Here is a 126,990-nt window from a genome sequence, read left to right on the forward strand (position 1 = left end):
TATACTCACAGTGCGCAGCTGGCCTGTGACACTCCTCCCTAGTCATCACACAGGATTGGCTCCTCCAGGTCCTCGGGTGATTCCTAAACCAAGGAAATCTACAGCACAGCATCATTCTTGTCATGGTAGGGTTTAAGGATGTTCACATGTACCACCTTGGGTCTTTTGCCTGACCTGCTCATGGCAACCTTCCCGTGCTGCTTACAGTTTTTCTGTCTTTAGTAGCAGGAAAACCATGACCTTATCCCCTGGTCCAAAGGTACACAAGTGAGCCCCTTTATTGTACCAGGCACTCTGCTTCTCCTGGGCTTGGGCCAGGGAGTCTCGCACCACTTTCATCATATCAGTTATCTTCTGGCAAAAGCTCAGGACATACTTCACCACAGATGTTTTAAAGGGGGGGATTTTCCCTTCCTACTCTGCTCTCACTAAGTCAAGAGGGCCCCTGACTCGCCTCCCGAACATCAGCTTGAATGGCAAGAACCCAGTGGACTCCTGGGGCACCTCTCAGTAGGTGAAGAGCAAATGTGGAAGTTTCTTGTCCCAATCATTGGGGTTAGAGTCTGTATATGCCTTCAGCATACCCTTCAAGATCCCATTGAACCTCTTTACCAGCCCATTTGTTTGAGAATGATAGACTGTGGTCTTGAGGTGTGTAACCCCACAGTACTCCCACAGGCACTTCATTACTTTAGCCAGGAAGTTCCCACCCCTGTGTCCAGTTTTGGGCTCCACAATTCAAAAAGGATGTGGAGAAGCTTGAGAGAGTCCAGAGAAGAGCCACGCGCATGATCAGAGGTCAGGAAAACAGACCTTATGACGACAGGCTGAGAGCCACGGGACTCTTTAGCCTGGAAAAGTGCAGGCTTAGGGGTGATCTGATGGCCACCTATAAGTTTATCAGGGGTGACCACCAGGATCTGGGGGAACGTCTGTTCACCAGAGCGCCCCAAGGGATGACGAGGTCGAACGGTCACAAACTCCTGCAAGACCGTTTCAGGCTGGACATAAGGAAGAATTTCTTTACTGTCCGAGCTCCCAAGGTCTGGAACAGTCTGCCAGCGGAGGTGGTTCAAGCACCTACATTGAACACCTTCAAGAGCAAATTGGATGCTTATCTTGCTGGGATCCTATGACCCCAGCTGACTTCCTGCCCTTCGGGCGGGGGGCTGGACTCGATGATTTTCCGAGGTCCCTTCCAGCACGAATGTCTATGAAATCTATATCCCTCCCCACCAATGTGGGGGTGGGGGCACACCACAACACTGCCAGTTCCAACTCCGCTGCCAAGTCCTTCCACTTGATGGGGAGACAGACTACCAGTACCTTGAACAGCTGGCACCCCAGCCCTCTTATGGTAAGAGTCTTTCCACGGACCATATCCAAGAACGAGATGAGGTTGGCACTAATTAATGACACACTTGCTCCTGTGTCCACTTCCCCAGTGATGGCCTTCCCATCTACTGTCACCTCTGTTTTCTAGGTGGCTGTCACCTTCCCTGGGTTTGTAATCATGTACCCAAAGAGATGCCCCTTAGAGCAGCTCAGAGCTCCCTCTTTGTTGCATACAGAGACTACTCGGTTGACAGTTTTATTGGGGGTGTCCCACTTTGGGCAGTGGGTCTTGAAGTCGCCCAACTCCCCACAGCTGAAGCACCCCTTCCTGTCCAGTTTGGGTGATTGGACCAAATCCAAGGCCACCCAGTGCTTTGCAGGAAGCAGCCCACTCTCTTGCTTTGGGACTGGCTTGATCTTCCCCTCTCTCTGGTGCCCCCCAAATGGGGAGGTCTTCTGTTCAGTCCCTCATAATTGAGAAACAGCTAATCCACAATTAATGCATCCTCCTTGCTGATTTTTGGGATCCTTTCCTTGACTAGGTCTTTAATTTAGCTAGGGCACCAGAAATGGAACTGGCCCAACACCACAAATGAATCCACCTCCTCCATGGTGTTAGCTTTGGCTCCCTTCCTTCATTTAAAATATAAATCCTCCAACTGAGCTGCATACTCAGTTAGAGACTTTCCCTGCTATGGCGTATTATCACAGAACCTTTTCTGAAAATAACCTGGCCCCAACCTATACCTCTGAAACAGAACATCTTTAGAAGTGTCATGCTTAATCTCAGGCCCAGAGGGCAGACTGTCCAGGACAACCATGAGTTCACCCAATACTTGTCCAGCAATGTATTTCGGATGGTCCTCCTCTTTTACTTTCCATTGGTCCGCTTGTTTTTTGAAGTTACTCAGGAACATCTCTGGATCCTCTCCATCCTTGTACAAGGTGAAGATCGGGGTGTCCAGTCTGGGGGGGGCTACCGCTGACATCACCTGCTGCAGAACGACCATGGCTCCACTGTTTTACTGCATCTGCAGGACTGAGAGATCATGTCTCCACTTGAGCTCTGCTTCTTCGGCTTCTTGCTCAAACCTGAGCTGGGCCTCTTTAACCTTGTGCTCCATCTTGCACAACGCTAGCTCAAGCACACACACCATGTCACCCACCCACATCACGAGTTTTGCCTGTCAGCAGCTTGAGGTGCACGGCCCCAGAAGACAGACTCCCCCAGTGAGACACATACACAGCTGTAAGACTTTGTGTCCTGGCAGGGCCCAACACCCAGACCTGCACAATATTTCAACCCCTGTGCCCCAAGACAGACACAGTTGCCCAAGCACCCACCTACATCACGAGTTTTGACTGTCAGCAGCTTGAGGTGCAGTCCCCCCCAAACCCCTGCACCCATCTTCTTGAAACTTGGCAGGCTTTGTGGCCTCACCAGGGGCTACCATCCCTGCAGTTTCCACCCCTCTATGGTGTAACATGACAACGTGACAGGAGTTTTGCTTTCAAGAGTTTGGGGTTCAGTTCCTCCCAAACCTCTGCACCAATGTTCTTGAAACTTGGCACACTTTATGCTCTCAGCAGAGGCTACCATCCCTGCACATTTCGCCTGAATTGGAGATCAAAAAACAAAGTTATTGATGTTTCATTGATCCCCAATTATAGCCTATGGCTGGATCTCTGAGGGAGTCGCTTCGGTCAGACCGAAGTGGAAACCAATCTGGATCTCTGGATCAGATCACTGACATCTGAAGCGGCTGGATCTGAAGCCAGATCGAATACCTGCCTGCTCACACAAGCCTACTGGCAAATCCACAGGAAGTCATAGATGGCTTCAGTAAAAAGGGGTTCCCTAAATGCGTGGAGGCTTTAGACAGCACTCACACCCCAGTGCTGCGCCCTCTGGGGAGGAGAAGGTCTTTCAGAAACAGGAAAGGATTTGCCTCCGTGATCCTGCAAGCCATGGTGGACCACTGGAGCTGGATCACAAATATTTTTACCAGGTGGGTTGGCAGTGTACGTGAAGTACGCATGTTCAGAAACTCTCCTCCCCATGGCCTTGTGGAGCAAGGACACCGTGCACTAGGCCTGTGCGAGTCAGCAGTGATCCGATCTGGCTTCAGATCCAGCTGCTTCAGATGGCCGTGATATGATTGGGAGATCCCAACCGGGTTTCCGCCTCAATCCGGCCAAAGCGGCTCCGATAAATGCAAGGTTCTCCACCTTGGGAGGAAAAACCTGCAGCACCCTTATAGGCTCAGCAGTGCTACGTTGGTTAGCACTACAGAAGAAAGAGACTTGGGGGTCATCATTGACCACAAGATGAACATGAGCCTCCAATGCGATGCTGCGGCTAGTAAAGCGACCAAAATGCTGGCGTGCATCCATAGATGCTTCTCGAGCAAATCCCGGGACGTCATTCTCCCCTTGTACTCGGCCTTGCTGAGGCCGCAGTTGCAGTATTGCGTCCAGTTTTGGGCTCCACAATTTGAAAAGGATGTGGAGAAGCTTGAGAGAGTCCAGAGGAGAGCCACGCGCATGATCAGAGGTCAGGAAAACAGATCTTACAATGACAGGCTGAGAGCCATGGGACTCTTTAGCCTGGAAAAGCGCAGGCTCAGGGGTGACCTGATGGCCACCTATAAGTTTATCAGGGGTGACCACCAGGATCTGGGGGAACGTCTGTTCACCAGAGTGCCCCAAGGGATGATGAGGTCGAATGGTCACAAACTCCTGCAAGACCGTTTCAGGCTGGACATAAGGAAGAATTTCTTTACTGTCCGAGCCCCCAAGGTCTGGAGCAGTCTGCCAGCGGAGGTGGTTCAAGCACCTACACTGAACACCTTCAAGAGCAAATTGGATGCTTATCTTGCTGGGATCCTATGACCCCAGCTGACTTCCTGCCCTTTGGGCGGGGGGCTGGACTCGATGATCTCCCGAGGTCCCTTCCAGCCCTGATGTCTATGAAATCTATGAAGCTTTGGAGCCACCTCAGAGATCCAGACATAGGGTATAATGGGGAAATCAATGAAAGATCTATAACTTTGTTGTTTTTTGTCTGATTTAGATGAAGCTTGGAGGAGTAGTAGCCCCTCCTATGAGCATGAAGTCTGTCAAGTTTCAAGAAGATGGGTGTAAGGGTTTGGGGGGAACTGTACCCCAAATTCCTGAAAGCAAAACTCCTGTCACGTCTACGTGTTACAACACGGGGGGGTCAAAACTGCCGAGATGGTAGCTCTTACTGAGGGCAGTAAGCCTACCAAGTTTCAAGATCAACGGTTTGGGGGGAGCTACATCCCAAGCTACTGACAGGCAAAACTCATGACACAAATGACCCTGTGTGTGTTAAGGAGCAGCAGGCTGAAAACTACAGGGGTGCTGAGGCCACACAGCCTGCCAGGAAGAAGGGCAAGGGGGTGCTGCCTCAGATGCAGCAGCATCGCCATGGTGGAAAAGTGTCTCACATCCTTGCCATGGCTCATGTACCTTCAGCGGTGCTGGCAGATGGCACACCTGGGATCATCTGCCACCTCAAAATGCTCCCACGCTACATTACTCCCCCACTTCTGGGTTGAGGGCAAGTATCCTGCCTTATCCCCCTCCTCATTAGGCTGAGGCACAACAGCAGGAGGAGCTGCCTCAGCTGAGCCACTTGCCTCCACAACCTCAACCTCCTCCTAGATGCTGCTTTCTGGAGGAGACCTGGGTCTAGGGGAAATTTTAGGGGTATGTAGCACAATCTCTGATTCCCCCTCAGTCCCCAGAATTGCTTGAGCAAGCACGCTCAGCATCCCTGCTTCCAGCTCCAGCCCCTGCCTTTCCAGCATGCTTCATATTAATCTTTCCTGTGCTGCAAAAGGTCTGTGTGTGTGTGTCACTCCTTTTGTGTTGTGTGTTTTATTCCCTCTGTTGTGTGCATGCACTGGACTCTTCTTTGATTGTTTGCTTCAGCATTAAGAGCTACATAAAAATTGTGCGCTGTCTGTCTGTCTTCTTCTATGACTATCTGATTTTTCTTCTTTATTTTATGTATGTGTGTGCGTGTGTGCAATCTGTGTGTCTCTGCACAGTGATGGATCATGCTGGCAGGGAAAACACAGGTTTCTTTTTTCAAAGTTTGCAAAAAAAAAAAGCAAATATAAATTGAAAGAAATGAATTGAATAGTAATAGTAATTGAATAGCTACGCTAAGATAAGCTAAATTCTACCCAGTCCTTTCTAACAACAAAAAGGAGAAAGCAAGTTCAACTACTGAGTAAAGTAACCAAGCTGAGATGCCTGAGTCTGCAAGGGTACCTCTCTCACGCAGTTCGTGAGTGGGAACAAGCTAGCAAAAGGCACAGCACACCTGCAAACAGAGGCTTTTATGCTGTTTCTAGGTCTCTCCCCACAGATGCTGTCACTGGAAAGGTAACCAGAGATAAATCCTTCTCACTGGCTACCTACACATGTCAGTCTCCTGGGAGGGCCTGCGCTTCTGGGTGACATTGGCCAGGGTCCCTGGACTGTGTTGCTCTCTGCTCTGTATTTTCCCACTGAGGTTCCTATATGAGAAATGCAGAGGGGTGATCTGCCCTTTCCTCTCTTCTGTTGCTGTTTCCATGGATTTGTGTGTGCACGTAGTCTTGTGGAGGATATGGTGGGGAGATGGGAACAAAGCAGAGGTAGGAGAAGGGTAAATGACATGCAACAAGAATGTGAAGCTGGGTGCGCCCTGGTGAGCTTTGCCAGTACGGTGTAATGTTTCCTTTAGCTTTGCTCCAGAATGAAAATAGCACAACAGCTGTGTTAAGAAGTTTTATTCCAGATCCACTGCATGCACCCTCCCCATTTTAACCCAGGACTGCCAGACCACAGTGAGTACTGTCCTCAGTCTCTTGATGCCTTGTTGTTGTAGCCAGAAGAGTCCAAGAAACATTTTGGAAGCCCTTTTCTAAGTAGTATTTTCGTTGGCACAGATATAAAGTTGGGAGAGAGGTTAAACAAGCTTTTGGCCCAAAGTGCCCTTCCTTAAGGCTGGGAAAGAAGCAGATTCAGCCTCAGCTTAACACCAGGTCATTTCTAGTAACTTCTGTTGAACTCCATTAAGTAAACAGCAATAGTCACTTACAGATGTGGAAGGAACCAGCTCTAAAGTTGTGCCACATTTTCAAGCACTTGCTTTGTAGCTGACTGGTCATTTTAACGTTGTGATAATTACTCTGCCCTTGTGGCTGGCCTACATTTCTTGCCTCAGCTAAATACCAGATAAAATAGTGACTTCTGTTTCACATTATAGCAGGGTTTGGCAATATATGGCCTGTGGGCCAAATCTGACCTGCCAGGCCTTTCTATCTGGCCCACGGGGCCCCTAAAAAATTAGAAAGGTATAATTTATCTACTCTGGCTGCTTTTCAAAGATGACAGGAGACAGGTGCAGTAGGACCCAGGGGAAGCTGACAGCAGGACTGGCAGTCCAGCACAAAGCCCACCCAGGCCTGCCCCAAACCCAGCCTCCCCCTACTCCTGCCCCCTGCCCCCCACCATAGACATGTACCCACACCTCCCTTGTATTATCATGCATGCAAACCCCATACCCCCCTCACACACCCCAGCCACCCTCCCCCCACACACATCCTCCCACAAACTCTATATCCACCCACATATCCACACATACACCCACATGCTTCCTCACCCCACACCTATCCACCCCTCCACAAACACTCCATAGATACACCCACAACCTCCTCCACACCCCACATACCTAGCCCCCATGCCTCCCCCACAATATACAAGCATAAGGCTTCATTTTAAGCTATTGTGCAATCACCTCTATGTACACGACACAAACACATGTAAATCAGAACAAAATATTTTAATCAAATTAATGACTATTGTAGATATTTGATTTTTAGAATATAATTTCATATTTTTCTGGTTTTGATATGGCAAAACTCCTTGCTGAAAGGAGTACTTCTTGAGGCAAGGAGATGGGGGCGGGACTTCTGGTGGCAAAGGTTGAGGGTTAGTGGGAGGGACTTCTGTAAGCAAGACAGCAACAAGGGGGCAGGACACCTGTCAAGGGGCAGGGCTACCCAGGCAGTCATCAACAGTTCACCAAAACTCAGTAAGTGGCCCTCCACCCGAAAAAATTGCCCACCCCTGCATTACAAGGAAGCAGGAAAGGGTGTAAATTGTGGAGGAAAGCAAAGTTATCAGCTGTAGCTGCACTTGCAAAAGAGTTTGTCCTGTACAATAAAATGTGCCACCCCAAAAATATTGTTTTTTTCTGAATGATGACTAGTGTTTTTCTGATCACTAGTGTGTTTCTGAATGACTAGTGTTTTTCTGAAAGACTTCTCTAGTGACGGCTGGCCAGAAGGCAGGGTAGAGGAGTACCTTGTAGACTGGAGTTGCCAACTTGTGGACAGGCTACAACTTGATCTGGACAGGTTACAGAGGTGGACAGATGAGAACAGGATGGGTTTCAATACTGAAAAGGGCAAGGTGCTGCACCTAGGCAGCAAGAACCAGCACCATACCTACAGGCTGGGGAGCTCCCTTCTTGTAAGCACAAAGGTAGAAAAGGATCTTGGAGTCACTATTGATTCCAAGATGAACACAGGCCGCCAATGTGGGGACATGGTCAGGAAAGCCAACCGCACCTTGTCATGTATCCACAGGTGCATCTCGAGCAGGTCAAAGGAGATGATCCTCCCCCTGTATGCGGTACTGGTCGGGCCGCAGCTGGAGTCCTGCGTCCAGTTCGGGGCGCCGCACTTCAGGAGGGATGTGGACAGCATGGAGAGGGTTCAGAGGAAGGCCACCAGCATGATCAGGGGGCAGCAGGGCAGGTCCTACAAGGAGAGGCTACGGGACCTGAACCTGTTCAGCCTCCACAAGAGAAGGCTGAGAGGAGACCTGGTGGCCATCTACAAACTTACCAGCAGGGACCAGAGAGGAATGGGTGAGACCCTGTTCCCCTGAGCACCTCCCAGAGTAACAAGGAATAACGGCCACAAGTTGATTGAGAGTAGATTCAGACTAGACATCAGGAGCTGCTACTTCACAGTCAGGGCAGATAGGAGCTGGAACCAACTTGCAAGGGAAGTGGTACTCGCTCCTGCCCGGGGGTCTTCAAAAGGAGGCGAGATAATCACCTAGCCAGGGTCATTTGACCCCAGCATCCTTTCTTGCCCATGGACTTGATGACCTGCTTAGGTCCCTTCCGACCCTACCAACTATGAAACTATGAAACTAAGTGGTACAAGCAACCTCTGTGTATGGCATATGGCAGATTGCAGAAGTGGAAGACAGGCAGCATGGATGTGGATGGGGCAGGGAGCAGAAAACAGAGCCTTCAATCAGGCAAAAAGCAGAAAGCACCCCCTTTCACCGATGCAGCCATGCAATTCTCCTGTACTTTCCCTTCAGTGCAGTGCATTTCAGCCAGCAGAGGCACTTGCCTTCCATGTTCATGTAACCCTTGGCACATGACACTACCTCCTGCTGTGCCCAGATGTTTGGGACTTGGGGTGCCAGGTAGCTTTACACCTGCTCAGCTCACCTAGAAGTGGCCAGAGGCTCCCTGCAAGGAGGGGGATCCCTTTTACAATGGAAAGACCTTGCAGACTCAGGAGTACCTATTTACAAAATTTAATTAGATACAGAAAATAATTGCTATATGCAAGCAAGTATTAAATACTATCAAAAGTTTGCAGTACTCTATTAACAATACACAAGGATGAGTGTCACGGGGTCACGTAGGTGCCCCCTGACTGGGATTGAAATTGACAGAGCTGCCAATCACCAGGGCAGCTCAGCTGCCGGTTGCCAGGGTGACCAGGCGGGTCAGGTGGCCAGAAGGGGGCAGGGCCGGGCCTGTATAAACAGCCCAGGCCGGAGCCTGACCAGCAGTTCCCCTCTGGCAGCTGTAGGAGCAGGAGCTTTGTGGCGGAGTTGTGTGGCCTGAGTTGTTGCAACCTTATCTTGCAGACTGGCTGCAATGATGCTAGGGAGGCATGAACCCTGAAGGGAGGTACAGTGGAAGCCCTGGTGGGGGGCTGGGAGTTTGCATTACAAGCGGGGTGGCTCTTTGTTGGTTTTGTTATAGCCGTTTGGGCTCGGTTTGTGTCATGGTTATACCGGAGTATCGTGTGAGGCTGTAGGGGTGTGAGGAGGCCTCACAGGGGCTCCCCAGTAGCTTGGGGGTTCCCGATGCCCAGCGGGGACACAGTGGGCACAGCATGAAGAGTGCTGGCAAGGCGCTCGGGGTGTGGGGGTTGTAGCCCCAGCTGCGAGAGGTGTGGCACAGGCCCCAGAGTGGGGCAGCAGGGCGTGGGGAGTGTGGCAAAAGGCCCCAGAGGGGGAAAGAAGTGGGAAAAACCTGAGAGACAGGCCCTGTGGGGTGAGGCCTGGGCACAGCAAGCCCAGGGGCCCCGGTATTGGGGTGCAGGTTGTCTAACCGGCCCAGGGGGCCCCGGTAAAGGGGTGATGGGCATGTGACCGACCCAGGGGTGCCGGTTGAGGGGTGCCAGTGGTGTGATAGGCCCAGGTAGATTGGAGAGGGGCACCAGGTGGGTGACAACCCCGGGGGTGTCAGAGAGGGGCACCAGGGCAGGACAAGCCCAAGGGGCGCCGGAGAAGGCGCCGAAGGGCAAGGGACCCAAACAACGTCCAGAGGACAGCTGCGAGGCTTGGGGCATGCTGAAGGGGAGGTAGGAGGCATGCATTGCCCTTAAGGCAGGGGTGCACTGAGGCACCCCATACGGAGTAGGTGTAGTAACAATCGCACCATTCACCAGGGGATAAAGGCAGCCTCCCTTCTGAACTAGTTGTCATCAAAGACATGGCGGGCGAGAACCAGAGGGTGCTGAATCACCTTGAGTGATGGTAGGGGGCTAGGGAGTACACAGCCACTCCTAGGCCCCATGCCCTCACAATGAGTTTATACTAAAATAACAGTTGATAACTATTTACACTTAAGGGGTGATCAAGGTAATGAATACAAAGCCAATAACTTATGTACTATGTTAAATACTCTTTCTATTAATCCCCTAATTAATTATTTACAGCTAATAGCCAGTCACTCTGACTGTTACCCTATGGATGAATTAAAGGGCAGTCCTTAACTCCTTTCATCACACGTTTGTGGGCTTCAGCTGTCTTGGGCTATCCCACGCAGCCCCAGGCATCTCCCGGTCTGCAAAGGCTATTTCCATAGGTGGTGCACGTTCCAATAAAAGATATATTTGTTTTCACTTTGATATTCAATGGATGTGGAGCTTCACATAGTTGTAAAGCTTCCAGTTTCTTTTTAACTGGAGGAAAAAGATGTGTTTATATTATATGTGATGATGCACCATGCCATCTTCACCCCCCTTTTAAAAAATTTAGAGCCCAGCATTGGGGCTTCCCCAACTAGATCTAGCGTCTCTATGTAAAAGGAGAAGCATAGGCCTCCTCTCTAGGTGCTCAGAGAGGCTGGTTCCAGGCTTATATCTACTTGCAGTTGAACTAGGAGACCCTTGGGAGACCTTTGTCATGCTTCCTAAGGTGTTTAGACACCTCCAGGACAGGTGATGAACAGGGGGTGTATGGATCACAAATTCAGACCCCTATAATCATGCCTGAGGTGGGGACAGGCTTATAAATTTTTTTTTTTATTAAACAAGAGGGCAGGGATCCCTATTGTAAAATATGAGCTTCATGCTTATCCAGGAAAAACTACTGTAGGAACGCAAACAATGTCACAAGTTACACAAAAGTATGATGTTAAACCATTAACCCTTTAGTTGCTTATACATAATTAAAAAACAGTATGCTGTTAAAGGAAAGGTAAACTTGATTACAACAAAAACTATAGATCCCAGGGCTGGTAGCAATTTTCTTGGGCCAAAGGCAGCAGGTTTCCCCACAACACACACACATTTCTAATTGGCCAAGGGGCCACAGTAGTCTCACCCCTCCCTGCAGATTGCCAGATGGCCCCAAACTGCTTAGATTATAATGCATCAATTAATAGTTCCCATGGGTGGAATCCCCTGATTAAGCCCATGGAAGCCATTAACGGCCACTTAGATTGCTTAATAATGCATTATTTAACAGTTTCCATGGGCTTAATCACAGGATTAAGTCCAATGGAAGCCATTAATTGATGTATTATTAAGCAACTAAGCACATAATTAATGTCTAAAATGAAATACCTTATTAAAATAAAGCTATGCACACCATGAATTGCATGTAATACCAGTTACATACACTTTGTTAACTAAAACCATCTAAGCAATGAATTAAACTTTAAACTGAAATATTTTATGAAAAAGCTATGCGCAACATGATTTGTAACTAATACCAAGTGATGGTACCACTTTATTAACTAATGTCAACTATAAACATTTGATTAAAGGACATTATAAAAAGGAGTCTACTGAAACTGAATGCTAACCTTGAGATAGAGTGGTGATTAAAATACCTAGTATAAATTGCCTGTCTCCCGCTGTGCTTCAGTATGCCAGGGTTCTCACCCTTTTCTGTTTTGAAGCCTTTTTTTTTTGCTCCCCCCACCCACCTCCTCCAACCACTCAGTGAGCCTGCACTTTTTCACAGAGCCTGCCCAAAATTGCAGTTTCCACAAAAATCATGCAATCACAATTTCAGTATGTCCCTGTAACAAGGGGAAAACTCCTGGGCCCAGTCTCAGTATCAGCCCACCCTCCTGTCTTTGGGCAAACCTCCTGCCATGCCTTGTTGTTATATACATATATAATAGTGCTGTGCAAAACAGCAGTGCTCCATTTGGACAGAAAAGTGTTTCATTTCAAGTTTTGTTTCATTTTGAAAACACGGTTCCATGCCATTTTGAAACATTTTGACTGCCAGGTGCAGGGGTGGGGGTAGAGTGGGGGCAGACCAAGAGTGGCAGGGGGGTTGAGCCAGGCAGGACCCATAGTGGTGGGGGGAATGGGAATAGGGGGAGAGAGGAGCGGAGTGGGGCCGGAACCTGAGCGGCAAAGGTGGGGGCATGGGGCCCGCCATGGGGGGAGGTAGAGCAGGACTGGACCCAGGGGGGAGGGGGGTAGATCAGGGCTGGATCTGGACTGGTGGGGGAAAGCGGGGGGTAGAGTGGGGCTGGACCTGGACTGGTGGGGAGGGGGAGGGGGCATGTATGTATATAGGTATATGTATGTGTATATATGTATATATACACGCACACACACAACTCAACAGAGTAACAACGTGTGTCTGTTTGTGTGCGGGTAGGACAGGAGTGGGTGATTATTTGGGCTCAAGGGCTATTTAAGGAACTTTGAGCTATTGTGGGGCAGTGGCAGGGGTGCTTACCCAGCCTTGGACCTCCATCACAACTCTTTACAGCATCTAGTGCGGAGCAGGGGGAGGGCCATGGAGAGATGCCAATTGATCCTATCTGACACTGGGCCCCTCTGCCTCATACCACCACTGGGTGCACCGGAAGAAGCAGACAGGTTGGGTCTCTGTGGAGACTGGCAAAGGAGCTCCGTGGGCAGGGTGTTTGGCCAGGTGGGTGCATAGGGCTAGAAGTTGGCAGTGAGAAGTAGCCTCCAGGAGTGGGATGGGAGAGAGGGTCTGGATAGTGGGGCAGTGACACTCTAATGAGGGGGTATGGGTGCAGCAAGGGGGCACTGAGTCTAATGCAGAATGTCTTACAGCTAATGCAAGGGACTGAGGTCTAACAAGAGGTTTCTTGTGTCTTATGAAAGGATCTGGGGCAGAGGCGGGCAATTATTTCAGGCAGAGGGCCGCTTACTGAGTTTTGGCAAACCATCGAGGTCCATATGACAGGCAGCCAGGGGAAGATATATATTAATTTTGTCAATTTTTTAGGGGCCCCGTGGGCCAGCTAGAATGGCCTGGCAGGCCGCATCCAGCCCACGGGCTGCATTTTGCCCACCCCTGATCTGGGGTCTAACAAAATGCCATGGGCTCTCTGCCTTGCTTCCCCCTGCCGGGGCCTCCACAGCCCAGTGGGCGCGACCTGTTGTGGCTGGGCAGGGCACGGCCATGCAGAAAGGCTGCTCACTGCTGCAAGCTCCACAATGCCCTAGTGACAAGTCACCCTTGCCCCCCAGGAGTGCAAGCAGCAGTGAGGAGCCAGCCCCAGCCCCCCCAGACAAGCTTCCTGTGGTCCCTTCCTGCTCTCTACTGGGGCCCTGCAGCAGGTGTGATCCCAGGCCCCAAGCTCCACATACTGCCTGGCTGGGTAGCAGCCCCCAGCCCAGCCTAATTCCCACCCTCCCCTATCCCTGTGGAGGCCTCAGTCCCCCCTGACTTACCTGGGAGCTGCTCTCCAGGTTGCCTGGGGCATAATGCACATGGCACCCCCTGCCTGGGTCTAATGAGGACTCCTTGAGTCTAATGATTTGTGTTGTGGGTCAAACAAGGGGGACAGGGTCTAATGAAGGGTAAGTGTTGGGACTAACGAGGGATGTCTTGTCTGGGGGGGAGGCCTGGTGTCTAACAAGGAGTGTCTTGGGTCAACCAAAGCGTGCCAGGTCTAATGAGGGGGCTTGAGTTTAATGAGGGTGGGGAACCAGGGAGATGCTAAAACCCTATTGAGGAAGACTTGGGCATTTTGTGATATGGCCCCGCCATCTACTGGGCATGAATGGAAGTGGCCAAGATGATGGTGGGGAGGGGCCAATAGCCAGCTGCAACCAATAGAAACAAAGGGGTGGGCTCTTACAGTAAGTCCCAGAAAGCAAGATAAAAAGCCCTTGTCCCAGTGAGGCCCAGTAGGTGCAGAATGGGCAATCGGTCTAGGGAGGAGTGGGGGCCTCCGTGCGTGATGAGCCAGGGAAGAGCAGTGTTCAAAGCAAGAGGTGTGTGTGTTTGTGTCTGTGTGCCTGTGATACCTGGGTTGTGTCTGCGTGGGTGGGTGCGGGGCGGTGTCAGATGCCTGCAGGGGGCTGAGTCAGAGTCCTGGGTTCGACACTGTGTGTGTGCACATGTGTGTCCCAGAAACCTGAGATCTGGGGGGGAGAGGGGGTGTCTGTGTCTGTGTGATACAGATGTTTGGGGCCCATATAAGGTGTGTTTGTATGACAGAGAGAGACAGAGTGAAAACCAGACACCTGGTTTGTGGTATATGTCTGTGCAAGTGCCTGTGTTGGACACCTGGGTTGTATGTGTGCATGTGCACGTGTGCGCACATGTGCATGTGTTTAAAAACAAAAAAGGGAGAGGCGCTTTTTTAGTTTGTTTCCCAGAAAACCACCCTGACTTGGATGACGACATATGGAAGTAATTTTGTTCATTGGGTTAAGGAGAATTTATCCAACTGCAGTTACAGCAGTGGCCAGTGACGGTACACGGGCAGTCCTCAACTTACAATGTTTTGAGTTACAATGTTTTGCGCTTACAACATTTATAAATTGACATTGTTTCTTATGAGAAAATTGATTCCAAATTGCAACGTTTCAACTTAAGACAGGTTTTCAGGAACCAGTTGTTTGGTAAGTCCAAGAACTGCTTGTACGATGCAAAGGGCCTGGGGGCCTTTGTGAATCATGTATATGAGCAGCGCAACCCTTGTGTTTGGCTGAGAGCAGAAACGGGCTTAGTAGCTACTAAAACCCATGGGACGGTGGCTCTGAGAGTGCCAGTAGCACAAAAAGGGGCTGGGTCCCACAGGTACAGACAGAATGGGTTCAAGAGGGAGTTGGAGTGAATGATACACTATATAGTCCGGCATAGTCTTGTGTTATGATGCAGAAAAAAAACCTGTCCAGGAAACTGGGCAGTGATTCTTCCCCTCTATTCAGCACTGGAGTCCTGTGTCCAGTTTTGCCCCGTTGACCCCACTACAGAAAGGATGTGGACAAGTTTGAGAGACTCCAGTTGAGGGCAACAAAGATGGGCCAGGGCATATGACTTCTGAGGAGAGGCTAAGGGAACTGGGCTGATTTAGTCAAGAGAAGATGTCTGAACGGCAGCCTTCAACTCCCTGCAGGGGGGTTGCAAAGAGGATGGAGCTGGGCTGGTCTCAGTGGGGGCAGATGAAAGAACAAGGGCCAACATTTTCAAGCTGCAGCAAGTGAAGTTTCGGTTAGATATTATTACCAACTCTCTTACGAGGAGGGTGGTGAAGCACTGGACCAGGTTACCCGGAGAGGTGGTGGAAGCTCTGTCCCAGGAGGTTTTGAAGACCCAGGTAGACAGAGCCTGGGCTTGGATGACCTAATTGAGGCTGGTCCCGCTTTGAGTTGGACCAGAAGTGACCTCCTGCGGTCTTTGCCAACCTCATCTCATATGATTCTTTCTGAATATAACAAATACAATTCAAATTGGGGCTCAGGCTTTCTTGCCAGCCAACGCCAAAGCACTAAGCAACCTTATTGTTCCTTCTGATAACAGAAGCAGGGTGACCATAATTATTTTAGGGATATCCAGGATTGCAGGGGGGGAGCACAAGGGGCTGCACACATGCGCTTGCACACACACACACACACACACACACACCATGCACACACAGCCCCCCACAGCTCCCTGGTTCCTGCCCATCGGAGACTTTTGCTTCAATGTCCTTCAACGGCGAGGATGCTGAGACACCCTCCGAAATCCAGGACTGTCCTGGCCAATCTGGAACATGTGGTTACATATAAAGGATTGATGAGTGACTTATTTCCCCCCCATCATAGAAATACACATAGATGAACAAGGCCTAGTAAATCACAACAAGAAATCGTTACTTCCCACAGCTAACCTCATCCCACAACAAACCCAGGAGATGGACAAGATGCAGGAAGAAGGAAAGATCCCTGGGTGGGCTCTCCTGGAAGAAATCACCTTGTACCCAATACTCAAAACATTAAGTCTGGTACTAATGATCCTACAAGGCGGGATTGTGGTTATGCTAATTGGAATGTACTACTATCAGCATCACCAACACCAGAACACTAACCTAGATGGGAACGGGATTGACTTCAGCTCTGCACAGGGCCAAAGTTACCAATGAGGCTCACTTTACCTAATACTGCTACTCAGTCATTAACCAGTGGGTTTGCATTATGCTTTATGCTGTCATGAAGTCTAACAAGATGTTGTTAATCAGGTGTTACTCAGTATGCACATACACAATCAGGGCTCATGATAGAGGTAATATCTTTAATTAGACCAAGTTTTTGCAAAAAAAGATTCTTTAATTGTAAGCCTTGAGGCACAGACGCCCTTCATCAGGCATCAGAGAAAAGATTATAAAAGTTCTCTTGGGTAGAAATTAATGTTCATATGTCATAGGATTTCACAGAGGAGTCAGTAGATAGAAAGCTCCTGTGGGCAGGCAGTTCTTAGCTGGTGAAGAGTCTCTCAGCTCTCTTGTGAGGCTCTGTTATGATGCAAATTACCTTGAACCAAGACCAGAGCAGTATCACTGGTTTCTCTGGTTTCAGGTGGTCACAGCTGCTTCCTGCTTGTGACAATATGAAGTTTGCATTTTAAAAATCAGCTAAAATTCAACATCTTCCATGTGTCAGGTACCCACGTTGTGGTTGTATTGGTCTAGAATATTTTTGCAAAAATCTTGTTGGTCTAATAAAAGATATCACCTGTACACATACAACTCAGTGGAGTAACAACTGATGAGCCCAATATAATCCCCCATAGTTGTCCTACGCACACCCACACACACAGACACACATGCATGTGCACGCGTGTGTAGGACAGGGAGGGCCATTTTAGAAGCTCTGATGAGCTGTTGTGGGGCAGTGTGCGGGTGCTTACCCAGACTTGGCATCCCATCACAACTGTTTCCACCATAGTTTCTCAACCCATGGTACGCGTACCCCTGGGGGTACATGAGACACCAGCAGGAGGTACGCATGTGCCAAAAACTCCCATAAGCAAGGGAGCACCACCATTCCCCCACCGCCACTGGGTTCACGTCCAACCACTAGAGCCCCCAGCCCTCCCCTCAAAGCTGGCTATAGGCTGCGCAGGAGGGGGAATGTGCAGGCACACGGATACCCGTACACTCCCTGCCAACCCAGCCACAGGCAGGTAAGTTTCTTTCTTTCTCCTGCCTGGGCTTGGGGGGAAGGGCAGACCAAGACCCCCACAGTGTGGTAGGGGCAGGGTGCTGCCCCACTCCCTCCTGCACCATGGGACCCAGTTTGCCGTACACGGGAGGGAGCAGGCTGCCACTGCAGGCTGGGGCTGGCGGTGGCACCAGGCTCTTCCCAGCGCTTGGGGTGGGCTGCGGTGGTGGGAGGGGGGCTGCTGCCACCCCAGTATTCACCGTAGCCCTCCCCAACCTGCCCCCTCAGCACCACTGCTGAACGCCAGGAAAAGCCCAGTTCTGCTGCTGGCCCCTGCCTGTAGCCAGCCTGGGCTCTGGGGAGCTGCAGCAGGCGGGCAGGCTGCAAACAGCTGCACTAGGCTCTGCAGCCCGGATATCCGCTCCACACTGGTGACTGCATGCGCGCCTTGGAGCGGAGAGAGAAGCTAGGTTCTGAGGCAGCACAACCCTGCCCCTCTCTCCGCTCTGATGCACACACTCAGTCACCAGCTGTGGAGCCCGGTGCAGCTGTTTGCAGCCTGCCCACTGCCTGTTACAGCTGCCCGGAGCCCAGGCTGGCTGCAGATGGGGGCTGGCAGTGACACCGGGGGCTTTTCTGGGCTGCGCTGCCTCAGGGGCCCCCCTCACCACGCACTCCAAGGCGTGTCATGCGGAGCCCAGAGCATCTCTTTGCAGCCTCCTGACTGTACCCAGCCCAGGCTCTGGGTAGCTGCTGCCAGCCATGGATCCTGGGCTGCTTGCAGCAGGGCTTGCAGCCTCCTACCTGCCTGCTGGGAACAGCCTGGGCTCCATGGCTGGCAGCAGCTGCCTCCTTGTTTGTCTCCCTCTAGTCCTCTTTTCCTCTCTCTTGCCCCTTCCTCCTCTCAAAACTATGGCAAAAAAATTGGCGTGCCATGCATTACACAGCACTTTAAATTCCCCAGTAATAATTTGGCATGCCATGCTTTGCACAGCCCTCCTAGCTGTGGCCAACATCACCTCTAGCCCAGGTACATACTTGAGTGGGGCACTCTGGTGTAAAACGTGGCAAACCTACCCACACCAGATCAGACATCTGTCATATCATGGCCTTATATACACAGCCCTTCTTCCAATATATGACACGCATTATTCTGTAGATATAAAATCCCCTGGAAAACTGTGTTGGGGTACTTTCATCGTTTCATAGTTTCATAGTTTGTAGGGCCGGAAGGGACCTGAGCAGATCATCTAGTCCGACCCTCTGCCATGGCAGGAAAGAGTACTGGGGTCAAATGACCCCAGCAAGATGTTCATCCAACCTCTCTTAAACACCCCCAGGGTAGGAGCCTGCACCACTTCTCTTAGAAGCTGGTTCCAGACCCTAGCCGCCCTGACCGTGAAGCAGCGCCTCCTGATATCTAACCTAAACCTACCCTCTGCCAGCTTGTGACCATTATTCCTGGTCACTCCTGGCGGTGCTCAGGGGAACAGGGACTCCCCCAATGCCTGCTGGTCCCCTCTGACTAGTTTGTAACAGGCCACAAGATCCCCCCTCAGCCTTCTCTTGTGGAGGCTGAACAGGTTCAGGTCCCACAGCCTGTCCTCATAGGGCCTGCCCTGCTGCCCCCGATCATGCGAGTGGCCTCCTCTGGACCCTCTCGATGCCGTCGACATCTTTCTTGAAGTGCGGCACCCAGAACTGAACGCAGTACTCCAGCTGCGGCCTGACCAGTGCCGCATAGAGGGGAAGGATCACCTCCTTGGACCTGCTCGAGATGCATCTGTGGATGCATGACAAGGTGCGGTTGGCCTTCCTGACTGCGTCCCCACACTGCCGGCCCATGTTCATCTTGGAGTCAATGATCACCCCCAGATCCCTTTCCGCCTCCGTGCTGACAAGAAGGGAGTTCCCCAACCTGTAGGTATGGTGCCGGTTGATCCTCCCGAGGTGCATCACCTTGCACTTGTCTGTGTTGAAACCCATCCTATTCTCGTCCGCCCACCCTTGTAACCTGTCTAGGTCAGACTGTAGCCTGTTGCATCCTTCCAATGTTCCCACGTCCCCCCACATCTTAGTGTCATCAGCAAATTTGAACAGGGTGCTTTTTACCCCCTCGTCCAAATTGCTGATGAAGATGTTGAACAGTGCAGGCCCGAGGACCGAGCCCTGCAGAACCCCACTGCCCACGTCCTTCCAGGTTGAGAAGGACCCATCCACCACCACCCTCTGGGTGTGGCCCTCCAGCCAGTTGGCGACCCATTTGACTGCGTGGGTGTCTACACCACAGCCCCCCAGTTTCTTAATGAGAACAGGGTGAGAGACAGTGTCAAAAGCCTTCCGGAAGTCCAGGAAAACTATATCCACTGCTACCCCTGCGTCTAATGATCTGGTGATCTGATCGTAAAAGGCCACCAGGTTGGTCTGACAGGACTGCCACTGATGAACCCATGTTGGTTGCCCCTAAGCATGCAGTCTCCTGCTGGCCCCTCCTGGATGTGTGCCAACATAATTTTTTCGAACAGCTTGCCTAGGATCGAGGTGAGACTAACCGGCCTATAGTTTCCCGGGTCTTCCTTCCTGCCTTTTTTGAAGATGGGAACCACGTTGGCCCTCTTCCAGTCCTCCGGTACCTCACCAGAGCACCACGAGTGCTCGTGAAGTTGTGCCAGGGGACTTGCAATGACCTTGGGCAGTTCCTTTAGAACTCTAGGGTGGAGATCATCTGGACCGGCTGACTTGAATACGTCCAACCCCTCCAGAAGCTCCCTAACTAAATCCTCGCTTATTAAAATTTTCAGAAGTTAGGGAGCACTTGCTCCTTAAAAGGTTGAGAAACACTAGTTTACACCATCTGGCAATGGCATGGGGGTCCTGAGGAGATCTCAGTTGATTCTATCAGATCCCAGGCCTGTGGGTCTCTGTGGATACTGGGCAGGGACACCAGTGGGCAGGGTGCTTGGCTAGGCGGATGCAATGGGGCCTCAGGTGGGTGGTGGGGAGCAGCCATTAGGAGTGGGGTAGGTCTGGCTCATGAGACAATGGAAGTCTAGTGAGTGGGTTTTGGTGTAACAAGGGGGCATTGAGTCTAATAAGGAGTATCTTCTGTCTAATGAGTGGGGCTGGGGTCTAATGAGGGATGTCTTGGGTCTACTGAAGAAGGTTATGTCTAATAAAGCTGCCCTTAGTCTAATGATAGGGGCATGAGTTTAATGAGGGATGTTAGGATCTAACAAGGGGGACTTGGGTGTAATGATGCCTGGAGTCTAATGAGGAGGTTTTGGGCAAGGGTGTCCTTGGGTCTAAAGGGGTGTCCTGGGTATAACGATGGGGTCTTAGACCTAATGGGGGGTTAGGTCTGACAAGAGGGGTCTTAGGTCTAATGAAAAGGCCTTGAGTCTAATGAGAGGGGTCTGGGTCCCATGATGGGTGTCTTGTAACCGATGAGGAGGCCTTGACGTCAGTGAGGAGGACTTGGATCTAACAAGGGATGTTTTGAGTATAGTGAGGGCAGCTTGAAACTAATGAAGGCTATCATGGGTCTAATGAGGACTCCTTGAATCTAATGATTGGTATTGTGGGTCGAACAAGGGGAATGTGGTCTAATGAAGTGTGTTAAGTCTAACAAGGGGTGCCTTTTGTCTAACGGGGGGACTAGAGACTAACCAGGGGTGTCTTGGGTGAACCAAAGTGTGTCAAGTCTAATGAGAGGACATGAGTCTGCCAGTATGTCGGAGGGTCAGGGAAAGTGTGGGTCCCTTACTGAATGGGGGAGGCAGCCCTGTGACAGGGGATGCAGAAAAGGCTGAAGTGCTCAAAACCTTTTTTGCCTCAGTCTTCACAGGCAAGGTCAGCTCCCAGGCTACTGCACCTAGCAACACAGTTTAGGAAGGAGGTGAGCAGTCCTGAGTGGTGAAAGAACAGGTTAGGGACTACTTAGAAAAGCTAGCCATGTGTGAGTCCATGGGACTGGGTGAGATGCACCTGGGGGGTGCTAAGAGAGGTGGCTTATGTGATTGCAGAGACATTGGCCATGATCTTTGAAAACTGATGGTGATCAGAAGAGGTCCCAAATAACTGGAAAAGGGTAAACATAGTCCCCACATTTAAGAAAGGGAAGAAGGAGGATCCAGCGAACTACAGACCAGTCAGCCTCACCTCAGTCCCTGGAAAATCATGGAGCAGATCCTCAAGGAAACCTTTGCTAAGCACTTGAAGGAGAAGAAGGTGATTAGGAACAATCAGCATGGATTCACCACAGGCAGGTCATGCCTGACCAACCTGATTGCCTTCTATGACTGGCTCTGTGGATGAGGGGAGACCGGGGAATGTGGTGCACCTTGACTTTAGCAAGGCTTTTGGTACGGTCTCCCACAGCATTCTCGCAAGCAAGCTAAGGAAGTATGGGCTGGATGAATGGACTGTCAGGTGGATAGAAAACTCTCTGGAGCGTTGAGCTCAGAGAGTAGTAATCAATGGTTGATGCCTACTTGGGAGCTGATATCAAGTGGAGTGCCCCAGGGTCAGACCTGGGCCAGTTTTGTTCAATGTCTTCAACAACGACCTGGAAGATGTCACAGAGTGCATCCTTGGCATGTTTGCAGATGACACCAAGCTGGGGGGAGCAGTAGATACCCTGGAGGGTAGGGCTAGGATTCAGAGTGACCTAGACAAATTGGAGGATTGGGCCAGCAGTGCGCCCTTGTTGCCAAGAAGGCTAATGGCATCCTGGGCTGCATTGATAAGTGTGCTGCCAACAGGTTGAGGGAAGTGATTCTTCCTCTCTGTGGTCACTGGTGAGGTCACATCTGGAGTCCTTTGTTCAGTTTTGGGCTCCCCACTACAGAAGAGATGTGGACAAATTAGAGAGAGTCCAGCAGAGGGCAACAGAAATAGTGAGGGGCCTGGGGGACATGACTTGTGAGAAAAACTGAGGGAAGTGGGCTTATTGAGTCTAGAAAAGAGAAGACTGAGGGGAGATTTAATAACAGCCTTCAAGTCCCTGAAGGGGGGTTCGAAAGAGGATGGAGCTGAGCTGTTCTCAGCGGTGGAAGAGATGAGAGAACAAGGAGCAATGGGCTCCAGTAGCAGCAAGGGGGGTTGAGGGTGGACATTAGGGAGAACTTTCCCATGAGGAGGGTAGTAAAACACTGGAATAGGTGACCCAGAAAGGTGGTGGAGTCTTCATCCTTGGAGGTTTTCAAGACATGGCTTGACAAAGCCTTGGCTGGGGTGATGTAGTTGGGGCTGGTCCTGCTCTGAGCAGGGAGTTGGACTAGATGTGACCTCCTGACCTCCCTTCCGGCCTTCATGGTCTAGGTCACTAGGAATCTAATGAGCATGGAGAACCAGGGGATGCTGAAACAACCCCTCTTGAGGAAGACTCGGGTGTTTTGTGATATGGCGCTGCCATCTACTGGCCTTGAATGGAAGTAGCCAAGATGATAGACCAGTGGGGGGGGGCTGACAGCCAGCCACAGCCAATAGGAACAAAGGGGCAGACTCTTAAAGTAAATCCTGGAAAGGAGGATAAAAAGCCATCATCCCAGTGAGGCCCAGTAGGTGCAGACTGGGAAACTGGTCTGGGGAGGACTGGGGGCCCCGGGGCCTGATGAGCATGAGGAGGGGGATGTTCAAAGCAAGAGGTGTGTATGTTTGTGTCTGTGTGCCTGTGATACCTGGGTTGTGAGTTTGTGTGTGTAGGGGGCATGTCTGTGACACCTTGGTTGTGTGTCTGGGGGGAGGGGGTGTGTCTGGGATACTTGTGTTGTGTCTCTATGTGTCTGGGGGGAGGGGGTGTCAGATGGCTGCAGGGGGCTGAGTCAGAGCCCTGGGTTGTATGTTGTGTATGTGCACATTCATGTCCCAGACACTTGCGTTCTGAGTGTGTGTGTGAGCATGTGTGCCTGGCACCTCAGTTGTGTGTATGTGTGTGTGGAAGGGGTGTCTAACACACAGGTTCTCTGTGTGTGGGTGTGTGTGTGTATGTATGGGTGTCTCTCAGGTACCTAAGTTGTGTGTCTGTCTGTGTGTCCTGAGTACCTGGGTTGTGTGTGCATGTGCATGTGTGATACAGATGCTTGGGGCCTATGTGATGCGTGTGACAGAGAGGCAGATAGAATGAAACCCTGAAACCTGGGTTGTGGTGTATTTTTAAAAATACAAAAAAGGCAAGGCACTATTTTATTTTGTTTTCCAGAAAACCACACTGATTTGCACGACGATGTATGGAAGTAACATTGTTGACGGGTTAAGCAGAGTTTATTCCGACTGCAGTTACAGCAGTGGCCAGTGCTGGTCTACTACATGAGCAGCATGGGGACCTTTGTGCATAATGTATACAAGCAGCATGACTCTTGTGTTCACCCAATGGCACAAATGGGGTTAGAAGTTACTACAAACCACTGGATGGTGGCTCTGTGAGTCCCACACTGCTTTCACTGCCAATAGCACAAAAAGGGGCTGGGTCCAATGTGTACAGAAAGAATGGGGGGAGTTTGAGTGAATAATACTGTCATCGGGTCAACCTCACCTCCTGCAGTAGGTTAGTAAGTCCCAGTGACCAGGTTGCTCCTAGCCTCTGATAGGGTAACCTGGCTCATTCCCTTCCTGTCCTGGCTCTCAGCTCCAATCACCTGTTGCCTCTGCTGCACAGTTGTGGCTTGCATTCCCTGCTGAAAAAAATGACTGCTTCTTGATTACCTGGCTCTCCGCTCAGCAGCAGGGCTGGCATGGGGCTCTGGCCCTGTCCCAATCAGAAAACCCGCACACACCTCTGGCATCAGCCTCCAGCCCTATGAGTCACCCCCGTGCAGCTGGGAAGAACAAAGGATCTCCCCTGGCTGTCCTGGCTTCTTGCTAGTTTTAACATCCAGATACATCCTGGGCACCCAGCCAGTTAGGGTGGACACGTGAGTGGGGTTTTTCTCCTCTTTGCCCCTCCAGCTCTACCACAAATACACTATGTGGTTTAGGGCGGTCTCATGTTATGATACAGGAAAAAACCTGTTCAGGAAACTGGAAAATGATTCTTCCCTTCTATTCCTCACTGGTTCGGCCACATCTGGAGTTCTGTGTCCAGTTTTGGGTCTTCCACTGCAGAAAGGACGTGTACAAGTTGAAGAGAGTCCAGCAGAGAGTCATGAAAATGGTTTGGGGGCTGAAGCACATGACTTTTGAGGAGAGGCTGAGGGAACTGGGCTTATTTAGTCTGCAGAAGAGAAGACAGAGGGGGAATTTGATAGCAGCCTTCAACTCCCTGAAGGGGGATTCAAAAGAAGTTGGAGCTGGACTGTTCTCAGTGAGAACAGATGACAGAACAAGGAGCAATGGGCTCAAGTTGCAGCAAGGAAAGTAGGTTAGATATTAAAGAAAAATATTCTCATTAGGAGGGTGGGGAAGCACTGGAACAGGCTCCCCAGAGATAATGTGGGATCTCCATCCTTGGAGGTTTTGAAGGTCTGGCTAGACAAAGCCGTGGCTGGGATGAGATAGCTGTGGCTGGTCCTGCTTTGAGCAGGGGGGAGGACACAAGGGGCTGCACATATGTGTGCACACACACACACACACAGCCCCAACCCCACAGCTCCCTGGTTCCTACCCACCAGGAACTTTTGCTTCAGTTTCCTCCAACGACCAGGGTGCTGAGCCAGCTTCCAAAATCCAGGACTCTCCCATCCAGTCTGGGCCACATGATCGCTCTAAATATAAGGAACTTGATGACTGATTTGTTTCCCCCCATCACAGAATTACACACAGATGAGCAAGGCCTAGTAAACTGCAGAGAGGAATCATTACTTCCCACAGCTGACCTCATCCAACAACAACCCAGGAGATGGACAAGATGCAGGAAGAAGGAAAGACGCCTGGGTGGACTGTCCTGGAAGAGATCATTTTGCACCCACTGAGTCTGGTATTAATGATCCTACAAGGCAGGGCTGAGATTATGGACATGCTATTGCCATCACCAACACCAGAACACTAACCCAGATGGAAAAGGGATTGACTTCAGCTCTGCATTATGCTTTATGGCATTGTGTTACTTGTTTGGGTGCTACATACGTACATACACACACGTGTGTGTGTCTGTGTCTGTGTCTGTGTGTATAAAATGACTGGTGATTGTTGATGGGCTTCTGGTGGTGAGCAGTGGGGATCAGGGCAGGTACTAGAGAGACAAGGGAGTTTTGATCTTTCTTGTAGAGCTACTTTTGATGTCATGTTTTACAATACTATATAATCGATAGAGACATCTAAAATGGAGCTACATGTGAAGAAACCTTGGGCAGGGCATGAGTGTGTGGGGCAGGGGCTATGCAGTGTAGGGGATGGGTCCGTGTGGCAGGGGAGGTGTGGGGCAAGGGATGGGCATGTGGGGTAGGGGTAGATGTGTCGGGCAGGGAGTGTGTAGCATAGTGGTGGGTGTGTGGGGTAGGTGGTGGGAGCGTAGGGCAGGACATGGGTCTGTGAGGAAGAGGGGAGCTGTGGCAAAAGATGGGCGGGTGGGTTGGGGGTACGTGTATGTGGCAGAAGGTGTGTGTCATAGAGGGTGGGTGTGTGGGGCAGGGGGTGTGTGTTGGGGTGGTTATATGGTTGTGTAGGGTGGGAGGGTATTTGTCAGGTGGTGGGGGCATGCATGAGGGGCACATGTGCTCCAGCGGCTGTGCGTGGCAGGGGACTCTGCAGCTTTCATAGCACATGTCCTCCCCCATGCACTGCTGTAGTTTGGCCTCTGCCCTGATGGCTCAGGCCTGGTCTGGACTTACCAGCGCTAGGCCCCTTTTAACTCCAACCAGCCCTGTGCCATCAGGGCCATGCACCTACCTCTGGAGTACCCAACCCCCTCCCCCCCCATGCCATCAGGGCCATGCACCTACCTCTGGCATACCCAGCCCGCCCCTGTGCCATCAGGCCCCCACCGGTGGTGCAGGGCCAATATGATCTTACCAGAGCTTGGCCCCCAACCCTGATGGCACCTCCCCCAGCCCTGGCCCTCAAACCCCCACCCCTGACAGTCTTACCTGCCTGCAGCTGCCAGAGCTGCTCCCACCGCCCTGCCTGGCTGCATGCCAACCACATGTGAGTGGGCACATGCATGTGGCACCTCCTGAATTGCAGCCCCAGATTGTTTTTCCCCTTATCACCCTGTTCCCGTCCTGCCTTTGTACCAATAAAATTAATGAACCTTAAATCTGGGCGGGGCAAGTCCCAGAGAGATGCCAATTGATCTTATCTGGCCCTGGGCCCATCTCCTCATACCCACTGGCAGGGGCAAGTGGGGTCTGCATGGATATTGGCATGGGACCCCCACGGGCAGGGTGCTTCGCCAGGTGGCGGGGATGTGGCTGCAGGTGGGCAGGGAGCAGCATCCAGGAGCAGGACCGGCTGGCGAAGCCAGGATTGTGGGGGTGACAGTCTTAATGAGGGGGTGTGCGTGTCACCAGGGCTGTCTTGGGAATCTAACAAGGTGTGTGTTGCATCTGATGAGAGGGGCTTGGGTGTAACAAGAGTTGTCTTGGGTCTAACAAAGTGAGGGGTTATGTCTAATAAGGCTACCCTGAGTCTAACAAGGGGGCCTTGAGTCTAGTGAAGGGCTTGGAGTCTAATGAGGTCTTGGCCAAGGGGTGTCCTCAGTCTAATGAAGGGGTTTCCTGGGTCTTAGACCTAATAGGGGGTTTGGTCTGACAAGGGGGTCCTTAGGTCTATTGAAAGCACTTTGAGTTTAGCAAGAGGGGCCTGGGTCCCACAAAGGGTGTCTTAGGTCTAGTGAGGGGCCTTTGACTCCAGTGAGGGGGACTTGGATCTAACGAGGGATGCCTTGAGTTTAATGAGGTTTCCTTGAAACTAATGAGGACTGTTTTGGGTCTAATGTGGACTCCTTGAGTCTAATGATTGGTGTTGGGGGTGGAACAAAGGGTGTTGGGTCTAAGGAGGGTGGGGAACCAGGGGACACCAAAACAACCCTTTTGAGAAGGAATCAGGTGGTTTGTGCATGGCACTGCCATCTACTGGGCACAAATGGAAGTGCCTGAAAGGATTGGCCAGTGGGGCTCAGCCAACAGGAAGGAAGGGGAGGGGTCTTACTGTACTGTCACCTGTCCTGGAAAGCAGGATAGGGACCCAGTGTCCCAGGGAGGTCCAGTTGGCATGGACTGGGCAACTGGCCTGGGGTGGAGCTGCAGCCTTGGGGTCTGATGAGCCTGGGGAGGAGGATGTTCAAGGTGTGTGTGTGTGTGATGGCTGGAGGGAGGGTGAGTCCCAGCTGGGGAGAGCACTGGATCACATCCCAGCCCCACCTGGGAGTGGAGAGGATGGGCAAGCCCAAGAGCCCTGGGGGGGGCCAGAACCCCCAGCCCTGCGGTGCCCCTCACTCCTGATGCATAGCCCCTCCCTCCCCACCAGACCGGCAGTGCCCCCCACTTCTGACCCACCACCCCTCCAGGTCTGCTGGTGTCCCTCACTGCTCACCACAAGTAATGAGCAGCCACGAGTCATTAGAATTTAGGAAAACAAGAAAACAAAAAGCCCTTTATAAAGTTGAAGGAAGGGGGAAAGGCAGGGTGGGGGTGAGCTGCATGCGGGTCGGGAGTGAGGGGCACAGCAGGACTGGGGGGCAGAGGGCTGCAGGTCGGGAGTAAGGGGCACCAGCAGGGCTGGGGCAGGATACAGGGGCAAGCAAGGGACTGTGGGTCTGGAGTGAGGGACACTGCAGGGCTGAGGGGGCAGGGGGCTGTGGGTTGGGAGTAAGGGGAAGGGGTGGGAAACAGGGGACGTACAAAGATCGGGGTTCCCCTAGGTGCTCCTACCCCCTCCTGCCTTGTCAGGCACCACCCTGCCCCTCCCTGCCCCTGATTGGCTGCCCCAGCCCCAGGCAGGGCTTAAATACTTCAGACCAGGTTGGCCACTCACCAGTACCCGGATTCCTCAGACAACAGCGATGAGACGTGTCCTGCTCCTCGGGGTCTCCCTGCTGCTCAGCCTGACACTGGGTGAGTCCTAGGGGCTGGAGCCCAGACGCCTGGGTTCTTTTGTGGGGAGAGCCTGGACTTGTGGGTTCTCTTGTGGCTCTAGCAGCATTAAGTGAATCAGATTTGGTTCAGCAATGAAACTTGGTTCGTGTGTGTGTGTGTCAGACATGTGGGTTCTTTATGGGGGAAGCCCGGGTGCATGGGTTCTCTTAGGGCTCCAGCAGCATTAGGTGAAGTGGCTTTCATTCAGCAATGAAGCTTGGGTCAGGGGTGTGCATGTACGTTGTGCATGTGTGTGTGTCTCAGATGCCTGGGTTGTGTGTGGAGGGGAGGGAATGCTTGGGTCCCTACATGCCTGGCAGGGCCCTGATGCAGCCCTGAGGAATGCCTCTTGACCCCTTGAGTGGTTTTGTGCCCCCTCCCACTCCACTGAAACCAGAGAGCCAGGAGTGTCTCACAGGAGTGGGTCTGAGCACACTTTTTCCCTGGCACATTCCTGGGTGTGGAGCAGAACCCAGGCACCTGGGCTCCCAGCCTCCACTGCCCTCTTAGAGAACCCAGGCATCTGGACCCCAACCCCACTGGGACTGGAAGTCAACAGCATTCAGCCTGTCCCATGTCCCTGCTTCAAACCGTTGGGCAATGGAGAGGCCAGAACACTTGGGTCCTCTGGAAGGGGAGCTGCAGGGTGGGTCCCAGTTCCACCCCAGCCCAATGTGAGACTGAGTCACAGGGGAGGGGGTGGCTCACATGTTCTGGCCAGAGATGAAACAAGCCTCTGTGTCATCCAGATGTTAAGAAAGGGGATGTTAAGAAAGGGCAGTGAACCCAGGCACCTGGGCTCCACCCAGCCACCCAAAGCCTGCTCTAAGCAGTGGCCCACACTCCCCTCCCAAACTCCCTTTCTCAAAATGGGGGAGAACCCAGGCCAGCCCCAACCTGCTCCTACCTGATTCCCTCCTAAAGAACCCAGGCATTCCAGCTCCCAGCACCCCCCTGCTCCAACACACTAGCCCTACTCTCTTCCCAGAGAACCCAGGTGTCCAGGCTGCCAGCCCCATCTCTGGGAGGGGCTGAACAGAATAGAGCAGGGTGGGGCTGGGAAAGGGAGGGATGGGACCAGCAGTAGCAGTGACAGCACCTCAGTTTTCCATCTCCTCCCAGCTTCCTGAAAGGCTTATTTCCACAAGTGGCTTCCCATAATCTCCAACACCCACAATCCCCTGCCCCACCTCAGCAGGTTTGCCAAGTGAAGAAATTTTTTTCTGTTTGTTTTACTGGACATCTTCAAATTATTTTATTGATTTTTTCTTTTACTGATGATCAAATTTTTTTACTGAAACCACACTTTTTTACTGACATGAATCTTCTAGCAGGGCTGGCCAGCTGACAGCCCACCAGCCACATGATTAATATGAGGCCTCCCAGGCTCTCACCGAACCCCCACTCCCCCATCACTGCAGCTGTCTTCAGGCTCCTCCCTTTTCCAGCTTCTGCTTCCTGCCTCCTCTCCCTGCCCCGCAAAGAGATGTTAGGCAATGCTGGAAGCTGACAGTAAGTCTAGGGTCAGGCTGGGGGGTAGGTGGGGAATGGGGCCATATGTGAAGGGGATTGGGCATAGGTGTCCTGGGCACCTGGGTTCCACCTTTGTGTGTGTGTGTTGTGTGTTGTGTGTCCTGGACACCTAGGTCCTGTGCATGCATGGCAGGGCCCTGACACAGCCCTGTGGAAAGGATGAAGAGAAGCATGTCCATGCAGCCCCTGCTGGTCTAGACCCCAGGACGCATGCCCCCTCCTCCTCCCCGCCCCCATAAACACACAGGGCTGAGTTAATGGACAGTCCTGATTTCCATTTCCTGACCCTTCTGCCAGGCCCTGTACAAGGGCTAGTTTCAAGTTCAGGGATTTCATCCCAGCCCTAGTAAAAAAATAAAAAAGTCTGGTTGTCAGTTAAAAAACTAGTGTTGTCAGTTTAAAAAAAAATCATTACCAGTAAAAAGCTAATGGTAGTAGTTAAAGTATTGGCTGCCACTCAAAAGGTAACATTGTTAGTAAATAAAGAAAAACAAAAAAGGCCCATCTGCCAGTAAAAAGTTTGCATTGTCAGTATAAAAAAAGTGGTTGCCATTAAAAAGACTGTATCATCAGTTCAAAAGGAAAAAAAAGAGTCTGGTGGCCAGTAAAAAGCCTTGCCTGTCAGTAAAAAGTTTGCAAAAATAGTTTAAAAAAAAAAGTCTTAGCAGGTTGTTAACCTTCATGAGCTGCACCAGTGGTTTCACATGGTACTGCCACTGCTCCAGGGTCACCTACTCAACCCCACACCATAAGGACCCCTGACAGTAGCTTGTACCAGTCTGAGGGAAAAAGGGCCCTTTGCCTGGTGTTGGGAGGTGGGTAGCCCTGAAGGGAGTGTTGAGCTGGGTATAATGGGGATAATAGCAGCAGCTGGCTCTGGGAAGAGCAGAAGCTGGATATCACAAGGATAGGAACTACAGCTGGCTCTGGGCGGGGAACTGGGCAGGGTATAACAGAGATATGACCTATGGCTAGCCCTCAGGGTGCATCATGCTGGGCATAATGAAGATAGGAGCTGGGACTGGCTCTAGGGGTTGCTTTGGGCTAGGTGTAACAGGGGTAGGAGCTGTGGCTGGCTCTGGAGTGGGACCAGTGAGTAAGCTACCACACACAGCTGGCTCTGGGGTGGAGCTGTTGTTCAGCTCTGGGTGATGACTGGCTCAGTAGTGGAGCAGCCGAGTCTATCTGGCCATCCAAGATGCAGCTGGCTCTGGGATAGAGCCAGCTACAGCATCCATGAGTGAGATCTACGTGTATCTGTGGGTGCTGGATACCCCTGGGGATTCCCTGAGCCAGGCAGTTGGTTTGAAAGGCCCTGGGAGGTAGCTGGGGTGGGCTGGGAGGTGGGGAGGGGTGGGCTGGGGAGGGAGGACTGAAAGGTGGGGTGAGAGAGGCTCAGAACATATCCTCCCAGAGCTAGGCAGGAAACCCAGGTGTCCAGGCCCCCTGTTCTCAGTCCCCAGCCCCCACTCCCTTCCCAAAGAACCAGGTGTCCCAGGCACCTTCTGACCTCTCCTTCACTTTTCTCCCCTCACAGCCCAGGGCCTGGTTTGCAAAGTCTGCAAGTTCAAGGTGGGCTCCCTCTGCTTCCACCACAAGGACCCGTGCATGGTCAGCGATGGGCAGTGTGAGGTCACCAAGGCCTACATTGGTGAGTTGGAGGTGCTAACTGCCCCACAGGGGGACAAGAAGGGAGCAGGGCCCTGGGGTGGGAGCTCTGGGGCCCAGAAATGCCTCCTGTCCCCAGCCTTGAGGGGTAAGAGCTGGGGAACCAGGACCCTCAATATCTCAACAGCTTCAAGGTAGCCACCAGGGGGTGTGGGGTGGCCTGGGGAGGGCTGTGGCTTGAGGGTGGGAGGAGCCTGAGGAAAGGAGGGTGGGGATTAAGGTTTGGGAGAATCCTGGGAGAGAGAGGAGAGGGGCATGAGGAGGGGCTTGAGGAGTGGGAGCATGGGGGGACAGGAGAGTAGGGCCTATGGAGAGGACAGTTGAAGGACTGGGAGGGGGTGACTTGGCAGGGGCTTGGGGAGGGGCCGACCTGGGGGAGCGCAGGTCTTGAGTGGGAGGCATAGCCTCAGAAGGGTGTGGCTTGAAGGATGGGAGGGGCATGGCCTGGGAGGGGTGCATGGGGGAAGGAGCCTGGGAAAGGAGGGGCTAGAGGAGTGGGAGGGGTGCACTGAGGGGGTGTGGCTACCAGAATAGCAGGGCCCGGGGAAAGGGAGGGTGGGGTCTGCGCAGGGGAGGGGTTTGCAGTGTGGGAGGGACTCTGGGTGCGGCAGGGCTTCAGGAATGCAAGGGCTCTGGGGGTGGGCTTAAGAAGGGCGTGGCTTGAGGAAACGGTGGGGCGGAGCCCGTGTGTATCTCAGACACCTAGGATGTGTGTGTATGTGCACACCAGGTGTGTGTGTGTGTGCTGGACACCTGGGGGGGGTCAGACACCTGGGTTGTGTGTGTGCATGCGAGACCTCAGATGTGAGTGTGTGTGTGCAGGAGGTGGCAGGGGTCCCAGGACAGGACAGGGAACAAGGTGGCTGCATCTCCCAAGGGTTGGGGCTGGGGCAGAGAGACAGGGGTGGTTCTTGGATGCCAGGGTTTTCTGGGAGGCAAGCAAGGGCTGGGGTGGGAGCAGGGCAGGAACCAAGGTGTCCAGGCAGGCCCTCACCTCTTCCCACACCCCACCCCCACCCCTCCCCAGGGCACGTAAAGCTCTTCTCCAAGTCCGGCTGCATCACGAGTGAAAACATGAGCCAGTGCAACCGGACACAGCAACATGACTCCATCTTCGATATCAGCTACAACCGCACCTGCTGCCCCCACGACCTGTGCAACGGGGCCAGCCCCTCCTCCAGCACCCCACCCGCCCGCCTCTTGCTGGCCGGCCTGGCCTCTGCCCTCGCCGCTGCCCTGCTGCTCTAGGGGTGCCCCCGGGGAGACCCCGGCATCTGGGCGTCCAGCCACACCACACGCAGAACCCTGGCATCCAGGCCGACCCATCTGCCAGGGAACCCAGGAGTCCAGGCTCCCAGACCCAGGCCCCTGCTGATGAACCCAGGTGTCCAGGCTCCCAGCTACACCCCATGGAGAACCCAGGAGTCCTGTGGTCCAGCCCCACCACCCAGAACTCAGGAGTCCAGGGGTCTACCGCAATCAACTGCTGAGGAACCCAGGAGTCCGGGTGCCAGACCACACCCCAACCTGCTGGAGAACCCAGGAGTTTGGGCACCCGGCCCTAGCCCACTTGCCAGAGAGCCCAGGAGCCTGGGTGACAGGCCTTACCCCCATGTGCTGGAGAACCCAGGAGTCCAAGGGACAGCCATGCCCATCCTCACCTCCCAGAGAGCTCAGAAGCCTGTGGTGGCCAATAAAAGCTAGAAAAATCTTCCTGAAGTCTGGTGTCTGTGCTCCACCGTTGGGGTGGGGGTGGGCACCTGGGTTTTATCCCTGCTGTACCTGCCCCACCCCTTCAGTGCCCCAGGGAATTACAATGAAAGGTTGAGCCAGTAGGGGGCAGTGCAGGCTCAAGGTCCAGCAGCAGGCAGCTGATAGCAGGGCGCTGTGGGTTGGGAGTGAGGGGCACTGGCCAAAGTGGGGAGAGCAGGGACTGTGGGTCTGGAGTGAAGGGTACTGGCAGGGTGAGGGGGGGACAAGTCAGGAGTGAATGACACTGTCTGGACTGGGGAGGGCAGGGGGCTGTGGGTTGGGAGTGAGGGGCACCAACCAGGCTTAGTGGGGCGGGGGACTATAGGCTGGGAGTGAGGTCTCCCACCCAGGTCTGTAAGTGGGGGGCTGTGGGTTGACAGTGTGGGGACAGGCTCTTAGGTCCTCATAAATACAAAGTTTCCATTAATATCCCGGATGCCTGGTTCTCTTCCCACTCAGGGGGGCAGCACGGCTGTGGGGGCTGATGAGCTGGAGCAAGTCGAGGGGTTTTAGGAACTTGGGTTCCGCCCTGGTTGTGGGAATACAGGCAGGGCTGGTGAGTTTGAGCATAGCCCAGATTCCTGGACTCTTTCCCAGATCTGGGAGGGGACATTGGCTATAACACAACCAGGGGCAACCTGCCAGGATGTCTGGGTTCTCTGCCAGCCTTGGGCACGTGCTAAGCCGCATGGTAAAGTATTTTCCATCTCTACTGATGACTCACTATCACCCCAAGGGAAGTCCCGGCCGCTCCTTTTCTTTCCAATCCCCAACACTGGATGCTTGTTCCCAGCCCAACCACTTCCCACCCCACTAAGAATCATAGTTTCATAGTTTCTAGGGTCGGAAGGGACCTGAGTAGATCATCTAGTCCGACCCCCTGCCCTGGCAGGAAATAATACTGGGGTCAAACGACCCCAGCAAGATGTTCATCCAACCTCCTCTTAAACACCCCCAGGGTAGGAGCCAGCACCACTTCTCTTGGAAGTTGGTTCCAGACCCTAGCCGCCCTGACCGTGAAGTAGCACTTCCTAATATCTAGCCTAAACCTACCCTCTGCCAGCTTGTGACCATTATTCCTGGTCACTCCTGGCAGTGCTTGGGGGAACAGTGCCTGCTGGTCCCCTCTGACTAGTTTGTAACAGGCCACAAGATCCCCCCTCAGCCTTCTCTTGTGGAGGCTGAACAGGTTCAGGTCCCGTAGCCCCTCCTCGTAGGGCCTGCCCTGCTGCCCCCTGATCATGCGAGTGGCCTCCTCTGGACCCTCTCCATGCTGTCTACATCCCTCTTGAAGTGCGGCGCCCAGAACTGGACGCAGTACTCCAGCTGCGGCCTGACCAGTGCTGCAAAGAGGGGGAGGATCACCTCTTTGGACCTGCTCGAGACACATCTGTGGATGCATAACAAGGTGAGGTTAGCCTTCCTGACCGCGTCCCCACACTGCCGGCCCATGTTCATCTTGGAGTCAATGATGACTCCAAGATCCTTTTCCACCTCCGTGCTGACAAGAGGGGAGTTCCCCAACCTGTAGGTGTGGTGCCAGTTGTTCCTCCCCAGGTGCATCACCTTACACTTGTCTGTGTTGAATCCCATCCTCTTCACATCCGCCCACCCTTGTAGCCTGTCTAGGTCTGATTGAAGCCTGATGCTTCCTTCTAGTGTGCCAACATCCCCCCACATCTTAGTGTCATCAGCAAATTTGAACAGGTGCTTTTTACCCCCTCGTCCGAATCACTGATGAAGATGGTGAACAGTGCAGGCCTGAGGACCAAGCCCTGGGGGACCCCACTGCCCACATCCTTCCAGGTTGAGAAGGACCCATCCACTACCACCCTCTGGGTGCGGCCCTCCAGCCAGTTGGCAACCCAATTGACTGTGGGTCAACTGGGTCAATCCCTTTCTCCGTCAATTGGGCCAATCCCCTTTCTCTGTCCTCCAGCTCCCCTGCAGTGCCCCTTGACTGGGCTCCAGTCTGTGCCACCCACTGGCTTGACCATTCCATTGAGTAGGGTTGGCCAGTGGGGCCTCTTGGTGCCCTCCAATGGCTAGTGGGAGAGCTGCAGTGCCCACCAACCTCCACCTCATTATCCAACTGGTGGATCTCTCACCTGCCTAGCTGCCACATCTTGGCCTATCAATGGGACTCTTGTTCCTTGGCTAGGATAGGCCAGACCTGAAGCCTCCACCCTGCTAAGCCCTTCTCAAAACAACCTGCCCTCCCTGCCATGCCAGGCAGCTGTCAGGGCTCAAAAGGTAGTGCCCATCTTGCCCTGGGTATGAGGTGGAGACAGTGACTCATTCTGTGCTCATCAGAGCCTCTGTGAGACCTACCATGTTGCCTTTCAAGGTCTGTGATGAAAAACACACCTAGAACCCAGCCTATAGCCACACAGGAGGGTCTTTGATGGAAGGCACACCTAGAACCTGGCCTGTGACCACCCAGGGTGGGGCCTCTGATGGACAATGCACTTAGGACACAACACTGACCTACAGCCACCCAGATGTGTCTGTGATGGAGGACACACCTAGAAACCAGTCTGTGGCCACCTGGTGGTGGGGGGGTTGATGGAAGACACACCTGGAGCCCTGGCCTACAGCTTCCCAGAGTGGCCTGTAATGAAAGACACACCTAGAACCCTGACCTACACCCACCCGGGTCGGAGGGTGATCTGTGATGGAAAACACACCTTGATCCCCAGCCTCTGGACACCCAGGGGCATCTGTGATGGAAGACACACCTAGAACCCTGGCCTACCTTTAACAAGAAGGGCCAGCGATGGAGGACACACTTTGAGCCCCAACCTATAGCTAACCAGAGGAGGGGAAAGAGACTTAACAGTGCGGTCTACTGCAGACCTCCCAACCAAGGGGAAGAGCTCAACCAGGAATTTTTAGGTCAGCTCACGGAGGTAGTGAAGTCTAAGGAAGTGGTAGTCATGGGGGACCTGAACCTCCCGGACATCTGCTGGGAAGAGCAGTCAGCCAGGTCTGACCGCTCACGTAGGTTCTTAGCCAGATGCAGGACCTCCACCTAACCCAGGAGGTGCACAGCCCCACCAGGAGAAATGCCTTGTTGGACCTGGTGCTGGCCATGGGAGACAACCTGGTGAGGGGGCTGAGGGTGCTCGACCACCTGGGTGACAGTGATCATCGCCTGCTGGGATTCACCATCCAGCACAAGGTGGCAAAGGCCTGCAGCAGGGCAGCAGCCCTAGATTTCAGGAGGGCAGACTTCAATGAGCTAAGGAGAATAGTCGGGGAAGCACTGAGGTCCCAGAGGGGAGGGGAGCCAGGTGTCCAAAGAGAGTGGTCACTCCTTAAGGAGACGATCCTCCAAGCCCAAAGGGAGGTAATCCCAACATGGATCAAAGGGAGCAGGAGAGCACACAAGCTTCCATGGCTCACCAAAAGCATCCAGAAATGTCTCCTAGCTAAAAGGGAGGCGTACACGCAATGGAAAGGAGGGGCCATCACCAGGGATGACTATACCGCAGTTGCTCGGGGATGTAGGGGGGCAGTCAGGAAGGCCAAGGCAGAAATGGGACTAGGACTAGCTTCCCGGATTAAGGACAACAAGAAATCCTTTTTTAAATACATAGGGGGTAAAAAGAATGTCCCGGGTAATGTGGGGCCCCTGTAGGACACGTTAGGAAATTTGGTCGCCACACCAGACGACAAAGCCAACATATTTAACGATTTCATTGCCTCCATTTTCCTAAGCAGGGACCAGAATAGCCACCACCCCCCCGCTGGGCCCCCCTCAGGCCCCAGGGGAGGCACACCTAGGCTAAGGCCTAGCAAGAAACTAGTTAGGGGGCTTCTGGAGGGACTGGACATATTCAAGTCAGCCAGTCCAGATGATGTCCACCCTACAGTTGGGTTGGGTCTGTTCTCCACAGATGGTCCCAGGCTCTGGGGAAGTAATAGGTCTACTCCACCATGTCCCATGGGACATTCTAGAAGTCGAGACCAAGCTGGGTTGATGACATTGGTGGATCATCCAATGCCTTGGAAGTACCTCCATGCTCTCCCCCAAAACATCCACTTCATCTTCATGGTGACATTCCCTTCACCTTCTCTGGCAGTTGCAAGGTCATGGAGGTCATCAGTGGGTACCAGAGGGCCAGCTGGAAGATAAGGTCACGTGATATCTTCTCCACCAACCAGCACATGGGGAATTATTGGCCACCCCAATGCTGCATTGCCCATGGACAAGCATGGGGAGGTTCCACCATGATAGCCCACAGATGAAGCTAAACTGAAGGACCATGATGAACCCAGACACCGGGTTCCACTGGACAGGAGCTGGGTCAGGAGCGAGGGGCACTGGGGGCAGCAGGTTGGGAGTGAGGGGCACCTGGTGGGCACCGGCAGGGCTTGGGCTCTTCTTCCCTGGCACCAAAGCTGTGATGAAGGTGGGAGAGAACGCAGGCATCCGAGCTCACAGCCCTCCCACGCCCCCCCTCCCCCCACCAACTCCGCTCTAACCCAAAATTCCCTGGAGCCCTGAACACTTAGTAGTTCAGATGGGAGCTATAATTAGCAGAAGGTTGGTCTGATGATAACAATAATGAGGAATGATAATTACAGGCTGGGACTTGTCCAGTTGATGGGTGAAGAACTGACAACCTGTCACCAGCAAGGCTGGGCTGGGGGGTGGGGAGGATCTGCGGGTTGGGAGTGAGCACACCATCAGGGATTGTGGGGATCAGGGGCTGCAGGTTGGGAGTGAGAGGCACCAGCAGGACTGGGGAAGGGAGGGGCTTGGGCTCTGCCCTGCCCCCAGCCCCACACCAGGGCCTTGGGGCATGGCTGAAACGCCCAGTCCCTCACCCCACCTGATCTAGTCTTCCTGTCTCCACCTGCCACGGACTATAAAGGCCATGGAGGCTTCTGGACCTGCCCCAGCATTGCCATGAAGGTCTCAGCCCTGCTTCTGTTTCTGGGGTGTCTGTGCCACCCAGGTAAGAGATCACCCCCCCCCACCACTGCCCTACCAGTGCCCCTCACTCCCAACCTTCAGCTCCCCTGATCCCCCCAGCTCTGCTGATGCCCCTCACTCCCAACTCACAGCCCCCTGCCCCCCAAGCCCTGGATGTCCCATGCTCACTAGCTCTGCTGGTTTGAGCAGGGTTGCTCTGGGAGCCCACACACCTGGGTTCTCTCCATGCCCTGGGAGAGGAGGAGGGACTTTTGGATCAGTGCAGGGGGGAATGGGAGCCCAGACCCTGGGTTCCACAGAACAGGGCAACTCATAGCATGATCCAGCCCACAGAAGAGCAGCTCCTGGCCCCCTTCCCCCAGCCTGATTTGATGTTCCTGCCCCATGTGGATTAGCAGTTCCCCATCCAGCCCTGTGGTGCCTCAGGCACCCTATGAGTCCTGGAGCTGAACTGAGACTGGAGAAGACTGATAATGTCTCCCTCTGGTAGGTCTGGGGGTTGCAACTTGGGAGTGAGGGGCACCAGTAAAGCTGGGGGGGCAGGGGGCTGTGGGTCTGGAGTGAGGGGCACGAACAGGGCTGGTGGGGCAGGGAGCTGCAGGTCAGGAATGGGGGGCACTGGCTGGGGGGGCAGGAGGCTGTGGGGTGGGAGTAAGGAGCACTAGTAGAGTGGGACATTAGGGGGCTCAGGTCAGGAATGAGGGGCACCGACAAGGCTGGGAGAGCAGGGGGCTGTGGTTCGGGAGTAAGGGGCACCAGCAGGGCTTTGTGAGGGAGACGGCTGCAGGCAAGAATGAGGGGCTTCAGCAGTGCCAGAGTGGGCAGGGGGCTGCAGGTCAGGAGTGAGAGGCACTAACAATAATGGGGCTAGGGGTTGAGAGTGCGGGGCACCCTTTCCAGACCTGGAGCTGCTGTGGCTTGAACCATGACCCCCCTGAGAGGTCATAAGCCATTCCCATGAACCTCAGGGTCTTGGTATATGAGCTACGTATGGTGGCCACCACCACATCCAGCCATTTTGGCCTCCCCTCCTAGTGAGACACAAGAGCCCTATACAGTTTGGTCAATAGGGTCATGCCTTGGCCCCAAACCACAAGACAAGGCCCCCAGATCCTGCTTCAACCCCCTCAGGACCTCTCCCCCAATCCTTGAAGCCCAAAGACCCACTGGTTTGGGTTGGGTCGAGTTGGGTTCAATGCCTTCCACTTGACTTTCCATCCACCCCCATCGGAAAAGATCACAGGTGCATCATCTTCTAACCAGCTCCTGGTCAGACCAGGATGTCTCCACCCACGGCAGGTGATTGGACCCCTGAGAGCCAGGTGGGCCAATCACTGCTTGCATGGACAGAGGAGACGCCTCCACAGAAGGAAGGCATCAAGGTTTAGCCATACCGTCACTGAGATGATGGGAATGGGATGTCTTTCAATGGTGGTCTCTTCTCCTTGAGATGTCCAAGTTGGGAAAGGTCCACCAGGTCGTGTTCGCAAGACCTGGTTGGATGTGGGGTGGGCATGGGGGGCCTTTGGGTCACTCACATCCTGATTTGGGGCCTCCAAAACCAGCGGATGAGGGCCCTTTGTTTCTGTTGGTCAACATTGACCTGAACTGGTCTTCTGGCCTCTCTTCTGTGGACACCACAGATTTCCTCCAGGCTTCCCTGACTAGCATGGTCTTTTTGATCACATTCCTTTTGCTGGTTAGATTTGGGGAGGAACTTGGGTTATTAATGGGCACTGCCAGCTATTGAAGCCTCATAGCATGTCCACATGATAAGCTATAACCTTGTTTTTCAAACTTTCCTCTAAATTGTTTTTTCTGCTAGCAATGGCTTGGAATGCAGTCAAGTAAGCATGTATTTCCATGTCCTTCAATTGTCTTTCAATTATAAATAAGTACTTTCCACTAAGGAGGTCTCATACTACTTATTTCCTCCTCTTTCAACTTTTAAAATTTAATTGTTATTTAAAGCTCCAAGGATGTCTTATAATATGGCCACATGATTGGTTATTTCTTGCCTTTCGGCAATCCTTATTAATTGACTAGGTATTTCTTTTGTCTTTCAATAGTTTTTATTAATTGCCACCAGCTAACGATGTCTTGAAATATGTCCATATGATAATTAGCTCTTTATCTAGTCTTTCAATATTCTTTATTAGTTGACGTGTCCAGCTAGCCATATGATTCAGTATTTCTTTTCTCTCTCAGTATTCCTTATTAATTAACGATGACCAGCTAATGAGATCTTCTAACACATCCAGAATAGATCTTGATTTTATCTTTCAGCATTCCTGATTAATTAACAGCTAAGCTAAGGATGTCTTGTAATGTGGCCTTATGATTAGCTCATTTAGCTGTTCAATATTCTGTATTAGTTAATGTGTCCAGCTAGTGATGTCTGGCATTCAGTATTCCTTAGATTAATATTCCGAGTTAATGCTATTTCGAACACATCCATAGGATTAGCTGTTTCCTTTTCCCTTTCATCTTCCTTGTTTTCTTTTTTTCTCCTATCCTAAGAGGCAGTCTGAGGAATATTCCTCCCCTCTTCCCTCCCCCCCGCCTCTTTTGTTTTTCCACTGACTAAACAGAAGAAGGGCTGGGTGAAGGTTTGATTTCTGGCCTCCTTTGGCAAAATGGTCTCAGTTTTTCCAGCCAAACAAGAAAAACAAGGATTCGTGAGCATGATATAACCCAAATTATTTGTTTTTTTCCATTCCATTGGCAATGTTTCTCTTCTTTTCCAGAGGCTGTAGGAGAAGTCTACCATATTTCCCAGCCTACCATGTGCACCCCTTTGTGTGCCCCTGCCCCCCCCGAAAATATAGGGGTATGTGTTTTTAAGTGGGAAAGCTCCACCACAGCAGGGAAAGTTTCAATTCAGACCAAACCAACATCACGGCTTGTTAGACTCCACCTGCTAATCTACAGCCTCTAATGAGACTTTCTCCTTTATAAGAAGCTGGATATTCCACTAAGTAAGCTAACCTCTCTTTGGGAATTTGTGCCATTTATTGGCTACTCCTGGTCTCTCTCTTCCTATTTCACAGCCTGTTTTTAGCTCATTCTAAAACCGCAGAATCCAGTCTCCTGCAGTGGCTAGGGTTTCAGCTTTTGGCTGAGCTGCTAATACGTCAGCCATGCAAATGGTTCAAACAGGCCGAGTGCGTGAGCTGGAGATTTACACTGCCGTATGGAACTATAAATTTATTTATTTTTCCTTCATTGTATCTTCCCCAGAACAATATGTAGGTCTTAGATAAGGGTATACAAGACATACGGTATTCTTTTTCTTCATCCCCAAAACAAAAGTGTGGGTCTTATTTGAGGACATACAATATGTGAGAATGTACAGTAAGATAGGATAACCCCCCCCCCGACTCCTGGGGTGGGGAGAGACTCAGCCAAACTTCCAGTTGCAAGGTGTGCTCAGGTGAAAGAAGAAAGGATTAAATGAAATACCATAATTAACCATGTACCACACAGCAATTGTTTTTCTTATTCCAAAATTAGCCTTTAAAAAATGGGGCTGATTCTAATCAGTTTGGTTAAAAGGGGGTGGAGGGGGGCAGGGAGAGAACACCTCCTGTCACCTTCATCCTGCCTTCCCCAGGGTGTCTTTTTATAGGTGCACGATACACAGATAAATATGGTATTGTTAGAAAAAAGCCCAACAAAGGGCTTTTTCCTGCTGTTTTGGGGGCCCAGTGGCAAATTCATTCTCATATACAAGAAGTATAAGGGCTCTGATTGGTTCAAAAGTGTGCCAAGAATATTTCTGGGCATTCTTCATTTAAAAAGGGTTTTTTTCTGGCTTTGATTCAACCATGGGAAGAAATTCCCCAGGGAAGGACTCTTTGTTGGTAGAATCCGTATGTTTTCTGGGGCAAAAAAATTGGGGTGGACAGGAAATTTCTGCCTGGATCTAATTGGAGATTGATGGATTAAGATGTTGGAGAGACTGGAAAGATGTGCAGCCCCCACATCTGGTCCTGCCAGTGCCCCTCATTCCAACCCACAACCCCTGCCCCCTGAGCTTTGCTGGTGCTCCTCACTCCCAACCCACAGCTCCCTGCTTCACCTCCCGCCCTGCTGGTTCCCCTCATTCCCAACCCGCAACCCCCTGCCCACCCCAGCCTTACCGATGACCCTCACTCCTGACCCACAGCCCCCTTCCCCCATTCTTTGACCCAATATCTCTTTCCAGGGAAGTCCCAAAATCACCGGCTGAGGTGCTACCAATGCGGCTTTGAAAAGCCGTGTGAGGTCAAGGTGGCGACATGCAAAGAGGGAGACAAGTGCGCCATCTGGAAAGGACTGGCAGGTATGGGCACCAAGTGCGCCCACTCCCAACCTGCAGCCCCCTGCGCCCCACAGGCCCCCCGGTGCCTCACACTCCCGCTCTGTCTTGCAGATCAGAAGGTCCATGACACCATCTGGAGCCAGGGCTGTGTGGCAGCATGGAACTGCAGGGGCCGGCAGTACCTGCCTGGATACCTGGGCTCCTACCGCATCACCTCTACCTGCTGCAGCTCTGACCTGTGCAATGCGGCCCCCCTGGCCCAGATCCTCCCAGCAACCCCCGCCCTGCTGGGCCTGGCTGCCGCCCTGGGTGCTTGGCTGCCCTGTGCTCTCTGACCCCGTGACCTCTGCCCCCTGCTGGACACAGGCCCTGCCCCCTCCTGGCTCTGGGGAGGGCAGGGCCCCTGAGCGGGTCATGATGGACAGTCCTGATTGGGGGTGAGAGGATGCCGTGGCATCTCCAGGGTGATGGGCTGTGACCTCACACAGCTGCTGAAGTGTCCCCCTGACTATGACCCTTGACATCTATAGGGTTGCCATGGTGGTAGTATGACCATGCCTGTGACCTTTGGCCTCCAGGGGGTTGCTGTGGTTGTGGACCATGGCCTCGCGCAGATTGCCACGGCAGCAGTGTCACATGGCCACTGCAGTGTTACCCTGGCTATGACCTTTGACCTCCATGATCTTGCCATGGCTGTGATGTCACATGAACACTGTGGTATGGCCCTGGCTATGACCTTTGATGTCAGTAGTGTTGACATGCCAGTGATGTCACATGACCACTAGAGTGTCACTATAGTTACCTGTGACGTCTGTGTCGTTGCCATGGTAAGAACCTATAACCCATCCACGTAGCCATGGCAACATCACGTGATCTCTGTGATGTCACCATGCTCATGATTGTGACCTCTACAACCATGGTCACGGCCCATGACCTCCATGTCTCCATGGCCAGCTAACCCACTGGTGTTGCCATAGTGATCACGGAATGACATCACTGACCTCATGGTTGTGATTACCTCACTTGACCCATGTGACTTTGGCCTTCCCTCACAAGCAAACTTTGACCTCAGTGATGGGCCCCTGGCGATGACTTCATCTGCCAGGGGCCATGGTGACAGTGTCTTGTGACAGCCCCTCACATTACCACGGTGACTTCATAAACACTGACCTCCATGGTGTCACCACAGTGACCACCTCTGTTTTCATCTCCCCTATGACCTCATACCTCTGATCACACCCCTCAACATACACATGGTGCTGATGCCACATGACCTCTAACATACCATCATGTGACCGATGACCACCTCCCAGTGTGGCCATGGTGAATGACCTCAATGACCCCATGGTGGCTACCCACAATGATGTCACCTGGCTGTGACCTCACAGGGGGCCAGCTCTGCCTACCACTAACATCACGGCCTTCCTGTGACTCATCACAGCCCCGGCCATGTTAAACCACACAAGGTGGGGGAGAACCCAGGCATCCGGGCTCCACTCCCGCCCCAGCCTTGCTCCTATAGGGGCACCAGCACCTCCAGCCTCCAGCCCCTCCAAGATGCCTAAGTCCCTGGGAGCCCGGGGGGGGAGCAGGGGTCCATGCAGAGCCCTGTGCATATTCACCCCCCAATAAATGATAACCCCCTGACCTCATGTTCTTATCAGTGTTGTGGGGGCTGGGAGCCCCCACCTGGGTTCTCTGGGAGGGGGGTGAGTGCTGGGGGGGTCCAAGGTGGGGGTAAGAGCCCGGATGCCTGAGCTCTGTGTGGATGTGTGTGTGTGTGTGTGCGCGCATGTCTGTCTGTCTGTGTCTGCGTATCTGTTCTCGATACCTCGGCTGTGTATGTATGTGTGTGTGTGCGCCCTGGACACCTGGGTTCTATGTGTGTGCCTGGGGTGGGCGGGGAGCAGGGGTGTACCCCTCCATGCTGTGTATGTACTGCCTGATGACCAGGTGTGTGTGTGTGTCCTGCTCTGTCCCCATCCGTCCCCCACCCCGCTGCCCCCCAAGTGTGGGAGTTTGTTGAGACAAAGCTATTTCCAGCACAGTGCTGGTTGTGTCACCTGTTTACTTGGATGTGCGGTTAGTGCCTGTCTGGGGTGGGGGGTAGGGAGTGGGGTTTAATGTGTGTGGGGGGGAGGGGGAGGTTCCTGAATGCCTGGGTTGTGTGTGTGGATGTGGTGGCAGATGTGTATGGGTGTCTGGTTATGTTGCACACTTGTGCATGTGCACATGCATGCAGGGGGTTGTGGCAGAGGATGTGAGGGTGCTTATGGGTTTGAATGTGTTTGACAGCATGTCTGACAGCATGAGGCCACATAGGGTCATGTTGTGTAGTTGCGTGGGGGGGTTGTGTGCGCACCAATGTGTGCAGTGTGCAGGCAGGTGTGTGGTGTGCAATCATGCTGTGTAACGTGTGTATGTATATGTGTGTGTCACCTGGAGTGTGGTCCCCAGACTCCTGAAGTGTGTGTGTGTGTGTGTGTGTGTGTGTGTGTGTGTGTGTGTGTGAGAGAGAGAGAGAGAGGGACCTGGGGGTAGGGGTGAGAGGGATGGCGGGAGTGGTTCCCTCTCTTTGTCTTCTTGAGGTGCCTCCTATTCTCTGCCTGGGGGTTGATGTTGTGTTACCCTGTGTGGTTGGGTAGTGGGTGTGTCCGGCCCCTCCCTCAGCCTGGCCACGCCTCCAGCAAGACATCAGGGGCCCCAGCCCCACCCGCCCCAGTGCTTCCAGTGCCACCATGAGCCGGCTGCTACTGGGTGTGGTGCTGGTGCTCAGCTGCCTGGGGCTGGGTGAGTGCCCAGACCCTGGGTTGCGGGGGGGAGACCTGGGGGGGAGCAGGGGAGGGGGACCTGGACCCTGGGTTCCTCCTTGTCCCGGGACCAGTTGTGTTCTGGAGCTGTGTTTTCTCCAGAGGTCTGCCTGGTTGGGGGGCTGGGGGCAGATGTGTATGGGTGTCTGGTTATGTTGCACAGTTGTGTGTGTGCACATGCAGGCAGGGGGTTGTTTTAGCAGTGGGTGTGGACTTGGTTGTGTGGTTTGAATGTGCTTTTGACAGCTTGGGGCCAGGTCAGTCATGTTGTGTAGTTGTAGGTGTGGTTGTGTGTGCACACCAAAGTGTGTGGTGTGCAGTAATTTTGTGTAGCGCATGTGAGAGAGACACCTGGTAAGGTGGTACTCGGACTCTGTGTGTGTGTGTGTGTGTGTGTGTGTGTGTGTGAAACGCCTGGGTTGTGTGTAGGTGGCTGTGATGCCCCCCGGGCAGATGTGGCAGTTTGCATGCCCATGTGGGGTTGCATCGCATTGTGTAGTTGTGTGTGCATACTTGTGCTGTATCTATGTGCATATGGATGTGGCAGGGTTTATGTGCACAGGAGGTTATGTTATGTAGTTGTATGTGTGGTTGTGCTATGGGCTATGGTGGAAGTTAAGTTGTGCTTGTGGTTCAGGGTGTTTTGTGTTCTGGGCTATGTGTACATAGGGCTGTAGCAGCGTGCAAGTGCTGTTGTGTCGTGGTGTGTAGCTGTGAATGTGGTTTTAGGTTGTATGTGTGCATGGGTGTGGCCACATGTGTGTGCACATGGGTTGTTTTGCATGGTTGTGTGTGGTTGTGTTGTGCGTGTATTAGGGTGTGTTTTATGCTATGGATATGCATATGCATGGGTGTAGCAGTGTGTGACGGTTGTTGTGTTGTGTAGTTGCCGGTGTGGTTGTGGGTTGTGTGTGTGTTGGTGTGGTCACATGTATGTGCACGAGTTTGGTTATGTAGTTGTGTGTATGGTTGTGTTACATGTTGTGTGTGTGTTAGGGTATGCTTTTATGTTATGGGGTATGTATGTATGGGTGTAGTGGTGTGCAGGGGTTGTGTTGTGTAGATGTGACTGAGGTTGTATGTTGTGTATGTGGGCATATGGGTGTGGCTGCATGCATGTACACATAGGGTTATGCTGTGTGCTTGTGTGTGTGGTTGTAGTGTGGGGGGGCTATGTTGTATGCATGGCTGCGGTGTGTGTGTTATAGGATGTTTGCTGTGGGGCATGTATGGGTATGGAGCGCTGTGGGAGCACTGATATGTTGTGTAATGTGTGCATGGTTGTGTAGTATGTACTCGCTGGGGTGTTAAGGGAGTATGGGTGTGGCTATGTGAGGAGTCATCAGTTATGTAGCTGTGTGGCACGGTGGTGTGTGTGTTTTGGAAGTTGTGTTGTGTGTCTGTGAAGGGGCATGTGTTGTGTAGGTGTGTGTCATTGTACTGTGTAAGCAGGGGTGTTGTACATGTGGTTGTGTTGTGTGTGTGATATGGATGCGTCACAACAGGGAGGGGGGACCCAGACCTGGGTTCCCTGGGTGGGGGGGAGTGGGATCTGCGGGGGCAGGGGAAGGGGACCCGGACGCCTGGGCTCCTCCCTGCCCATCCCAGAACCCACCCCTTGTCCGGAGACTGGCTGTGCCCTGGCGTAGGTTTTTTCCAGAGCAAGGGTGGGGGTGGGGGGGGGTGTCCTGGATGTGTGGGCTGTATGTGTGTATGTGTCCTCGGTGCCTGGGTTGTATGTATGTGTCAGACCCCTGGGTTCTCTGTGTGTCTGTGTCCCCCACACCCCTTGGGGGTGTGCGTGTGTGTGTGCACACGCATGTGTCCTTGTCACCTCAGTTGTGTGCGTGTCCTGGACATCTAGGCTGTGTGTGTGTGTGTGCATGTGTCCTGAATGCCTGGGTTGTGTGTGTCACATGCCTGGGTTCTCTGTGTGTTTGTGTGTCCCAGACTCCTTGGTTTTGTGTGTGTGTCTCGGACACATGGTTTTCATGTGTGCATGTGCATATGTCCCAGGTACCACAGGTCTGTGTGAGGGTGCCAGTGTGTGCGTGTGTCCTGGACACCTGGGGGGGGGGTTCATAGTTTCATAGTTTCTGACATGTTTCTGGGGTGTCAGACATCTGGGTTCTTTGTGTGCATCTGTGTGTCTGTGTGCTGGACACCTCAGTCTATGTGTGTGTGTCCAGGAAGACTGGTGTGTGTGTGTGCGTGTATGTCCCCCAGATGCCTGGGGGGGGGGGCGTGCATGCGCGCATCCTGTATGCGTGGAGTGGAGGTGGGGGTGTCTTGGGTGCCTGGGTTGTGTGTGCGTGTCCCAGGTGCCTCAGTTCTGTGTGTGGGTGCATGTGTGTGTATGTGTTTTGGCCCCTGGGTTCTGTGTGTGTATGTTTCAGTCACCACTTCCCCAACGCACACCCCAACATTGCACCCCCACACACACACACACTCCCGTCCTTTCCCGACCTCTGCTAGTAATTACCACATCCCAACACCCCCTACACACACAGAGAAACCCACAGCCCCCCACCACACACCCCTACAAACACTCTCCTCTCATTCACGCTCACAACCCAGGCATCTGGGACACACACGCACACACACATGCACGCACACACACAGAACCCAGGCATCCAAGACACACGCATGCACACAAACCTATACACATGCGCACACACAAACATACATGTGCGTGCACTGTCTCTGTTCCCAGTCTGTGGTTTGGCCAGGCCCTGCATTTTCCAGGCAAGGCAGAGGCTGCCGCAGGGCTTGAAAACAGCAGTGTGTGTGTTCCCCAGATGCTTGGGGTGGGGGGTGGGGGCGGGTGTCAGACACCTGGGTTCTGTGGGGGAGCAGGGGGCAGGGGTGCCTGGGTTGTCTGTGTAGGGCCATGTCCCAGATGGTGTGTGTGTGTGTGTGTGTGTGTGTGTGTAAGAGGGAGAGAGACCTTAGTTCTGTGTGTGTGCGTCCCAGACACCTGGGTCCCATGCTGGGGTGTGTGCGCCCATGTCTATATCTTGGACACCTGGGTTCATTAGGAGTTGACACCTCTGTGTGTGTGGTGTGTGTGTGTGTGTGTGTGTGTCCATCCCCCCATGGCCTGGCCCTCACCCCACCCCCACCCCCATGTCACCCAGGCCTGGCCCTGCAGTGCCTCAAGTGCAGTTTCACCTTCTTCGACCTGCCGTGTCACACGGGCACCATAACCTGCGACGATGGGCAGGCTTGTGCCATCATCCGTGGGCGTGCCGGTGAGTCCCTTGGGCCCGGGGGCTGGGGCCCATCTGGGCAGGGAGCAGAAAGCAAGCAGGAGATGGAGCAGGGAGTAGAGCAGCAGATCTGGCAAGGAGCAGGGAGCCGAGCAGTAGATCAGGGAGAGGAAACAGGGCAGGGAGGAGAAAGCAAAGCAGTGGACCTGACAAGGAACAGAGACTGGAATAGTAGACCAGGCAGGGAAGATGGGACAGGGAGCAGAAGGCAGATCAGGGAGGACAGAGCAGGGAGCAGAAAGCAGAGCAGTGGATATGGTAGGGGCAGACAGTAGAGTAGCAGATCTGGCAAGGGGAAGAGACTAGAACAGTAGATGAGGCAGGGAGCAGAAAAGCAAGCAGTGGATGGGGCAGGCAGCAAAAAGCAGCAGCTCATGGGGCAGGGAGCAGAAAGCAGAGCAGAAAACAGGTCATTTGGATGGGGCAGGGAGACAGCAGAGTAGACAATGGGGCAGGGGTGACAGGGCGAGAAGTAGAGAGCAGAGCAACCAATGAGGCACAGAGCACAAGGCAGGCAGCAGAAAGCTGAACAGTGGATGGATCTGGGCGTATAGGCCAGGGAGCAGAAAGCAGAGCAGCGGATGGGGCAGCCAAACGGGATCCCACTGGCTCTAGAGAAGGGGGCAGAGCTAATTCAGCTGGGCCCCCTCCCATTGGTCCACCTCTCTGTCCATCCCACAGCCGGCCACAAGCTCATCAAGAAGAAGACCTGCGTGGCCAGCTCCAAGTGCCACAGCAACGACACCACCACCTACCTGGGCATCTCCTACGTCACCAGCTACCAGTGCTGCCACACCGACTTCTGCAACTCCCGGGCCGGGGCCGGGCCCCGCCTCCCGCTGCCCGCCGGGCTGGCCGCTCTGGGGGTGTGGCTGGCCAGGGGCTTCTAGCCCTGCCCCCACCCCAGTCATGGGAAGAAAAAGGTGGGGGTGGAGCAGAGGGGAGCGGAAAGAGTTTTACGTTTTTATTTTTTTGCAGGGGGGCAAAAAATCCCACCTGATGTTGCCTTTAAATAGCTCTGCCCCCTTTGGGCCTTAAAGGGGTGCTCAAAACAACAGATCCCAGCCTGGTTGGTCCGCCCTTTCTCAGGCGCCGGCGGCCACGAGAACACGAGGCCAAAGGGGCGGGGCCTAGGGGGGAGAGGCATCTGCAGGCAGGGGGTGACTTGACACTTCCTCTCACGTGGAGCTTGGAGGCCTCCTTGTCCGCATCTCTCTTCCCCTTCTCTGCTGGCTTCTTCCCCTTCCTTCCTCAGTCTTTGGGCCATGCTTGTTTTGATTCCTTCCCTCTTCATTCACCCTTTTCTCTGTTCCTTCTTACATTTCCTCCCCTTCTTCTACACCTTCATTCTTCCCCTCGCCTGTTCACATCTTTTGGTTTATAATTTCATTCCCCCCACTCATTCATTCACTCTTTTTTTTTGGTTCATGCCTTCTTGATGTCATTTGTTCTTTGTCCTTCCTTTCATTTACGTGTCTGCTCTGGGTTCGGGTCATTTTTTGCTCCTGTCATTTGTTCCTTCCCTTTGTTTTTTATTTCCTCCTTTGGTCACTTTATAATTCTAGTTTTTCTTCATTCCTTCTGTTCTCCTTTGTTTCTCTTGTTTTATTCATTCACTTATTCCTTTGTTCTTTTTTCCTGTCCTCTGTGGGTTTGTACATTCATTTGTTCCTTCATTCTTTCTTTCTTTCCTCACTTTTTTCATTCACTTGCTCTGGTTTTTTGTTCACTCATTTGTTCGTTCATTCACTTTTTCCTTCCTTTGTTTTTTTTCCTCCATTCATACATTCAATCACTATGACTTTTCATTTGTTCATTCCTCTGTGTGTTCATTTGTTCATTCGTTCATCCATTCATTCTCACCTTCGTTCCTTCTTCTGTGGCTTTGCTCATTCACTTGTTCCTTCCTTCCTTTAGTCATTCACTCTTTTTTTCTGTCCTTTTCTTCCTCCATGCATTTATGCACTCGTTTATTCCTTCACCCATTCTCTGCTTCATTCTCACATTTGTTCTGGGTTTTGTTCATTCATTCTTTCTTCTGTGCCTTTGTTCGTTCATTTATTCCTTCTTTCAGGCTTTCTTCCCCTCTGTTTTCTGTCCCTTCCTCCACAGCTGTTTTCATCCATTTGTTCTTTTGTCCATTCAGTCTTCTTCATTCCTTCTTTCCTCTGTGAGGTTTATTCATTCATTCCCTTCATCCATTGTCTCCCCCCACTCATTCACTTGTTCACTCATTCATTCTCCCGTTCATTCAGTCATCTGCTCTGCTGCTGCTTTGTTCCTCTTTTCTTATGTGGCTTTGTCCGTTAGTTTTGTCCTTTGTTCTTTCTTCCCTTCATTTGTGTTCTCTGGTTTTCACCATTCCTGCTTTCCTCCATGGCTTTATTTGCCCATTCCTTCCTTCATCCATCCCATCGTTCTCTCTTTCCTCTGTAGCTTTATTCATTCTCCTCCCCACAACGTGCAGCATCCGGACAGAGCTGCTTGGCTTCCTGACCCACCTGGGAAGCCCCTGCTCCCCCAGCCCTACCGGTGCACCTTGCTCCTGACCCACTGCCCCCCCGATACCCCTCACTCTGGACCCGCAGCCCCTGCCCCCCAGCCCTGCCCCTCATTCCCAATCCACAGCTCCATGCGCCCCCGCTCTCCCCGTGCCCCTCACTCCAGACCTGCAGCCCCTGCCCCACCCCCAGCCCTGCCGGTGCACCTCACTCCCAACCCTCAGCCCCCTACACCTCGGTGTCCCTCACTCCCGACCTGCAGCCCTGGGGTGACGCAGCATGCCTGTGCTGTGTTCATGAGCAACTGGTGCTGCCTTAGTCAGCTTCTAGGAATGGCTGAGGCTGCTTCTGGGAGCAAAATGGTGCTCCACTCCCCAGCCAGCGCTCGCAGCGGGGGCACGTCACCACTGGCTGTGTTGATTATACTGTGGTTTGAGGCCTGGATATGAGGGGAGGGGCAAAGGGGAGCTGTCCCAGACGCCTGGGTTCCCTGCACACGTGTTTCCCAGATGCCTGAGTTCTGCGCCTGTCCGCCTGACACAAAGCTGCAGCCACCAGTTCCCAGTTGCTACCTTTATTCCCAGCGCCTGCCCCAGACCCTACCCAGGACGCACCTGGGAACCTGGGTTCCTTGCCCCAGCCCTTCCCAGTGGGCCCGGACCTGTTTGGATGGGTCCTCTACGGGGCAGCTGGGACGGGGGTGGCTGAGGAGCGGGGGTGGGGTCAGGAAGGGGTGGGGCTTAGTAGGGGTGGGTTCTGCAGTGGGACTTCTGAGGGGTGGGGCTTCGGGTGGGGCATGGCTTCAAACGGAGGGAAGGTCTGAGCAAGGGGCAGAGATGGGAACCTAAGAGTGGGGCTTAGGAAGGGGCTGGGCTGGGAACGGATGGAGCTAAGGGTAGGGCCTTCACAGGGGCTTCATAGGGGTGCAGCTTAGGGGGATGGAGCTGGGCCTGCGGGCGTGGCTTCTGATGGGGGCAGGGCTAGTGCTGAGGGCGTGGCTAGGTGGGTGGAGCCCCATCCCCAGGAGGGGCCATCAGGGCCCCATGTTCTCGTAGAGCCCAGCCTCGCCCTTAGAGTCCAGGGGGCCTGCAAGACAGCGGGGGAGCTTGTTAGCTCAACGGGGTAGATGAAGGCACCCCAGTTCACCCAGTAAGGGAGGGGAACTGGGACCAGTGCAGCTCTCACCTGGTGGGGCCTGAAATGAGAAGGCCGGAGGTGCCGCCCTGTGGGGGAAGAAGCAATGAGCAGGGGGGCAGAACCTAGGCATCCGGGCTCCCAGCGCCCCCTGCTCCAACCAGTTGGACCCACCAGCCTCCCACAGAACCCAAGAGTCCAGGCACCCCCTCCCTATCCCAAGCGTTGGAGCTCCAAGCCCCCTGTTCTCACCAAGGGAACCAAGGCTGCCAGCCCCTCACCTGCAGCCCTGGCGTCTCTGCCTCCACAGTGCCGCCCCCATGGCGAGGAGGAGGAGGGTTTCCACAGCAACACAGGCAGCCAATGGGACCCACAGGGTGTCACAGGCCCCAGGATCCTGGCTCTGGGGCTTGGAGTGCTGGGAGGACCCCAGTCCTGGAGAAGATGGGAGAGCAGGATAGAGGAACCCAGGCGTCCAGACTCCCGGGCCCACTGCCCTCCTGGAGAACCTGGGCATCAGGGCTCCCACCCCCCACTTCTCTCACCCAAGAACCCCCAAGGGAACCCAGGGATCTGGGATCTCAGCACCCACCCACCCCCAGCCTCCCCTCCCAGGGAACCCAGGCACCCGGGCCCCACCTGGGGCTGCAACACTCACCCACCTGCCACCACACGCAGGTTGTAGCCAGTCACCGTTGCTCCCCCCACTGTGCACCAGTACGTTCCAGCATCCCCAGCCCGGGCCTCTTGCAGCAGCAGAGACTGGTTGGGGAGCAGGGAGAGACGCACCTGGTCCCCTCCAAGCCCCAGAGCTGGGGGTTGCTGAGCCAAGGTGAGGTCATGGGTCTTGTTGCGATACAGCCACAGAAGGTATTCCCCGGCTCCCAGGTTACGCTGCACAGGGCAGGGCAGCTCCACCGAAGCTCCCATGGCCACAGAGACATCTGGTGGGGGCAAAGGGAGAGACATAGCTGATTCACAGGTGGAACGTGGTTATGCTCTGAGAATGCAGCTGGCTCTGGGATGGAACAGCTGAGTATATACAGAGATGCAGCTGATTCTGGGTGGAAAGTAGCTATATACAGAAATGCAGCTGATTCTGGGGTGAAGCAGTTGTATACAGGCATGTGGCTGATTTTGGGGTGAAACGGGATAAACGTGGCTGATTCTGGGGTGGAATGTGGTTATATAGAGAGGATGCAGCTGATTCTGGGGTAAAACAGCTGAGTATATACAGAGATGTGGCTGATTCTGGGGGGAACTTTGGTTAGACACAGCAAAAGTGGCTGATTCTGGGGGTAACGTGGTCATACGCAGACACGGCTGACTCTGGGGTGGAACATGGCTGCAAACAGACATGAAGCTGATTCTGAGGTGGAACACAGATCACGTGAGTGATTCTAGTGTGAGATGCAGCTGATTCTGGGGTACAATGAGGAGAAACACAGACACAGCTGATTCTGGGGTGGAACGTGGTTATACAGAGAGGTGCAGCTGATTCTGGGGTGGAACAGACAGACAAAAGGGTTTTACCTCCCTCCATGGTGAGTCTCAGCAGCAGGAGAAGGAGGCAGAAGGGCTCTACGGCTGCCCCCATTGCCGGCATCTCCTCGGGGATGCAGGGTCTGACCCAGGGGAGGGTGCCAGGAGCTGATCAGGCTGAAGCCATGTCTGGAGTGACACAGCAGAAAGATGAGGGACGTTATCAGGGACCCACAGGGATGGATGTGTGGAGGAAGTGCCACAAGGCAGCTGTTCCCCCAGAGCCCGCTGCAGCTCTTGTCCTTGTTATACCCAGCCCTCCTCCACCCCAGAGCCAGCCACAGCCTTTACCCCCGTTACATCCACCCCTACTCCCCCTCAGAGCCAGTTGCAGCTCCGACCCCATTATACCCAGCCCAAGGCCACCCCCCACCCTCCCGAGCCAGCCACAACTCAGGCAGGGAGGAGTTCTTTTCACGTAGAGGCATCCCAGCAAACGCTCCCTATGAGTTCCCCTTCACTTAGCATTGTCCAAACAAGATGGCTGCTTCTTGCAAGATTGGGATGCTATCTCTCCAGCCCAGGGGCTGCTGGGTTACACCCACCCCAGGCTTGAAGCACCTAGTTGACGCCATTCCAACATGGCAACATCAATATTACTGCCATGTCCCACACATGCCATTTTGGTCTAACTCCAACATAGTGGCACCAACATGGCCGCCACACCCAACAGACGCCATCTTGACCTAACTCCAACATGGCGGCACCAAGATGGCCCCCATGTGCCACAAACACCATTTTGGCCTAACTCCAACATAGTGGCACCAGTAATGGCCACCATGTCCCACAGACACCATCTTGACCTACCTCCAGCATGGCAGCTCGGAAATGGTGCCCATTCTTGACCTAATGCCAGCATGGCAACCCTGAAAAGGGCAGCCATCTTGGTGTGACTCCAAGATGGCCACTGTATTGCCAACCCCAATTGGCCCAGTTGGTGTGAGCCCCTAGGGCAGGGCCAGCATGGCTGCCCTGTGCCCACAAGTGTCTCCCAGTTGCCTCCCACTGGTGTCCCAGTTGGCCTGACCACTCACCTTTGTATAGTGACCCCTCAGATCCCCCCTTGATGCAACTCCAAGATGCCCGCTGTCTCACCAACACTGAGTGGCCCAGTCAGTGTGAGCCCCCTAGGACCCACATGGCCACCCTGTGCCCACCAGTGTCTCCCAGTTACCCTCCACTGGTATCCCAGTTGGCCTGACCACCCCACCCATATTCAGCAACCCCACAGATCCCACCCGGCCTTGGCGTGACTCCCAAGATGGCTGCTGTATCGCCAACCCTGAGCAGCCCGGTTGGTATGAGACCCGTAGAACCAGGCCAACATGGCCATCCTGTGCACACCAGTTTCTCTCAGTTGCCTCGAACTGGTGTCCCAAGTGCTGTAACCACCCCCAGCTGGCCAAGGTGGAGACTCTTTCACCCCTATGTAATAAGGGCAGAAATGGGTGCCTGTCCCTTTAACAAGGGAGGTGGGAGGGGGAGAGAGAAGCCCGCAGCCAGAACACAAGGAAAACGCGTTTTCAAAACCCCGAGGGAAGTTTGGCCACCTCCGGCTCCCCGTAGGGAACCCGGAAGTAGTGCTTTTGCTCAGTCTCCAACCCGACTTGGTGCGGCCCAAGATGGCGAAACTGCTGAGCTGCGTGCTGGGGCCGCGGCTCTACCGGGTCTACAGGGAACGGGGGCCAGCGAGGCTCCCCCGGGATGTGGACGAGGGCGCCGAGGGGTCCCCAGCCTCCCGGGAGGCTTCCTGGGTGAGTGCCGTTTTCATCCCTCCCCCCGCGAGGGAGAAGTGGTATCTCCCGGCTGCCTCTCTCTCTGTGGGAGTTCGGACGAGACCATTGCATGGAGAGGGGTGCCGTTCAGGGACACGCCCCCTTTTTCCTAAATAGAACCTTTCCAGTTGCTAGGTCTGGATGTCCGTTAGGACGGTACCATGATGTGGGGAGGGCGGAGGTGCTGGCTGGGAGGAATGTGCCTCTGCCTGGCCGTGATGGGACCTTCCCAGTCGCCCGTCTGGATGCCCGTTAGGGCAATACCATGTTGGACAAGAACTGGGGAATGTGTTACTCCTTACTTCCTTCTCCCATTAGCCCCCCAAGTGACCACCCCCTCTTAGAACAGACCATTTTAGAAAGTGGGGTTATGGAGTTGAGGGGGCAATTATGCCCTCTTCCTCTCCACTTCTCCATATCCAGGCCCCCTAGGATAGTGCTATCTGGGGACAAACCCTTGTGAGGAAAGAGGGGCCATGAACTTGAGGGGCAGAGAGCATGATTGCTCTTCAGGGCTGTATTTTCCCTCTCCCCCGATGGATCAGGCCATGGGGGGGTTATGGGAGAGGGATATATTTCCCCCTAACAGTACCCCCCTACCCCCCCCCCTTCTGTACAGGGGTGAAGTCCTTGTATCAAGCTGTTGCTAATACCTGAGATGAACCATTGTAGAAAAGAGGAGTGCTCCAACTCCTGTTTCCTGCATGGTACAGCCTCACCCTCAGGAAGCTGTTGGTACTCCTCTGGGTGAGACCATTGTAGAAACAGGGTAGAGGGACGGACACATGTTTCCCTTCCAGTACCTCACATGGTATCTCCCATCCTCGCCTCTGGCCTGTATTACTTCCCTAGCGCTATGATGCCAGTCTGGCAAGGCTGGGTTGGCGTAACCCCCAAGATGGTGGCCGGGGCCCCCCTATTAGTAGGGATGCCATGTTGGCACAACTTCCTAGAAGGCAGTCAGGGCCCCAACCCAGGGAGAGGAGCCATGATGGTTTGATTCTCAAATTTGCCACCAATCTGCCCCAGTAGAGGGTGGGTTAGCATGACTGGTGTTGCCAAGATGGCAGACATTGCCTCTACCCTCTGCCCCCACCCTCCCCAATGGGGCTCAGTTGGCATGACCACAATGGCCAAGCCAAGGTGGGCATCCTGGCCAAGATGGCGGCTGTGGTGTTTCCAAGCAGGCGCGCATTGACCTGGCCATCGTGGTGCCCACCCGGTCAGGCTGATTGGCCTGGCTTCTGCTTTAACCAGTCGTGATCCCGCCTTGGCAGGGAGCAATACAGCTGCTGTGCACGCGAGACCATGGTTAATGTGACATCACCACAATGGCCACCGTGACCCTGATGGTGAGGTGACCTTTGACGTGATCCCATGGCATCGCCACAACGGCCACTATTTCCCTGACCATGAGGTGACCATTAGCATGACTCCATTTTGGCCCCCCCAGAACCGCTGCTGCATCCCATAATGCTGCATTGCACCCTTGCTGTTAACCAAGAGCTTCACTGTGCCCCTCTAGCTGATTTCCCAGTGTGCACCCCCCCTTCCCCCCGTGGCACTGACACCAACTCCCCCTGACTCCCCCCAAGTCTTGGGGTGACGGAGACATTCTCCCCGCAGGACTCGTACTACCAGCCGCGGAGCTTGGAGAAGCACTCAGACAGCATCCTGGCCCTGGTGAGCTCTCTGCTTCTGGGGGAGGCTGGGAACCCAGGCATCTGGGCTCCCCCTCCCCCACCAATTCCCTTCCAGGGAACCCAGGTGTCCAGGCTCCTCCCTTTTTTGGGCCTTGGCCAGGGGAGCAGCCCTGGCTGCACAAACATGTTTATCTCTGCTCTGGTCCCTGAGGCCCCCGGTTCTGTCCCCTAGAGCGGGGAGAGAACCGTGGCATCCGGGCTTCCGGCACGCTCCCCTATCCTGCTTGAATCCACCATGCCTTTTCCCTCCCAGAGAGCCCAGACATCCGGGCTCCCCACCCTGTCCCCCTCTCCTCTGTTCCAGACAACCCAGGCTTCTAGCCTCGATTGCTCTGGCTCACCAAACCCAATCCTGTTGAGAGCGTGGAGAGAACCCAGGTGTCCGGGCTCTCGGCTCCTCCTGCCCTCACCCCCCCAGGAGAGGAACCCAGGTGTCTGGGCTCCCAGCACCCACTTCTCTAACCCAGCAGACTCAGTTTCCTTCCTGGAACTGGGCAGAGAACCCGGGTGTCCTGGCCGTGCAGTAAGCCAGCTTGGCTTCACTCCCTTCCCTGCAGAGGGAACCCAGGTGTCCAGGCTCTCAGCCCATTGCCCCCATTCCACCCCCAGAAAACCCATGTGTCTGGGCCCCTGGTCCAACCCCCTGGCTTCTTCCTTGAGAACCCAGGTGTCTGGGCTCCTAGCCCCACCCGCGCTGGCCCCCCGGCCCCTCTTCCCCTCCTAGAAAACCCAAGCTTCCATCCTCCACCTGCTTTCACCGCCCAGCTCCCACTCCCCTCCCAGAGAACCCAGGTGTCCGGACTCCCAGCCCCCACCCCTTCCCTGAATTGCAGAGAGCCCAGGTGTCTGGCACTGACTCTGATGCCTGGTCCTATTGCAGGCCTCAGTGCTCTGGTCTATCTCCTACTACACCTCCCCACTGGCCTTCTTCTACCTGTACCGGAAAGGTAGGAGGCACTGCAGGGGCAGGTAGGGGGCTTGTGGAGGGCAGGGGGCATATATGGGGTATGGGGAGGGGCTGGTGGGGGTGCACTAGGGGAGCAGGGGGCAAGTAGTGGGGGGGAAGATGCAGCTTGAGGGGGCATTTAGGGGGCACAGGAGGGATCTAGGGGAGGCAAGGCACATGTAGGGGGCATCAGTTGGGGGTAGGAGGCTTGGGGGGGCAAGTGGGGAGGACAGGAAGAGCAGGCACCTAAGGCCTGAGGGGCAGGTAGATGGGGTGGGGAACAGATAAGTGAGGGGGTGGGGTGAGTAAGGGGCACCAGCATGTTGGGGGGTATGTTGAAGGGGCAAGTAGGGGGAGCCGGGGGGCGGGGAGGGGCTGGTTGGGGTTGTTTAAGGGGTTGGGGCGTATCAGGGCAGTTGTTCCACCCCAGAGCTGGGTACGTCGGGGGCCTAGCCGTGACGCCCCCTCCTCTCCCCCTTCTCTCCTCCCAGGCTACCTGACCATGTCCAAAGTGGTGCCCTTTTCCCACTATGCTGCTACCATGCTCTTCCTCCTGGCTGGCGTCGCCTGCCTTAGAGGTGAGTGGGGGCTTGTGAGTAAGAAAGGGCTACCCCCCCGCCCCCCCAGGTACCTGGGTACTCTCCCAGCTCCAGGGCAAGGGAGGCAGGCTGGGAGACAGGGGACCCTTCTCCCCAGCTCAGGGAGAAGAGGGGCTGGGAGACCAAACACCTGGATTCTTGGGGAGGATGTTGGGGGGTGAGGGGTTAGGACTGGGAGCCCGGATGCCTGTGGTCTCTAGGAGGGGGTGGAAGCAGAGAGAGCTGGGGACCCGGATGCTTGGGTTCTCCGAGAGGGGGATGAATGCTGGTGGGCTAGGGCTGGAAGCCCGGATGTCTGGATTCTCCAGGAGGGGGTGGGAGCCCAGACTCCTGGGTTCTCTTACAACCCTTCAGCCTGTCTAACTGCACCCCCTCCCCACCCAGGGATTGGGCGCTGGACGAACCCCCAGTACGTCCAGTTTATCACCATCCTGGAGGACAGCCATCGCATCGGCACCCCCGAGATCAAGGTGAGGCTCTGTGACCCGGCTTCTGGCTCTGCCTCTAGGCTGCATGCCATCCACCCTGCCCTTCCCACAATGCCTTGCAGGCCCCCCTCTCCTGCCAAGCCATTCGCAGCTTGCACTGCCCCCTCCTGGTCTCCCATGAACCTCTGGGGGCAGCCCTTCTGCTGTTTCCCATTATGCCTTTCAGCTTCTCCTTCCCTACTGTCCCCAACAGCCAGGCCTTGCCGTAAGGCGTGATGGGAGCTGCCGCTTCTCCCCTCATGCCTTGCACCCTAACCTCCTCACCATACCACAGCAGCCAGGCCTGCCTCAGTTTCCCATCGTGCCTTGCAGCTGCCCACAACTCCCACTCCACCCCCATCCCACCCCATTTCCCAGGATGGTTTGCAGCCCAGCCACTTTTGTGCTTTGGACTCTTTCCCAGCATGCCTTGCAGCTGCCAGCCTGCCCTGGTTTTAAAGAGGCAGAGACCAGACCCAGGTCTGGGGGAGGTGCGGGTTTGGCTGGGGGAGTGGAGCCAATGCAGGAAGCCCCGCCCACGTCCAAAGAAGGGCTAGTGGGGGGGTAGTTTTGGCGGGGCATGAGGTCTCAGCCCCTCATGCCCACTCCCCTTCCTGTGTGCACAGAAGAAACTCGCCAACTACAACTTTGACTTCCGGAGCTGGCCCGTGGACTTCCGCTGGGATGAGGTCTCCAGCCGGTGGGTGAGCGGGGAGGGAACCCAGGCATCCCGGCTCCCAGCCCTCCTGCTCTTACCCCCCAACGCCCTCCCCTTCCAGAGAACCCATGTGTCCAGGCTCCAAGCAGCACCAGCTCTGACCCACTCCCTTCCCAGAGCAAGGGGGGAACCCAGGAGTCCCGGCTTCATGCTCAGACCCACCAGCCCTGACTTCACTCCCAGAAGTAAGAGAACCCAGATGTCCAAGCTCCCAGCCCTGCCTGTTCTCACTCCCCAGCCCCCACTTCCCACCTAGAGAAGCCAAGTGTCCGGTCCCCCAGCCCCCGTCTTCTTCCTGAGCTGGGGAGAACACAGGCAATCGGCTCTCCCCAGGTCAGACTCGCGGGGGGTCTCCTTGCTGCAGCCGCCCCCCAAGCACCGCAGCACGGCCAACGGATTCCTCAACGCTGTGAAGAAGCTGCCCTGCCAGATTGCCAGGTATAACCCTCCCCCCAGAGGGAGGGGTTTGAGCTCCCTGCCTCCCTATCGGCTGTAGCAGGCCAAGGGGTGGGGCTTGCAGGCTTCTCTGTGGAGGGGTGGGGGGTGGGAAAGCATCCTGGGAGGCTGCAGGGAGCATGGGTGGGGATCCCTGGCTGCTGATTGCTTTGCTATGTTGGTCCTGAGACCTGTCCCCTGATTGGTTGAGGGCTTGGGCCCAGGATACTGATTGGTAGGCATTGAGACGTTCTAGAGGGATCCCTGACTGCGGATTGGCTGGGGAAGGGGCTGCAGCTCTGGGTCCTGATTTGGCTGGAGGCAGAGGGTGGAAGAAGAAGTAACACTAGAATTCTGGCACATGATTGCCTGAGGATGATCTAAATAGCTCATAGGCTGGCAAGCGGAGTTCAGGGGGATTAGCTGGGGGAATTATGACTGCTTATTGGTCAAGGGATGAGGTCACCTAACTAGTAATTTTTTAAATATGGCATGGATGTGACAACAGGGGTCTGGGACCCTGGTGCTGGGGTGTGGCTGGCTCTGGGGCGTGTCAGACTGGGTGTAACAGGGACAGGAGTTGCAGCTGGCTCTGGGGAGCATCAAAACTGACTCTTGTCTTTGCCCCCCGCCCCACCTCACCCCCCAGCTACATCGTGGCTCACACATTCGGGCGCCGGATGCTGTACCCTGGCTCTGTCTACCTGCTCCAGAAAGCCCTCATGCCCATGCTGCTCCAGGGTCAGGCCCGCCTCGTTGAGGAGGTGAGTCTGAGGGGAGGGGGGCTGGGGAAGGGAACCCAGGCGTGCGGGCTGCCAGTCCCCACTTGCCTCCCAGTGCTGGAGTTGAAGCCAGGAGTTGGGGCTCCCAGTTCCCCACACCTTGTACCCCTCCCAGACTCTACTTCCCTCCCAGAGCTAGGAAAGAACCCAGGCTCCCAGCACCCCCTGCTGTAACGCTCTACATCCCAGTCCCCCCCGCCCCCCCCCCCGAGTTGAAGAGAATCCAGGCTCCCAGCTACACCCCGATCTAATCCATTTACCTTCCCCTCCACCCCCAGTCCTTCTCCGCAGCTGAGAGAGAACCCAGGTTTCTGGGTTCACAGACCCCTGCTCCCTGATTCTCACCCCCCTCCCAGAGAACCCAGGCATCTAGGTTCCTAGCCCACTCTGTTGTCATCCACCCAACTCACCCCTGTCTCAGATCTGGATAAAAACCAGGTGTCCAGGCTCCCAACTTTGACTCGCTACCCCCATTCCTCTCCCAGACCTGGGAGCGGACCCAGGCATCTGGGCTAACTCCCCCACCCTCCCCACCCCTCCCTGGCAGTGCGGTGGGAAGAGGGCCAAGCTGCTGGCCTGCGATGGCAACGAGATTGACACAATGTTCATGGACCGGCGCGGGACCTCAGAGCCCCAGGGTGCCAAGCTGGTGAGGCCCAGGGAATGTGGGGGGTGAACCCAGGTGTCCAGGCCCCAACCTCCCTACTCTAACCTGCTAGCCCCTCCCAGAGAACCCAGGTGTCCTGGGAGCAGACTGAGAATACAAATGGCCCCGTGCTGCCTGGGCCATGCTGGGGGGAAGGGCTTTGAATCCCCTACAGGGACATCTCCCACCTCAGGGAGGACCTGAATATCAGTGTGGGCCTGGCTTCCCTAAGAAAGAAGCAGGCACTCCCACATCACCCCCTGCCTGGGGATATGGGGTCCCTCACCCAATGTTGGCATGTGGCTGGCCCTGGGGCACATTGGGCTGGTTATAACGAGGACAGGAGCTGCAGCTGGCTCTGGGGAGGTGTCTGGCCAGGTATAACACTGATCGTCTCCCCCCAGGTGATCTGCTGTGAAGGCAATGCTGGATTCTACGAGGTCGGGTGCCTCTCCACCCCCTTGGATGGTATGATCCGCTTCCAGGAATGGTTTATTCCCAGCCCCCCTGTTTTCCCCATTGGAAATAATTCACTACATGGCTCATCTTGGACCAAACCACTTCTGTTGTAGGGGGAAAGTTGCCACGTGTGGGTTCATCCATTCCTTTGCTTCAGGGGACCTTTCTGAACCAGTCCGCTTTCCCTGCAGGGGAATGCAGATAGGAGTGGACGCATCCATTCTGTTTTCTGTTGTGGGAGGTGTTTTGGGTTAGACAGCTTTTCCTCCATGAGGGGCAGACATAACCTCACCCTGTGGGGCAACTCCAGTTATCAACATGGGTGGGGGAGACTATTTTGCCCTAATGGACTGAATCATGTTACTGTGGGGAGGATATTCTTTGGACTCATCTGTTTCCCTTTAACTGGGGGAAATCTCGTGGACTCATTCATTTCCTTTTAATAAGACAGGAAATAGCTTGGACTCATCCATTTCCATTTATTGGGGGGAAAGATGAGCCCAAGAGATTCTGTTTCCCTCCATTGGGAGGTGGAATCTCTTGGCCTTATCCATTTCTTTCCAGTGGGGGGTGGATCTTTTAGACCTTTCCATTTTCCTTTATGGGGGGAATGTCCTGGACAAATCCATTTTTCTTGGGGGTGGAGGAATGTGCTATATTGAAAGTGGGAGTGGTTGGCCCTGTGCAGACTGGTTCATTTCTGCGGTTGGGGGAGGGGTGGCATTGAGGAGGTTCCATTTCCTTGTGAAGGGGAGGGGGGGTTCCAAAATGATGTGGTCCTAGGCTAATCCAGGCTTCTCTTCCCACCTCCCCAGCTGGCTACTCGGTGCTCGGATGGAACCACCCCGGCTTTGCAGGCAGCACAGTGAGATCCACCCCCCACCCACCCCGGGGAATACCACTATGGAAGTGGGGGGAGGTGGGGGTTGGGCCACTAGGATTCAGATCAACCCCTTCACAAGCCCTGGAATTCCTTTCAAGATCCTCAGAGCCTCCCACTCTATGTGGGGAAACTGAGGCATGGAAAGAGAACAGCCTCCCTCAGCAGAGGGCAGAGAACCCAGGCATCTGGGCTCCCATTGCCCTGCCCCTCCCCACACTGAGAGCAGCCAGGCTTCCCCTGCCCTAACCCACCAGATCCCACTCCTGGTTCAGTGGGGAGAGAACCCAGCATCTGTTCATCCCCCACCCCCGCCCACTGGCACAGGGAGGAAACCCAGGTGTCCAGGTGCTGGCTCTGACCCTGGCCTGGCCCCGCAGGGCATCCCGTTGCCCCAGGCTGAGGCCAATGCCATGGACGCTGTGGTGCAGTTCGCCATCTACCGCCTTGGCTTCCAGCCGGACGACATCGTCCTGTACGCCTGGTCCATTGGCGGCTTCACAGGTGGGGAGGACCACACAGAGACATGGTGTCGGGGGTGGGAGGAACCTTGTAGAAGATGGGGGAGCTAGAATGGGATGGGAGGGACCATGTGGGTGATGGTGGGGGTAGATGGGAAGAACCATTTGGGGGGTGGGAGGTGTAGAACAGGATGGGAGGGGGTTGTGGGTGATGTGTGTGGAGGGGCTAAAACAGGTTGGGAGGGACCATGTGGGTGATGGAGGGTAGGGGGCAAAAAAGGGATGGGGGGAACTATGGGGTAACGGGGGGGAAGAACCATGTGGGTGTGGAAGGAGGTTCTGACAAGTGCATGGGAGGAGATGGAATGGGAGGAACAATTGGGTAGAGTGAAGTGAGGGAGGCTAGGACTGGATGGGAAAAACCATGGTGGGAGGAAGGAGGGGAGCAGGAAGAACTACATTGATGCGGGGAGGCACAGAATGGGAGAAACCATGTGGATTGGAGAAGGGAGGAGGATGTGGGGGTGGGGCTTCTTCTGAGCCCCTCCCCACCATTGAGATGATGCTATCCATGCGTCTGTCCTCACAGCCACCTGGGCAGCCATGACATACCCAGAGATCAGCGCCCTGGTGCTGGACGCCTCCTTTGATGACCTGGTGCCCCTGGCCCTCAAGGTCATGCCTGAGAGCTGGAGTAAGTAACACCCCCGCCCACTCCCACTCCCCATGTGCTTCAGTCCAAATTATTACCTCCCCCCTTCCAGCCAGAGGCCCATAAACCAGCCCCAAAGCCTGCTGACCACTCCCCTCTCACTGAAACCTTCCACTGGGCCACTGCTAGGAGGTCATATGATCCCACCCTGCCAGTCAGTAGGCTGGCACAGTCCATGTGGCACAGCTGGGGAAGGGGTGGGGGGAGTAGGGAGGTTCCATTATCGGGGGAGGTTGTGGAATGCTCTATGTAAAAAAAGGGGGGGGCAGTGGAAGGTTCCATTTGGAGGGAGCTCCATGCCTGTGGGCGGGGCGGGGTAGGTGGCAATTGATTTCCCCCCTTCCAATGCTACATTGGACCATACCACATGTAATACCATGTTAGGAGCCCTGTTGTACCCACATCTGCACCTAGATCCCCTGCCCACCCCCAGCCTTTGGCTTGGACTAGGCCAGGACTTGGACTCAAGAGAGCCAGCTTCACCTGGGACACTTGCTTCCGTTTCCCCAGTCTGTGAACAGGGTGCTTACCCGCCCCCAGGAGACCCACACCCCAAATGGCTGTTGGCATCAGTTTCCTACATAGCACCCACTCTGGGGAGAGCCAACCCCTCCCCCAAGGATATTCTGCTCATTAATGAACTGCTTCATTAACCAAGCCAGGAATGTAACAAGGCTCCATCTCCTGTCTCTCCTAGGGGGGCTGGTGACCAGGACAGTGAGGCAGCACCTGAACCTCAACAACGGGGAGCAGCTGTGCAGGTACCTGGGGGGCAGTTGTGGGGAGGGGCAGTGGGATGCCTATTCTGGGAGAGAAATTGAGGGCTGGAGAGGAGAGAGCAGGCAGGTTGGGAGCCCAGATGCCTGGCTTCTGTGGCAGCAGAGGGGAGGGAGTTGGGTGGGAGTAGGAGGGGTGGGAAACAAGACACCTGGGTTCTTTTAGGGGCAAGAGGGGTTAGGGTGGATGCATGTTCTGCAGCTGCTCTCACACCATCTTCTTTGTTCAAGGTATCAGGGCCCCGTGCTGCTGGTGCGAAGGACAAAGGATGAGATCATCACTACCACGTGAGACAGCCCCCACTCCCCTTCCAGAGAGCCCAAGCCTCTGGGCTCCCAGCCCTTCCTGCTCCCACCCCTCAGCCCCTGTACCTTTCCCAGAGAACCCAGGCATCCAGGCTCCCAGCTCTCCCTTCCTTCACCAAGCATGGAGGGAATTCAGGTGTCCCAGTCAGTCTCCTTAACTCTGCCCTCATCCCTGGCCAGGGTCCCAGAGGACATCATGTCCAACCGAGGCAATGATCTGCTGCTCAAACTGCTCCAGCACCGGTGAGTTGGGAGTGGGGGGGCTGCAGGTCAGAGTTGAGGGTCACTGACAGGGCTGGGGGCAACAGGGGGCTGTGGGTTGGTAGTGAGGGGCACCAGCAGGGCTGGTGGTACAGGGGGCTGTGGGTTGGGAGTGAGGGGCACCAGGGGGGTGGAGGCACCTAACTCCTCCCCTTGCACCCCCCAGATACCCCAAGGTGATGGGTGAGGAGGGGGTGCGCGTGGTCCGGGAGTGGCTAGAAGCTTCCAGCCCTATGGAGGAAGGTAACGGCCAGACCTTGCGGGGAACCCAAGCATCCAGGCTCCCAATACTGTGCCCCCAGGCCCCTCTCTCCCAAGAGCCAGGAGAGGGACCCAGGTCTCCAGGCTCCCCACCTCCTCCCAGCTCCCAGTTTCTCTACCCAGGTGTCCTGGCTTCTTTGTCCCACAGCTGAGTAGAGAAGCCAGGTGTCTGGATTCTCCGTTTCTCCAGATCATGCTCCCTACCCCATGCTCGGACAGAACCCAGGCATCCGGGTCCCTAGTACCTGCACCAAGCCCATACCCCTTCCTCGTGCTCTACCCAGAGCCCCCTAGAGGACCCAGGCATCTAGGCTTACCCTTCCCCATCTCTGGGAGGGAACCTGGGTATCTAGGCTGACCCTCCCCCTTGCTCCCCCCAGTGGCCATGTGCAGCCGCTACGAGGTGGAGGATGACTGGTGTGTGTCCGTGCTTCACTCCTACCGCGACCAGCACGGCCCTGACTTCCCCTGGAGCGTAGGTGAGTGGGTGGAGCTGACCAATGGGAGGGCAAGGGTGGGGCCGGAGGGGGGTGGGCAGTGAAGCTAGGAGTTGTTGGAAGGGGTGGGGTAAGGCTTGGCCAATGGGTTGCAGATGGGGTTTGGGTGAGCCACTGGGGTGTTGGGGAGAGGAAGGTCATAATCTGCCCAGTCGGGAGGAGGCTGCATGCAGGCAGGGAGGGACAGCTAATGGGGAGAAGATCATGGGAAGTGGGTGGGACTGGGGGCAGCCAATGAGGGATGAGCCTAAGGGGGTGGGATTAAGGAAGGCAGCCAAGTGGGGAGAGGCTATGGGGGGTGGAATTGAGGGGAGGTCAGTGGGTAGCAGGCTGGGGCGGGGGTCTTACATGGTCAGTCAGCTGTCTGAGGGCCCTTGGCTAACAAGGGCCAAGGGGAAGGGTCTCCCATGGCGCCTCCCCTTGCTCATTTGCATTTTTCCACCCCCAGGGGATGACATGATGCCGGAGGGCCGCCGGCAGCTGGCGCTGTTCCTGGTAAGGCTTGGGGGGGACCTGGATGCCTGGGCTCCCTGGGAGGGGGAACAGGGGCAGAGCTGGGAACCTGGATGCCTGGGTTTTCACCCGTACTCTTCCCCCCTGCCCCCAGGCTCGCAAGCACCTGCAGAACTTTGAGGCGACGCACTGCACCCCCCTGCCCCACCATGACTTCCACCTGCCCTGGCACTTGTAGCCCCGCCCCCTGCCCAACCCCCATCTCTGCACCTATGGCTCCCCCACCCCCCATATCTGCCCCCCATGCATACACACCGTCTGGACCTGGAGGAGCCAGCAATAAAGAGGAGGTATTTTTTGTACTTGGTGCCGTGGTGTGCCCAGTTCTGGGGAGAACCTTGACCCAGCCCTTCTGCGGGGGGGGGGAGTGGGGCTGTTTTGGCCCCACCCCCTTGGTGAGTTCATCAGTTGGGGTGCACTCGGCTTTAGGGGGGAGGCACTGCCCTGCCCCCTTGCCAAGGTCACAGCTGGGGCTACAGCTATGGGTTCAGGCACCCCTAGGAGGAGCCCAGATACCTGGCCTCTTTCCAGCTCTGGGTTTGGGGGGTGCTGGGAGCAGTGAGCTGCTTGGGCTCCCTGGTTGGGGTGGTCTGGCAGTTAGAGCGGGGTGGCAGGGGGCTCTGGGCATTTGGACATCTGGGTTCGCTCAGGCAATTAGGTCTGGGTGAGGTTGGAGCGCAGGCACCTTGGGGTCTCTGGGAGAGGGAGGGGGTGAGTCTTGGGATCTCCCCTGGCAGGATCCCCCTCCTCCCCCCTCTCCGCTCCCAGGGAACCCAGGAGTCCCCCATAGCAGCAGAGCCTGCCTGCCAAGGAGATAGCAGGGGTCCAGTGCAAGGCCTTCCCTGTTGCTAAGGCAACTGAGTTTCCAGCACTAGGTCACATGGGGACCCTGTTGCCATAGAGACTGGTGTTCCTCAGCTGCCTCACCAGGAAAGCCCAGTTAGAGAGGACCCTGGGGTTCCCTTGTTGCTGCAGAGATATCACCCCTGTTGCTGTGGAGACCACAGGTGTCTCAGGATGTTACTCTGTTGCCAAGGAGATGGGTTCCACCATTATGTCACCCTCTCCCTCTTGCTAAATCGGAGGGGTACCCAATTGCTGAGGAAACCAGGGTTCCAGCGTGCTGCAGGGATCCATTTCCATGGCATCATCACATGGTTGGGACTCAGTTTTGCTAAGGAAATGGGGTTCCAACACTGCTTCACGCAGGGCAGGGGGGCTGTTGTCATTGAGACCAGGGACTCACATGGTGGAACCCTGTTTCTAAAGAAAGTGGGTTTCCTGCAATACATGGTGGGGGGGGGGGGCCGGACCTGTTACCAAGGAGACCACACATCCATTGCTGTGTTCCCTCTGCCCCCCCCAGAGGTCACGGAGGGGGTCTTTGTTGCCAAGCAGATGCTAATGTTCCCCCTGTTGCCAAGGAAACCGGGGTACCCCTGCTGTGTCCCATTGCCAAGGACTAGGCCCCCCCCCGGTCAAGGGCCGCTGGCCCCAGGCACCATAGAGAGAGGCAGGGAAGGTATATAGAAACCCCCCCCCGCCCCAGCCTTCCCACCCTTCTCCAACCTTGGAGGGAAGCCTGGTGCTTGGCCCAGACAGCTGGGTTCTCCCCGCAGCTCTCAGGAGCGAGGGTTGGGGCTGAGAGTCGGGATGCCTGGATATTCTACCCCCTCACCTCCACCACATGCACATAGCACCTTATTACAGGGGGTAATACTTTATTATAGAAAAGAGTGGGTGGAGGTATTTACCACCCCACCCTGGAGTGGGGGGGTTCTAGGTGCCAGGGCCAGTTCTAGAGCCTCCAGGCCAGGGTGGAGAACCAGGGTGGTGCCTTCCTGGGCCCCTCACAACTCAAGGCCTTGGGTTGGTTGGTCTAGAACATCTGGGCCCAGGGGGACCCAATCTGGGTGTGGGTAGGGGGTGGGGCCAGCTCCATGGGACCCTGTCCTAGCAAGGGGGAGGGGTCTAAAACCCGTTGGGTGACCTAAAATGTGCTCCAGCCCAGAGGTGCCAAGGGGGACCCAATCCTGGCACATAGACTCCCAGGGGGCTGATTTCCCCCCCCCCCCCATCCCAGCAGGGCGGGGTGGAGCTAGTCCCCCTGGGACCCCATTACCGCCCTCAGTGACTGGTCTAGAAGAGTTTCTAGGTTCCCCAACCCCATCTGGGACCCCACCCTTCTAGTCCTGCCTGTGGGAGCTCCAAAGCCCCCACCCCACGGAGAAGCCCTTAGGGCAGCTCCCATCCCCGCCCTGTTCCAGAACCAAAGGCCTTTGCCCACCCCTGGCCCAGACACGTTCTCCCCCCAGCTCTGGGAGGGAAGCGGGAGCAGAGGGATGAGAGCCTGCCACCGCCACACACACACCCTTTGGTCACCTAAAGGGTTTGGGAGCATTCCCCATTGAGGCACCTAGAACCTGCTGGGACCAGGAAGACACCTGGTAGCCCCAGAGCATTCTGGGACCTTCTGGATCCCCTAAGCTCCAGGTGAGTCTAGAACCTTTACCCACAATTCTTTGCTTCTCTCCACCTCAGTAGGGGTCAATTGTCCCACCCTCTCCAGCCTTACCCACAAACCTTTGCTCTTTACCCCATTAATATGGGGCTAGTTCCCACCCTCTAGCATTACCCATAATCCTTTGTCTAAGTAAGGGGCAATCCCCACTTCCTCCCTTATCCATAATCTTCTGCTCTTCCCCTGTCTCCATCGAAAAGGGGCAAATCCCCACCTCCAGCTTTACCCATAATCTTTTGCAACTGAAAATATGGGAGGTATACCCCTCCCCCAAGCCCCAATAACCTAGACTCCCCTGGGGTGGGCCAGATTACCCACAAGGCTTTGGGCTTAGCTGGGATGTATGGGGGTGGGGGTTGCATAGAGATCTCCGGGTGGGGGGGGGAAAGGGGGGTATGTAGGCAGGGCCAGGGCCCAAGGGGGCGGGGCCTGGGGGAGCAAAGGGTGGGGGGGGGCCTTCAAAGGCCTCAGGGGGGGGCCCAATCCCAGCTGCGGCCCCTCGGCGCTTGCCCTTCTGGCGTCGGTTGCAGAACCAGACACGGACGACCTGGGGGAACAGACGGACGCGTCAGGCCTGGACGGACCCCCCCACCCCCGGAGACGCACCCCCACGCAGGAAAGGCACTCACGTCCTTATCGAGGCCGAGGCTGTGGGCGATGCGGGCTATCTGGGGCAGGCCGGGCTTGGGGCAGTGGCGAAAGCAGATCTCTAGACGCCAGCGGGCCCCGCTCTCAATGCGCGTGCGCTTGCGCTTGTGGGCCTGTGTCACCTCCATGCCGCACAGCTGGGGGGGGCATGCAGGGGTCAGGCAGCACCAGGACCCTGGCCTGGGCACGCCACCCCACCTCGATCCCTGTGAGCCTGGTCACGCCAATCCCCACAGCCTCCTGGGAGCTTCCTGCCCACCACCCCAGCCTGGTCATGCCTACCCCTCTCGGCCCCCCTAGGACCACCTGCCTAGTCACCACGGCCCCCACCCCCAGTCCTGGTCATGCTAACACCCTGGGGGTTAGACCCCCCCACCGCATGCCCTGGCCTTAGTCACACCAACTCCCCAGGAGGGCTGGAAACAGGGTTCAACACCCCCCACCCCCGGATACAGCTCATGGGAGGCCCAGGCCTGGTCATCGCAATCTCCTGCGTGTCAGGCACCCCCCGATGCTCCCCACAGTTCCCAGGACCCACGGCCCAGTCATGCCCCCCCCCCCGCCCCCCGGGCCTGGTCATGTCAATGCCCCAGGGTGGCTGGACAGGGATCAGTCGTCCCCCGCACCACCACCAGACATCACCCCTAGCCCCATTCACCCCGGTGCCCCGGTCGCAGATGCCACCTGCTGCAGCTCGGGACGCGCGTCGGCCTCGCGCAGCCAGCGGTGCAGCAGGGGGCGCAGGCGGCACATGTTGCGGAAGCTGAGCTGCTGTGCCTCGAACCGGCAGATCGTCGTCTGGCTGAACATGCGGCCTGACGGTGGGGATGGGGGGTCAGCGCAGACGCAGGCATCTGGGGGCCCCTGACCTTGCCCCCACCCAGGGCAAGGGCCCAGGCATCAGGGTAAGTCAACCCCCATCTCCCCTGGCATCTGGGGGGGCTGGTAGTTGACCGACCCTGTCGCTCCCTCCAGGAAACAGACCCGGGTGTCTGGCCAAGTCTGCTCCTATTGCCCCTGTTTTCCAAGGAAAGGGACCCAGGCATCCGGGGGACCCCACCCTGTCTGGGAAAGAGACCTGGGTGTCTGGGAGAACCACCCCCCTCCCCCCCCCGCCAGGAAAGGGACCCAGGCATCCAGGTGACAAGACCTCGCTAGGGAATGCACCCAGGTGTTGGGAGCCCCCCCAGCCCTGCCCTGCTGTCAGGGACCTCATCCCATGTCCCATCTCCCTCTAGGGAATGAACCCAGGTGCCTGGCTGACCCCACTCCTCCCCCGGGAAGGGCCCCAGGCCTCCAGCGCACCATAGAGCACGCCCAGCGCCAGCCCCACGTCCGCCTGGGTGAAGCCCAGCATGATGCGCTTGTGCTTCAGCTCCCGCACAAACTGCTCCATCTCCTCTGTCGTCATGGTCTGAGGAAGGGAAGAATAGCATGGGCCCCAGGTGTCTGGGACTCCAGCCCTCCCCCTGCCCCCCACACAGAGCAGGGGGGGAGCCCAGGCATCCCGGTGCCCAGGTGTCTCCTCCCAGCCCTGAAGCAACCCCCAGCCCCACAGCCCACCCGGAGCAGGGAGGGGGCCCAGGCATCCGGGCCTCCAGACTCCCCTGGCGCTACAGAGCAGGGAGAGCCCAGACATCCCGGCCCCATCACCCCCCCAGTCCCAGCCCCCCTGCTGCCACCCCCACGTCCCCCCTCCCTGCCCCCCAGAGAACCCAGGCGTCCAGGGCTGGGCCCTAGGGACAATGTGCTGCTATCAGGGCCCTGATGGGCCCATCAGCCAGGAATGAGCCCAACCCAGCCCCCAGCCCCCTCCAAGGGAACCCAGGAGTCTGGGCTCCCAGCCCCCCAACCACTAGGCCCCACTCCCCTTCCAGTGGACAGCCCCCTCCCCCCCACCCAGGGACCCCAGGCATCCGGGCTGATACAGATCAAGGAGGGCCCCAGACCCCCGCCCACCCCCAGGGCCTCCACACCCAGGACACCTGGGAGGGGTGGGGGCTGGGAGCCCGGACGCCTGGGTTCCCTGCCTGCCTGTGTGGGTGACAGCCAAGGCCGTCTCAAGCAGACCCCCCCCCCACTCCCCAAGGGGAGCCAGCCAGGTGATCCCTTGCCAGGGATCCACTCCTGAACTGGGAGGATCCCAGCAGGACCCTGGGGGATCTGTCTGGGGTGAACCCCCCAGGGGGCAGGAGATCCCATTGCGACTCTTTGTGGGGTCTAGTCAGTTCCTCACTGACCCCGTGGGCTCCCCCACCCCCGTGGGATCTGTGGTGATTGAGTTGTGTCCTGGGGGAGGGATCTATTTGGTCCCTTGAGGGACCCCACTAGCCTCTTGGTGGGCCTCTCCCATGCCCCCTTAGAGGGATCTAGTGGGACTCCAGGGGGGTCTGGTCCAGGTTTGTGGGGTGTTCGGTCAAGGCCCCGAGGGAAGCAGTGATCCCAGTGCCCCCAGATATGTGTGGGTCTCACTGAGGTCCATGGGATCTAGCAGGGGAACCAGAGGGGGGGGCTGGGTCTGAAGGAGAATCTTCTGGGGAAGCAGGGAAGGTTTCAGCAGTATCTAAGTGGGGCTCTTGGGGATTTAGGGTCCAAGGAGGGATCTCAGAAGGAGCCTCAAGAGGTCTAGAGGGGACCTGGGGAAGCCTTAGTGGATCTAGTGGAGGATCTTATGTGGGAGAATCCTATGTGGGCTTTGGGGAAGGGGGAACTAGAGAGAGATCTCAGGAGGATACAGGGAGGATTTCAGGGGGAACCAGGAGAGGGAACTTAGGGGATCAGGAGCAGGCCTCAAAGGGATCTTGGGGAGACGAGGGAGGGATCTCAGTGGGAACCAGGGGGGGATCTTATGAGGGAACCAAGTGGGGATCTCAGGGATGGGAGAACCAGAGAGAAATCTTATGGGAAACCTCAGGAGATCCCAAGGGGAATCAGAGGAAGGATCTTGGGGGAGCCAGGGTAAAATCTCGGGGGGGGGGGGGAACCAGGGGGAAAATGCTAGGGTGATTTTGGGGATCCAGTGAGGATCTTGGGGAAACCAGAGGAGGGATCTTGGGGGACCTCAGGGGGGTCCTGGGGGAGCTAGGGGAGGATCTCAGTTGGGGATGGGGGGGGTCTCGAGGGGAACCGAGGGAGGAATCTCTGGGGATCTCAGAGGAAGCAGAGGAGGGATCTCAGGGGATCTCCGTGTTCAGCCCCCCAGTCTGGTCCTTACCTCATTCTCCCCGTGGGCCTCCTCAGCTTCGCCGGCAGCAGGGTCCTCGGGGGCCACAGGGGCTGGGGTCTTGGCAGGGCCAACATCACCGGGGTCGGGGCTGGCAAGGCGGGCAGGGGGCGAGGGGCTGGGATCCCCCCAGGCCACGGCCTCATGCTCCCCTCCCTCAGCTTCCTGCTGGGGGCTGGCGTAAGCTGGGCCAGGGGGGTAGGGGCCGGTGGGGGGCACCCAGGCCTCACCACCTCCCCCCGGGAAGGGGCCCCAGGCTGGAGGCAGCCCCCCCTGGGGGCCAAAGGCCAAGACCGGAGTCCCCACGAAGCCCTCGGGCAGGAAGGAGCTGGTGGGCGCTGGGCCGGGCGGTCCCCCAAAGTCGTACGGGAAGGAGCCAGCCATGGCGGGGAGCCAGGTGTCTGGGAGCTGCTCCGCTGTCAAGGGGCCCCAGCAGCTGGGAGACGAGGAACCCCAGTGTCCAGGAGCTGCTGTGTTGTCCGGGGACCCCAATGTCCAAGCAGCGAGGGACCCCAGGAGCCCGGGAGTTGAAGAGTCCAGGCGTCCGGGAGCTGCTTTGCTGTCAGGGGACTCCCCTGGCATCCAGGCCACAAGGGACCCGGGTGTGCAGGACCTTCTCCGCTGTTGAGGGATCTCGGTGCCCGGGCAATGGGGAACCTAGGCGTCCAGGAGCTGCTCGGTTGTCAAGGAGCCCAGGTGTCCAGCAGGGTTCAGCTCCCCCACCCCCTTGCCCGACCTCTGACCTCAGGCTCAGGCCCAGCTGCCTAGAGGGGCCCGGGCGCGTGCCACTCCAAGGGGAAGTCCAGGAGGAGCCCAGTAGTCCAAGGGGGTTGTGGGGGCGGGGGGGCACACCGTGCCCACAGCAGGAGCCCAAGTGTCCAGGAGCCTTTGAACCCAGGTGTCCCCAGCCCAGGATGAAAGCCAAGAGGAGGGCTGGGGCTGGGGCTGGGGCTGGAAAGAGCCCAGGTATCCCAGGGCTGATAACCCCCATTAACCCCTCCCTGCCTGCTCCCACCCCATTGGCTGATTCCCCCCTCCTCCAAGGGCTGGCCCCTCCCCCAGCCTGGGGGAGGTCAGGGTCAAGGGGGTCTGGACACCTAGGTTCTCCTGGGGGGGGGAGGGGGGGCTGGGACTCTGGATGCCTGGGTGTTGGGGGGTGTGCACTGAGTTCAAGGGGGTTGTCTGTGAGCCTGGACACCTGGATTTGGGGGGTAGTGGGGTGCACTGAGATCAAGGAGGGGTCTGGGAGCTCAGACAGCTGGGTTTGTGGGGAGGGGGAGTGGGGTGCATTGAGATCAAGGAAGGGGGGGAGTCTGTGAGCCCGGACACCTTAATTCTGGGGGGGGAGTGGGGTGCATTGAGATCAAGGGGGTGTCTGTGAGCCTGGGTCCCGCTGGGAGGTGCATGGGGGTGCGGGGCTCTGCCTTTTCTGCCCCCGCGGGAGTGGCCGGCACTTAGCGGCCCATCAAGACCTCAATGCCCGGCAGAGCGACCATCAGGGCTGTATCGATGGTGGGGGCAGGGCCCGGGGCTGCGGGTTGGCAGTGAGGGGCACCACAGGCTGGCGGGGCCTGGGGGGCGGTGACCGGACACCTGGGTGCCCTGTGTCAGCACCCACCACTGGCACTACCTCACCCCCATAACAAGGAACTCCTGTGCCCCCCGCCAGGCTCCAGCACACGCGGGGCAAGAGCAGCGAGACGCCACAGACTCGCATGTGGCCGAGGGGCCTGTGTGATTCGGCTTCAGCGCATGCATGAACAACCCGGGATGTGACAAGGTTTTGGGGCAAGGACACACTAGTCCCCCCCATCCCCGGTAATCAAAGTATGGCTCGTGCGTGGCCAGTCCAGCGTGTGTGACATGCTGTGGCACAAAGCGGCATGTCCGTGTCAGTCCACACGTGAATGCAAGTGAAGCCTCAGTGGGGACCAGGCTCCGGTACAGGGAAGGCTCTGGGGCACAGGACACGTGTGTCGAGGCATGTTCAGGGCTCCAGCACAGAGAGACAGAGAGGGACCCTGAGGGATGGGACACGCATGTCAGGGTGTGTTCACAGCTCCAGCACAGGAGCATGAGCCCGGGGGCATGGGGCACATGTCGAGGCGTGGCTCTGGGGGGGTGGGATCCCTGACCCACCCAGGGCCAATGGGGAGCCCAGATGGGGGGTAGGGCAAGCAACCCTGCAGCTCATTGGCTTACACAACAGCCATGGGCCACCCCAGGGATGAACACGGGGGGGGGGGCAGGGGCGTGTGCAGCCAGACCCGCATGGCGCACAAGTGCCCCGACCCACACGGCGCTCACCTGTCCGTGCACAGACACGTGAGCTGCAGTGGGGATGAGGCAGGGCCAGCACCAGTTCACCCTGACTTGGGACAGATGTGTGCTCCCCCAGGGACTCCCCCCCCCCCCCCCCCGGCCATGTCCGTACACTGCCATACGGGCCCATCGGCCTGGGGGGCAGGGGAGTGGAGCCTGGTGATGTCGATATGGGTCCCCTGTGTCACCACCGCCTCCTTGATTCTTGCTCCTCCATAGCCACCTATAAAGGACCTACCCCCCCAGCTTGGGGGGCAATGATGGTGTCACACCAATATGGGTCCCCCACCAATTTGTTGGATTCCCCCAATGATTCCGCCCCCGACCCATATCTCTGCAGAGAGGCCCACTGAGATCCCCCCCGGTGCCGCTTCAATAGACATTGCCCCATTGGAAGGGCTCCTAGACGTTGTACCTGGGGTTCCTGCCCCTCCAGGGCCCCACACAGCCCATGGGGTGGGCAGGGCTGATGTCACCTCAATGAGGATCCCCCCATCCCCTCCCCCACCTCCGTCCACCTCCCCAGGCTGCTGCAACATGTCCCCCATGTAGACCCCCCTTGGGCATTCCCAGCGGGGCTGCGGGTCCAGAGTGAGGGGCACTGGCAGGGCGGGGTTGGGGGGAGGACTAATACTTGGATTCCCTGGGGGGGTTGGGGGGGAGGGGTATCCCAGATGCCTGGGCTCTCGGGGAGGAGAGGGGAAGGGAGGGGGGCCTGGGGGTGAGAGGAGTGGCCTGGATGCCTGGGTTCCCCAAGCTGCTCCCCCAGCAATGTCCCCTGCTGTGGCACCAGGGTCCCGTCCCCCTGCCCCATCACTGCAACCCCCCCTTGCTGTCATCCTCTCCTAGGGAAGAGGAAGCCCCCCCCCCCCGCCCCTGCTGCCCCAGATCCAGTTGTGATCATTACAATGTAATTTGCTGTTGAACATCAAACGTGATTCCAGTAGCCATGTGGCATTGTGTCATGTTTCAGCCCTGTTACTCGTACTTTAATTAGCAATTGAATATTCAGTAGTAGTCCATCTCTGGTAAACACGGTTCATTTAGCAGTGGATTATTCAACTGTAATATTTGGGGGTGGGACCAGATGACCCCCGGAGGCCCCTTCCAGCCTGAATTTTCTATGATTCTGTGAATACATGATCACAGTAATTTAATGAGCAGCTGAATATGCAGCCATGTTCAATCTGTGTTTGTTGTAATTTAGAGATGTTTAATCAGTAGGTGGCTAAATGTGGTGGAATAGTATATGGGTAAATACAGTAGGTGGCCAAATGAGATGTGTCATATGTGAGTAAATGTGGTAGGTGGTTAAATGAGGTGTGCATAGTATATGATTCAATATGGTAGGCGGACAAAAGAGGCATAAGCGGCCCAAAGAGGTGGTGGATGTTGTACATGGGTTAGGATGGCACGTGGCCACTAAGGTGCGTGTCATATGTGCGTCAATATAGTAGAGGGCTATATGGTGGGGAGGGGTCATACCTGGATCGATATGGTGGGTGGCTGAATAAGGTTGCGTTGTATATGAGGCAATACAGCGTGTGGCTCAATGAGGTGCATGGTATACATGCATCAATATGGTAGGTGGCTAATGAGGTTCAGCCCACACTAGGTGTGGGGCTAGATTCCTGCTGGGTTCCTGGAGGCCGGGTGGGCGGAGCTCCCAGGATGCCCTGAGGCCTGAGCCTCACCCCCAGCAGCTCTTAAAGAAACAGTCCCACCCAAGGGATATAGAAAACAAGAGCCAAGTTTTATTCATGGTGTTGCATTTAAGATGGGAGACGGGAGGGCTGGGCTTGATCTGGCCTCATATGGTGCTGGGGGGTGGGGCCAGGCTGTCATTCTTCCTTGTCCCGAACCAATGGGGTCGTCTCATCGGGCTTGGCTCGGCCTGGAAGGGAAGAGCGTGCCTCAGTTTCCCTGCACTGGGAGCGCAGAGGGTGGACACCTGGGTCCTCTGGCGGGGGAGTGGGGCTGGAGGGGTGAGAGCAAGGGGTGATGGGAGCCCTGACACCTGGATTATCCCTGCACCCAGGTCACTTAAGGCCTGGGTGTGGGTGTTGGGCAGGGTGGGGCCTCGGTTTTCACCCCATTGGGCAACTGCAGCTGGGTACGGCCTGACTGGCACCCACACATCTGGGAGGGGAGGGGGTCCCAGGCTTAGCCCTGCATGTCCCCGGGAGCAGGGAAACTGAGGCACAGAGAGCAGGAGGGATGTCCAGGCTCCCAACCACCTCCCTGAACCGCATTGCCTTGCCTCAGAGCTGGAGAGGACCTGGGGGTCCGGGCTCCCAGCCCCCCCCAACAGAGTGCCCAGGCCTCCGAGCAAGCCACGGGTACCTCTGCCAATGATGCTTTTGACAATGTTCCAGATCCAGCGGATGATGCTGATCACCCACTTGCACTGCTGGCACATCCTGTCGCGCTGGTGCTTCCTGATGGACACACAGGCACGATGGTGAGACCCCAGGCCAGAGCCCACCCGCACCCCCACCCCCAGATGCCTGGGTTCTCAGGCCAGAGAGATGCCCCCTGCCTCCCCCTCTTCCCCCTCCCCCAGCAGCTGGCTCAGCCCTCCATCCTGTGCCCCCATCCCCACCACCCTTGGTCTGCCTGTCTGTCCATCCCAGAGAGCCCAGGAGTCCAGCTCTGCATCCCTCTTATCTGTTTGTCCACCCGTCTGTCTGTCCATCTCAGAGAATCCAGGAGCCCATCCACCCCTCTGGCCATCCATTTCTCCAGTCATCTTTCTGTCTGTGTGTTGATCTATCTCCCTACCCATCTGTCTGTCTGTCCATCCCAGAGGACCCAGGAGTCCGGCCATCCCTCCATGCCTTTGTTTCCCCATGCATCTACCATCTGTTTGTCCATCCCAGAGAACTCGGGAGCCCAGCCATCCTTCCATCCTTTATCTTCCCGTCCATCAGTCTGTCTGTCTGTCCATCCCTCCACCGGTCCGTACCCCCACCCATCCCTCCAGCCCTGTCCATCTGTCCTTCCACCCCTCTCATCTCCCCCCTGCCCCCCAACCCTTGCTCCCCCAACATCCAGTCTCTTCTCCCAGCCCTGACACCCAGGGGATTGAGATACCCAATTTCCCGGTGCCTAGAGGATTGAGACCCCTGGCACCCAGGGGATTAAAACACCCAGTGTCTGGGGGATTGAGACACGCAGTGCCCCAACACCCAGGGGACTAAGATGTCTCCCCAGCCCTGCCCCGCAGCTCCCTGCCACTCACCACCACCTCCTGGTCCTGGCAGCTGATTCCTGGCGACTTCATCTGGCAGCTGTGGCAGCCCCAGGGGTTTTAAAGAGCCCAGTGTCACCCCGCCCAGCTTAGCCACCCCCACACCTGTCCAGCCGGTCCTGGCTCCCTCCCCCGCCTTCCTCCCTTGCTTACCCTACTGGCAGGGGGATGGGACCTGAGCATCCTAATTCCCACAGGCAGTGGGGCACCGGGGCCCTGGGTATCTCAGTCCCCCAAGTGCCAGGGAACTAGGTATCTGGATTTCGTGGGCACTGTAGCGGTAAGGCACCAGGCATCTCAATCCCCTGGGTATCATGGTGCTGGGTGTCTCGGTCACCCAGGTATTGGGGCACTGGGTGTCTCATTCTGCCAAGCACTGGAGAACCAGTTATCTCCATTCCTGGGGCATTGTGAAGCCAGGCATCTCAATCCCCTGTGACCAGGGCATCGGATGTCTCAATCCCCCAGATATTGGGGTGCCAGGTGTATGGGTCCCCTGGGCACCAGGGTCCTTGGTGTTTCAGTCTCCCAGGCACCAGGGCACTGAGTGCCTGGATTCCTTCGGCATCATTGTGCTGGTGTGCTGTGCCTCTCAATCCACCAGGAAGAGGGGTGCCAAGTGTCTTAGTCCCCTGGGTATTGGGGCACCAGGCATCTTAATCCTACAGGAACTGAGCCACTGGCTGTCTCCATTTCCTAGACATCACACCCCCTTGGGTACTGAGTGCCAAGTGTCTTGATTCCCTGGGTACCAGGGTGCTAGGTATCTAGATCCCCTGGACCTCATGGGGTGGGGTGCTACATGTCTCAATCCCCAAGGCACTGCATGCCCAGGTGTCTGGATCCCACTGGATACTATAGGGCTGGGTGTCTGGATCCCCTTGGCGCTGCAGAGCCTGGTGTCTCAAACCCCCAGGCACCAGGTGTCTCAATCCTCCAAGCATCTTGGGGTGGTGGTGTAATACCTGTGAAGCTGGGTATCTCAATCCCTTGGGCACGGTGGAGCAGGGTGAAGGAGTATCTCAGTCCCCCAGGCACTTGGTGTCTCTGTTCCCTGGGCACCATGGGTTGGGTGTCTCAATCCCCTGGGCACTGGATCCCCCTAGGCACTGGGGGCTGAGTGTCTTAATCCCTTGGGTGCCAGGTCTCCATGACAGTTCACTGGAGAGGAAGGGGGGATATGGGGCTTTGGGGCCTCACCCAGAATCCTCTGCTGCTTGGCTCAATCTCCCAGCATGCCACAGGGCGGGAAGTCAGAGGCAGGTGATTCATGCCCAACTGATGCCCATTGGCTGGGGCCAAGCCCAACCAAATTAAAGGCCCCATGTAAGGGAAGCATGGGAAACATATGGAGCCGGACCCTGCCCTGACGCCGACAGAGGCTGCTCTAGATTGGTGTGGAGGTCGCAGCACCACACCCAGCCACCTACACTCCAGCCCTAGCTCTCGTGCCTCAGTTTTCCCAGCTGGGAAAGGGGTTGATCCAGGTTTGTATATAGCACCTAGTGAGGGAGCGGGGACAGCACCGGACACTGCGGGGGAATGATGCATCAGCGTCATTTGCCCCAGGGTGAGGGGAGCCTTACGGTGACAACACCACTTCCATCTGTAAGGGGTCCCGGCTGCCTGAGGAGGGGCTCAGTCGCCAAACAGACACAACGTGGGTGGGTGGTTGATTGATTACTACCCTCCTGATACCATTGATTGATTACAGTAATCTATTAATGACACATTATATTAGTGTTGGATGTATTATGAATCACTGATCTGATTCCAAGCCCTTTGATTGATTGGTTGATTGATTATGACTACTGCTAATACTGGCATTTTGGGGATGGCTACAATCTATTGATTATAAAGTGTGTTGAATTTATTCTGAATATCAGCTCAAACTCCAGGCCCTGGATGGCTTGATTACTATGACTACTGATACCATTGATTGATGATGACAATAACTTATTAATTACAAATGATACCTGTGTTGGATTTCTTGTGAATCAGATGTCAGATGATTGATTGATTGAAACATCAATCAGTTGATTGAGTGAATAAATGATTGATTGAATGATCAATTGATTGATCAATTGATTGAATTATGACTGCCCCAGCTAATAATGGCATTTATGGATGACAATAACTTATTGATTATAAATTACATTTATGTTGATTTTTTTTGTGAGTATCAGATCAAACCCCAAGCTCTTGGTATGAATGATGAGCCAGTTACTACAGCTACTACTAATAGCATTAATCGATTACAGTTATCTATGTATTACAAATGGTATTTGTATGGAATTCATTGTGAACCTCAGCTCACACTACAGACTCTTGATTAGTTGATTGTTTGATTGATTGCCTGACATCCATTAAGGGTACCAAGGAGGCTTGCTTTCTCCCAGCCGCCTACTGATGATGAGCAATATTTCTTCTGAATTTCTCGGCATGTTTTCCCACAGAATTGGGATCACTTCATTGCTAACAGGTAATTAACTAAATAAATGATTGATTGATTAATTACTTGGTTAATTGATATGTGTTTGACATGACAGACTTCTTCCATTGCCTGGCGCTGGGGGAGGGATCTGACCTCAGAGGTACATTCAGTGCCTAGCAGGGGAGAGGGGTTCCCCATTCCCATCCCCATCCCCACCAGTCAGGTGCCCCATTGCTCTAGCATGGATCTGGGCCTGGGGAGCCACCAGATTCCCAGACATCCCTCCACCCACAGTCCCCTCTGCTGCTTGCAAGGGGGCCTCTAAAGGGGATGTGCACTGTAGTGCCAACAACAAGGGCTCCTAGCAAAAGAGGGACCCCCATGGGCAGGAGGAGGTCCTCCAAGGGCATCGCCCCCTGCTGGACACCCACCTCCCTCGGCTACTGCACCTCCCCAAGGATGGGCACAGGTTCATTAGCAGGGTGAGGGGGGTGGATGTCTGGCCTGGTAAGGAGAAAATGTGTTATTAGGGGGAGGGACCTGGGACTTGCTCCACAGGAAGCTGGCAGGGCAGGGCAAGGCTGTTTATAGGGCAGAAAGTAGGAGCTGCCTGTCCCAGGACTATTGCAAAGGTTCTTTTGTCCGAAGGGGGGAAGGGAGAAGGGAGGGCAAATTTGGGGGGGGACGATATGGGGATCATAGCAGGTGTTGCTCCCTTGTGGCCATTCAGGGGCTGCAGCCCACAAATGGGGGGAGGGACTGGGGCAGGATTGGGGGCAGGTTATTGTGTAAATATGGGTGTCCTTTTTTACGCCTGTGTGTAAGGGGAGGGGGGAGTGTGGCCCGGACACCTGGGTTCCACAGGCATTTGTGTGTGTTGGTGTGTGTGTATCCTGGACACCTGGGTCCCCTGCGTGTGACCTGGTTCCTGGGCCTGGGCAGGGCATCCTCTGAGCCGATGCTTTAATTAATTAATTACGGCTAGCACAGCACCCTTGGATCTTCCTGTCCCCGACCCCACCCTGCATGTGTGGGGCAGGGGCATGTGTGCAGGGGCAGGGGCAGGGGCAGTGCCCACTGCTGGCCGAGGAAAACTACATCATGGGATGTCAGCCTCCCTTGCGTTCATAGGCTCAGGGACTGTAGCGGGGCGGGGGGGTGAGACAGAGATCCCATTGGTGGGGTGGGGGAGAGTGTCCCAGATGCCTGCATCCTCTGGGCATCAAACGGGCTCTGGCAGGTCCCAGACCACCCCCCCTACCCTAGCAGGAGCACCAAGGAGGGCAAGGGGTCCTGGTGGGGGGCATGTGATTGCAAAGGCTCCTGGAGCAGCAGTGGACCCTGGGGTCTGAGGGTAGCAGCAGACGGTCCAGGGGCAGCAGAAATTGGGGCTGGGACAGCTGTGGAGCAGGGTCACAAGGTGGCTATGTTCAGGGGGGACAGCAGATGGGGCTGGAAGCCCAGAGGTGTCTGGGCTGCCAGTGCCCCCTCTTCTAGGTGCTCCCTCACAAGATCCACGCCAATGGTGGCCATATATTCACCCTCACCCTGGTCATCCCGCATCATGTTGGGCAGGGCGATCTCTTGGGGCTGGCAAAAAACAACGCAAAGCAATCCTTAAATAGGTGGGCTTTTTCCTGGGTGTCAGTTGTCAGCAGCCTCATTTGGTTCACCAGGGGCCCGTGTGGCCCTTGTTTTTCTTCCAACTCCCCACCTATCTGAAGAAGGACTCTTTATTGTCCTTGATTCGTGTAGCCAGCTGGCGTGTGATTACAGCCTTGGCTTTCCTAGTCTGCTCCCTGCAGGGGTGGACCAGTGCAGAATACCCCCCATCGTGGTGTTTCCCATCTTCCATCCTTTATAGGCCTCTCTTTTCAGATGGCGGAGGTCCATGAGTCCCCTGTTGATCCAAGGGGGTTGTTGAGCCCTTTTACCACCTTTCCTATGGGTTGGCAAGGAGTCCTCTTGTGCTTCTAGGATTGCTTTCTTAAAGAGTGACCACTCATCGTGAACTCCCCTCCCTGTGAAATCATGGCCTCTCAAGGCCTCAACAAGCCTCCTGAGCTTATCAGAGTCAACTTTCCTGAAGTCGAGGACTGTTGCATTGCTGACTGACTAGCCAGCTTTGCGATGGATTGTAAAAGTGATCAACTCGTGGTCGCTGTCTCCCAGCTTCCCTTCGATTCTTAGGTTGCTGATTAGATCATCCCCTTTGGCCAGTACCAGGTCCAGCAGCACCTTGCCTCTTGTCCACCCATAAACTTCTTGAGACAGGCAGCGCTCATCCACGCATGTCAGGAAGCTTTGAGACTGACTGGATTTGGCCAAGTGCGCTTCCCATGAGATGTCCAGGAAGTTGAAGTCTCCCATGATGACCGTGCACTGAGAGCAGGTCATATATATAGTGATATATGTATAGTACAAGTTGTCACATCCCTGAACCATGGAAGATATCGAAATTAGCTGTTTTGAAATGAAAACTTCATCATTTTACAAGAAGGAAGCAAAATTCAACACCCTGCTTGCCATTAGACAACTTTGAGGTAAAGAGACTGCTCTAACTTTTATCTGAGCCTAATTTGCACAAAATGAATTTTCCCCACCCAGGAGATCTTACCAGACCTTTCAGCTCTCCTGTGAAATATGAACTTTCATCTCCACCTTGGGGAAATGTTACAATCTTTGCACTCTCCTATGCCTGAGGAAGGGCACATGTGCCCAAAAGCTTGCAAATAAGGAATTGTTTTGAAAATATCTAATACAAGTTTTCACCTCTACCAAGAGTCCTGATTCCTCTGGATTCCAGCAAGGCTTTGGACAAGGTCCCACATGACCTCTCCTATAAAGATTGGAAAGCCGTGGTTGAGGCAGTAGGATGAAGCTCAGTGTGGTCATAAGCAAGGTGCTGCAGCTTGTGGGGGCTTAATCAGAAACATAAATGCAAAATGGGGGACATGTGGCTGGATGGTAGCGCTATGGAAAAGGATCAGAGGGTCCTGGTAAGCTCTGGCAGGTGTTGGGCTGGGTATAACCTGGAGAGGACCTGCGGCTGGCTCTGGTGGGGGCAAGGCTTCATATAACAAGGACAGGAGCTGCAGCTGGCTCTGGGGGATGTCAGGCTGGATTTAAGGGGGACAGGAGCTGCAGATGGCTCTGGGGGGCATTGGGAGGCATATAACAAGGACAGGAGATGCAGCTGGCTCTGGAAAGTGGGAGTCAGGCTGGGTTTTAGGGGGACAGGAGCTGCAGCTGGCTATTGGGGCTCTCAGACTGGGTGTAATGGGGACAGGAGCTGTGGCTGGCTCTGGGGTGGGGCACTGTGGTGTTTCCCAAGAATGGGTGCTGATTTTGCCCCAGCCCTGCTGTTAGAGCTCAGGTTCATTAGCTGGGCAGTTAACGAGCAGAGGTGTTGTGAGTAAAGTTCCCTGACCCCACCACCCACACCACAGGCACACATCCTGTTCGAGGCCCTGGGACCTGTCCCACTGGCAGCCCGGGGGGAAGGGACGGCGGGGGTGTTGCAGTCCAGGACAGCCTCAGGACAGGAGTAGTCCTGCAGTTCAGAAGTAACCCAGGCGTCCGGACTACCAGCACCCCTGCTCTATCCCCTGGGCGCCACTCCCCTCCCAGAGCTGGAGGAACCCAGGTTCCCAGGATGCCAGCACCCTTCTTCCAACACCCCTTTTAGTGTCCCTCGTTGGGGTTGGCACATGGTAGCTATGTTGGGGTACCAACATGGCGTCATGGTAACCAGAGCATACAGGTGGTGGGCACTGGGTTGCCAGGACAACCTGGTTGTCCGGGGCTGGGCACCTGGCAGCCATATTGGGATGCCATATTGGTGTCTTGCCAACCAGACTGGGGCCTAGGCGACTGGTGCCTCCTGGCTCTGGGGGGGCACCAGCGGCTGATCGCCAAAGCTGGAAGCACCGAGGACAAACCAGAAGTACCACTGGCACCTCTTGTGGGGGGCACCAGCCAGAGCTCCCCACACCCCAGCTGGTGAGGGCCAGTTTCGAGGGGGGGGGCACATGCCTGGGGTTTGGGCACACGGCAGCCACTTTTGGGGCCCTATTTGCCTCATGCCAACCTGACTGTCCAAGGTTTGGGCCCACGGTGGCCATTTTGGGACACTAATAATGATAACAAGGAACAATAAGAACAGCAGTGGCAATAATATTTTTCTATTTTAATTGCCAATACGTGTTCACTAGAAATAACACAGCTGTCAAAGAGATTGTGACTCATGGAACAAACTCCAGGCTCTTGGATGATGGATGATTGATTGAGAGCCTAACCCATTTGTAACGAGCACCATGAGCCTCGCTTTCTCCCAGCTGCCTACTGACAACCAGCAATATTTCTTTTAACTTTTTAGGAATGATCCTTCCTGAAGGAACTGGGATCGCTTTCTCAGTGACAGGTAATACATTAATCAGTTGGCATGTGTTAAACACAATGGGCTTCCCCCAGTGCCTGGCACTGGGGGAAGGCAGCTGATCTTGGAGGTATGTCCAATGCCTAGCACCAGGGTGTGGGGGGAGACCCCAGTCCTGATCCCAATCCCCACCAATCAGGTACTCTCTTGCTTTGGCAGGGATCTGAGCCAAGGGATCTCCTGGATTTCTGGAGAACCCCCCCCCCCACCCATAATCCCCTCTGCTGCTTGCAAGAGGGCTCCCAAAGGGGAGTACACTAAAGTGCCAACAAGAGGGGCTTCTACGAAGAGGGACTCACATGGGCACTAGAAGGTCCTCCAAGGCACCGCCCCCCACTGGACACCTCCCGGTACTGCATCTCCACTGTGATGGGCACAGGTTCATTAGCAGAGAGAGGGGGTGGATGTCTGGCCTGCTAATGAGGAAATGCATTATTAGGGGGAGGAAGACGCCCAGGAAGACGGCAGGGCAAGGCAGGTGTGTTAGTGGAGCATGAAGTTGGATTTGCCCCCCTCCCCCCGGAAGGTTATTGCAAAGGCTCTGTTGCCCTGGTCTGAGGGGGGTGGGAGGGAGGGGAGAAAGTGGGGCTGATATGTGGGTTCTGGTGAGTGCTGCCCCCTGGTGGCCACTCAGAGGGCTAAGGCCTGTGAAGAGGGGCCAGAGCACAAAGGGGACAGGGCTGGGGCAGGTTGTTTTGGCAACCAGGTTCCTCACACTGCATAAATCTGGGTATCCTTAATACTCCTCGGTGGGGTGGGGTGTGGCCAAGACACCTGGACTGTGTGTGCGTGTCCCGGACACTGGGTTCCCTGGGAGTAGAATGGTCTGCAATGGGTTTGAACCAACACACCTGGTTCCCGGCGGAGGTGGGGGCGGGGGGTGATTGTGTATGTGTGTGTGTGTGGGGGGGGGGTGCCCAGATGCCTGGGTCCTCTGAGCATTAAATGGGCTCCAGCAGCTCCCAGCCCGGACCCTTGTGTTCCCCACCCTCCGCTCAGCTCCAGCCCACCCCCAGCAGCAGCAGCAGTGCCAGGGGCAGCAGCAGCAGGGGCAGGGGGTCCTGGCAGGGGGCTGCACGGTTGCAGAGGCTCTCCTTGCAGCAGTGGATCTTGGGATCCGAGGGCAGCAGGAGGCGGACCAGGGGCTGCCAGGGACGGCAGAGGTCGGGGCTGCCACAGCCGCGGATCAGGGTCCCAGAGTTGTTCCGGTCTGGGGGGGCAAAGACGGGGGGGGTCAGTGAGGGGGGCTGGGAACCTGGACACCTGGGCTCTCTTTGGGGGGGGTGTTGCTCACCTGTGCTTTGGGCTTTCACACACACGTCCATGGCCCCCGTACAGGCCATGAACTGCAGCTGCTGGTGGCTACGTTCGCCTTCTCCTGTCTCCCGGCAGCTGTAGCAGAGCTTCCCGTTGCGCTTCCCCTGAGGCACCTCTGTGTGGGGAGTGAAGCGGAGGGGGGATCAGGGAACCGAGGCATCTGCCCCCCCCGCCACCCCGCTCTAACCACCAGGCCCCTCTCCTCTGCCAGGGAACCTAAGCGTTCAGGCTCCCAGCCTAATCCCACCACCTAGCTCCCCCCCACCCGCACCCCAGAGAGCCCAGGTAGCTGACGCCACCCCACGTCCCTGCCACAAAACCCAGACGTCCGCGCTCCCACTTGCTCCTGCTCTCACCCACCCAGCCCCCACTCCCCTCCATAGAGGCCAGGCGTGCAGGCTCCAACCCTCCAGCCCCCGTCCCACTCCCAGGGAACCTGTGTGTCTGGGCTCCCAGTGGCCCTGCCCCTCCCCAGGCCTCCCGCCACCCCCAGAGTACCCAGGTATCCAGGTGGCGTTACCAACGAAGGTGCCGTTGTTGCAACCAGCCCCACGGCAGCGCTGTGCATGTACATAGGTCAGGTCAGGCCCTGCGGTGATGGCCAGCAGCTCTTCAGGGGGCCCTGGTTCCCCACAAGCCTTGTACACGGTGTCTCCCTGCTCCCCTGCCAGGACATGGGGAGTGAGGCACAGGGAAACTGAGGCACTGGAGGTTGGGAGAGCACTAAGCAAGGCTGGGGCATGCTGGGGAACCCAGGCATCTGGGTGCACAACGCCTCTGCACTCATTTCCCCTCCTCCCCCCAACCCCGAGAATCCAGGCTCCTGGGCTCCCAGTATCCCCAGAAGCCCCCTCCCATTGCTGGGCTGGAACCCAGGCACCCAGGCTCCCCCCACCCAGTGTGAGGATGGGACACAGGCCTCTGGGCTCCCCCCATCCCTGCCCCTGCCAGGAGGGAATCCAGGTGTCCAGGGCCTTACCAGACAACAGCCTCCGGGACAGCTGCAGACACTGGGCTTCAGGGCTCAAGCAGGACACAGTTGGGTTGTCGGGGCCGCAGGTGGTGGCGTTGCCCACACAGGTTTGACACGGGAGTTGCTCGGGGGTCTGGCTGACCTGGGGGGACACAAGGTTGCGATCCAACTGGCTCTGGGGGGTGTCAAGGGTGGGCATAACAGGGAAAGGAGCCGGAGCTGGCTCTGGGGAGGGCAGGTCTAGGTATAACAGGGACAGGAGCTGCAGCTGGATCCAGGGGGTGTCAGGCTGGGTTTAACAGGGGTACGAGCTGTGGCTGGCTCTGGGGTGGAACAATGGGGTGTTTAGCCAGAGACAGGCACTGACCTTGCCCTGGCCCTGCAGTTGGGGCTTGGGTTCATTACTTGGGCAATTAACAAGCAGAGGTGTCACAAGTGAAAGTTCCTGCCCCGCCCCCCCCCACACACACACACATCCCCGCACACACTTACACACTCAGCTGTCTCTGGGGAAGTGGGCAAGGTTGGGTATAATAGGGACAGGAGCTGCAGGTGGCTCAAGGGTTGGGCTGGGTAAAGGATAATGGTGCCCCAGATCTTGACAGATTGGAAAGCTGGGCTGGAGCTGGAGCTAACAGGCTCAAGTTCAGTGTGGACATGTGCAAGGTGTTGCAGCTCAGGAGGAGTATTGGGAAACATGAGTACAAAATGAGGGGCATGTGTCTGGATGGCAGCTGTATTGAGCAGGATCTGGGGGTCCTGGTAGGCTCTGTGGTGGCATTGGGCTGGGTATTAACAGGGAGAGGAGCTGCAGCTGGCCGTGGGAGGGCATGGGGGTGTCAGGCTGGGTACAATGGGGACAGGAGCTGCGGCTGACTCTGGGGGGTGCAGAGCTGTATGTTACATGGCAGGGATGCGGCTGACTCCGGGGAAGGGCTGTACATGTGGACGTAGCTCTCGTTGGTGCACAGGTCCGTGGTGCAGCAGAAGGTGGATCCGCATCGTCCCTGGGCAGCAGGTTACAGGTCTGCAGAGGCATGCAGCCTGCCCGTATGGCGTCCTTCATGACTGGGGGTGTGGAAGAGGGAGAGGAATGGGCCCAGACCCTGGTGTCCAGGGCCTGGGAGCCAGGAGGTGACAACAAGGTATGCCAACAAGGGGGTCTCACCTGAGGGGGACAACCCAGCAAGCTCCTGCGGCCTCCCAGAGAACCCAGGCATCCAGGTTTCTAGCCCTGCTCCTGGCACCCTAAATCTCTCCCGGAAAAACCGGGTGTTGGGGCCCCCACCCCCCGGGGTCTCACCTCCGCTCAGGTCGAGTTCATGGATCACACAGATGTTCTTTCCTGGTGCGCACGTCTCCACCTCGCCCCGGCAGTTGCCCTGCCATCGCAAGCATTTTGGGCAGGCCAGAGACTGTGGGGAGATGCAGCTGTTTCGGGGGGGGGCAGTGGCTGGGTAGAACGGGGACAGCAGCTGCAGCTGGCTCGGGGGGAGGGGGAGGGCTGGGTATAACGGGGACAGGAGCTGTGCCTGGCCCTGGGGGAGTGCAGGGTCCACTCACCGGTGACCAGCAGCCCCAGGAGTGCGGCCGTGTATAGGGCAGGTATCATGGTTCCCGTGTCCTGTCTGTGCTGGGCTGGGCCCCGCCTGCTCCTATATGGGCACGGGGAGGGGCTGGGGGGCCCGAAGGCGCAGGTGACTCACAGAGAGGGCCCGGGCGTCCGGATTCCAGCCCCACCCTTTGTTCTAGCGCACCGGACCCGCGCCAGGCGTCCGGGCTCCTGGCACCCACTGCTCTCGTCCCCAAGCCCCAGTCCCACCCAGAGAGCCAGGGACCGTCCCTATCTCTGCCTGGCCCCCGGGAGCCCCCATCCCTGCTGGCAGTGGCCCCAGGGGCCAGGCAGAGATAGGGACAGTCTCTGGCATCTGGGCAGCGGAGAAGTTGATACCAGCCTCAGACCTTCCTCAGTTTGGACCACGAATCTATACTGGGCATCATGTAAACCCTATATGGGCTCCTCACCCGGCCCTGGGATGTGGCTGGCTCTGGGGGGCAGGGCAAGGCTGGGTGTAACGGGGACAGGCTACAGCTGACTCTGCAGAGGCAGGACAGGGCTGGGTGTAATGGGGACAGCAGCTGCAGCTGGCTCTGGGGTGGGGCACCTTGGTATTTCCCAGGGACAGGCACTGACGTCACTCTGGCCCCCCTATTAGGGCTCAGGTTCATTAGCTGGACAGTTAACGAGCAGAGATTTTGCAAGTCAAACTCCCTTCCTCCCCGCCACACCCCTTGTTCAGGCCCCAGGACATGTCCCGCCAGCAGCCGGGGGGGGGGGAGCTGCAATCCGGGACAGCCCCGGAAGTTCACCTGCCCCAGCCCCTTCCTGGAGAGGGGGAGCCCAGGTGCCCAGGCTGCCAGCACCCCCTGCTCTAACCCCTGGGCACCGCTCCCCTCCCAGAGACGGGGGGAACCCAGGCACCCAGGATGCCCAGACCCCCCTTCTCTGGAGCTGATCCCCCTTTTAGTGCCCCCCTTAGGGTGGGCACGTGGTGGCCATTTTGGGGCATCAACTTGGCATCGCAGTAACCAGGACATACAGGTGGCAGGTGCTGCTGGGCTGCCATGGCAACCTGGTTGTCCAGGGGGTGGGCACCTGGGCATCCATACTGGGATGCCCATTTGCTTCATGCCATTGTCTGAGGTTTGTGTGCATGGTGCCTATTTTCGGCACTGTATTTACCTCCTGCCAACCAGGTCATTCAGGGGTTGAATTCAGTGGCCATTCTGGGACACCATCTTGGCCTTATGACAGCCAGGTCACAGGGTTTGACCTTGTGGTGGCCATTTTGTGGACACCGTATTGGCCTTCTGCCAACCAGGCTGTCTGGGGTTTGGGCACAAGGCAGCCATTTTTGATGCCATTCTTGCCTCGTGGCAACAAGGTCATCCAGCGCTTGAGCACACAGCTCTATTTTGGCACCCCATTTTGGGGGTCATGCCAATGAGGTTGTCTGCGGTTTGGGCACATAGTAGCCATTTCAGAGCACCCTGTTGGCCTCACGCCAACCAGGTCATTGAGGGGGTGGCCTGTGACAGCCGTAATGTGGTTACCATATCGGTGTCAAGCCAAGCAGGTCATCCAGGGGGTTGGCATATGACAGCCATAATGTGGACACCAAGTTTGCCTCATGCCAGCCAGGTTGCCCAGGGTTTGAGTACCTGGGGGTTATCTTAGACACCATATTTGCCTTGTGCCAGGCAGGTTGCCTGGGATTTGGGCACGTGGCAGCCATTTTCCAACACAAACTTAGCCATCCAGCTCATTCAGGGGTGGCCTGTGGCAGCCATGTTGTGCTCACCACATGGGCCTCAGGCCAGCCAGCTCGTCCTGGGGCTGGGCAGCTGATGGCTATTGTTGAGTCAGCCAGGTTGTCTGGGGTTTGGGCACACGGCAGCCATTTTTGTTGCCGTGTTTGCCTCATGCCAGCCCAGTTGTCCAGGGTTTGGGCACACAGTGGCCATTTTGGGATGCCATCTTGGTCTCATGCCAACTAGTTCATGCAGGGGGTGGCCTGTGGCTTCCCTGACATGGAGACCATATCTGCCTCGGGCCTATTAAGTCATTTGTGACTCTCCCCCACCCATCCCTAATTGCGTGGGACAGTCCTGCAATGGGAACCTCAGGTCCCGGTCCTGGGCTGTGTGACGCCGGGCAGCATTTGTTCCGGATTCACGGTGTCACACCGGGGGTGGGGGCAGGGGGTCCCGGCGGGAGGCTGCGCGGTTGCAGAGGCTCCCAGAACAGCCTCGCCCCAGCCCCGACTCCTCCCAGAGCACCCAGGCATCCGGGCTCTGCCACCCATTACTTCTCTGCCAGGGAGCCCACACATCTGGGATCTCAGTAGCCCCAGCTGTAACCACCAGGCCCCACTGCCTGCCCAGAGAACCCAGGTGTCTGGCTCCCACTCCCCCGGGCTCCCACCCCCGGGCCCCGCTCCACCCCCAGAGAACCCGGGCATCCAGGCGGAGTTACCAACAAAGGAGCCGTTGTTGCATCCAACCCCGTGACAGCGCTGCACGTGCACATAGGCCAAGTCAGGCCCAACAGCAATGGCCAGCAGCTCCGCGGGGGGGGGCCCTGCTTCCCGCACGCCTTGTACACAGCATCTCCCTTCTCCCCTGCCAGGACACGGGGGAGTGAGGCCACAGGGAAACTGAGGCACGGGGCCAGGGTTCAGGAAGGGGCTAGGGTGGCCTGGGACATGCTGTGGAACCCAGACGGCCGGGTGCCCAACCTGTCTGCGCCCTCCCCTCAAAAATGCAGGTGCTGGGGCCCCCCGGTTCTCACCACCCACACCCCAAGAACCCGGGCGTCCAGGCTCTGCACCCAGACACTGTGTTTTTAAGCCAGCACCAGGCTTTCTACCTGCCAGAGCAGGAGGGAACCCAGGCGGCCGGGCTCCCCACATCCCCAGTCCTGACATGGAGCCCAGCATGCGTCCAGGATCGGCCTCGCACAGTGTGAGGAGGGAACCCAGGCATCCGGGCCTTTCCGGGCAACATGCACCGGGAGAGCTGCGGACACTGGTCCTGGGCGTCGGGGCAGGTCAAGGTCAGGGAGTCAGGGCCGCAGGCAGGGGCAGATCCCATGCAGCTCTGACAGACGGGACACCCAGGGGGAATTGGTATGCCTGTGGGGACATGAGACTGCGATGCGGCAGGCTCTGGGGTGTAACAGGGAAAGGAGCTGGGGCTGGCTTGGGAAGTGGGCATGGGGCTGGGTATAATGGAGCTGCAGCTGGCTCTGGGGGGCATAGGGCTAGGTATATTGGGGTTAGGAGCTGCAACTAGTTGGGGGCGGGGGGCAAGCTGGGTATAAGGCGGATATGAGCTGCAGCTGGCTCTGGGCAGCCTCAGGCCGTGCATATCGGGGTAGGGGTAGGCAGAGCTGGGTGTAACTGGCTGGGGCAGCTGGCTCTGGGGAGTGACTCTTGGTGCACAGATCTGTGGTGCAGCAGAAGCTGTTGCCACTCAGTCTGGCCACGATGTCCCAGGAGAGCAGACCAGAGCTCTGCAGAGCCATGCAGCCCACCCGCAGTGCACTGGTCACGGCTGATGCGGGGGGAGGAAATCAGAGGTGAGTCTGGAACCCAGGAGTCTGGGGCCTGGGAGCTGGAGGTGGCAGCCGGGTGTCCCAGGAGGGGCTCTTACCTGATGGGGACAACCCAGCTGCCCCTGCAGCCTCCCAGGGAACCCAGGCATCTGGGCCCCACCTCGCCCAACCCCTGGGGTCTCATCTGGGATCACATACAAGTTTTGCACCACACAGAAGTTCTGGCCCAGTCGACAGTCTCCACCTGGCCCCTGCAGTCCCCCTGCCAGGGCAGGCATTTCAGGCAGTGCAGGCCAGAGGCTGTGGGGGGATGCAGCTGATTTGGCAGGGGGGCTCAGCTGGGTGTAACAAGGACAGGAGCTGTGGCTGGCTCTAGCGGGGTGTTGGGTTGGGTGTAACGGGGACAGGCTGCAGCTGGTTCTGGAAGGAGCAGGGCCCACACACCAGTGACCAGCAGCCCCAGGTGTATGACCGTGCAGGGAGAGCATCATGGCTCCCATGTCCTATCTACGCTGGTCTGTGCTGGGCCTGGCCCCACCTGCCTCCTATGTGGACACTGGGTGGGATGCAGGGGGGGCCTGAAGGCGCAGGGTGACTCAGAGCTCCAGGAAGGGAACCCAGGCTCCAGCCCCACCCCTTGTTCTAGGACACCAGACAGCTCGTCCCAGTCCCGGAGAACACCGGTGTCCGGGCTCCTTGTCTGCTGCCCTCCCCACAAGCCCCCAGTCCTGTGCGGAGAATCCGGGCTCCCAGCCCCACTGCTCTCACCCACCATCCCAGGGGCCCGGCCAGCAGGGTCAGTTGGGCCAGCTCTGGACCGATCCCGGGGGCCAGGGCAGACATGGGGACCGTCCCTGCCAGGGCAGGGAGAGAACCCAGGTGTCAGGGCAGGGAGGTATCTGGTGCCAGCTTCTGGGTGTTGCCCAGTTTGCAGCATGAACCTGTACTGGGCATCATGCCTGATGGGTGTAAACCCTGTATGGGTCCCTCGCCTGGCCCTGGGAAGTGGCTGGCACTGGAGGGAGCATCGGGTTGAGTATAATGGGGACAGGAGCTGCAGCTGATTCTGAGCAGGGTGGGGTGTTGAGCTGGCTATAACAGTAGTTGCAGCTGGCTCTGGGGTGGAGCGGGGTTCAGTATAAAGCAGTAGGAGCTGGGGCTGGCTCTGAGCTGGGTGTAACAGGTACAGGCACAGGCACAGGCTGTGGCTGTCTCTGTCGGGTGTCCGAATGGGTGAGTGAGCGAGGTGGGGGTGTATGGTGGGGTCATGGGGGGGGTGTTGTGTGTGGTGAGGGGGTGGGGGTCTATGGGGGCTGAGTGTATGGTGGGGGCATGGGGGGTGTGGTGCAGGGGTGTATGGGGTGGGTGAGTATGTGGTGGGGGTGGGTGAGTGTGTATGGTGGGGTTGTGGGGGGGTGTTGTGTGTGGTGGGGGGGTGGGGGTCTATGGGGGGTGGGTGTACGGGGGTGGGTGAGTAGTGTGTGTGTGTGGTGAGGGCATGGGGCGTGTGGTGCAGGGGTGTACGGGGGTGGGTGCGTGTGGGGGGGGGCGGTATGGGGTGCGTGTGGGGGGTGCGGCTGTGGGCGCCGCGCGGGGCGGGTGCCCGCGGAGGAGGAGCGGCCCCCGGCCCGGTCCCGCCGGCAGTGCGCCAGAGGCGGCTCGGCGCTGCCCCGGGAGCGGGCGGGGGCGCTCGGCGCTGCCGGCCCGGGGCTGGCGGCGGGGCCCCGCTCCGCCCGGCCGCCGCCGCCTCTGGCGCGGGGCGGGGCGGGCCGGGCCCCTCGTGCCCCGGCCGGGCGGCCGGAAGGGGAGGGGGAGGGCGGCGGGCGAGGCCGCCCGTGCCGCCACGGCCGGCGAAGGAGCGGGGCCCGCTGCCGCTCCAGGCCCTGGGCGCTGCCTCGCTCGCCTGTGCGTGGATGCGGCCCTGAGCCCGGGGGCCGGGGCAGACGTGGGGACACCCGCCCCCCCGTGTCTGGGCTGGGAGGAAGCTGTGCAGCCTCTGCGGGTCCCCAGCTTGCAGCACGAACCTGTACTGGGCATCGTGCTGAAGGGCCGTAAACTCTGTATGGGCCCCGCATGCAGCTGGCTCTGGGGGTGGCAGGGACAGGACCTGCGGCTGGCTCTGGGGGAAGCGGGGCCCGCTCCACCCCAGGCCGTGTGTAGGATGGGCATTGTGGCTCATGAGTCCAGGCTGGGCTGGGTCCTGCGGGCCTCTTGTAGGAGCAGTGCGGGGGCAGGGTCTGAAGTCACACAGGGACTCAGAGCTCACCCCATAGGAAACCCCGGCATCGGGCTCCACCCCCACCTGTTGCACACCCAAAAAGTACAAGTCATTTTGTGCTGTTTCTATAAAGCGTGTTTCATGTCACAGTGTGTCCTGTTTGGCTGGGAAGCCTGATCCCGTTTGCTCTGTGATTGTATACTGTGCCTTCTCCAGGACAGGAGAGGACCCCCCCCCCATTGCCTTGGATTCCTCAACAGAACCAGGGAAAACCAGTCCAGTGACTTCGCCCAAATCCTGGAGCCTGACCCCTTTGTCCCTGCTCTTGCCTTTGTTTCAGGTCATTTGCATTATCACAGAGCCCAGAGTCACCTCCCCACCTAAGAAACTCCTACCCGGAGGAACCTCCTGTCTTTTTACTCTTCTGTGAAATAAGAAACATCAGATCCAGAAGGAAACGCAGTACGTCCTGCTGCCAGGTAAACAGACTCTTCCAGCTCTTCTTTGAGCCCAACCTGCACTGTTGCAAACAGATTTCACCACACCTTCAACTCTCCTCTGAATTATGAACTTTCATGTCTACCCAGGAGAACTTGTACAATCTTTTCTCCTATGCCAGAAGAAGGGTGCTTGTGCCCAAAAGCTTGCACGTTAAGACCTTTTTTTTTGCAGACCCCTAGTTGGTCTAAAAAGATAGATATCGCCTCTACTAGGAGTCCTGACCCTTTTGAATGCCTTAGCCGTGTCCCAATGTGGCCGCTTCTTGACTGGGGCCCTGGGGTAAGGTCAGAAAAGTGATTTAAGATTCAGAAAGAATTTCAAAACTCCTAAAACTCTTGGTTCACAAATGATACCTTTTACTAGACCAACTAAGAAATCACAAAAAAATTATCTTTCTTTGCAAGCTTTTGGGCACATGTGCCCTTCTTCAGGCCAAGGGAAAATTAAAGAGGGTGAAAGTCCCCTTAGGTAGAAAATAAACTTCATTTTGCATGGAGGAAGCTGAAGATGGATGTCTGCGCCTCCGGATCCATGAGATTTGAGTTCCTTTGTGGCAGTTGCTCTCTGATATGTAGATAAGGCAGGATTTCTTCCCTGGTGGTGTTAGATGGTAGGAAGGTGTTGAAATCTTCCTTTGTGTTTAGCAATACAGTTTATCATTGCAAAATCAGGTAACATAGGGCACTCCCACATTTCAGGGATATATTTAGTAGCCACATTGGGAGTTGGTCTGAGATAAAAGGAAATGCAAAACTCTACAACTCTTAGATTTATTAGACCAACTAAGAAATCACAAAAAAAAAAATCTTAAGGGTCAGGCCTCCTGAGCTGAGGGGCTCGCCCTCTGTTTTTTCCCTGGGGAGGAGAAGGGGAACCGTTGGGATACTGGCTGGAGCCTGAGGTGCGGCGGTACAGAGAGCCAGGGGTTCAAATCCAGTAGTCATGTGGGGTTTGGACTGGGAGTCCAGGGCAGCGGCTAGTAGCTCCCCTCTGTAGCCACTCGGGCAAGAGCAGAGATCAGTGCTCCCAGCAGCTCGGCGGAGCTGCATCAGCTCGCCAGAGGGCCCTTTGCCGCGCACAGGGAACCAGTGCACAGCAGCAGTGAGAGAGACGATGCACCCAAATTCCCAGGGGCTGACTTCTTTTCAGTTGAGACTCCCCAACTCTCGGACCTCTGAGCCTGGGGTCCTATTGGGTAGGGGTGATATGGGAGTACTTTGAACCAGGACAGTGTTTTTGTTTTTGCTTGCCTGTGTGTTGTGGTCTGGTGTTTGTCTTGGTAATAAATCTATGGGACGCCCTGGTGATTCATTTAGTGTTTCCTAACTAGACTGGGTAGGGGCTCGAGCCAAAGTAAAATATATTTAGTACCCCCAGAACTGAACCCAGCCCTTTTTGCTCGGCATGTGTCAACAGCAACAGGGTTACACACCCCTTGTTCTAAGGCACCAGATCCTGCTCCCCAGAGAATGCCGGCATCCGGGCTCCTGGTCCCTACTGCTGTCACCCAAAAGCACCCAGTCCCCCGCCAGAGAACCCAAGTGTCCAGGCCCCCAGCCCTTCTACCACCAGCCACCATCTCCAGGGCACAGCCAGCAGGGGCAGGGGGAGCTCTGTACTGACACCCGAGGCCAGGGCAGATGTTCCCTGCGGGATAGGAAGAGAACCCAGGAGTCCAGGCAGGGAAGAAGTTGGCGCCAGCCTCTGGGCATTCCCCAGTTCAGACCATGAACGTGTACTGGGCACTGTGTCTAGGCTGTAAACCATATATTGGCCTCTCAGCTGGCCCTGGGATGTGGATAGCTCAGGGGAGGGGCGGGCATCGGGCTGGGTATAACAAGGAGAGGAGCTGCGGCTGGCTCTGGGGGTGTCGGCTTGGGTATAATGGGGAGAGGGCTACAGCTAGCTCTGGGGAGGGGAACAGGGCCCACTCACAAGTGACCAGCAGCCCTAGGAGTGTGACCGTGTGTAGGGCGGGTGTCATGGGTCCCATGTCCTGTCCTCAGTGGTTGGTGACTGAGGCTGATTGGAGGGGTGGGAAGCTTCTGCAGAGCACAGATGAATCGACAAGTTGCACATGACACCAACCTACAGACCTGTCTGGACGGGTTTTTTAAATCTGCCCAAATGTCTGGGATTTTGCTTTGCTCCACTGGTAAGAGTAGGGGAAGGTGATTGGAGACAACAGAAAGCAGAGATGTACCGGTCTGCAGCTGCAGAGGCGCGCACAGGCCCATGTGGAGCAACCTCCTGCCTCTAATCACCCTACCCTGCTCCTACCCCTGAAACAAAGCAAAATCTTGGACATCTGGTCAGAGCAGGAGGAGTGGTGGCTGGGGTGTTGCCTGCCCCTCCAGTGGGGGTAAGGGGCAGGGGGGCAGCGAGGAGCTCTGTGGCTGGTCTATAGCACGGGCCAATGGCGTGCTCACAGGGGCTGAGCGGCCAGAAAACGCTGCGGGAGAGAAGGAGGGGAGAGGGGGGGCTGTGGCCAAGCTGCCTGGTGCTGTGCAGCAGCCCCGTCCCAGGGCAGGGGGTGCCACAAGCTTCCCTTCCTCTCCCCTCCAGCCCAGGGTGTGACAAGGCACACTGCACCACTGCTTGCGTGAATTGGAGCCACTGCGCTCCAGCCCCTCCGGCAGGGCTGCAGATCAGGAGTGAGAGGCACCAGCAGGGCTGGGCAAGCGGGGGCTGCGGGTCAGGAGCGAGGAGCACCTTCGTGGCTCAGGGAAGCAGGTTACTGTGGTTTGGGAGTGAGGTACACTGGTAGGGCTAGGGTCAGTGGGTCAGGCATGAGGGGCAGCAGCAGGTCTGGGGGCAGTTTTGCCTTGGCAGTGCAGGGCAACAGAATGGGCAGAGGCAGGGTACTGGCATGTCACTGCCATCCCACGATCATACTCCCCCTCCCGCCCCCTGCGCATAACAGATATCATCTTTTTTGGGCCTAGAAATATGGTAACCCTACCCCACTTGTGGCCAGGGGGAGAGCTCTGTTCAGTGCTGGGGGGAACTCTTCCCCTTCCTCCTCCTCCTTCCCCCGTCCCCCCCAGACCACCACTGCAGGGCATGGAGGGGGTGCTGTATGCAAAGCTACCCGGTCCAGGCCCCGGGGGGGACTCTCCCCACCGGGGCAGGGGGTTCTGTTCAGTACTTGGGGGATTCTTTCCTCCTTCCCCAACCCCACTCCCCACCGCTAAAGCCCAGGCTGGCCTTGCTCAGCTCCAGCCAAGACCGTGGAGGTAGAGGGCGGGGGGGCTGGTCCCTTAAGACACAAGCCTGTATCTTGCCATGTTCTAACTGATCCTTTGCCCAAAGCGTAGGAAATGCCTGCATCCAGTCATCCTGATCAACTTCATCAGTGACAGCAGGAGCTTTGATAGCTTCACAGCGGCGCACCATAGAAATCAACAGTCTTCTCTTCTACTGGCTGTTTGCACAGACGTCCATTGGCTAAATCCATGTGTTCCTCCCTGCTGCAAAGCCGTCATCCCCACAATCCCGTTCTCACCATCTCCTCCTGGCTCGTTCTTCTGTATTCTATATTTCTCCCCAACTTTTCACTTTTCTATTTAAGTTTAGCAACAGGTTGGGTTGCCAGCAAGTCCTCTAACTCTCCAGTATAGGACTGTAGTTGCAGAAGATTGGGATCCATTAAAACCCCATTGCTGGTGCAAAATACTAATTGAGGCTCCAGGATCAATCAGCATTTGGGGTTTTTTCACATTCCCCTTGTCTTCCGCTAAAACTGGAGTGGTTGGGCACCCCCAGTGGTCGAAGCAGACTCGTCCTACTAGCCCCCTCGGTGCTTGGGGAGTGGGGCATCTCTGCTGTGGGTCCAGAGGCACTGAAGGCTGACCCAACCAATGTGGGTCTGGCTCTGCTCCTTCTGCTAGCTCTTCTGTCTCAGTGAACTGTATCAATCTCTTCACCAGTGCATTAGTGGGAGCCCCATTGCGCTTGGGTCTGTCTTCCCCCATAGACGTCAGTCTCTTCCAGACCTCTGTCCAGCGGGAATCACAACTTCCCTTATTCTGCCCCTCTCTGCAGATTCCATACTCCTTCCTGCCTCCGGGTCCTTACCCCTACGTACACCTCTTTCTCTGACTCCCGTCTTGTGCTGAGGAGTGCCAAACTTCCAAAAAAGGTGGTCTGTTGTTACTTAATGTAACAACCTATATCAGTTCTCCTCTGTCGCCCTTATTCTGTATCTCCTTTTTAGGACTGCTCTTCCTGTATATTATTCCTGCGTTTCGAATTTGAGTCCTTAACTCGGGCCACTGTATAGGGTATCAAGCTGGGTGTAATGAGGATAGGAGCTGCAGCTGGCACTGGGGGGCATCAGGCTGAGTGCGATGGGGATGGGAGCTGCAGCTGGCTCTGGGGGTGTCAGCCTGGGTATAAAGGGGAAGGGAGGTGAAGCAGGGTCGGGGGGCATTGGGATCAGCTTAACAAGAGCTGCAACTGGCGTACCCCCGCAGGCAGGGGAGACGCACAAGCCCCAGGTCTTGGTCAAAGGCTCATGTTCAACCCTGCACCCAATAGTGGGGTATCTGCCATGCACCATTCGAAGTGGCAGCTAAGGTGAATGGATGGGATGGGGCTGGCACGCTGGGTTTCCTTGGTCTGCTACACACCAGGACGGCCGCAACGGTCTACCCTGGCCTTGGCCGGGAAACCAAGCAGGATGACAAGCGCCTCGTGGAGGCCCACGGGAAAGCTTTCGCACCAGCAGCAGGTCCTGGCTGAGCTGGGCTGGCATTCAGCACGCAAGACAGGACACCTGACGAGTCGGGTCAGGACCTTGGCCTGGCACTTGGACAAGGAGCCATATTTGCCTCGTGCCAGGCAGGTTGTCTGGGATTTAAGCACACGGCAGCCATTTTGGGCCACCATCTGGGCCTCGTACTACCCAGCCAGTTCCAAGTCTGGCTCCGTGGTGCCCGTGTCACAGACGCCATATCAGCCTCAGCCTACTAAGTGCTCCGGAGCTGGGCCTGCTGCAGCCATCTTTGTATGTCACCTTGGCGCTATGGTCATGTGGCAGCCATGTTGATTACTCCTAATAACAATGAAATGTAATGATTACAACAGTCTCTTCGTTATGAATTATATTTGTATTGCATTTATTAGTATTGTCCTTATTACTATTATTATAGTAATTATTGTGGTGCTTCTATTGTTAGAATTATTGTTCTTCTGTTATTAGTATGTTAATAACAACAATAATAGTGATGATAGCAATAAAACGACAGCAACAGTAGCAATGATGGTAACGATATATTAATTGCCAGTATCTGTTCGCTAGAAATAACCCATCCATCGAGTACATTGCGACTTTTGCAACAAACTTCAGACTCGGTTAATCGATGAATTGAAGATTGATTGACTGACAGCTTGACACATTTATTCAGAGCATCACAAGTCTCGCTTTCTCCCAGCTGCCTACTGAGGACCAACAATATTTCTTTTGAATTTCTAGGAATGATCGTTTCCTGCAGAAGCTTGTTCCATGGGTGCAGGTAACTAATTAATTCATAGATTCATAGATGCTAGGGTCGGAAGGGACCTCAATAGATCATTGAGTCCGACCCCCTGCATAAGCAGGAAAGAGTGCTGGGCCTACATTACCCCAGCTAGATACACATCCAACCTTCTCTTGAATACCCCCAGGGTAGGGGAGAGCACCACCTCCCTTGGGAGCCCGTTCCAGACCTTGGCCACTCGAACTGTGAAGAAGTTCCTCCTAATATCTAATCTAAATCTGCTCTCCTCCAGCTTGTGGCCATTATTTCTTGTAACCCCCGGGGGCGCCTTGGTGAATAAATACTCACCAATTCCCTTCTGTGCCCCCCTGACGAACTTATAGGCAGCCACCAGGTCGCCTCTCAACCTTCTCTTGCGGAGGCTGAAAAGGTCCAGTTTCTCTAATCTCTCCTCATAGGGCTTGGCCTGCAGGCCCTTAACCATACGAGTGGCCCTTCTCTGGACCCTCTCCAGGTTATCCGCATCTTTCTTGAAGTGCGGCGCCCAGAATTGCACGCAGTACTCCAGCTGCGGTCTGACCAGCGCCCGATAGAGGGGAAGTATCACCTCCTTGGACCTATTTGTCATGCATCTGCTGATGCACGATAAAGTGCCATTGGCTTTTCTGATGGTTTCGTCACACTGCCGACTCATGTTCATCTTGGAGTCCACTAGGACTCCAAGATCCCTTTCCACTTAATTCATGGACATGAAGTAAGCATAATGGGCTATGTCCAGAGCCTGGCGCCATGGGGGAAGGCACTGGATCGGAGAGGCACATTCAGTGCCTAGCACCAAGTTTGGGGCTGGGAGACCTTGATCCTGATCCCCACCAATCAGGTGCCCCATTGCTCTAGCAGGGATCTGGGCCTAGAGATAGACCAGATTCTCAGAGATTCCCCCCCCAGCCATGACACCCTCTGCTGCTTGCAAGGGGGTCCCAAAGGGGATGTGCACTACAATGCCAACAACAGGGGCTACTAGCAAAAGAAGGACCTGTAGGCAGGAAGAGGTCCTCCAAGCACACCGCCCCCCCCACCTGCTGGACACCATCTGCTACTGCACTCCTTCCCCCATGATGGCCACAGGGGTTCACTAGCAGGGGAAAGGGGTCGCTGTCTTTTCCTCATTTCGAGACATGGGTTGTTAGGGGGAAGGACCTGGATAGGAGCTGCACTTGGCTCTGTGGGTAGCACCAGCTTGGGTATAACGGGGACAGGAGCTGCAGCTGGCTCTGCGGGGGAACGGGACCCACTCACCAGTGATGAGCAGCCCAAGGAGAATGGACATGTGTAGGGCAGGCATCATGGCTCTTGTGTGCCCTCAGCACTGCTCTGTCTCTTATATGGGCACTGGGAGGGGCTGTGGGCAGGTTGGGGGTGGGGGCCCAGAAGGCGCAGGGTGACTCAGAGCTCAGGGAAGGGAACCCAGGCGTCTGGTGTGCAACCCCTTGTTCTAGGACACCAGATCCTACTTCCCAGAGAACCCAGGCATCCGGGCTCTTGCCCCCGCTGCTCTCACCCACGAGCCCCCAATCCTCCCAAAGAACCAGCTGTCCGGGCTCCTAGCACCCCCTGCTCTCACCCGCCAGGCCAGGGGCACTGCTGGCAGGGATTGTCAAGGAGCAGCTCTGAACTTATCCCAGGGCAGAGCAGATGTGGAGACAGTCCCTGCCAGGGCGGGTGGAGAACCCAGGTGTCAGGTGAGGAAGCTGTGCAGCCTCTGGGCATTCCCCAGTTTGCACTATGAACATATACTGGGCATCGTGCCTAAGGGCTATAAACTACATACTGGCCTCTTGCCTGGCCCTGGGATGTGGCTGGCTCTGGAGGGCATCAGCTGGGTGTAACAGGGATAGGAGCTGTAGCTCACTCTGGGGAGGGGAGCAGGACTGGGTATAATAGGGACAGGAACTGCAGTTGGCTCTGGGGTGGAGCAGTGGCCTGTTTACCCGGAGATAGGCGCTGACAGTGCTCTAGCCCTGTGGTTGTGGCTTGGGTTCGTTAATTGAGCAATTAACAAGCAATCCCCGCTCACCACTCCTGACACTGCTGGTGGTGTCTGCGGGCAGTCAGTGATCACCGCTGGCCGCTGCCCACACTGCCGGCAGTGTCTGTGGGGAATCGCCAACCCCTAGTTGGCACTCACCACCCCCTCCTCACCCCACCACTGACAGCACCAGCAGCATCTGCAAGAGCTCCCCAATTACCACCGCCATGCTCCTACTGATGTCGCGCTCCCACTGCCACCAGTGCCACCGTCCCCCCCCAGCCGCTGGGGGTACGTGTCCTTCATCGCTGAGGGACAGAATTGTCTTCTGCATAACTGACTGCAAGCTCAAGGAAAGGGCTTCTGAAAAATCCCTCCCTCACCCTAGCACTGGCTGTGGTTATCTGCAGGGCAAAGGCTTTCACAAGTGCTCAGGCTCCAGCTGTGGCTGGAGAAGCAAGATTGCATACAGTTGAGCAAAAACAAAGCAAGCCATCAGTGAAGGTTGCTGCACAGGTGGGCAGTCAAACTAAAGGCAGAGCTTGCAGAAGGAGTGGAAGCACACACAAGTCTCAGTCCTGCCAACTTTGAGAGAAACTTGTTACAAATGCTCTGAAGTGGACCACTTTGTGAATATGTGCATATCAAAGGGAGAGGCTTCAACTTCTGCAAACGGGAGTCAGCACCCTATATATCGGTCTACGAGGTAGCATTCACAGACCTTTGATAACCAGAAGGCCTGGTACAGCAGTCATGACTACTAGCTTGCCAGTTGATTTTAAGTTAGATACTGGAGCAGAAGCAAACACTATTCCAGCAGCTGTAGCAAAGGTTTTGGGTTTGGGCCAAAGTACACAAGACTCCAGCTCACATGACATTGGTTGCATTTGGCAGTGCACGCATCAAACCACAGGGTGCATCATTGCACACTGCAAATCTGGTGCTAATGAATCTGATTTAACTTCTTATATAACAGACAATCGTGACCCACCAATACTTGGTAGGGTGGCATGCACCCCCTTAGACCATATCAGACAAGTCCATGGAATGGCTCCGACAGCACCTGCAACCAAGGCAGACCTTCTCAAACTATACCCGGATGTTTTTGAAGGTTTGAGACAATTTCCTGGCACCCACCACATCTGTGCCGACCCAGCAGTACCACCAGTTGTCCATGGGTGTAGAAAACGTCCCTATGCAACCCTAGGCAAGTTGAAGCCTGCCCTCCAAACACTGGAAGCTATGGGAGTCATTAGGAAGGTGAGGAAGCCCACACCCTCAGTTAATAGCCTTGTGATCTCACAAAAGAAGGATGGTTTGCTGTGATTTTGTCTAGACCCACAAGACCTCCAAAAGGCAGTGCTGAGGCAGCACTTCAGTTCCCACTGTAGAAGATGTGCAGAAGAGCTTGTCGGGTAAGAAGTTGTTTACTATTATTGATGAAAAGGATGGCTATTGGCAAGTCAAACTGGACAAGGAATCGGCAGAGCTGTGTACCTTTAACACCCCAGGGGGACGGTACCACTTCGATTGCCTTCCCTTTCGTGTTAAGTTGGCTGGTAAAGTGTTCCAGCAGAATGACGAGTGCTTTGGTGACTTTCCAGGAATCCACATAATTGTGGATGACGTGCTCGTTGCAGTGGCTACCGAAGGGGAATGTGACACTGTCCTGAAACGAGTCCCGGAGAGAGCACGTCTGAAAGGAGTAAAGTTTAATAAGCACAAAATACAGTTTTTAGTCTACAACATTAAGTATATGGGCCATATCGTCGCAAAAGATGGTGTCAAACCATGTGATTGGTGCAGACCCAGAGCAGGCACCGCACCCACTGGAAAGTCCCTGCCCCAGTCTGAGCCCTGGTTCCCCATTTCCTCCCCTATTTGCCCCCGTCCCAGGTTCCTGGGAGCATGGACTGGGAACCCAATCCTGGAGTGCCCCTGGCACCAACCCAGCGGGGGGCGGGGAGCAGCTCCCAGGGCCTCGAAGCCACATATCGGGGAGCAGCCCTCAGCCTGGAGAGGAGCTAGGGGTGGTAATAGGGTGGCCATTCGCCCTTTTTTATAGAGCACCGTCCTGTTTTCTGATGCTCTGTCCTCTGTTGATACAAAACTGGAAGCCTCTAGGTCCTCTATTTTTGTCTTGAGTCACCCACCCTTTCAACCCACAACTGAACTTTAGATTGTTTGCCTTCATTGGTTAATACAGTAGACATTTAATTACTCCCGTGTTTGTATTGGTCCTGGGAATGCCACCAAAGCTCCTATTTGTCAAGCTTCCTAACAACATCCTTATATTATGGCTGTTGTCTGCCACCGTTTGTCTTCAATATAAGTTTAACATGCCCAAGAGAAAGACGTGGTTCTTATGAGTTAGCACTGAATTTAGTAAAAAAAAAAAAAAAAATCACTGTGCAATAAATGTAACTGTCCTCTATTCTTGAGGTACCTCGATGGCCACCACAGCAGCGAAGCCAAAACAGCTGCTCAGCAATCCTTGTCTGGAGCGAGCTGCAGAGGAAGGCTTGGTAGCAGAGCGCTTTCCCTGCCTACATTTCCCTTGTGAGACAGTATCCGGCACAGCCAAGAGCATGCACACTGCGATGGGGGCTCTAAGGGGACCATTTTCTAAGGCTTAACACAGCTGTTGAAGTCACCAGCATGTGAACAGCAGTTTCAAGTGGGGAAAAGAAAAGGATGAGCTATTATTAATTTTTTTTTTTTTGAAAATGTGACATTGAAATTAAAGCACCTGGGTAGAGAGCTCCAAATGATTTACCTGGCAAAAAGCCACATGTCAAATCTTTGAATGGTCTTAAAAAGATCTCTATTTTTTAGATCCAGCAAATCGTGAACAAGTACATAAATACCTAAGGAAAGGAAATTTGCTTAGACTAGACCCTGAGGACTAAGAGTTTTTAGAAAAAGACATTAAAATAGAAGAGATCTCCCGAGGTCCCTTCCAGCCCTGATGTCTATAAACAAAATTAAGTTTCTCAAAATGGTAAATCTCCAGGGTCGGATGGGCTCCCTCCAGAGTTTTACAAATGTTTTACATCAGTATTAGTGCACCTTTTATCAGAAGTTTTTAAAGAGATGCTGAAGAATAAAAAGAAGACTTCTGATACCTGGAAAGAATCATATATGGTGGTACTTCCAATACCAAAAAGGGCATACCTATTTGTGCTTTATAATGACGTATATTTTTTTATTAAAAAAAGAGAGAATATTTTTTCATCGGTCTTAGCAAATACATTAGAAAAAAATACTCCCTAGATATATTTAACATAGACTAAAATAGAGTTGATAATGCACAGGCAATTCATAAATTGTAAAGGGCTGGAAGGGACCTTGCAAGATCATCAGGTCCAGCCCCCCTGCTCTAGGCAATAAGACAACTGGGGTGAGGTGACCCCAGCAAGGTGACTGTCCAGTCTCCTCTTGAACATTTTCAGGGTAGGTGATTGCACAACATCTCGGGGGAGCTTAGTCCACAGTCTGGACACCCTGGCCCTAAAGAAGTTTTTTCCTAGAGTTGAGCCTGAAGCATCTTCCAGAAGTTTGTGGCCATTACTCCTGTTTCCCCAAGGGTGCCCTGGTGAACTGTTGCTCACTGAGCCCTTGATGTACGCCCCTGATGTAGCAGTAAGCTGCCACCGAGTCACCTCTCAGCGCTCTCTTTTTTAGGCTGAAGAGGCCCAAGTCCCTCAACCTTTCCTCGTATGGCTTCCCTTGCAAGTCTCTGATCATACGGTGACTCTTCTCTGGAATCTCTCAAGTTTTTCCAAGTCCTTGTTGAAGTGCAGCACCCAGAACTGGACACACTATTCAAGCTGTGGTCTCACAAACACTGAGTAAAGAGTGAAGAATCACTTGCTTGGTTTGACATGAGATGCATTGGTTATTTACCCTCCTGGCTACAGCATTGCACTGACTCCTCATGTTCATGCTATAGCCTATTATTACCCCTAGGTCCATTGGTGACATGTAGGGGGTGCGCACCTGCGCTGCCTGAGATTGGTGGTGCACCCCCTGGGATTGGCCGCCTCTCATACTGCTGGTGATGTCTGTGAGCGGTTGCTGCTCACTGCTCACCACCCCAGCACCAACACCACTGCAACCGCCTGTGGGCAGTGCCTGCTCAGCCCAGCCTTGCCACTGACATCACCATGGCTGACTGCGGGTAGTTCCTGCTCGCTGCCACCATGCCCTCACCACCAACGCCTACAGGCAGGCACCACGCCCCGCCAGCCCCAGGAGTCACAAGACATGGTCCGTCTCAGTCATGGTGCTAGTCAAATTGGCATTGCCAAGCCTGTAAGCATGTTGGGGATTGTTTGCCCCCCAAGTGGAGCACTTTACACTTCTCAGTGTTGAACTTCATCTGGTTCTGATCCGCTCAGCTTGCCAGCCTGTCTAGGTCCACCCGAATCTGCAGCCTATCTTCAAGCGTGATCATGCTCCCCATAGCTTGGTGTCGTCTGTGAACTTGGCCAATGAGCTCTTCACCTGCACTTTCCAATCATTGGTAAAGATGTTGAAAAGCACAGGACCAAGCACTGTCCCCTGAGGGACACCACTGGCCACTTTTCGCCAAGACAAGACAGATCCATTCAGAAGAACTCTCTGGGTCCTACCTTCCAGCCAGTTTCCTTCTCACCTAACTGGCAGCTAAGTCCATAATCCTCCAATTTTCCCGTGAGAACATCATGGAATACGAGATCAAAATCCTTTTGGAAGTCTAGGTATATGATGTCAGCCATCTCTCTCTTCTCCAAGCGGTGAGATACCTGGTCATAGGAGATGAGATTGGTAAGACAAGACCTGCTCATGATGAAGCCATGATGGCTGTCATTCAGAATCCTACCTTCTGCAAGCGTATCGCACATAGACTCCTTGATGAATTTTTCCAGGATTTTCCCTGGCATTGAAGTTAGGCTAATTGGCCAGTATTTGCCCGGTTGAAGATGACCACAACATTGGCCCTCCTCAGTCTTCAGGGACCTCCCCCAAGTGGCATGAGTTTTGGAAGAGTTTCGCCAGAGGTCCCACAATGACCTCAGCCAGCTCTTTCAGCACTCTTGGGTGAAGTCCATCTGGTCCTGATGTCTTATAAATGTTTAACTTTTCTAACTGATCTCCTACCAGCTAAGCGTCAATAGTAGGAAGGTGGTCAATCCCACCATGCCCACTCTGAACCTTATCTCACACATGCAGGCCATTGTTGTATACTCCTTCTTGTGGACTGTCCCAAGTTTCCATTGTCTGCATACTTCTCCTTTTTCAAGAGGACCATGATATCCCTATTACGCTAAGAGGGATTGACAGCCCTTCTGCTACCTTTCCTCCACACAGGAATGGTCTTTCTTTGTTCTTCAAGGATAATGTCCTTGAGGAACGACCACTCTTCATGTACTCCATTCACCTTCAGCCCCTGGTCCTGCATCGCTTCCCCTACTATTGCCATGAGCCTCGTGAAATTCCACTGCATAGTTTGACTCAGAGGGATTTGAGGCGCTCCGATGTAAGCCTTCAAGGAGGAGTGCTTCTCCCCCACATAGAGGGCTACACCTCCACCTTCCATCCCTACTCAGTCCCTTCTGTGCTGGGTGTAGCCCTCGCTGGCTACAGTCCAGTTGTGGCACTTGCCAGCTTTGAAGAAGTTCAAAATGATTGGCCAGGTATATCCCCTTCCCCCACCAATTAGGTGATGGCAGGGGAGAGGTTTGCCCTGCCCCTATGCAGGGGTGAGGTGAAGAAATGAACCAGAGAGAAGACTAACCCCCTCTCTCTGATTGGAGGAGGAGCCTCCAAAAGGAATAAAAAGGCAGTGTGCCCGGCACGTGGGTGGCTGCAATGAGGGGTGGAGAAGAGGGCAAAGAATAGCTGGCAGAGCTGGCCAGCGGAGCAGAGCATTTGCCCCAAAAGAGCCCAACGATGACTTGTCACACAGGGAACAGCAAAAGGTTGTGTTCCCCAGCCATGCCATGAGGGACCATGCCATCGATGCATAGTCAGCGCATGGAGGTTTAGGGAGTGGACCAAGACCCCAGAGCTGCAGGCGGCAGCTTGGGTCTCCAACCCCTGCATGAGGCAGGACACCCAGTGCACAGGTGGTGCATGGAGGGTCTGGGAGTGAGCTGAGGCTTCGGAGCTGCACTTGGCAGCTCAGGTCTCCGACCCCTGCGGAGGCAGGGCAGGCAGTGCACAGATCAGTGCACAGAGGGTCAGGGAGCGGATCAAGACCTGCACTAGCTCAGGTCTCCAACCTTCGCACAAGGCCCGGCGTGCGGGGTATAGGGGCCATCGGCGCACAGGCATAAGAGAGGGCTGGAGGCCAGGACAGCCTTGAGCAATTGAGGTCCCCCGGCCGAGGGAGGAGATGCCTCAGTCTGAGGAATGAGAGCAGCCTCGACTGCCCTCGGAGAGTTGCGAGGTGCCAGGGACGCGAATTCCCACGGGAGGGTTTCCCACCATTTCTGTGGCTGGCTGCTGGAAGGGAAGCGCCCCCGATGGGGAAGGGCTTCCGGGTTTGAGGTCAGCGTTTTGGGTGATTCAAGCAGAGTTACAGGGGGGCCGCAGGGCATGGGGGGCAGGGTACTGCAGTTTCGTGAGGGAGGGGCACTGGCAGGGCTCAGTGGGTTGGGAGCGAGGGGCAGCAGCAGGGCTGGGGGGCTGTGGCTTGGTAGTGAGGGGCAGCAGCAGGGGCAGGGGCAGGGCCACCCCTTGGGACCAGCCATGTAAACGCTCCTTTGAAATCCCTCATTCATGACGGGCAGTTGGCTAGTAGACTCAGAAAAGAATTCATCAAAATGTGAAACGATACGCTTAGATAAAATTGTACCAGTTAAAATGAATGGTCTAGCTGAAAGTAATCTTCATTTCCAAACTGCCTACTAATACCAACAAATCTTAGATGCATGCAGACTATGAGAAATAAATGTATTTTGCAAAACAAGAAACCAAGATTCAGAAATTCCACCCCACGGACCTCCGCAAAAGAGGGGAAATCAATCGTTCCAAATATTAAATAGTACTGTCAAGCCAATCATCTTAAATCTGATATATTAGACAACACCATTTCACAATAAACACTGGGTCCAGATAGAAGAAACACCCTATCCAACAGTCAAACTTTAACATATTACCATGACAAAGACATCTTCCAGGGCAAATTTAATATATAAAACACCCGTTTATGAGAGTCACAATGAAAACTTGAGATAAAGCATAAAAGAAATTAACCATCAACTCCAGCAACCATATATAATAATATTGAATTTAAATACTAATAATTTATTACAAAGTTTTAATATCTGGGAACATATTGCTATTATAAGTTTTGGACAACTATTCAAATAAGATAGATTTAGGTCTTTTGAAGAAGTACAGAGGTATGACAGGAGATATTACAACCCTATCCCCCCGGTACCCCCATACTTTCAGTTGAGACACTTTTCAACATATCCTCAAAATAAAGGTTAACTAGATACTAGGTTAACTGAGAGAATTTGAAAAAAATATTGATCACACCTATGAAACATCTATATTGTCTGCAATATAAAAAACAAATTTAAAAATACATAGCTTCATAAAAAAGACATAGTTTATAACAAAAGGACTCAACATTGGATCAGAAATTAGTGCTGAAAAACAGGAACCATCTGGAACAATGGTCCTCACATATCCATCTGCATGATAATAACAATTATTTTGAAATCCCATATTGATGTGATCTCACCCTACTTGGATGTCAGTCTATGTAGGCAACCCCCAGCATGGATGTGAGAGTGTGACACGTGATGGCATTTTGCTTGGCACATGCGCCTTGGGGCAGACAGCAGGGAAGGGGCCAGAGCTGCACTGCCCGAACAAGGTTTGGGCCACTCATGGCTCCTCCACTGCATGTCCCTGGCACACCAACATTGTACAAGTTGCAGTTGTGGATGTTTTTGGCACTCTGTCCAAAAATGTTGCCCACCCCTGCCTTAGGCTGTGTCTAGACAAGCGCCGCTGTGCAGTATGTGGTGCTATAGACTTATCTGCAGTGCCACGTACTGCACATTCAGGCATTTCTTGCACCTTGTCATTTGGGGGAGGAGGGCATGGGGGATTTCCTGGGGTCAAAAAATCCTGCACAGAAAACAAGCAGCATGGTGCACGTGGAGGCAGCATGCACCACCAAAAACCAGAGATTGGTGGCCCAAGCCACAGTCTGGCTGACAGCTGGCGACAGCTTCCCTGGCCCCCCGGACAGGCTGCTGAGGCTAGCACAGTTGCTGCCCCCGTATACCCGACCCCACCTGGGGTAACCTGGCACACACCAGAGGGTGCGTGACATGGGTGTTCCCTGGGGACAAGTAGGAGCACTGCAAGGTGGTAGTGGTGCTAACAGTGCTAGTTAGCCAGGGAGCCAAACATCTGCACTCATCTGGACGCGGCCTTAGTGTTCTTCTTACTGACCCTTCTTGAGAACTCTGCAACACGGGAGTCATAACCAACGGACTTATCTTCTAGCGACTGCAAGAATTTAAATTGCAAAACTCTGGAAGAGAAGGACAGCCCTAAAATCACCAGCTGGTTCCAAAAAGTTTGGAAGTTTTGAGTAATGGAAAAATTGTCCCATTAAGGCTGTGCTCTACAGGGGGGAAAGGGGGAAAACTGTCTACTTAGAAAACTGATGGAAATTCTTGGAGTTTCCAGAAAAATAAACTTCTCCTACCTCCAAACCAGAAAGTTTTAGAAATGTTTCTGAATGTTAAAGAAAAGAACAAATTCTATGAGCAAACACATAAGAACAAATTTGGAAGGACTGTGAAATCCTGAAGACGAGATGAAAAGAAGATAGTAAGCTTTGTATTATGCAGAGTTTGAGGGCGTGGGTGGGGGAAAGAGGATGTGAATTATTATATACAGTGACTAAAATCCCAAGCTGAACATTGATCGAATCATAAAGAAATGGTTAAAGATTGAAAAGATGAGAAGGAAAGTATGCAAGATTCTTCTGTAATCATTGACTTAGACTAAGAGAGCAGTGTTGATTAAAGATCAATGTCTGTCTTTATGTATATTTTAGGGGATTGGCTTCAGCTTTTACTATTCAATTTGTTCTTTGATAAGTCGGATTTGTCAATAAATATAAATTAAACATATCAAATAAAAGCAATATAGGCCAATAATAAGAGAAGCCAAAAGGAATCAGATATTGGCTACTGATCCATTTTAAAAAATGTATTACACACACACACACACAATCCAATTGTATTAATTTCTGCAGTACAAGCCACAACTGGTGAAGCTATAGTTAGCAGTGAGGAAAAGGCAGAACTATTGGGTAGCTCCTTTTGCGGTGCATTTATTGGAACCAGGAAGAAGGATGTATCCGTCCTGTACGTTGCTGTGGATGGAAAAAGCAAGCTGAGAGTATGCAACAAAGGAGGATGTGAAATATCTGCTAAGATGCAAATGTTTGAGTCAGCAGGCCAGCATGAAGACAGCAAAGGGTCTGAAAGGAACTGGCTGAGGGGTTCTCAAAAAGACACTTGTGTCAACGTTTCCTAAGTCTTGAAAACCTGGAGAAATGTCCTGGTCATGACAGGTCTTCAGTCTTCAAGAAGGGTCAGAAGGATGACACTGGGAACTATAAATCAGTAGCTTAAAAGTCATGCTGTGTAAGATGGAAGAGGTGGTTCAGGAGTACCAATATCTTGAGGATTAAAGACCTTAACTAAACTCATTGAACTTGCCAAGGGTGACCAAAATACAGCCTGTGGGCCAGATCCGACCATGAAGGAACTTTGCCCAGCCTGCAGTGGGTCTCTCAGTGTCGCTTGGTCCAGGCACCATCTGCCACGTGGCATGTCCCACACTCCTGGGCATGCACCATGTCCCACACTCTCGTGGTTAAGGCAGCTCCATGCCTGGACTCCATTTCCCAGCAGTGGCAGCTCCTTCTGGCTGTCACCACCAGTGGCGCCAGCCCCATGGAAAACAAACAGGACCCACACGGGCAGGGCCCAGCCTACCCACCCCATGTTGGGGGTCAGGGTCCCTCCAGCATGCTCTCTGGCCCCCTGCATGTGCTCTAGACCCATCCACCCCAGCTAGAATGAGCACCGGTGGCAGCAGGAGAATAAAAGTGGGACCTGGAGCCCACTCCTCCCTACCACCAATGCTGCCACCACGAGCACCACCTCCGGACTACCACCGGCCCCTGCATCCAGCGGGGCAGTGGGGAGGAGGCACTGGGCAGCCCTCACACCCCTGCCAGCCCACCAATGCCCATGCAACCTCCGCAACCACCTGTGGCCCTATGCCACATAGGGAAGTTTGTTAAACTCTTGCGTCTGTGGGTGGGGTGCTGACCTGGCCCATGGCCAATTCCCCAAAAATGTCCATGTGTCCCCTGGGTCCAAATAATTGCCCACCCCTATACTAACTGATACATTGGCCCTGTAAGAAGCCATTAAGCTTTAGAGCTGAAACTGCCAAGATTCATTAGGGCAAGGTGGGAAGGAACAGAAACTTCCCTATGGCTTTGTGGCCATCCCTGACACTGTTGCTGCAGGAGAACTGTTGTGGAAGACAGATGCCCATCACAAAATTGTGAAGCCACCTGTGGTAAAGCAATGAGTCCAGGGCCCCTTAACGTAGCCACATACAAGCTTCTTCTGGGTCCACACCTTCTCTCTGCTCGACAGCGTGGGGCAAGAGGAACCTTTGTTAGTCAAACTTTCGTTTTTCCAGAATGCTTCATATTCATAATTAAGCAAAAGTTGAAAGAACATGAACCATGGTCCTTTTCCCTTCAGGCAGTTTTTACTTGCATTATATATCCTTCTTTGGTGCTTTCTATGGGAAGATATCAGAGAAAATGGGACCTATCGATACTTTTATAAATGCCCAGCACATGTGCATTCTTTAGTGGGGTCTGGTGGGTACAAGGACTCTGAACTTACTTTCTGCAATACTTTCCTCAACCTAAGGTAACACAACAGTTTTCACCCTTAGAGTTTGTTCCAGTCCAGTTGCTGTGACCACCTGTGCAGGCCATCCTTTTGACCAAGAACTGGAGCATTTCAATTCTTGCTAATAGTTTTGGGTCTTTCCAGCCTTCAGAAAGCAATTTTGAGAACTGAGTTGTGTCTGTTTGGTCTTTTGAGCCCTTCTAAAAGATTCTGCACCAGACGGGAAACAGTGAGCACAGGCAGAAGCAACAACTCTCACAATCAAAGGAGACAAATGAGTTGTTCCAATAGAGGTGTTACCTCTGCAGCCATAGCAAAATTGCTACAACTGAGACAGGAGAAGAGAGCACTGTGGGATAGGAGGGGGGTTTGCTAGCAGCCTTGAACTCCCTGAATAGTGGTTCCAAGGAAGATAGAGCTGGACTATGCTCAGTGGGCACATAGACATGTAATGCCATGGCACCACAGCTACGTGCTATGGTCACATAGCTCATCACTATGATAATGTAGTTTCAGCAAGCGCCAACAGTGATGCCAATGCAACATCACTGTAGAGACAATCAGCCTTGCCATAGCATGTCAGTACAGTGATGCAGCTGCTAAAATAACCATGCACATTTGGGATGCTGTTACTGCAGCATCATTTAGTTCTTGCTTTAGGAAATACTAAATGAGGCACAGTAACAACTGCACCAGGGCAGGCATGTAGAGATGCACCCAGTAGTGCCAGATGAACGAACAGGAGCAATGGTCTCATGTAGCAAGTCAAGTTTAAGTTAGATATTAGGAAAAATCTCTCAAGAGCAGGACAGTCAGGCACTGTACAGGTCACCTGGAGAGCTTGTGAACTCCATTCTTAGAGGTTTTTATGACCGGACTGGACAAAACTTTGGGTGTGATGATCCAGTTGAGGCTGGTTCTGCTTTGAGATGACCATTTGAGGTCCCTTCCAACTCGAATTGTCTGTGATTTTAACCTCAGCCTGCTTCATTCAGGGTCAAAGCTGGGTGACTCAGGTGGCCTGTCTCCACACACATGTGCAGCAGCTGTAGCAAAACAGCTTATCCATGCTCCCAGCTGGAAGCTCTCCTTCTCTGGTTGATGTAGCTAATAGGCACGTTGGTCCAAACCCATTCATTAGTCTCCCAGCAGATGTAGTTCTCCTCCACCCCTTTTCTCCCCACCCCAGATTTCATGGTTGGGGTCAGATTAAGTTGCTGAGTAGAGGACTCACTGAGATTTGCAACAGAGACTGCAGAGTCTCAAGGAGGATGAAATGCAACAGAAACAGAAAGGTTGGCATGATATCAAGACGCAACGGCATCAACAAAACCACACACAGGTCTAGCCGGGGTCACAGGCCGGGTGGTCGAGGCAGCTGAAGCCTTCCATGAGTCACGAGGCTGAAGGGCCAGTCGTAGATGTAGGTGCCTGAAAGGCATTTTCTCAGAGCATCCCCCAGGGCAGAGGGTTGAGCTGCAGGGATGAAGGACTCTATATCCCCATCTTCTAAGCCTACAGGATACAGAGACTCAGTCCAGTGTGAAAACTAGGCATCCACCCTGCACCTGACCCCTCTGAAATGACCTGGGCTCTAGGGCTGGCCAAGTCACGGCCGCATTTGGGAGGGCTCTTATATGTAAGTAGCGCCTCCCCGACAGGAATCAGCAGTGCGGTCTGAGGATCTGGGTTTTAAGCTTCAAGCCAAAGTCCCTAGGGTAGAAGAGGCATGACGATGGGGTCTGCACAGAGTCCATGGGTCTGGAAGAGCCAGTGCCCACGACCCCAAAGCTTCCCCAGTGAGGTGTGGCAGGAACTAATTCACTTAAATTGCAACAGGGGAGACTGAAAGTGGGGACTAAGAGGCTCATAACCGGGCGGCTCAGCCTTGGAAGAGGTTACTGGAGCATTTCTGGGCAGGTCAGACACACGCTTGTCCGGGATTGGTTAGAAAGGGCTGAGCGAAGGGTTACACTCGATGCCACGCTTTCCAGCCAGGTTTTCCCAAGGGCACCGGCACATGTTACAGCGCTCCTGTGATTAACGTATGAATTGAGTGACACACTGTAACATGACACATGTTCAAGCTATTTACCAGCTAATAACAACCCCAAAAATGGTGATCCCGCCTCAGAGCTGTTACGTGTACAAGGCAGGACTTGTTGCAGGGAGTCTGTTGCAGAGGAAGCAATTGTGAGAAGAGGTGCACATTTCCGGGGCGGGGTGGGGGGGACGCTTGTGCGCAGTGGTGCAGACCCCCCCGCGCAGCACCCGACGCGCAGCCGTGACAGGGGTCGGGAGTGCAGAGCGGTGGGGAGGGGCTGAAACCCGGGGGCTGTAATATGGGTTTCTCCTCAGCCTGACACACCTGAGGGGCAGGGACCTGGCGTGACAGAGCCATGGACACGTGGGAGTGAGGATGGAGGCAGGGACTCGTGGTTAGCACTGTCAGGGCACTGGTCAGTGGAGGAAGGCAGGGATTTCAGGGGCTGAAAGGCAGGGCCGGCACTGGAAGCTGTCTGAAGCATAGAAATAGGGGCTGGAGGTCAGCGTTAGTGCCAAAGGCGATGCTTAGAAGCAGCACCCAGAGCCAAGATTAGGGTTGCTCTTACCTCGGTGAGCCCAGCTCCATGTGCCCCCTGCAGTCATGCAAGCCCCAGCCCGAAGCAGGGTGTGGGGGCCCACGGCCTGTGTAGTCAGTGCTGGGTCCATGTCAGGGAGCCTCCTGCCTTTCCAACCCAACAGCACGCATGGATCATATGAAAGTCAGGCTGCAAGGGACCTTTTGAGGCCACCTCTAGTCTCTGCTCAAGGCAGCATCACCCCTGATTAAACCACCCCAGCGAAATGTCTGCCCAACCTGCTCGTGACAACTTCCTAGGAAGGAGAGTCCCCAATTCCTCCTCTGGAAGCCTCTTCACTGCTTGACCGCCCTCAGTCAGATAGCTCCTTCTCATCTGCAACTTCAATTTCTCCTGCTTCAGCTTGAGGGCATTGCTCCTAGTCCTGTCCCAGACAGCCAGGGAGGAAAGGATGGTCTGGCCTGTCCTGCAGGTGCCTCTGGGCAGGGACCTTCCCCAGACGAGTCCTGCACAGAGCTGAAGTTTCACCAGAGCCTTCCAGCCCCCGACTCTCGACTGGAGGTGCCCCAGGAGGAGATCTCCAGGGTGCCAGGGCCTAATCCTCCTGCAAAGGCTGGGGCAGGGGTGATTGGTGAGGGGAGATGTGAGCAGGTGACTGCAGCACATGGCCATTCCCACAACTTCATAAGGGCAGACCAGTCCCCACAAATGCACACAATCTCTTCCAGGGGCCGGCCAGTCTGCACTGGAGGGGATAATCCTTCCTGCCCCAAAGCCAATGATCGGTGTCACTCTGAGCACGTGACCAAGACCCTCCTTCCTGTCATCACACAAGAGGATTCTCCACACCAGCGCAGAGCACTGACCATCTTGGCCCATGTCCAGCCATGACCAGTCTGCTGATACTTCAGGGGGAAAAGTCTGCCCAGTAATTTCTACACCACCAAAAATCTCACTCCTGCTCCCCGCAGGTGGATAGCTGGTGCCCTGCGTCTCGAGAGTAGATTATAGTTATTTCACAGCTGACCTGACAGTGGTGAGGGCAGCCCAATGCCCCACAGGGGGAAGACGAGGGGATGAATGAGCAGTGGGGTTGGATGTCACAGATGCCCAAGGCCAAGGGAACTGTAACAACACCCAGCCTCCAAAGAGCAGAGTTTCTCCCAGGAACTGGAGGAGAGCAGTCCATTGAGGGGCATACACAGTGTCATGGTAAAGCTTTCACCCCACAATAGAAAAATCACAAGCACAAGGCAAGAAAGGACCTCCTGAAGTCCTCTCCCATTGACTTCGGGGGATAGGAAAGACATGTGATCCCCTGCATGAACTCAGGATGAAACTGGAGATGCACAAGTCTAAAAAGACTCCAAGCCACAGTGAGTCCACCCCACCCTGGGAACGCCACTCCCGTGATTAATGACTTGCTGCTAGGAAAGTGGGTCTGATGTCAACACTTGACTTATCTGACTGCCATTTCGGCTGGTGCCTCTGTTTATGCCTGTGTGAACAAGGCCAAAAGGCCTCCCCTTGGCTACTTGTGGGTGGCTGCACCCAGGGATAGAAACCCTTCCCCTCAAGCTAAGGAGACTGAGCTCTTGACACCCCCGGGTTGTGACCTTGGTTTTCCAGCCCCCTGGTTATTTCTGTGTTCCTCTGGTATGTGGGCATCTTTCCTGAAGTTTAGATTTGGATGCAGTGTCCTAAGCATGGTCCTACCAGTGCTGGGCACAGAGGTGAGATCCTTCCCCCCCACCCCACCGCCCCTCATCCCCACAGTCCAGACTCCCCATTTCATCCATTGAACACTACATTAAAACTAGCGCTCCTAGGTGACCTCAGGACCTTCCCTGAGTCATTCGAAGCAGCAGGAGTTGTCACCCAAAAGGAGCCACCCATTGCTGTAGCCCCTGCAACTCCAACATCACCAGCTCAGCCCTGTTTCAAGGTGGCCATAATTATACCAACGGCATACCTCACTCATGCATCAGTCTTGTGAAGCAGCTTCCCACTTGGTGGGTATGTAGCATAACAGACCCTGAAGCATCCCCTGGGCCAACGGACCAGAAGTTCAGCATTGTCAGATACTCAGGAACATCCCACACAATCCACGTGAGGATTGACATGCCAAAGAGCTACAGAGTGAGATTGCAGGGCGCTGGATTATGGGACCACATCAGACATCAGGTGGGGATTAGTCAAGGGAAGGAGGTTTTTCCCAAAAAGATCCCTCCGCACCCCAGTAACCCCTGGGCTCAACAGAAAAGCATTCTGGGTGTGGAGATGCCCATGGGCATGAGGTGGGACTTCCTGCCACTGTCCCCACTCACATTGTTTTATGAATAGGAAAGGTAATTTTGCAGTCACCGGGTGCGTCTACATATGAGACTTTGCTGTGCACGAGACTAATCTAATGCAGGAGGAGGCAATGTTTTTTGGCCAAGTGCCAAAACCCCCACAATGTCTACCTTGGAAGTTGTCAGAGTGCCAGCATGCCAGAAAATCAAAACGGGGGGGGAGGTACATGGCAGGACGCACTGCATATTAGTATAGTTAATAATTATAAATGTTGCCTTTGTCATTGTGTATTCCTTTTTTGTTGAGCATGTTGTGATGAGAGAGAGAAAAAAGACAAACAAGAGGAAGAGGAGAGACAGAAAGAAAAAGGAGAGCAGAGAGAGACCCAGGCACACGCACACAGAGAACCATGTGCACAAACACAGAGAACCAGAACACACTCACACCAGACACATGCACACACCTCCAGAACCAGACACATGTGTGCACACAGACACACAGAGCCAGATGCATGGGTGCATGGAGCTGGGCTCCTGGGCCACTGGACAAAGTCCCACCTAACAATGCCCTGGTCCCGCCAGAGCCCATTAGCCCAACCTCCCCCCTATGCTGCACAGCTAAGCCCGCAAAAGGTGCGGTGCTCCTGGCGAGGGGCAGCGCCAGCCTCATCCTGGTGTGGGGCTGGGCCGGGGCTGGGCTCAGAGTGGGTGGGAGTCAGGTGGGCTCAGCTGCAAGCCCTGCTGCAAGCAGCCTGGGCTCTGTGGTTGGCAGCAGCTCCCAGAGCCTGGGCTGGCTGCAGTTGGGAGGCTGCAAACAGCTGCTCCGGGCCCCGGCATCAGCTCCATACCTGCAGGTGCATGCGCACCTCGGAGCAGATGGAGGGGATAGGGCCTGAGGCAGCACAGCCCTCCTGCTGCCCTCTCTGGGGTGCACGTGCAGTCACTGCCCGCATGCAGCTGATGCCAGGGCTGTGGAGCCCACTGCAGCTGCCCAGAGCCCAGGCTGGCTACTAACAGCTGCGCCGGGCTCCAGGGCCCAGTCATCAGATCTGTGCCGGCAGGGGGGCTGCTCCAAGTGTCCCCTGCCAGCCCGGGTCTGGCACCCAGGGGAGCCTGGAGCTCCCCCAGCTGCTTCTGGGGAGGGGAGTGGGGGAGGCCAGGCAGGAGCAGCGCTGAACTGAGCAGCTGTAGATGCACATTGGGACATGTGCCTGGGCTCAATTTAAACACACCTGAATTTCCTGTGCAGAAAATTCAAGCACATGAATTGTACATGTTGACGTACCCACAGGGAAGTTTTCTCTGTATCCTAGGAGCACCAGCAGATGCAACAACTGTATCAGTGTCAAATACTAGGAAAACAAGCGGTTATGATGTAACTGTTGTAACCTGGGCATGATCCCATGGAGTTAAGATCGTAGTGAAGCAATGGCAGGGTTAACCCCCATTTCGTGCAAGGTTCAAGTTCACCAGTTTGGCTACACTGCATTAGCCCAGGATTGTGCGTTACCTCATCACAGCCAATGCAATTTCCAGAGCAGTCACTCCTGTTCCCCTTTTAGATATCCCTCTCCCCCATCCTCTAAGCTAGGGGTCAGATCCAGAACCACGTCAGTCTTCTGCGCAGTGAAGGGACTTAGATACCAGCTGGGAAGTGTCAGGAGCAGGGAAGCAGGAGCTACATCTGCTGGGAAATGATGACCGGATGTTTTCCTGGGATCTCTTGAGCAGATTTCTAACAATATTTGCAGCACGAGGGTGCTGGGCACTTTGGTTCCCCTGCTTTCCATGGGGCAGGAGGAGGGCAGGGGCAGGTCTGACATCTTGTGTTGTGTCAAGGCTGACTGTAGTTTTACCAAAAGCTTGGATGATGGATTTGTGTGAGATGGTTTGGATAGGGTTGATCCTGTCTCAGGCAGGGGGCTGGACTAGATGGCCTCTGCAGGTCCCTTCCAGCCTGCCTTCTCTCTGAGTCCATGACGAGAGAGTCTTTATGAGGACTCAAGAACCTGGCTTAGTTAAACATACCGATGAGGACTTGAGAGACCAATGCCAGTCACCCAGGCTTAAATCCAATACATTACCAACCCAGAGAGAGCGGTTTATTGTGGGGGATGAAGCAGCAACTGGACAGACTCTGCATCTCAGTGGAATGACCCTTCATCTCATTGGATACGTATTTATAACCCCTTCCTTACAGTGTATGTATATATAATTACAGAGCTGCTGGCCTTCATCTCTGAAAACTCATGGTCATTGCAAGAGGTCCCAGATAATTGGAAAAGGGCAAAGACAATGCCCATATTTAAGAAAGAGAAAAAGGAGGATCCAGAGAAATACAGACCGGTCAGTCTCACCTCAGCCCCTGGAAAAATCACAGATCAGATCCTCAAGGAATGCACAAAGAGCTGGAAGTCCTTCCACAGTCACGGCTCTAGGATGTGACTAGGAAATTGCCTGTCAAGAACAATGGGGGTTGGGGGAAGGGACAGAGGCCCGTGTCCACACCCCCACCCTGCCACTTCAGGTAAGGATCCACCTCCCCACCCTCCGTGACTTCGGTCTGGGTCAGGCTACACACCCCCCACCCACTGCTTTGGGTCCTAGTCTGGACTCCCCCCTCCCCGCCTCTGCCTCACATCCGCGCCTGATTCCCCCCGCAAGTGCTTTGGGTCAGGTCCAGCTTCCTCCCCTGTCCCCACTCTCCCCACCTCACCACCACTTTGGGTCTGGGTCTGGCTTCCCCCTGACCCCTACTTCCCCCTGCCTCTTTGGGACCAGGACCACTCCCCCTCCCCCTCCCCTCCCCTGTTCCCCCTGCCCCTGCGTTGAGTCCAGGCCCTCTCCTCCCCGCTCTTCCACTACTTCAGGTCTGGTCTCCCTCCCCCCACCACCGCCACCACTTTGGATCTGATGCCTCTCCCCTCCCACCCCACCCTCCAGGTCTGCCTGGCCCCTGTCCACCTTCCTCCAGTCCCCACCCCCCTCCCTCCCTGTGCACCACCTCTCCCAAGGCGCAGTGCGGCATGGCACTCCTGCCGGGCCTGGCCCCAGCCTTCTCCCCCCCAGTCTCACCCCTCCCTCCATCCCTACCCACTGCCTCCCCCGCCCCACCAGCTATTCGGGGGGGTGGCAGGGCTGGGCAGCAGTGGGGGCTGCCACCATCATCCCCCCCTGCACCCTCAGGCAGGGAGCCAGGAGGGGGAAGCCCAGCTGCTTGGACGGCCACAGCTTGTTCGCCCACGCAGCCTGGGCTGCCCAGCCAGGCAGCACCCATCCTCTTGGCAGCGCATGTGCAGTTGTCCTGGAGCAATATCAACAGACAGCCAGACAGACTAAGCCTTTTATTATATTAGATTTGGAATAACAGAGACTTGGTGGGAGCTCGCATGACTGGAGTACTGTCATGCATGGGTAGAAACTGTTCAGGCAGGGCAGGAGGGGAGAAGAGGAGGAGGAGTTGCACTGTATGAAAAAGAGCCTGATCATTGCTCAGACCTCCAGTACAAAGCTGGAGATAGGTCTGTTGAGAGTCTCTGGGTTAGGGCAAGAGGGGCGGGCAATAAGGGTGACGTTGTGGTGGGGGTCTACAAGACCACCAGACCAGGAGGAAGTGGTGGTTGAAGCTTTCTTCAAACAGCTACTAGTAGTTTCCCAATCACAGGCCCTGGTTCTCATGGGGGACTTCAATCACCATGACATCTTCTGGGAGGGCAGCAAAGCAGTGCCCAGGAAACCTAGGAAGGTTTTGGAGAGTGTTGGAGACAACTTCCTGGTGGAAGTGATAGAGCGGCCAACTAGGAGTGTTGCTCTTCTTGGCCTGCTGCTCACGACCAGGGAAGAATTGGTGGAGAGTGCAGTAGCGGATGGCAGTTTCAGCAGCAGTGACCAGGAGACGATTGAGTTCAGGATCCCGAGGAAAGGAAGGATGGAGAGCAGCAGAGTAAGGACCCTGGACTTCAGAAAAGCAGACTTCAACTCACTCAGGGAACTCATAGGCAGTATCTCCCGGGAAGCCAGACTGAGGAGGAGAGGAGTCCAAGAAAGCTGGCTGTACTTGAAGAAACCTCACTGAGATTGCAGGAGCAATCCAGCATGATGCACAGGAAGACTAACAAGTACGGCAGAAGAACAGCTTAACTAAATCACAAAAAGGAAGCTTATAAGAAGTGGAAACTTCAAGAAATAACTAGGGAAGAATATCAGAACATTGCTCGGGTGTAAAGGGATGAAGTCAGGAAGGCCAAAGCACAATGGGAGTTGCAGTTGGCAAGGGATGTGAAGGGCAACAAGAAGGGTTTCTACAGGTCTGCTGGTAGCAAGAGGAGGATCAGGGAAAGTGTGGCTCCCTTACTGAATGGGGGAGGCAGCGTTGGCTACAAAGGACCAACTCACAGGATCATCATCAATTCTAGTTTACTGTACAAGATGTGAAGTTACCAATAAAATCATAAATGCAAACTCTGAGTTCTGAGGGGTACTGGCCACCTTAACACACACTGACACACACATATACACACAAGTGCTGCAACAGTAGCGTAGCACCAGTGCTGGTTTATACCTATCCAGAGTGCTCGTATCTGCTGTCTACAGTCAGCTTCCTCCAAGACAATGTCTTCTTCAGAAGGGGGTCTCCTGCTTGTCCTTCTGTCTCGGTAGGTCGGGTGCTGGATGAGAGGGTGCCACTGAGGGTCACGCTTCACTGCCTTTTAACCCTTTCTGGCAGACTTCTGTGATCCCCCAGCATCATCTTGGCTGCCCAGTCCAGAGGCTGCTGTCCCACATGGGTCTTGCATAGCACATGACAGCTGTCGGTCACAGTCACTGGGGACTACACCCAATGTGCATTTTTGTGATCCCACCCTTGACTTGATTGACTTAATGGCGGTGTCCTTGCAGGTTTCAGGTGCCTTGATTAGCTTAAAATGGCTTGTAGAGTAGAGTTTGTAACGGTAAGTTCCTCTGGCTAGGCTATTGTCAGTTAACAGCCAGAGGCTCTTGCTTTGTCATTCAATTATCTACTGACTCATATATACTCTATTCACTTAGGGGACCACCCCAATATAGCAATCCAATCCCAGTGATTACAATTCCAATGTATTCTTATAATTATCTTTTTAGTAATGCAAGGTATGACTTACTCTAAGGAATACATTCATTAAAAGTTAAAAGATATGAAACATAAAATAGCAGGCCACAGGTAAGACAGATGAAATATAAAAATGCACTGTGAGAAATATATAAAAATGCCGTAAGGGGTAGTGAGGATCAAAGGCCACTGGGGACAGTGAGTGAATTAGGTCAGATGCAGTCAGGTAGACTGATTTAGCATCAACCTTTAGACAGATATGGGAAGTTTGCTTTGGGAAATAGGTATTAAAGGGTAAACATGTTCACCTGGTATATGTACAGTCATGTGTTCAATGCACCTTTGCTTTTCTTGTCCCTTATACACTTCCCTTTTCAGTGGATATTTCAGCTCTTTTGTTTTCCTTAGTGACACTGAGCTCAGTTGAGATGTAGATGTAGTTTGTAGGGTTCTCCTAGAGAAAGCCACTTCAGCTTTTTCACTTGCTCCGAGCCTTGCCACCCCCATGCATGAGTGTGCTAGGTCTCTGCCAATACTTAGAAGGAAAAAGAAATGCAGAAGAGGGGGTGGGGAGGTGCAGGCAAGAAGGGGCTTCTGTTCTATCAATGCCCAGAAGGGGAGTGTACAAAGGGGGCTCCCTATTACAGCAACCTTTCAGCAGAAGATGCAGAAAAGGTTGAAGTGCTCGATGCCATTTTTGCCTTAGTCTTCACAGGCAAGGTCAGCTCCCAGACTACTGCATTGGGCAGCACAGTTTGAAGAGGAGTTCAGGAGCCGTTGGTGGTGAAAGAAGAGGTTAGGGAGAGCAAACAGACCAAGGGAGACTCTGCACTTGCAGGGGTTAAGACAAGGCAGCCTTACAAATGCATTAGGGGCTGGTGGTTTAGGGAGAGAGAAGTGTGTGGTGGTAGTCTCAGCAGGCCCAGGAGCAGGGCAGAGATGTAGCCAGAGAAGTGTCATGCCCAGAGGAAGGGCAGAGACAGGAGCCATAAAAGGCTCAGGCTTGCAGCAGAGTATATTGAGCAGTAATGGCTGTGAGGAATGAGCATTAGCAGTGTACAAAACAGGCTGTATTCAATTCAGATTTGGATTTGGCTCAAATTGGGGACAGTGATTTGATTCGTTGATTTGGATCATTGTCCTGATTCATTTCAGCCAACTCCGAATCTGAAGATTTGATGCTGGTTCAGAGAATCAGCGATTCAGCCATAGACACAGCTTTAAATGCTTTTTCTATGTACCTGGAGGTACCAGGCTTGGCTCGTGAATGCTGAGATGCCGGGGTGGAGGGAGTGTCCTATGAGAAGGTGGGGAGCCCCCAGTGAGCTCAGCAGCAGACCCAGAAGTCGACCAGACGCACTGCTGGTCCATTCCCGGGTCCGCTGGGGAGTGCGCTGGGCTGCGCCCCCACACACTGGGTGCCCCCCAGAGCCAGGAGGCACCTCAGTGACAAGAGGTTATCCATTTCTACTAAGTTTGGAACATATCAAGAAATGGATTAACAACCAGGGAAAGCACATGGTTTTTGAGGAATCGTCCCCCAAAGATTAAGGGAACCACTAAGGTAAAACAAGAGTAAATCAGAAGGAAACATCTATCGCATATGGATACTGACTCTTCCTGCACATAAACATTAATTATTTGCAAAAGAAATATTTACCATACTAATTAATCAGGGACAGACGTTTTATACAGCTACATACCAGACAACAGGAGCCTGCTTAAAATGATCATGAATACTGTAAGATAAGCTGGAAGGGATACCTCATTATTTGTTGTCAGATGGCCTAGCCACAAACTCACATCTTCTTGCACTGTGCTATTGCCATCAGTATTTTGTATTTTAACTTTGTGAGTAGGCCCAGCTTAGCTTGAGTTTCACAGTCAGCCGTCACTGGGGCCAGACTGGAACTGGCTCTTAAAAGACAGGAAAGGACGAGTGTGCGCATTCCCCACCCCGCATGTGCACACGGGGAGGGCACTAGCATGCAGTCTCAGGGGGTGCCAGGGCCAGGGCAGCTGGGGTGGGTGCCAGTGTACAGGGTCAGAGATGCACTGAAGCAGGGAGCTGATCGTCTCCTCTCTGGCAGCTGCACGAGGGTCTTTCCCAACTCAAGCTTCTGCCTTGCTCTTGCCTGGGAAGGCAGGAGGAGAGTGCACAGTGTAAATCCTTATCACCCTGTAACCAGTGACACAGGTGCCCCAGACTCCATGATTAGTGAAGGGCTGGATGGGGACCCCTCCACATGGGACATTTCTGCAACTCTCTGTGTCCTGGGGTCCCCACCGCGGGCATGGGAGACCCACTAGCTCCAGCCTGCGAGTGGTGGAGTGATGCCAGCACCTTGCAGCTGCAAGACAGGATGTGGCACATGGTTCAGTGACATGAGGGGCAGTGAGGGAGGGGCTATCCCCAGCTTGGGGGCTCATTGCCTGGCCCACAGGGAGGTGCTGCCCTGGGTCACGACTCCCAGGCCAACCCTTGGGCTGTAGTTGGTATCTTATGTAAAGGGCTCCCCTGGATCATAGGAGCCCCAGCACTACCCCTGTCATCTCCTTAGGGTTGGTGATGCCCATGCTCCCATATTACCATCCTTT

At 55.0% G+C, this 126,990-nt stretch overlaps 7 protein-coding genes and 3 long non-coding RNA genes across 16 annotated transcripts; 5 read left to right on the forward strand and 5 right to left on the reverse strand.

Annotated features, from left to right (window-relative positions):
* The first annotated feature begins 6,182 nt into the window (after window positions 1-6,182).
* On the forward strand, window positions 6,183-33,256 carry LY6G6C (lymphocyte antigen 6 family member G6C). Of its 4 annotated transcripts, none has more exons than XR_016439424.1 (4): window positions 6,183-6,197; window positions 25,080-25,245; window positions 31,413-31,526; window positions 32,571-33,256. XR_016439424.1 is itself a non-coding variant. In XM_090029856.1 (3 exons), exons 1-3 carry the CDS (start codon window positions 28,270-28,272, stop codon window positions 32,789-32,791), a joined length of 387 nt encoding a protein of 128 aa, XP_089885982.1. In that variant the 5' UTR covers window positions 28,144-28,269; the 3' UTR covers window positions 32,792-33,256. The 4 variants fall into 4 exon arrangements, 2 of the variants coding, with proteins under 2 accessions (XP_089885982.1, XP_089885984.1); XR_016439423.1 differs by lacking the exon at window positions 6,183-6,197 and adding an exon at window positions 23,615-23,752; XM_090029856.1 differs by lacking the exons at window positions 6,183-6,197; window positions 25,080-25,245 and adding an exon at window positions 28,144-28,321.
* LOC149852697 (uncharacterized) lies at window positions 23,746-33,268 on the reverse strand. Of its 2 annotated transcripts, XR_016439435.1 has the most exons (4): window positions 33,152-33,268; window positions 28,242-28,399; window positions 24,938-25,033; window positions 23,746-24,543 (listed from the first exon to the last, which is right to left on the reverse strand). It is a non-coding gene; the product is annotated as an uncharacterized LOC149852697 (long non-coding RNA). The 2 variants fall into 2 exon arrangements; XR_016439434.1 differs by having other exon boundaries at window positions 23,746-25,033.
* A 4,720-nt stretch (window positions 33,269-37,988) lies between these two features.
* Window positions 37,989-43,720, forward strand: LY6G6D (lymphocyte antigen 6 family member G6D). Its single transcript, XM_090029855.1, has 3 exons — window positions 37,989-38,259; window positions 42,445-42,561; window positions 42,652-43,720. The coding sequence occupies exons 1-3, from the start codon at window positions 38,211-38,213 to the stop codon at window positions 42,873-42,875; spliced, it is 390 nt and encodes a 129-aa protein (XP_089885981.1). The 5' UTR covers window positions 37,989-38,210; the 3' UTR covers window positions 42,876-43,720.
* Window positions 43,721-45,218: 1,498 nt separating this feature from the next.
* Window positions 45,219-49,678, forward strand: LOC149852699 (phospholipase A2 inhibitor and Ly6/PLAUR domain-containing protein-like). The gene is made up of 3 exons (XM_090029859.1): window positions 45,219-45,330; window positions 48,488-48,601; window positions 49,301-49,678. Exons 1-3 carry the CDS (start codon window positions 45,279-45,281, stop codon window positions 49,507-49,509), a joined length of 375 nt encoding a protein of 124 aa, XP_089885985.1. The 5' UTR covers window positions 45,219-45,278; the 3' UTR covers window positions 49,510-49,678.
* Window positions 49,679-49,822: 144 nt separating this feature from the next.
* Window positions 49,823-56,834, reverse strand: LY6G6F (lymphocyte antigen 6 family member G6F). The gene is made up of 6 exons (XM_090029844.1): window positions 55,732-56,834; window positions 53,788-53,925; window positions 52,917-53,198; window positions 52,536-52,689; window positions 52,306-52,343; window positions 49,823-52,206 (listed from the first exon to the last, which is right to left on the reverse strand). The coding sequence occupies exons 2-6, from the start codon at window positions 53,858-53,860 to the stop codon at window positions 52,154-52,156; spliced, it is 600 nt and encodes a 199-aa protein (XP_089885970.1). The 5' UTR covers window positions 53,861-53,925; window positions 55,732-56,834; the 3' UTR covers window positions 49,823-52,153.
* Window positions 55,383-67,288, forward strand: ABHD16A (abhydrolase domain containing 16A, phospholipase). Of its 3 annotated transcripts, XM_090029754.1 has the most exons (21): window positions 55,412-55,550; window positions 56,849-56,988; window positions 57,198-57,254; window positions 58,155-58,243; window positions 58,712-58,798; window positions 59,204-59,289; window positions 59,913-59,986; window positions 60,338-60,442; window positions 61,089-61,203; window positions 61,769-61,870; window positions 62,272-62,335; window positions 63,142-63,191; window positions 63,587-63,710; window positions 64,257-64,361; window positions 65,077-65,140; window positions 65,387-65,443; window positions 65,642-65,704; window positions 65,889-65,965; window positions 66,364-66,462; window positions 66,929-66,975; window positions 67,088-67,288. In XM_090029754.1, exons 2-21 carry the CDS (start codon window positions 56,984-56,986, stop codon window positions 67,169-67,171), a joined length of 1,554 nt encoding a protein of 517 aa, XP_089885880.1. In that variant the 5' UTR covers window positions 55,412-55,550; window positions 56,849-56,983; the 3' UTR covers window positions 67,172-67,288. The 3 variants fall into 3 exon arrangements, with proteins under 3 accessions (XP_089885878.1, XP_089885879.1, XP_089885880.1); XM_090029752.1 differs by lacking the exon at window positions 56,849-56,988 and having other exon boundaries at window positions 55,383-55,550; window positions 58,155-58,221; XM_090029753.1 differs by lacking the exon at window positions 56,849-56,988 and having other exon boundaries at window positions 55,384-55,550.
* A 1,584-nt stretch (window positions 67,289-68,872) lies between these two features.
* Window positions 68,873-71,706, reverse strand: LOC149852702 (POU domain, class 5, transcription factor 1-like). The gene is made up of 5 exons (XM_090028401.1): window positions 71,468-71,706; window positions 70,847-70,977; window positions 70,144-70,299; window positions 69,971-70,061; window positions 68,873-68,946 (listed from the first exon to the last, which is right to left on the reverse strand). Exons 1-5 carry the CDS (start codon window positions 71,571-71,573, stop codon window positions 68,873-68,875), a joined length of 558 nt encoding a protein of 185 aa, XP_089884527.1. The 5' UTR covers window positions 71,574-71,706.
* A 5,742-nt stretch (window positions 71,707-77,448) lies between these two features.
* Window positions 77,449-79,002, reverse strand: LOC149852703 (uncharacterized). Its single transcript, XR_016439433.1, has 3 exons — window positions 78,949-79,002; window positions 78,051-78,145; window positions 77,449-77,601 (listed from the first exon to the last, which is right to left on the reverse strand). It is a non-coding gene; the product is annotated as an uncharacterized LOC149852703 (long non-coding RNA).
* Window positions 79,003-86,789: 7,787 nt separating this feature from the next.
* Window positions 86,790-89,174, reverse strand: LOC149852704 (urokinase plasminogen activator surface receptor-like). The gene is made up of 5 exons (XM_090029836.1): window positions 89,024-89,174; window positions 88,126-88,261; window positions 87,667-87,810; window positions 87,124-87,261; window positions 86,790-87,039 (listed from the first exon to the last, which is right to left on the reverse strand). Exons 1-5 carry the CDS (start codon window positions 89,156-89,158, stop codon window positions 86,825-86,827), a joined length of 768 nt encoding a protein of 255 aa, XP_089885962.1. The 5' UTR covers window positions 89,159-89,174; the 3' UTR covers window positions 86,790-86,824.
* Window positions 89,175-94,999: 5,825 nt separating this feature from the next.
* LOC149852705 (uncharacterized) lies at window positions 95,000-101,211 on the forward strand. Its single transcript, XR_016439426.1, has 2 exons — window positions 95,000-95,932; window positions 99,267-101,211. It is a non-coding gene; the product is annotated as an uncharacterized LOC149852705 (long non-coding RNA).
* The last annotated feature ends 25,779 nt before the right edge of the window (window positions 101,212-126,990 follow it).

This window comes from Crocodylus siamensis, chromosome 15 (assembly GCF_052110815.1).
Source record: "Crocodylus siamensis isolate JL-2025a chromosome 15, ASM5211081v1, whole genome shotgun sequence".
NCBI classification, from domain to species: Eukaryota; Metazoa; Chordata; order Crocodylia; family Crocodylidae; genus Crocodylus; species Crocodylus siamensis.

What these genes read in the sequence shown, in the direction of transcription:
- LY6G6C (XM_090029856.1), top strand. Translation starts at nt 28,270, where the DNA reads ATGAGACGTGTCCTGCTCCTCGGGGTCTCCCTGCTGCTCAGCCTGACA. An exon ending in GCTGCTCAGCCTGACACTGG is followed by an intron (nt 28,322 to 31,412) that starts GTGAGTCCTAGG and finishes CTCCCCTCACAG; the next exon opens with CCCAGGGCCTGGTTTGCAAA. An exon ending in GGTCACCAAGGCCTACATTG is followed by an intron (nt 31,527 to 32,570) that starts GTGAGTTGGAGG and finishes ACCCCTCCCCAG; the next exon opens with GGCACGTAAAGCTCTTCTCC.
- LY6G6D (XM_090029855.1), top strand. Translation starts at nt 38,211, where the DNA reads ATGAAGGTCTCAGCCCTGCTTCTGTTTCTGGGGTGTCTGTGCCACCCA. An exon ending in GGGGTGTCTGTGCCACCCAG is followed by an intron (nt 38,260 to 42,444) that starts GTAAGAGATCAC and finishes ATCTCTTTCCAG; the next exon opens with GGAAGTCCCAAAATCACCGG. An exon ending in CATCTGGAAAGGACTGGCAG is followed by an intron (nt 42,562 to 42,651) that starts GTATGGGCACCA and finishes TCTGTCTTGCAG; the next exon opens with ATCAGAAGGTCCATGACACC.
- LOC149852699 (XM_090029859.1), top strand. Translation starts at nt 45,279, where the DNA reads ATGAGCCGGCTGCTACTGGGTGTGGTGCTGGTGCTCAGCTGCCTGGGG. An exon ending in GCTCAGCTGCCTGGGGCTGG is followed by an intron (nt 45,331 to 48,487) that starts GTGAGTGCCCAG and finishes CATGTCACCCAG; the next exon opens with GCCTGGCCCTGCAGTGCCTC. An exon ending in CATCATCCGTGGGCGTGCCG is followed by an intron (nt 48,602 to 49,300) that starts GTGAGTCCCTTG and finishes TCCATCCCACAG; the next exon opens with CCGGCCACAAGCTCATCAAG.
- LY6G6F (XM_090029844.1), bottom strand. Translation starts at nt 53,860, where the DNA reads ATGCCGGCAATGGGGGCAGCCGTAGAGCCCTTCTGCCTCCTTCTCCTG. An exon ending in CAGAGACGCCAGGGCTGCAG is followed by an intron (nt 52,344 to 52,535) that starts GTGAGGGGCTGG and finishes CTTCCCCCACAG; the next exon opens with GGCGGCACCTCCGGCCTTCT. An exon ending in CTCATTTCAGGCCCCACCAG is followed by an intron (nt 52,207 to 52,305) that starts GTGAGAGCTGCA and finishes GCTGTCTTGCAG; the next exon opens with GCCCCCTGGACTCTAAGGGC.
- ABHD16A (XM_090029752.1), top strand. Translation starts at nt 55,419, where the DNA reads ATGGCGAAACTGCTGAGCTGCGTGCTGGGGCCGCGGCTCTACCGGGTC. An exon ending in TGGCGTCGCCTGCCTTAGAG is followed by an intron (nt 58,799 to 59,203) that starts GTGAGTGGGGGC and finishes CTCCCCACCCAG; the next exon opens with GGATTGGGCGCTGGACGAAC. An exon ending in TTCCAGCCCTATGGAGGAAG is followed by an intron (nt 65,966 to 66,363) that starts GTAACGGCCAGA and finishes TGCTCCCCCCAG; the next exon opens with TGGCCATGTGCAGCCGCTAC.
- LOC149852702 (XM_090028401.1), bottom strand. Translation starts at nt 71,573, where the DNA reads ATGACGACAGAGGAGATGGAGCAGTTTGTGCGGGAGCTGAAGCACAAG. An exon ending in GGCGCTGGGCGTGCTCTATG is followed by an intron (nt 70,978 to 71,467) that starts GTGCGCTGGAGG and finishes CCCCACCGTCAG; the next exon opens with GCCGCATGTTCAGCCAGACG. An exon ending in GCCTCGGCCTCGATAAGGAC is followed by an intron (nt 70,062 to 70,143) that starts GTGAGTGCCTTT and finishes CTGTTCCCCCAG; the next exon opens with GTCGTCCGTGTCTGGTTCTG.
- LOC149852704 (XM_090029836.1), bottom strand. Translation starts at nt 89,158, where the DNA reads ATGCCTCTGCAGACCTGTAACCTGCTGCCCAGGGACGATGCGGATCCA. An exon ending in CAACAACGGCACCTTCGTTG is followed by an intron (nt 87,262 to 87,666) that starts GTAACGCCACCT and finishes CTCCCCACACAG; the next exon opens with AGGTGCCTCAGGGGAAGCGC. An exon ending in TGTGAAAGCCCAAAGCACAG is followed by an intron (nt 87,040 to 87,123) that starts GTGAGCAACACC and finishes TTGCCCCCCCAG; the next exon opens with ACCGGAACAACTCTGGGACC.